The sequence below is a fragment of the Oncorhynchus tshawytscha genome, linkage group LG19 (genome assembly GCF_018296145.1).
Source record: "Oncorhynchus tshawytscha isolate Ot180627B linkage group LG19, Otsh_v2.0, whole genome shotgun sequence".
Taxonomy (NCBI): domain Eukaryota; kingdom Metazoa; phylum Chordata; class Actinopteri; order Salmoniformes; family Salmonidae; genus Oncorhynchus; species Oncorhynchus tshawytscha.
The window spans coordinates 18267844-18373651 of NC_056447.1; the positions used below are offsets into that span (position 1 = coordinate 18267844).

A 105808-nucleotide genomic window follows, 5' to 3' on the forward strand; every position below is an offset into this window, starting at 1 on the left:
TAGAATAAAACTATACGCAATGAAAACGTCTAAACTGGAATAATAATTACAGCATAAACTAAAATGACAGACATCAGACCCTTCTCTTTGGTTCTGAGAGTTGTTGTTGACCACAAGAGACAGACAAACCACAGAAACCTTTGTTTCAAGACATCCCTGCTTTGTGGTTTCCAGGCCATTTTCTTCAAAACATGCCCATCCAAATTCCAGATGGATTTCTGAAATAATGAATGTCAACATAAAGACCCAGGGTGACATAAAAAAGACACGTATTTGATGTATTCCTGTAAAAGATGGACTTATTTCTCTCTCTTCAAATGTAACTCTTGGTAAAGGCTGGGTGGGGATGGTCCTGTTTAGTTTAATTAAAATGTTCAAAGGAGCGATTTTTATTAAGCCCGATCATCAAAGACCAGCAGGGACACAATTTGTCACCCGCGACTGTCATTGCAGACATGTCACACGCACGCACACACACACACACACACACACACACACACACACACACACACACACACACACACACACAGAGAGAGAGCATTTGGGACAGGGAGGACTCATCAATCTAGCCACGTCATATGCCACATAACACAACGCACCCAGTGGTTTAAAAGGGAAACTGTGGTGATATTCGTGTGACTGTAGTTCATGTGAAAGTTAATTAAGACAGTCATGACAGTTGCAGACATTCAAGAACATTTAGATATTGATGATATTCAAATTAGTTACACATTTACAGTGCATATCATATGTAGGGCCAGGAGTTTTTCCTGACCACAAAACCTTGGGTCCCAACTACGTAATCAGGAAAACTCCTGGACCTATTTGGTTTTGATTATTCTTTTTGACCACTTCCTCTTACTTGTAGATAGAGTCACTATTTGACCGAATCACAAACATTGTGTTGCACATATAATACACTAAATTGTATGGACCGTTTTGGCCCATTTATATTGCGTTACTAAATTCCAAAGACTGTCCCGTGAAAGGTTCTGCTATCTCTACAGTTTTCTCCTCTATCCAGCATTGCTTTCCAATGTGAAGCAAAACAAGTTTGAAGATTGCACAATTGTATCTGCTTCTTTAAATTTACGATCTTTTAAAACTGCAGGAGGGTAGAAGGAAAGTGAAAAAAAATATTGGTCTGTATTTTGGCAGATGTCAGATGATATGTCGTACTGTCTTCTTGAATATTATTAAGTACTCTTGACCGACAACTAAATAAGAAAACCCACCAGGCATCCATATGTTTGTGTGGGAGCCCTGTCAGCTGGAAAGCGGCTGCAGCAATGCACTGAAATGGATGAATGCAGCAGCATGCCAAACCATGGAGCGGCGTCTGGGGCTGGGTCCGCCACATCTACACAAGGCCCCAGGCAGACACAGGCAGGAGGGGGAACCAACCGGCTATTATGCTGCTCCCTGATGGCCCGGGCTCCATCAGCTCCACACTCTATCTGCCTCCAGATTTGAACACTTCCCTCAATTAGCCCAGGGAAGATTTCGGTTGGCACGGAGAAGGTCTGGATGAAAAGGGGGCTTCCTATCCCTGAGAGAGAAGAGACTGAGACCAGGACATGGATCACATCAGAGAGAGCAGAGAGAGGGAAAGAGGGAGACAGGGATAGAAAGGGACAGAGACAGAATAGGAGAGAGAGGGAAAGAGGGAGACAGGGATAGAAAGGGACAGAGACAGAATGGGAGAGAGAGTGCGTGACCTGGATGACCTTGGCAGACAACATCACCTCGTACATCACACAGTGAGGAATTTTCACAATTCAAAGGTCAAATGTCAAAAACTGCCCCAACAGGTCCTCCACTCCTCCTAACCAGACAGATGTGATTGAACTCCTCCTTTTCTGGTCGGGCACAGCTGTGGATGCCCGTATGGGGGTGTGGAGTGGAGTGCGGCCTGATTAATTCCCCAACATGCCCACTTATATTTTGGGTCCTGAGAGGAAGGGGCGTGTGTAGATATGCCAGACTGTGTCCACATGCGGCCCGGCTAGCTCCACTGGCTGATTAGTGCAAGCTGAAATGCTCAATCATGCCCTCTCGATGGAAAGCAGGTTTTCTGAGGTTCACCGTGGCTTGCCAGAGCCGAATGCCACATCGAGCGCTTGGATAAAGATTAATAAAAAAAAATCTAAAGTCAGTGGTGTTTTTGCTCATGTTAAACCTTCAAACGCTAATCTGCGATGTTGCTATTTTAAATATGGCTCACTTCTCACCGGAGCCCCTTGCCAACCTTTCAAGTGTGTTTTTCTGATCAGCCGATCTCAGAGACAGTGCAGAGAGACCCGGATCGATTTACCCAGAACTGACAGTCTGGGACTCAAAGCCAAAGCCCTTTTTTCAAGAGCACATTCACAAGAAATGGTCTGGTGGCTTAGAGGGAAAAAAGCGTTCGGTTTCAAGCTGGAGAGGAGCTCTCTCTGTCTGAGATGATATTAGGATGGGTTACTACTACTCTGTCCTGGTCATGGTGCGCTGTGTGTTGAGTAGGCTCAGAAGTTTTTTGAGAACAAATGACCTGATTAGGAGAAAACGCTTGTTCTTCCTGGTCAGGTCACATCAAGAGTTTCTCTTCTGAGGTGAGTGACCAGAGATTTCTCAACTCAGTATAACAGAATGGTCCCAATATTTAACTGAAGGCCTCGTATGTAGAGTGGTGACTCTGTATAGGATGTCCAGTGGAGGCTGATGAGGGGAGGACGGTTCACAGTAATGGCTGGAATGGAGTCAAAGGAATTATTTCAAATACATCAAATACGTTGTATCCATGTGGTTGATACCATTCCATTGACTCCATTCCAGCCATTATTATGAGCCATCCTCCCCTCAGCAGTCTCCACTGGTGTCCACCCACTCTGCCAAGAGTGGGTGAAAAGGTGCTTTGGTTATGACATTTCACTTCATTCAGTGGGGTCTATCTCTAACATATCATTAACCAGGGGTGCAACTTTCACTGGGGATGGGGGGGACATTGCATTTTTGTCTTCCCCAGTTTTATCATCGGAATGTGATAAAAAATGCGGCAATGGTGTGCTTTAGGACCGTGTGGATGCCTCCGAGCGGTCAGGTAGGCTGTTTGGAGTGTTTATCTGACTGGATAAAAATATATGTATAATGTCCCCACCACTTTGAAAACCAAAGTTGCGCCCCTGTCATGAACATAACCTAATACATCCAATAATAAGCACCACGCTCTGTTGACATAGCGGTGCAGGTGTCTCATAATATACAGTTCCTTCTTAATGCATTTGAACCAATCAGTTGACAAGGAAGGGATGGTATACAGAAGATAGACATATTTGGTAAAGACCAAGTCCACTTTATGGCAAAAACAGCTTAAATAAGCAAAGATAACTATTTTAAGATGTGAAGGTCAGTCAATACGGAACATTTCAAGAACTTGGATAGTTTGTGCAGTCGCAAAAGCCATCAAGTACTAGGATAGAACTGGCTCTCATGAGGGCCGCCACCTGCAAAGGAAGACCCAGAGAGACCTCTGCTGCAGAGGATAAGTTCATCAGAGTTTCCAGCCTCAGAAATCGGCAATTAACTGCACCTCAGATTGCACCTCACAGAGTTCAAGTAACAGACACATCTCAACATCGACTGTTCAGAGAAGTCTGCGTAAATCAGGCCTTCATGGTCGAATTGCTGGAAAAAAAACACTACTAAAGGACAACAATAAGAAGAAGAGACTTGCTTGGGCCAAGAAACACAAGCAATGGACATCAGACCAGTGGAAATCTGTCCTTTGGTTTGATGAGACCAAGTTTTGATATTTTTGGTTCCAACAGCCATGTCTTTCTGAGATGCAGAGTAGTTGAACAGATGATCGCTCCATGTGTGGCTCCCACCGTGAAGCATGGAGGAGGAGGTGTGATGGTGTGGGGGTTATTTGCTGGTGACACTGTCTGCAATTTATTTAGAATTCAATGCACACTTAACCAGCACGGCTAACACAGCATTCTGCAGTGCTACACCATCCAATCTGGTTTCACTTAGTGGGACTGTCATTTGTTTTTCAACAGTACAATGACCCAACACACCTCCAGGCTGTGCAAGGGCTATTTTACCAAGAAGGGGAGTGATGGAGTGCTGCATCAGATGACCTGGCCTCCACAAAACCCGACCTCAACCCAATTGAGAAGGTTTGGGATGACTCGGACCGCAGAGTGAAGGAAAAGCAGCCAAAAAGTGCTCATCACAACTCTTTCAAGATTGTTGGAAAAGCATTTAAGTTGAAGCTGGTTGAGAGAATGCCAAGAGTGTGCAAAGCTGTCATCAAGGCAATCCGTGGCTACTTTGAAGAATCTCAAATATAAAATAGATGTTGATTTGTTTAACACTTTTTTTGGTTCCTAAATTATTCCATATGTGTTATTTCATAGTTTTGATGTCTTCACTATTATTCTACTATGTAGAAAATTGTAAAACTGATGAAAAACCCTTGAATGAGTAGGTGTGTCCAAACTTTTGACTGGTACTGTATATATATTGTGTATATTTTTTTTTAAATTTTGTAGTCTGTGGGTCGCAAAAAGCTAAATTCAAATCAAATCAAATCAAATGTATTTATATAGCCCGTCGTACATCAGCTGATATCTCAAAGTGCTGTACAGAAACCCAGCCTAAAACCCCAAACAGCAAGCAATGCAGGTGTAGAAGCAGGGTGACTAGGAAAAACTCCCTAGAAAGGCCAAAACCTAGGAAGAAACCTAGAGAGGAACCAGGCTATGAGGGGTGGCCAGTCCTCTTCTGGCTGTGCCGGGTGGAGAGGGCAATTTTGGGGCTTCACCATGTTTCATTGAAATGTACAGCTGTGTGTCATCCGCATAGCAGTGAAAGTTAACATTATGTTTTCGAATGACATTCCCAAGAGGTAAAATATATGGTGAAAACAATAGTGGTCCTAAAACGGAACCTTGAGGAACACCGAAATTTACAGTTGATTTGTCAGAGGACAAACCATTCACAGAGACAAACGGATATCTTTCCGACAGATAAGATCTAAACCAGGCCAGAACTTGTCCGTGTTGGGTTTCCAATCTCTCCAAAACAATGTGGTGATCGATGGTATCAAAAGCAGCACTAAGGTCTAGGACCACGAGGACAGATGCAAAGCCTCGGTCTGATGCCATTAAAAGGTAATTTACCACCTTCACAAGTGCAGTCTCAGTGCTATGATGGGGTCTAAAACCAGACTGAAGCATTTCGTATACATTTCTTCAGGAAGGCAGTGAGTTGTTGCGCAACAGCCTTTTCTAAAAATTTTGAGAGGAATGGAAGATTCGATATAGGCCGATTGTTTTTTATATTTTCTGAGGAACACTGTATATGGCCCAGGAGGCCTGTAAACAGTAGCTATAAAAAGTGATTGAGTAGGCTGCATAGATTTCATGACTACAAGCTCAAAAGAAAATTGTAAATTGTAAATTGAAATTGAATCGTAAATGTTAGCAACACCTCCGCCTTTGCGGGATGCACGGGGGATATGGTCACTAGTGTAGCCAGGAGGTGAGGCCTCATTTAACACAGTAAATTCATCAGGCTTAAGCCATGTTTCAGTCAGGCCAATCACATCAAGATTATGATCAGTGATTAGTTCATTGACTATAATTGCCCTTGAAGTAAGGGATCTAACATTAAGTAGCCCTATTTTGAGATGTGAGGTATCACAATCTCTTTCAATAATTTCAGGAATGGAGGAGGTCTTTATCCTGGTGAGATTGCTAAGGCGAACACCGCCATGTTTAGTTTTGCCCAACCTAGGCCGAGGCACAGACACGGTCTCAATGGGGATAGCTGAGCTGACTACACTGACTGTGCTAGTGGCAGACTCCACTAAGCTGGCAGGCTGGCTAACAGCCTGCTTCCTGGCCTGCACCCTATTTCATTGTGGAGCTAGAGGAGTTAGAGCCCTGTCTATGTTGGTAGATAAGATGAGAGCACCCCTCCAGCTAGGATGGAGTCCGTCACTCCTCAGCAGGTCAGGCTTGGTCCTGTTTGTGGGTGAGTCCCAGAAAGAGGGCCAATTATCTACAAATTCTATCTTTTGGGAGGGGCAGAAAACAGTTTTCAACCAGCGATTGAGTTGTGAGACTGCTGTAAAGCTCATCACTCCCCCTAACTGGTAGGGGGCCAGAGACAGTTACTCGATGCCGACACATCTTTCTAGTTGATTTACACGCTGAAGCTATGTTGCGCTTGGTGACCTCTGACCGTTTCATACTCTCTACACTCGCCAGTTTTAGCTTTAGCCAGCACCATCTTCAGATTAGCCTTAACGTCGGTAGCCCTGCCCCCTGGTAAACAGTGTATGATCGCTGGATGATTCGTTTTAAGGCTAATACTGCAGCTAATGGAGTCGCCAATGACTAGAGTTTTCAATTTGTCAGAGCTAATGGTGGGAAGCTTTGATGTCTCAGACCCCGTAACGGGAGGAGTAGAGACAAGAGAAGGCTCGGCCTCTGACTCCGATTCATTGCTTAGTGGGGAAAACCGGTTGAAAGTTTCTGTCGGCTGAATGAGCGACACCGGTTGAGCATTCCTACAGAAACCGTGAGAAAGTTGTCCGGCTGCGGGGACCGTGCAAGGGATTTATACTAACTTTACTATCTGTACTTACTGGTGGCACAGACGCTGTTTCACCCTTTCCTACACTGAAATTACCCTTGCCTAACGATTGCGTCTGAAGCTGGGCTTGTAGCACAGCTATCCTCGCCGTAAGGCGATCATTCTCCTGTATATTATGAGTACAGCGACTGCAATTAGAAGGCATCATGTTAATGTTACTACTTAGCTTCGGCTGTTGGAGGTCCTGACGAACCATGTCCAGATAAAGCATCCGGAGTGAAAAAGTTGAATGAAAAAAAGTTGAGTGAGGGGAAAAAACAAAAATATAAATGGTAATTAAAAAGTAAAAACCATAAAGTTGTCAGGTAGCAAAGTAAGGTTGGCAACAAAACGCACATCAACACGTAAACAAGTCTGCAAGTTGTGACCGAAAATAGCATGACGGAAGCTGAATGAAATGTAAAAGACTTTGAAAATAAAAGCTTGGTATGCAATCAGTGCTCCGTACATTCTTTACAGAGATACGCTTCTTTTTTATTCAAAATCTTTGAAAAAGAACAGGAATTTAGAATTAATATGAAAAGCATTGTAACGCTCGTCGTTAAATGAAGACCAAGGTGCAGGGTGGTAGGCGTGCATTTTCCTTTAATTATAAATGTTCCACCAAAAACAATAAACAACTCAACGAGTGCAACACATGCAACACACAAAGACAAGATCCCAAACAGAAGGTGGGAAAAAGGGCTGCCTAAGTATGATCCCCAATCAGAGACAACGATAAACAGCTGCCTCTGATTGGGAATCATACTCGGCCAACAAAGAAATATAAACATAGATTTCCCACCCTAGTCACAGCCTGACCTACCAAATAGAGAATTTAAAGGATCTCTAAGGTCAGGGCGTGACAAGCATATAGTAAACTATGTCATGTCTCAGAATCCATCTTACCTCTTTATTGTTTTATGTCCTGCGGTTTTGATAAGAAAGATTGCGAGTTCAACGCGAACGTGAGCCTGTAGCCTGTAGTATGTAGCCTATAGCCAGTATGGATTTTTTCAATTTTTGCCAAAAATGACATACCCAAATCTAACTGCCTGTAGCTCAGGCTCTGAAGCAAGGATATGCATATTCTTGGTACCATTTGAATGGAAACACTTTGAAGTTAATGTAAATGTGAGTTGAATGTAGGAGAATATAACACAATAGATCTGGTAGAAGAAAATACTATATTTTTACCACCATATTTGAAATGCAACAGAAAGGTCCCAAATCTAGCCATCACTCTGGTTGTAATTCCGATGGTGTCCACAAAATGGCAGCAGTATATTTGCAAAGTTTCAGAAAGATAACTTGAAGTATGAGCAAACTACATGACATTTAGTGTGACGTCACCCAGGTACATTTGGGAAAATCGTGAAGGAGACATTTACATTTATATTGTATTTTTCTGCAAGAATATCGTCAAATCTGTATACTTGGACTTTGACTTACCAAAATTTGGTGTCCTATAAGACATACTACACTCCTAATGATATAGTGAAGTCTGGTTACCGTCTAGGATCTCTGAGGAAGAAATACGAACGTGATTTGATTGGTTGAAACAGCGTTTAGGGTTAGATTTTCACAGATTCCTTTCTTTGCAAATTGAACAAGTGGAAATACAAAATCGATCATGCATGCTATATGGACCTTTTTAGGATATGAAAAAGGACTTTATCTAACAAAACAACACTTCATGTTATCTCTGGGACCCTTTGGATGATAAATCAGAGCAATATTTCAGAATGTAAATACACATTTCACCTTCAGAGGTGAATTCATCAAACCTATCGCGGAGAAAAAAGTGTTTTGTTGTTAGGATCTCTCCTCAAACAATAGCATGCCATTTTTTCGCAGTAATAGCTATTGTAAATTGGACAGTGCAGTTATATGAACAAGAATTTAAGCTTTCAGCAGATATAAGATGTACCGACATTTTATAGGTACCGACATTTGTTGTTTATCTAAAATCTGTGATCATGACACACGGCACTGCATGATTTACAACTGTCCCGTTGACGAGACGCCAATCCCTATGAAGTTTCAGCCCAGCTGACGCTATGCAATTTTCTTAATTTTTGACCACTTTTTTTGTCTGGCCTCCATTGATTTAGTTACCTTAATTCTGGCAGTCCTACAAGGGTAAAACTCCAATACGTTTTGAACAAATTATGATAGAGACATAAGGTTTGGACCATTGGTTTTCATAGAGGTTTATCTACACAATTAACATATTATTTTACCCATTGGTCAATTATTTTTAATTTTACTAGGCAAGTTAGTTAAGAACAAATTCTTAGTTTCAATGATGGCCTAGGAACAGTCAGTTAACTCTCTTGATCAGGGGTAGAACCAAAGATTTTTTACCTTGTCACCTTAGGGATTTGACCTTGCAACCTTTTGGTTACTAGGCCAACACTCTATCCAGCCCTGAAATTTGGTAAAAGATGCGCTTTGATTGGACACCGTACTCTCTAGTGATGGACTGGTCACATCCCACATTACCCCGACTAGTCATAGTGATTACAGGGGAAAACAGTCAGTTGATGACTTATGATCCCATCTGGGAGTCCATTGTGTGACGTGTCCTCCCCAAAGCTCTGAGATAATAGACTCAACAAACACTTTGGTCCTATTAAGTACTGCATGAGTCCCACTCCCTGCAGCATACCAGACCTCCACTTAATCATCGTCTCCCGGCCATGTTGAATATGTGAGCGCCCGCCGCATCCGGATATAATGTGCCTCTCTTAAGCCCCTTAGATCCCGTCATTATGTATCAATACTCCAATTCATTCGAGGGAGAGAAGTCTCCTATATCTGCTCGCAGGGCCTCTGCAATAGTTAGAGAAACAATTTGTAAGCAGACGTTTCAATTGAGATCAGATGGACAAGAGGCCATCGCCACATTTGTGGACAGGGATTGTCTGATGGAATGAGGACGTCCATAAAGGAGCATGTGTGTTGTGTTTTGGGATGTGCGGTAGACAAATGACTGCATTCAGCTTTAGTTACTCTTGTTTTCATATGCTGCCTATGGACAGGGTCCAGTTCGTGTAATAGCGGGCACGGGCAGAAATCACTAACTGTAGTCATATGTGAGTTCATCATTCAAAAAACTAAACAAAAAATGATTGCACTTACCCAAAAACTGAAACCGCATTCATTTGCTGGTCTGCAAATGAAACTGAAGAATTTACATTCACAAAAAAATCTGACAGACATATGGTTTATGTCTTTAAGGACCAGGGTATTATGTGCAGTTGAGAAAATACGACCAATACATCTCTGTTCTATGTTAATAATTCACTGTATATGAGAGAAAGTTTTAGAACAGACAAATAAATGTAATTTAGTGAAGTAAAATGACATGTAATGACATTTTGCGAGCATTATACATCTTTTATTTATGTCCAGAGGCAAGGGCGTAGGAGCCCTAGGGAGACAGGGGGGAGACACATGTCCCCCCCCCCCCAATGTTAGAAGCAGGTCAAATGAATAATTATCCAAAATTAATAATAATAATAATAATAATAATAATAATAATAGGCAAGAGTTTAATTTAGAAAAATGATTTGCCAGATTTGTTGAGGGACTTTTATTTTGAAAAAGCCTCTGTTGCTGGAACTTGTGTCACTTCCTCAGTCCCCACTGACTGCTTTGTTCTCACTCTACAAGCAGTGTGGCAGTGTGTGAATGAGAGAAAAAGCACTGTGCAGCAACACCTTCATTACTCACCGCACCGGGTAAAGTAATTGTTTTTGCAACAACAAAGTCAGTTAAAGTTAAAAAGTTTATGGATGTGAATAAACTTTGATATAGAACGAACATGAGCAACCATACGCTTTCTCCTGGCTAGTAGCTTGTTTACATTTACAGTTGAGTCATTTTTAGCTGTGTCAGGATATATCTAACAAGCTAACGCTGGCTAGTTCTGGCATAGCTTGAATACATCTCAGTTCTCCAAGCTGATAGAGTTCATGGATAGATGATCTGTCATAGCTTGAATACATCTGAGTTATCATATATGATCTCTGATGAAATGATAGCATCTTAAGTCAAGAAGGTATGTATTGCATGTGTCAACTTCATGCAGGAGAGAGGCAGCAATGATGATGTTACATTTTTGATAACTGAGTAGAGCAGAGATTTATTCCTTTCAGTTTGAACTTTAATACCTACTTAACATGTTTTATTTTTTCAAAGTTAACTGTGTATGTTGCGGGTTATTATTACAGTATAATAACTGTATTTTAAGTTGAAAATATCACGTTAAGTTTCAAACCAAAAAGTATGTAGAGCAGCGGTATAAAAATACTAGGAAATGACTCATACAGTAGCAGAGAAAGAGTTCAAAATGGTTGTTTAATTTAATATATCCACATTAAGTCACACTGGCATTCGGTACAGTATGAATGGCCCTCAGACTGATGGACTATCAGAGTAAGTGCCCCTCTGCAAGGCCTCCCTTATCCTTGTACCTTTGCCCATTTGTAAGTTAACAATTTGTCTCTATCCTTTTCTGGAAAGTCACTACAAATTAGCATTTAAAACCTGCTTAACCCCCCCCCCCATCCTACCCTCCCCCAGCCTTATATAATTCTTTTTTTTTTTCAAATACCTGTAGATGGAATGACAGAGATAGACAATAATAACCTACATTTAATAGATTGTGCTGATTTCCATAGTTGTGTCACCATTGCAAGTCTTAAGGCTATCCAGTAAAGTAATGTCAATGAAACAAACCGACTGTCATCCAAGTAATATTAATGTGTTGCTTTGTTGGTATTGATTTATTTCAGCGGATTTTGCCAGGTAGGTCACAGTACTAACTTTGAACTCTTTGTCATTCCCTGGGCAATAGTTACGCATATATCAGATGAATGGGAGTCCGCATGAGTCTTACATACCTGAAAAAGTCTAACAGACTTCATTGACTCCGGTGCGGCCCTGCAATCGTACCTGGCCACAGTTATACGGATGGACCTCTCGACACACACACCTGCACACACACAGCTGCCCCCCCCCCCCCCGCTCCACTCCCTCAGAACAGCTGGGGGTGTTTGCTGTGTGAGTGGGTCACCTCCTCTCCACTCTCTCTCACACCATAGCCCCGTGTACCGTCTGTGTTTGCTCCGTGTTCCAGTTCAAACAGACAATGTTTCCATCCCCAGCTCATTCAACCATAAATGGCTTTTGTTGCTAACACGCACTGCGGCGAGAGAGAAAGCCTAAGAGCAGAGTTACTTGAAAAACAAGAGCCTCAGTTCATTGAGAAATCAATCGGAATCCTAGTAATGTACCGAATATGTTCTCTCAACGTTCTGTGTCATCTATTGACAATGTGTTGGTATTCCAAGCACTTTCTCACACCATATGAGCATGCTGAGTATGTCTTGGGTGCTCTGCAGAAGAGAGATATGTACAGCGCTAGGTCAAATAAATTATATTACTTTTCAGCTTGTTTCAGCATACGGTTTGCTCTCTTTCCCCTCCGTCTCACTCTCTTACTGTAACATCTACCCTCTCCTTAATTGATTCTCACTGTTTATCTTTAACATTGTACTTGGGTGTTTTTAAGGATCTTATTCCAATATGGTATGGGCTGATATGTTTAGCAATAAGATTGTGGTTTTCTTTCTTGGCATTGCGACAAGGTACTTTCATTTATATAATCATAACATTGATATCGGGGCCGGCAGGTCCTCTGTTATTGCCTCACGTCCAGCGATGGCTTGGCAACGCAGCAAGAGAGGGAGCCTTCTATTGGACTAACGTATTACTGCAGGATTGAGAAAGTACAGCCAGTTTTTCCTGACTTCTAAGCCCATGCCATTCTCAAAGCTCAAGGGTCATGCGCAGTACACTACATACATAGTCAACAATTTGTTTAACACGTTTACTTCAAAACCATTTGCCAGCTTTTATGCTACAGTATACTATTGCTACAGGGCAAAGGGTATAGCCAACACAGAGCCAACACAAGTTTTCATGGTCAGGTCACATGGGCAGACAAAACTGCTATTCCTATGCTTAAACACATAGTTTGAATATACTGTGCAGTCTACACAACACACTGTAACAAATGGCTGTTCATTTACAGCAACACATTTACAGTTATCTACTGTAATTCAATATTACAGTACAGTACTGTAAAGAGCAATGCATTATGGGGGCTCAATGGCATTCCACTACACTGCTGTGGGCGGGGGGGAAACTCTGGCTCATTAAAATATTTGGAGAAGTGCCTCGTAAGAGGCTGTTAGTGAGAATGCTGTACCCCACAGAACACAGTACTGTATTTTTATTTTTTTGAAAATCTTTTCTTGTAACTATACAATAATTTACTGGCTACTGTCTTGCCAGTAATTCACTGTAATTCACTTCCACCCCACAGAATACAGTGCCGTACCATATTTTGGCAACGCCAAAAACCTTTTGAACGCTAGTGGGTGCATGGTTTTGTTATTTCCATCTCAGGAACATATTTTGAGGCGTGCCTCGCAAGAGGTTATATTTGTTGCACCTGTTAGTGAGAGCGCTGTACCAAGTTAACTGAAATGTGATGGTAATTCCCTAGCAATTTATTGTGGACTGATCAGAGTGGTAGCAAGTCTTAAACTTTAATGGTTGAGTGTTTAGCCTTGTCGTTCTGTTCTGTTTTGCCCTTTAGTCACTGCCAGTTTGGAAGCCTTTGTTTAGGCCTCTACAAGTACAAGTGATATAAAATACCAAATATTCATTCGTATGCTGTAATATATAATTACAAATTCACTTCTAGTAAATACTGTAATTGTATTACAATACAGTACTGTATTGCTGTTTTGCTGTATATGTACTGCACCATTCTGTAAATGATGGTGCAATGTGGAAAACAATTGTGGGAGGATTCACTGGCTCATTAACGTACACTATATATACAAAACTATGTGGACACCCCTTCAAATTAGTGGATTTGGCTATTTCAGCCACACCTGTTGCTGACAGGTGTATAAAATCGAGTACACAGCCATGCAATCTACATAGACAAACATTGGCAGTAGAATGGCCTTACTGAAGAACTCAGTTACTTTCAACGTGGCACCGTCATAGGATGCCACCTTTCCAACAAGTCAGTTCATGAAATGTCTGCCCTGCTAGAGCGGCTCCGGTCTACTGTAAGTGCTGCTATTGGTAAGTGGAAACGTCTAGGAGTAACAAAAGCTCAGCCACAAAGTGGTAGGCCACACAAGCTCACAGAACAGCGTAAAGATGGTCTGTCCTCGGTTGTAACACTCACTACTGAGTTCCAAACTGCCTCTGGAAGCACAAGGACTGTTCATCGGGAGCTTCATGAAATGGGTTTCCATGGCCGAGCAACAGCACACAAGCCTAAGAACACCATGCACAATGCCAGGTGTCAGCTGGAGTGGTGATAAGCTCATCACCATTGGACTCTGGAGCAGTGGAAACACGTTCTCTGGAGTGATGAATCACACTTCACCATCTGGCAGTCCGATGGATGAATCTGGATTTGGCGCATGCCAGGACAACGCTACCTGCCCGAATGTATTGTGCCAACTGTAAAGTTTGGAGGAGGAATAATGGTCTGGGGTTGTTTTTCATGTTTCCGCAAGGTCCCTTAGATCCAGTGAAGGGAAATCTTAATGCTACAGCATACAATTACATTCCAGACGATTCTGTGCTCCCAACTTTGTGGCAACAGTTTGGGGAAGGCCCTTGACTGTTTCAGCATTCCCCGGTGCACAAAGCGAGGCCCATACATAAATAGTTTGTTGAGATCAGTGTGGAAGAACTTGACTGGCCTGCACAGAGCCCAGACTTCAACCCCATTGAACACCTTTGAGATGAATTGGAACGCCGACTGCGAGCCATGCCTAATCGCCCAACATCAATGCCCGACCTCACTAATGCTCTTGTGGCTGAATGGAAGCAAGTCCCCACAGCGATGTTCCAACATCTAGTGGAAAGCCTTCCCAGAAGAGTGGAGGCTGTTATAGCAGCATAGGGGAGAACAACTCCATATTAATGCCCATGATTTTGGAATGAGATGTTCGACGAGCAGATGTCCACATACTTTTGGTCATACAGTGTGTTTCGCCTTTTAAGTGGCTATATTTTTGTTGCACCCGTTAGTGGGAATGCTGTACCAATTGAACAGAAGCAGTTGAAGTCAGGAGTTTACATACACTTAGGTTGGACTCATTAAAACTAATTTTTCAACCACTTCACAAATTTCTTGTTAACAAACTATCGTTTTGGCAAGTCGTTTAGGACATCTACTTTGTGCATGACACAAGTAATTTTTCCAACATTTGTTTACAGACAGATTATTTCACTGTATCACAATTCCAGTGGGTCAGAAGTTTACATACACTAAATTGACTGTGCCTTCAAACAGCTTGGAAAATTCCAGAAAATTATGTCATGGCTTTAGAAGCTTCTGATAGGCTAATTGACATAATTGGAGGTGTACCTGTGGATGTATTTCAAGGCCTACATTCAAACTCAGTGCCTCTTTGCTTGACATCATGGGAAACTCAAAAGAAATCAACCAAGACCTCAGAAAAAATAATGGTAGACCTCCACAAGTCTGATTCATCCTTGGGAGAAATTTTCAAACGCCTGAAGGTACCACGTTCATCTGTACAAACAATATACACAACATGGGACCATGTAGCCGTCATACCGCTCAGGGAAGGATACGTGTTCTGTCTCCTAGAGATGAACATACTTTGGTGCGAAAAGTGCAAATCAATCCCAGAACAGCAAAGGACCTTGTGAAGATGCTGGAAGAAACAGGTACAAAAGTATCTATGTCCACAGTAAAATGAGTACTATATCGACATAACCTGAAGGGCCGCTCAGCAAGGAAGAAGCCACTGCTCCAAAACCGCCATAAAAAATGCCAGACTACAGTTTGCAACTGCACACGGGGACAAAGACTGTAATTTTTGGAGAAATGTCCTCTGGTCTGATGAAACAGAAATATAACTTTTTGGCCATAATGACCATCGTTACGTTTTGGAGGAAAAGGGGGAGGCTTGCAAGCCGAAGAACACCATCCCAACCGTGAAGCATGGGGGTGGCAGCATTATGTTGTGGGGGTGCGTTGCTGTAGGAGGGACTGGTGCTCTTCACGAAATGGATGGCATCATGAGGATGGAATATTATGTGGATATATTGAAGCAACATCTCAAGACATGAGTCAGGATGTTAAAGCTTGGTCACAATGGGTCATCCAAATGGACAATGACCCCAAGTTGTGGCAAAATGGCTTAAGGACAACAAAGTCAAGGTATTGTAGTGGCCATCACAAAGCCCTGACCTCAATCCTGTAGAAAATTTGTGGGCAGAACTGAGAAAGCGTGTGCGGGCAAGGAGGCCCACAAACCTGACTCAGTTACACCAGCTCTGTCAGGAGGAATGGACCAAAATTCACCCAACTAAATGTGGGAAGCTTGTGGAAGGCAATCAAAAACGTTTGACCCAAGTTAAACAATTTAAAGGCACTGCTACCACATTCTAATTGAGTGTATGTAAACTTCTGACCCACTGGGAATGTGATGAAAGAAATACAAGCTGAAATAAATAATTCTCTCTACTATTATTCTGACATTTCACATTCTTAAAATAAAGTGGTGATCCTAACTCACCTAAGACAGGGAGTTGTGAGGAACGGAATTTAAATGTATTTGGCTAAGGTGTATGTAACCTTCCGACTTAAACTGTATGTGGCAGTCGTGCCCTAACAATTCAATGTGTATAGGGATCAGATTAGTGGCAGCAAGTCTTAAACTGTTACTGGTTGAGTGTTTTACCCTGTAATTAGAGCCAGTTTGAAAGCCTTTGTTCAGGCCTCTAGAAGTGCAAGTGGTTAAAACAAAAGTAATCATACATATGCTCTAAAATACAGATAACCAACAGCCAACCTGCATGCACCAATCCCATGTATTTACAGTAAAATAAAAATATGATTACAGTAGCATTTCCTAGTGGGAAACGAAGCGTCCTGAAGCATTGGCGCTTTACAGCCAATTGTGTCGAAAATAGGTTCATTACGCAAGGCTTTGATCAACACTGTGTACACTAGTGGCACCTGCTGGTCAAAATAATTTAGAGCAGCCATTTATTATAGATGACATCCCACACTCCCTAGCACGTGCGCAGCGTAACCTTCAGACGCCATTCATCATGTGCTTCTGATAAAGTGATACAGGCATCGGCCCACTGCTTCGAAGTAAACTGCCTAGTGATTTTGACACATGCCTCAAACGTAACATCAAGAACATTTACTTTCTAACAGTATAGTTGGATAATTTTACAGTATTGTACTGTATCTTTGTTCTGATATTACAGTAAATTACAGGAAGATGGTGACAAGTTACTGTGAATATTACAGTAATTTACTTGGCACTTGCCAGGGATGGGCATCTTCTTCGGTGAGTTTTAACTGCGGTTGGCCTCCAATATGTTGCATTATCGACCCCAACTGAACTATAGTATAGATCTAGTACACTTTGGAATGCAAAAATATAATCAAGTTCAAATATACATAGATTTTAAGTTCCCTACCAATACTCATTAAAACCAATCGCCAATGGCCTGAGAGGACAGGACACTACCACTCAACACACTCTGTAACTCTTCTGATGTCAAATCTCGTACCCCCAAATACTTCTCTGCAGCTGCCACCACAACATCTATTTTCTGTTATTTACATTCCATTTCTGCGGTACTGTTGATAGCCATTCCTATGAACACTAAGAAGCCAATCTTACTGAAGCATATACCACTCATTGGCCTATCCCTCTGTGCTGGCACATATCTACTATTCAGAATCCTTCACCCTTGACTCGTCCTCTACTTTCTTCACTGCCTCAGTATACGACACCTTCTACACTACTCTGACTCTGGCCACCTGAACCTGCCTCTCTCTCGCACCGGACACTTCTCATCCTCAGCAAAATGTGCACCCCCTACAGTTGACACACACAACTTTATTCACCAAAATGACAAAATCCTCTATCACATGCCCTCCTGCGCAGCTCCCACATCTTGAAATCTCCCTCCTACACACTTCTACGACCATAAACGTTGCACCTGATTCGCCACAAACGCTCTAACAGGATAACTAACACGACCTTGTCGGGTAAAGACTCTGACTCAAATACAAAACACCTTGAAGAACGGTTACAGGAACGTTTTACTTGCTATGACTGTGATATGCGTTATTTTAATCAACCTTAGCTAAGTCGCTCTGGAAAAGAGCGTCTGCTAAATGACCAAAATGTCAATGTAAAAATGAACACTTACAAAGCTCACTGCTGGGTATAATTCTTATGAGCTCCGCCCTCAAACTATTTGTATTTTGATCACATTTGGCTTCTTTGGGGGTGGTAGATTTATACCCAGCAGTGTGCTTTGCAAGTGTTCATTTTTACATTGACATTTTGGTCATTTAGCAGACGCTCTTATCCAGAGCGACTTACACTCACTGAATTCAACTATGGCAGATAAACAAGAACATTTCACTCATAGCAAGCAAAAATATGATTTCTGTTACCGAGAATGTTTTTGTAGTTGTAAATTTACTGCTATATTATAAAATACATGTATCTGAATTACTGTATTCAAATTAAACTGTTATGCCATACTTAAGTTGCAATTAAGACCAATGAAGTACAAATGTCATAATAAGTATATAAACTATTGATATGCCTTTATCAAACGCATGTCACAGAAATACTGCCCATCGTTGGCACTAGCTGCCTGCACTGTAAATCTGCAACGGTTTCCACTGCGTTTCCAGTAATGCACTGTAAATTCTTGAAATACAACATGTTGCTCTTGTCAGGTGCTGTAAATTTGTGTTTCAATAAAGCCTTCAGTGCTGCCAGTAATTGACTGTAAAAATATTGATGTTAAATATTTTACACTGCAGTATCTGAGTTGTGCTATTGTGCTTCTGACCTACAGTATTATACGTGAGGTGGATGTCCTAGCCTTCTTTAGTTCTAGTGTGACCTAGTGTGTGTGTTCTCTCTGGCCTCAGGTTTGGTATGGTGCTGTATGTCAAACACAGGTGCCTTTGTTGTGTCTGTCTGCAGTCCAGGAGAGTGCTTCTGCCTCCACAGGGCCTCACACACAAAGGAATGTTTAGAGGGATATATTACACACTGACTGCTTGTTTGTCTGGGACCTCGCAATAGCAACCTGACGATATCCCAGTCAAGTCAGGGAAGGACTTCAACCTCTACAGTAGAATGAATGTTGAACCTTTTTCACGGGATTTGATGTTAAATGTGAGGACATGACTTTAAAAAAGACACAAAAAGTTCTCAATGTCTTCTAGCTACTATTTGTACTCAACACACACCCTATTTCAACCCCTGTCTTGTAGATGGCCCGTGGTGAACCCCAAGTTCCTCTCCCAGTGTTTGTGAGTTGATGAAAAGGCTGCTTTGTTGTGTTTCAGTAATGGAGCGTCACATTGAGCTTTCCTCACAGAAATGACTGTTATTTCAACTCAAGACAGTTTAGTGCTTGTGGTTTGTCTGTCTGTCCTCCTGTCTGTCTGTCTGTCTGTCTATTTGCCCCCTGGCTTTTCCTCAGCCATGTGAGACTGAGGATTTTCCATCCTCAGTTTCCGCAGTGACAGAAGAGTGACAGTCACTATGGGCGACCCAGATTCCCCACCGAGAGGCTGAAGTCTAGTGGAACTGCAAGCAGAAAGCATGCTGGGGGTTTTGGTGACTGAAGGTCAAAGGACACATTTGGGTTCTGTTGTTGGAGTTTGTCTGTGGTTGCGGTGACGATTATTTTCTCCTCTCCCCTCCTCCTTGGGTATTTTGTTTCTTATTTTCATCTGTGTCGCTCAGTCTGCTGTCTCCATCTTGTTTCTCTCGAGTGTGTGGCCGAGGTGACAACAGATGGAGACGGACTCGGAGAGGGAGCCATTTTCAAGTCTACACTGAAGCCATTACCTCAGCTGCCACAGAGATGACAATGACATTTTCAGTCACCGCGTAACTCAGCTATAAACTGGAGCTGTTTGACATGAAAGGCATCCATTTCGTTTTATGTTGCTGTGATGCATGAGTTCAATACATGTGTTTTCTTTGACAATTAAGAAGACAGTTTGGTCTGTAGTTAAACAATTACTCAGAGGCCACACTCAAGTGTAAAACAGACCACCGTCAGGTCCTGCATGCATGAGGCCCGTCTAGAGAGACTCACTGGGGAGCCATGTTGTTCTACAGTGTGATATGCTTATGTGGAATAAGTTGCAATGACTTTATTCCAGAGGCCCTCTAGAGGCCTTCTTTTTACACTGTAAAACAAGCTGGGATCAATAATTAGTATAGCAAGCATAACTAGGCAACAAATCAAATCAAATTTGATTTGTCACACACGCCGAATACAACAGGTTACAGTGGAATGCTTACTTACAAGCCCTATAGCCCAATAGTTAGTATAGTTCGTATACTGAGGCCCACAGTAATCTATTAAAACCAGACGGCGATATACAAAACACAGCTTACCTTGTGACACACTGTCTAAGAAACGGTTAGTTTAGATAATACCTCATTTAGCCTCTGTTGCTGTGAATAAATAAATACAGATGCACATATAAATGCTGAAGTGACTGTTGTGAAGAGAGGCTAGAAATAGCATGCAGTGGCTCCAAACACTGTGTCCCTGGGAATTTATTTCTTCTTCACTGAATTTATTTGCTTTATGGTCAAATCGGCCACCTCCGTATCTGGCGAAGTCAATGTTACACCAGGGAGTGGTTGGCTATGAGTGGATTAAGACTTTTCCATTGACCAGCGGTTTACAGAGGTTATAATCTTGGGTCCCATTGAGTGATTTCCCGTTAAGCCCAGGAAAGCTGTCAAATGTTACTTACTGGAATCCAATGGAATTTGTAGCTAGCGCTGAGTCGTTGGCAGTGATGTACATGGACACAAAGCTCACAGGAAGTTGCAAATAGGACTGTCTGTGGACAACGAGGTTCTCTTTTATATAGTATTGAACAGAACAGAACAGGGGAATGAACTAGTATTTATTTTATCATAATGTTTTACTGAAAACATGGCTGTAATGGCTCCCAAACGTACATAGATCTGGCGCCGAGTGTTGTTGGACAGATGAATAATTTCATAACCAAGTGATTTAATAATTTGAGGGATATATTGAAGCTGGTTGGTCTAACCCTGGCAGTCTTACATGATATTCAGACCTGCCTTTCATGCACATTGTCATTCTATGCATGTTAAAATAATATATATCTCATCATGTCTGTGTGGTTCAATACAGCGAAGTCTTAAAGCAATATGTTGTACACTATATGTTTCGATATTTAACCTCTGTATTTTGTTGCCGTTTTTCTGTTCAAATGTTTGAGTAGCTGGCCATTACTGTATGTAACGCCATAGTAACACACACAGACCCACTGCCATAGTCAAATATTTTCCATTCGAGCTGTCTTCATCACCCATGGAATGTCCTCCACCGTTGCATTGAGAGATCAGTCAGTCTGCTTGTTGAGTAATGGCTCGAAAGAGAAAACCAGGTCGTCAGAGAGAAACGGAAGTAAAGAAGAAGGTCCTAACCCTCCCCGTAGAGGAAGACAGAGTAGGGAGAACAGATCTCAAATGGACTAAAATGGTCCAACATTTATTCAGGGAGAACGCTGTATGCCTAGCCAGTAATATCACCACAGATGAAGAAAGGTGATGTGTATTATGTGCTATAGGTGGGATGATTTTGCATGTGTTCTAGTTTGAGAAGCCAAGTGGATAAACCTTTGCAGGAAATTCAAAGGCAGATCATACAGGATTCACACACACACACACACACACACACACACACACATACACACGCACACACACACACACAATGGAAGACAAGATCCATTAGATTTTACAATGCAACTTATTTTCAGCACAAGATTTGTTTTAACGCCTTGAATTCAATATGAAGTTTTATTAACAATGCCCACCTGAGGGTGCTATACCCTAAGTATTCACAGTAAGTTGAGCAGGAGGTCCTGATTCAAACGCCCCCAACAGTGGAGTGGATCTGAGCTGGAGTTACAACCGTCCTCCAGTCACTCCGCCATCTTAATTGCAGCGGTCTTAGTAGGAACGCCTGGCGCCATTATCGAGGCGTTTTCACGCCACATCGACGGCTAACTCGCCGTAATAACTGGGGCTTAATTTCTATGAAGTGTGAATAGGTGGGTGGGGTGGGTGGTGGTTCTGTTGACTTTTGACATCGTCTGTGTCAATTATTATCATAGCATATGCTTACTGTACACTAAAGACACTCTGGTTAAGAGCACATATGTTCCATATTCTTGTTATTATTTGCTACAGTCAGGCAACATGTGGAGGCTGGGTTGGACTCACTGTCTGCATGTGATCATTTATCACTAATGTATAGTAAGCACTACCTTCCCTTGTCCTCAGGCTCACAGAGTATCTGGATTTTTTTTTTCTTCACTATTTAAAACTGTATATCAACCCCAGTATTTTCTCAGTTGGTCGTTGAGACATTTCTCTGAGACTGCTGTTGTGTGCGCCAAGTGGCAGAATATTCCCTATAGTGTTATGGGCCCTGGACAAAAGTAGTTCACTATTAAGAGAATGGGTGCCATTTGGGATGCAGATCTGGTGTTGCATAACACAAAGTCTGGTGAAAGCCTCATCTCCCCCACCCTCAACTCCTCTCTCCCCCTGGACTGGGTACTTTGATTCCCCCTTCCATCTCTTTCTGTCTCACTGTTAAAGTGGGTCTAAACTTACAGATTTAGCCTCGGTTTCAATCGTTCCTCACTAGGAAATGCAACTGAGAACGAGATTTGGGTCACGAAGGCGTGTTTTGATGTGGGTGTTTCCTATGTGTGTGTGTGTGCTTGCATGTGGGAAGTGTTTGTACATTCACTCTGCCAAAACAGTATACAGTTACAGTCATTCACCCTTCTAGATAACCTGAAACAGCCTAACTACAGTTTGTGCCTGGAAGTAGCCAACTTCTTTCTCCAATTACCTTCAGCCGGGCCGGTGTGCAACCGTGGCAGAGTTGGAGCTGACTTTGGATAGATCTATGGAGCTAGTTAGGAACCGTCAACAGGGGCAGTTCCTAACTAGCTACTTACATGCATGCTACTGACACATAACATAGACAGTACGCTATAGTACAGCGTTTCTCAACTTGTACCAGTGAACAGTGAATGATTGTCCTCCTCTTCTTTTAATAACCATTTTTTTAACCAACTCATGTTTAAGACCAATTCGTCATGTAAAAGCACCCCAGGAGATAAAACTCACGACCAATATTACCTCTAATTTTCCCTCTGAGGGTCTGCTGAACGCAAACTTGAACATTGTGAAAATTCTGTGCAACTTCCAGCGTGCGTTGGCTGTGAACACTGAGGCTGTACCTGCTTTAAGTTACAGTTTCAACAGTGGCCATGTAGGCTACTGTGGCTATTTGGTCGTATTGTAGGCCTACCAGAGTGTCCTACCATCAAAAACATGAACTTGTTCATCCACTTGTCCTTCAGATGAGGAGGTGACTGAAAATGTTGTTGCAAGAAACCACTTTACAAAATAAATTATTACAGAGAATCACAAATTATGCTACTCTCTGCCTATTGGCTACTTAGCTTATTCAAGCCGGTCTCAAAATACAACACAAGACAAAAGAAATCTAAATGTACACATTTTGAGCTCTTGTAAGAAGCAATCACTCCCATATTGCTGACTACAAATGACCTATAACTGGGATAATAACTCACTAAATAGCAATGTATTTTAACAAAATGTGCACACGTGGCCACATGCAGCTCTTGCTTTGATCCTAAAACAATCTACTCACGACCGCTCATGCTGTAAACACAGTCCAGTTCAAAGTAAATATCACAGATCCATATATGGCAATGGTCTATTTTTATATAGGTTTACTGCAGCTTTGATTGTTTATGCTGCACTGGTCTATGTACAGTATGGGCTGCGTAGTGCATGTCAATGCAATAGAATCCTATCCAATGTATTCAACATCTCTTGCATACTTTGTTTTGTTTCGGTATGTTGCATTGAAAGTGGCTAATATTGTGTTGATTCGATCACAATTGCCACAGTAAAGGGAAACATTAATAGTGTTAACAGGGAAAACTTTAGAACAGTGGTCACCAACCTTTTCTGAGTCAATAGTCAAAATGCAAGCCGAGATCTACTGCTCAGATTTTTTATTAACGTGACCTAAAAAGCGTAGGCCTATGCGATATTAACCAATGAAAAACAGTACTGTAGCAATGAGGTTTGTGGAGTAAGCTATAGGTCCAATACATTATCACCTCATATTTATTGAATTGCCCTGTCAAAGCAATGTTGTTCAGGCTATTTTTGTAAATTATATTTTTTTAAATGAGGTAGGCTATATGATTACACAGGTAGTAGATCTGTTGTTGTGTTTACTTGTGAAGCACAGCTGAGTGAGCATACATTTAAATAATTAGCTTTTTATTGTTATATGCCTGCATCTGATGGTCAGTCTCAGTGGAGGGAAAAGAGCAACAGACTGAGGGGTCGCCTCTCAACATCCCTCCGCTCTTCCATTCTTCCACTGACACTGACCAGAAAGTATCCCTATCCTCCAGCTGATGGCAAAACTCAAGAAGCATCTGCCTCATGCACAAATTCATGTTATTACTCCTATGAACAGAGAAAGTCAAATATCCCTCGATATTTAAAAAGACCCAAGCGACTAATAATAATAACAACGCAAGCCTGTCGAGTAGATACACTTCCCTACTCATTCATGACTGTTACACTGCTTGTTGTAGCGCTGAGTGGAAAGGAGAAGGACTCGCATTTTAGGGCTTGTAAAAGTGTTGACAGCGCTGAGTAAGAAACTTGAACTCGCTCATAAGAACAGCGTCTCTTTGCTGTATTCGTTGACGGTTTCTGTAATATATTAGCACACTGAGGGCAGGGATGTGGTTGCAACATCAGATGTCATGGGTCAAGTGGAAGTACAGATGATCACATGTAGTAATTAGTAACAGCGCCACCCTCATGCACTCCAGGGAAGTACATGTACATACATGACATTTCCCTTTTTTTGTACTATTTCATGTTCTTTCTTTCAACTCAGTGTTTCACATTGCAAACAATATGCAAAACAATCATATTTTTTCAACATAACCTAAGACATCAAAATTGTCATCACATTGTTATTCTTAATGTATTTTCAATGTTTCATTTATTATTATTTATTTTTTTAACAGTCTTTTCAATATAGTCTTTTCAGTACTGGTAGCATTTTGGCATTCTGATAGCGAAATCATAGCGAATTGATTTCACTGGTGTGTCAGTGTTTACATTGTTGCTTTCCACTGTTTTGTTTTCGTGTTGTTGGTGCTGGAGAACACACTAGTGAGTAGTTTTCTTCCAGGCTAACACTTGTTGCAGGTTCTCTTTCCACAGGATAAGGTAAGTCCATTATGGTGTCTCTCTGGGTGTGTTGTTTCATGTGTTTTTAACAGGAGTCTCCGGTTCCTTCCATAGATTCTCTCTTGTTTGGTGTTTGTACTACGTATGACCTTGGCTGGTTATGTTTTTCAGGTACACTTGCTGGTTGACATTTTCTGTCTTATCTGATCCTGACTCGTTCTCCTTCCTTCATGACCAAAAGCTTACGTGTGCCTTGGTCAAATTAGTTTTCTGTCTCTGTTGTCTGCTTGTGAGACGGCTCCTAACAATTTATTCTTTATTTATTTTTTATTTCATCTTTATTTAACCAGGTAGGCTAGTTGAGAACAAGTTCTCATTTACAACTGCGACCTGGCCAAGATAAAGCAAAGCAGTTCGACACATACAACAACACAGAGTTACACATGGAATAAACTGTCACGTTCTGACCTTTATTTCCTTTGTTTTGTCATTATTTAGTATGGTCAGGGCATGAGTTGGGGTGGGCAGTCTATGTTTGTTTTTCTATGATTTGGGGATTTCTATGTTTCGGCCTAGTATGGTGCTCAATCAGAGGCAGGTGTCATTAGTTGTCTCTGATTGAGAATCATACTTAGGTAGCCTGGGTTGCACTGTTTGTTTGTGGGTGATTGTCTATGTTGATTGCTTGTTTCAGTGCAGTTCGCATTAGCTTCACGGTTGTTATTTTGTTTATTGTTTTTGTATAGGGTTTCAGTGTTCAGTGTTTTCTTTATTAAAATTAATGATGAACACATACCACGCCGCATTTTGGTCCTCCGATCCATCTCGCCTCTCCTCTTCAGATGAAGAGGAGGACGACCGTGACATAAACAAACATACAGTCAATAATACAGTAGAAAAAAGTCTACATACAATGTGAGCAAATGAGGTTGGATAAGGGAGGTAAAGGCAATAAATAAGCCATGGTGGCGAAGTAATTACAATATAGCAATTAAACACTGGAGTGATAGATGTGCAGAAGATGAATGTGCAAGTAGAGATACTGGGGTGCAAATGGGCAAGATGAATAAATAAATACAGTATGGGGATGAGGGAGTTGGATGGGCAATTTACAGATGGGCTATGTACAGGTGCAGTGATCTGAGAGCTGCTCTGACAGCTGGTGCTTAAAGCTAGTGAGGGAGGTTTTTGCAGTTTGTTCCAGTCATTGGCAGCAGAGAACTGGAAGGAAAGGCGGACAAAGGAAGAATTGGCTTTGGGGGTGACCAGTGAGATATACCTGCTGGAGCGCATGCTAAGGGTGGGTGCTGCTATGGTGACCAGCGAGCTGAGATAAGGCGGGGCTTTACCTGGCAGAGACTTGTAGATGACCTGGAGCCAGTGGGTTTTTTGGCGAGTATGAAGCGAGGGCCAGCCAACGAGTGCGTACAGGTCGCAGTGGTGGGTAGTATAAGGGGCTTTGGTGACAAAACGGATGGCACTGTGATAGACTGCATCCAATTTGTTGAGTAGAGTGTTGGAGGCTATTTGTAAATGACATTGTCAAAGTCGACGATTGGTAGGATGGTCAGCTTTACGAGGGTATGTATGGCAGCATGAGTGAAGGATGCTTTGTTGTGAAATCGGAAGCCGATTCTAGATTTAATTTGGATTGGAGATGCTTAATGTGAGTCTGGAAGGAGAGTTTACAGTCTAACCAGACACCTAGGTATTTGTAGTAGTCCACATATTCTAAGTCAGAACCATCCAGAGTAGTGATGCTGGACGGGCGGGCAGGTGCGGGCAGCGATCGGTTGAAGAGCATGCATTTAGTTTTAATTGCATTTAAGAGCAGTTGGAGGCCACATTACATTTGTGTGGTTTATTGATTTTTTTTCCCATAATTTCATCTCTCATTTTCTGAGGAATGACACGTTTTTAACTTTTGAACAGCAGTCCATCCGAGTATGTCAAGTCCTTTCTGAAGCTCCAGTAGTGCTGTGTTTGCTTTGCAACTTTCTCTCTCGTTTATGGCCATCATTTCTTAACTATTTCTGTGACCCGTCTTAACTCTTCATCTTCTGCTGTTGCTGTTTTGAATTGCTGCAGTTTCTCTTCGGAAACTAGGATGATGATGAGCGATGTAGTTTACATCCATCTCACCATCCAGCAATTTCTCTCTCTTTTCCTTCAGACACGTTCGGCTCAGTGGATCAGCGATGTGCTTCACCTTTCCTGGTTTGTATGTCACATGTGAACTGTATCTCTGTAGTCTTATCAGCATGCTCTACAGTCTGGCTGGTGCTTTCTGGAGCGACTTCTAGAAGATTGTTTCCAAGGGCTTGTGGTCTGACTCCACCAGGATCGGTTTTCCATACAGGCATTGATGAAACTTCTTGCAGTCATTACACTAATCGCCAGTAGATCTTTATCAATCTCTTTTGATAGTCTGTGAGGAATCTTAACCCATATGCGATTGGCTGACCATCTTGCAGCATCACAGCTCCCAAGCCTTCTGAGCTTGCACCCACAGAGAGTCCCTGTTATTTTTTTAAATGTCGTTTTTTTTTACATCGTAGTACTTTAACACTGGTGCATTGCTGACAAGTGTTTTCAAGCTTTTGAAGCTCTGACTCCCAGTGCCACTGAACTTCTCGTTCCAGCAGTTGTCTCAGTGGTGCGCTGACATCTGAGAGATTTGGGATGAACTTCGTGAGATACTGCAACATTCCCCTGAACCTCTGAAGCGCTGCTTCGTCCTCTAGCTCTGGCATTTCTTGTATCGATCTGACCTTTTTTGGAATCTGGTTTCAGGCCTTTTTTGCGTAAAACATGTGCAATGTAGCGAATTGCTGTCATTCTGATTTTGCACTTGTCCTTATTCAGTTTCAAGTTGATGCTTCTCAGTCTCTCCATTAGCTGTCTCAGTCCCCGGTCATGCTCCTCTGTGTCATCACCCCAGACAGGAATGTCATCCATGATGTTAACGACACCTTCCAGACCTTCCAAAGGCTGGGCGAGGCTACACTGGAACGCCTCTGGAGCGGACGAGATTCCGAACGGCAGTCCCTTTTCATCCAGTCGGATTTGCCAGAATCCTTGGTTTGCATCAGCTACTGGAGATACCTTTGCGTTAGGCATTTCAGCAACTACCTCTTCAATGGTACACAAAGGATAATGTTCTCTCTTGAAGGTTTTGTTTAGATCCTGTGGGTCCATGCGTACCCATATTTTCTTTGGCTTCACGATTGTCACCCAGTTGTTTAACCATTCAGTAGGCTCGGTTTGCCTGACGACAACTTCCATCTTTTCCACGCAGTTCAGTTCCTTTCCCAGTTTTTCTTTTAGTGCTACAGGCACTTTTCTGGGTGAGTGAACCCCTGGGGTGACATCTGGGTCTGTTTGTATGTGATGGACCCCTGCATCACATCCCAGCCCTGTGAATGGATCTTCATATTCACTCAAAATGTCAGTCTCTGTCCTGTGTTCGAGCTTGAATGTTCTCTCTATTAAGCCCAATTTGCAGACAAGCTGATCTTCCAAGTATTGCAGGTGCATCTTGTTCTATCCCTTGACATTCCAGTTCAAACAATTTCTCTTTAAATTGACATTCAAGTGCCGTCTTGCCTTTTGGCTCCATCTGGTGGCCAGAATATGTCACTAGCTTGCAGTTGGATTTTTGCATGGAATCGCCCGTCAAGTTCACTTCCCGCGTTTTCAAGTCTCTCACAGACTCCTGTATTTTGGGGCGGCAGCGTAGCCTAGTGGTTAGAGCGTTGGACTAGAAACCGGAAGGTTGCGATTTCAAACCCCTGAGCTGACAAGGTACAAATCTGTCGTTCTGCCCCTGAACAGGCAGTTAACCCACTGTTCCCAGGCTGTCATTGAAAATAAGAATGTGTTCTTAACTGACTTGCCTGGTTAAATAAAAATACAGTACATTTGTGGTTGATTAATTTCAGTGTTTGTGTCCACTGCTCTTCCTCTGTATTTTTCTCATTGACATCCACTAGCTGATCTACACATTGTACTTTCTTCTGTTTCACTTCAATTGTCCCAATGTCCTCATTTCCTGCTGTCATCTCCCCGTCAATGCCCGAATCCTAAGATGTCCTCTCTGCGTGCGTGTGGAGCACGTTTTGGCGTCATGATTATTTTCTGTGACATGCTTTGCATATCTGACCGTATCTGGACACTTTTTTTGGTTCATGTTTGTACTCACAATGTGAGCATTCTCCCTGCGACCTCTCTTTTACTAGCTGGACAGTGTATATGTCTCTTTGCCATTGCTGTGTTTTCTTTTGCTTATGCACCTTGTGAACGGGTACCTCGACTTCATCGTGAAGCATTTTCAGCAAGCTCTGGCTCGCTTCACTTGCACGAGCAGATGTTGCGATTATTGTGATTTCCTTGTATAACTTAAACTTCTGACACCATGTAATATATTAGCACCCTGAGGCAGGGATGCGGGTGGAAGAGCAACGTTTATCAGATGTCAAGTGCAAGTACAGATGATCACACGTAGTAATTAGTAATAGCGCCACCATCAGGCACTCCAGGTAAGTACATGTACATACATGACAGTTTCTATCTAGCCATGGTTTTAAATGTTTTTAAATCTCACCGTATAAACTGCTGTAGCTTTATTTTATGTGTGCTACGTTTACTGCAGACACGTTCATCTGAGCCATCCGCTTGGCCAGCGGTAGACCTTTAGTGCACTTGATTTGCTCTTTGGGCCCGCCGGGAAGGCTGAGTTTGTACCTTCAGACACATGAAATGTTTCAAAATGGCAACAGTTCGCCTACCCGGCGTGCAGTGCAGCTGAATCGGGTGCAGGTACTGACAACAGCCCGAGATGAATTAAAAATAATACGAACCCATGGCTTTATCTTTCGGTTCTTTACAGAAATGTTTGGCGATCGACCGGTTCGTGATCACTGCTCTAGAAAGATGAGTGAAGTTCAATCTCGTGCTTCTCTCTGTGGGCTTATTTTTCTATGCGGCAGTCTTGGGGCGAGCGCGTGCAGTTTAGAGGGAACATTGCTCACTACTATGACTACAGCCAGATACATTTTTTTATTCAGTCGCTCTTTAATCACCACTAACCAAAGCTGAGTAGGAGCTACCATCTGCCCGGGGCTTGCACGGCATGGAGCCAGGGCTTGCACGGCACCGCAGCACACATGCATATCATTAATAACTTCATTAGTGCTTCCTGACTACAGCCAAGGCCATGGTTTGGATTGTTAGCTAAGGAGTGTGTGTGTGTGTGTGTGTGTGTGTGTGTGTGTGTGTGTGTGTGTGTGTGTGTGTGTGTGTGTGTGTGTGTGTGTGTGTGTGTGTGTGTGTGTGTGTGTGTGTGTGTGTGTGTGTGTGTGTGTGTGTGCGTTTCAATGCACTGTGCATGCATGTGTTTGTGTGATCCATGCCTACATGCATGTGTGTGTCTGCGCATGTGTGTGAGCAAGAGAGGGGTTCTCTTGATTGCATCCACCCCTTGGGGTTCAGAAAACACATCTCCTCCAATTGCATCCTTCCACTGTGATGAGAACAATGCGTGCTTGGGACACCAACACCATTCACCATTCCCACTGTGCAGATTGGGTTCCTAACCTCGATAAGGGTTCAAAGACTTTAAAATAATCAAAGATTGACGCTGCACACACTGCATGAAGACAGAATCCATTACAAGGTGAAGTATGCTAATGTGTTGGCTATCACATGTTATTATTGATAGACCGGACCAAAGGGTCTGTTTCACTCTGGAGGAAATCAACTATCTTAGATTATTCTGTACCGGAATGAAAAGGCTAGGCTGTCCCCTCTTATATCTTTGTTTGAAATCATGCAATACACGTACACTGTATAATTCATTATCCTTTCCTTCTCTGCTGTATGAGGGAATTTCTAGCACAATCAGTTGGAAGGAAATGAGCCCCCACTGTTAAGAAGAAATACTTATTTTATTTATTTTACCTTTATTTCTCAGCCAAACGTGAAGAACAAACTAGAACAAGCTATTTCGCCTACAAAAATAATATTTTTGGAAAAAAGGAACATTTGCTATCTAACTGGGTAGTGAGTGAAAACATCCGAAGCTCATCAAAGGTAAACAATTTAATTTGATTGCTTTTCTGATTTCCGTGACCAAGTTACCTGCTGCTAGCTGGACAAAATGCTATGCTAGGCTATCGATAAACTTACACAAATGCTTGTCTAGTTTTGCCTATGAAGCAAATTTTGAAAATCTGAGATGACAGGGTGATTAACAAAAGGCTAAGCTGTGTCTCAATATATTTCATTTGTGATTTTCATGAATAGGAATATTTATGTCTGTTGTGTTAATTAGTGTCAGGAGATGATTACGCTCCTGCATGCAGGATGGGGAGTCACTAGAGGGGAAGAAATAATTATTTTATTTAACTAGGCAAGTCAGTTAAGAACAAATTCTTATTTTCAATGACTCCTAGGAAGAGTGGGTTAACTGCCTGTTCAGAACAACAGATTTCTACCTTGTCAGCTCAGGGATTTGAACTTGCAACCTTTTGGTTACTAGTCCAACGTTCTAACCACTAGGCTACCCTGCCGCCCCTAAATAGCTGAAATGAATTGTCAGCCAGACATTAAACAATACTGGTAGTACACTCTTAGACAAAAAGGTGCTATCTAGAACCTAAGAGGGTTTTTAGGCTGTCCCCATATGAGAACCCCTTGAAGAACCCTTTTCTGTTCCAGGTAGAACCCTTTTAGTTTCCATCTAGAAGCCTTTCCACAGATAGTTCTACGCGGAACCCAAAACGGTTCTACCTGGAACCAAAAGAGTTCTCCTTTGGGGACAGCCGGAGAACCGTTTTGGAACCCTTTTTTCTGAGTGTACAGAGGGTGTCTTGACATAAGGTTTTGAATGATTGAAATAAATGAGGTCTGACTGCGCTTTCTCTCAACATGCAAGCAGAATTTTGATGACCCCAAAAACTATACTACATGTGCACACTCCACTACCCCGGCATAATCAAATTCCTCTCGCTCGCAATCTAGTTTTGGCACCTTTCAGCAGAGCCATAACCTAGTCAACCACATCACTTTCAGCAAATGTGTTAGCCCAGCCACTTGATCTTACTTTTAATCATATGGGCCAGCTGGAAGCTCAGCTCAAAACAACTGTACATTTGGCAGGTTTGAATGATGTGTTCCATCCTTTGTTCAGATCTAGCATTCCAACATGCAGTGTGAGATCAAACCCTTTCAACATGTATTCAGTCATAACCCATTTAGTTGTCTTGAATGGAGTACTTCTGAGATGAAAGCTTGGGTGATCTGGATATAACCTTTGAATTGTTCAGAGACCCATAGGGAAAACAGCATTACAAAAACACAGCAGGTATACCGATTTCTGCATCTCGATGTGCCGTCTGTGCCTGGTATACATTTTTTTATTTTATTGTCTACTTCCCCTCAAGTTTTTGCTCTGTGAAAACTTTTTTCGGTCAGTGCCCCTTCTCTCAGAGCCTGCTCTGCTGATATAGCACACCATCTTACTCCACCCCTTTGTCCTTCCTGTCTCTGTCATTGGGGGAGACTGAGTTCTGTCGCTGATGCAAGGGCCCAGCTCAGCAGGGCAGATGTGTGATCTACAGAGAATGAGGGAGGGAGGGAGGGAGGGAGGGAGGGAGGGAGGGAGGGAGGGAGGGAGGGAGGGAGGGAGGGAGGGAGGGAGGGAGGGAGGGAGGGAGGGAGGGAGGGAGGGAGGGAGGGAGGGAGGGAGGGAGGGAGGGAGGGAGGGAGGGAATGCTCTCTTAAAGCAACTGTCCAGTGAAAATCTAACTTTTAAAAGTTAATATTATATTAACTCATACCCAAATAGTGTTGTTGACTTATCCTATGCTCATATTTGTGACCAAAGCATACATTTTGAGAGAAAAAAACACACACAAAAAAAACGTCTCAAACTTTTATTTCAAACACACCGTTTCAAAAATGCCTGCTATTTCCTCATAAAGGATTATGTCATCCTCATGAGGAGGATGAGCTTGCCAATGAGCAGTTTACTCAGCAGTCTACAACAGTCTACTTGTGTGGAAATGCAACAATTAAAGCGTGAGATGGGTGCTCTGGGTATTTCTTTGGGTATTGAGAATGTTAGAGAAAGATTCATAGCTGTATCTTGATGATCTAATATAAATAGTATTATTAGCCAAATTCGTACAACAAATGTTAGAAGTAATATGGAAATAAGAGTTTTACGTTGTTGTTTATAATTAGCATACCTACAGAATCATAAACCAGTAATAGTCACAGCCATCTTTTTGGGAAAAACTCATTTTCTTCATAAACACACAGTGGATGGCTATGATTCTGTTGACACGATTAAATGTTTTGAAGCTCTCAAAAGTTCTCTGACCTTGCTGGATCCGTGAGTGTCTGCAGCACAAAGGAAGTGAGTGTTCTGGTTCTGCACTTGTACAATGCACGTTTGTCATCACTGGGTGCAAAGAGGGAGTGTATGGGACATACAGTAATGCTATTGTGTACCCATGGGTGTGTCTGGCTCAATACTGTAAGTTCAGAGAGGTCATTTACTGTAGGGAGGGAGAGTGTTGTTCAGCCCAGTTACAAATCCACAGCAGGCTTAGCATAACCATTCAGTACACCATTGTCTTGCCTGTGAGTTTCATAAGCAGGGTTTTTATTGTAAGTACAGGCAAGGATAAAACGACATCGATCTCTTATATCACTTCAACTTAGACATTGAAATGTCCTCCTGCCTTTGAGTTATAACATAGTGTATCCTCAATAGGGAGTTAACACGAACAATCAATTCAACTCAAATTAAATCCGATAACTCAGTCAAACCACCAAGCCAAGGAATCAGTTCGGTAAACAGAATGCTAGACATTTGTAACAGGCGTCTTTGACAGCTCATGACAGGGTATGACAAATGACACGCAAAGTGTTGCGCAACGACTGCAGCCAGGCTGGGAGCTGGCCAGTCAGCGAGCCTAAGGCTCTGCGGATCTCGGGTCTGATGCTTGGAGGATACCCTGGAGTGGAGCAGATCTGAGCTAGCCTAGGACTGAGTCTCACACGGAGACGAGGGCGGAAATGCCACTGGAAACAACAGATCAAGGTTCTTTAGGATGAACAACACCATACCACACACACGTGCACATGCACGCAGACGCACACGCACATTTATACACGTGTATGCACACATTACAGACAGAGTTCCCTCAAGCACGTGCAAGCCAAGTCTAGAATGAAGTGATACATATTTGCTTTCTGTCTAACTTTTATTGGGGTCTTGTTTATGATTCTCTTCAATAATCTTTTCTACCACTTTGAGTTTTCAAGTGTTGAAACAACAGAGTTATAGCTATGGTGAAGGCCTAGTAAAACTGAGGTTCCAGTTTATTTGCATGATTTGTTTACCTGCAGAGAACTTGCAAATCGTCTGATTTCCCTGAGCTGCTACTTCCAGGGGTGAGCGAGTCCGTGGAGTCCCGTGATGACCCAGAGTGTCTGTGAGCTCATTTGACTGTATTACTGGGGCTTGATATCTTGTTAAGACACATCTGCCAACCAGCCTAAGCCTGTCGTTGTGTTGTGTAGTTAGGGGTAACAAACAAGAGAGAGCAGAGACAACTAGGAGAGACAGTTGGCAGCAGCCTATGGGAGCTCACTGTTAGGGCTCAGACACACCAGTAGTGTTTGCTGGTCGAGAGTACTTAGCGCCGCAGAAAGTAATTTGCAAACCGAGTGCCCACCGATTTTACTTGTAAAACCATGTGAAAAATGTCTGCAGTCAGACATCTACAGCAGATGGTCCCTCAGTAAACAAACGCTGGGTCCACATTCGGTCTGATGTGTGCGAGCCTATGGAGTTATCCTTAAAATAGGTCACAGGAAGCAGAGAATAAGGATTTAGAGCAGCCTTTCTTAAAGATGCACTGTGCAGAAACTGCTCTGCCATTTCCTCTTTGCTAAAATTCTAATAGATTGCCTAATTTCAGTTGATCTGAGAAAACAAGCACGCGTGGTTTAGAGAATCATTGTAGCATCTAAACCGTTGTGGAATATGTTTTCCAGAACCAAAAATATTGTATTTTCAACTGTTTGAAGCTGGTGTACAAAAATGAAAGTAAAAGACACAAAACTGAACTGAAGAACGGGAAGCATAGAAATAGCACACATAGAACATATGAATGATGGATCTGTAGCGCACATTTCTATGTGAATTTTGTTCGGTTGGCCAAACAGTTACTCAATTAGTTGTGTCAGCTAACAATCTTTTGATTGTTAACTTAGTCTAGAAACCGAATCTCACTTAGGGCCCCCAAAAGCAGGCATGTTTTGATGTGCTTGGGTCCCAGGAAAACACTGAATTTCTATTTTTTTTATTTTTTAAACCTGATGTAGAGCAGTGATTCCCAACCTTTTTTGGTTACTGGACCACAAACTGAATCTTGCTCTTCCCAGAGTACCCCTGAAGTACCCCCTCATGTGCATTTTACCAGTAGGCCTATGGTCTCATGAGTCTTCTCAAGTACCCCCTTTGGATAGTCCAAGCACCCCCAGGGGTCAGTACCCCTAGTTGGGAACCACTGATATATTGGACAGTCCTCTGACTTGTCTGAATGTCCTGGCTTTTGGCTGTGTATCAACCCATGTTGTCAGCCTGAGCGCTAATGTAGCCACCCACGGCATACAGGGCCAGGTTCTGCCACTGCCACATCATTGGATAAGGTGCAGGCATTATCTCTTCTTCACCTGAGATAACCCCACCAGAGAAGAATAGATGACTCATCTATGCGAAACTCTGCCTGTAGCTTATGTGACGTATTTTATCTATGATAATTATGATAATGTAATCTGAGCCACTGTACACCTTAGGGCTCAACCACTAGCTTACACTGTGTCATAACGTTGTTGGCACAATAGCAGCTTACCCTATAGCAGCTATATAGGCAGGTTGAGATGTAATTATTGAACTTGATGAACCTGTGTGAGGACCCGGTGCACTGGTTGTGCCAACAAAGTTATGACACAGTGCCTAGGCTGCTGTCTGTTTCCTTTGGTCTGTCTTATACATAAACTAAACATGACTTTTTACGAGGGCACAGTCACCAGGCTTGTGACATAAGTGGCCAAGTCGCCAGCTGGCACATTACTATAATTGAATGTGAATCTATGTGAGGTCAAAGTCCAAGCTGTTGTTTTGTCTCAGTCTTCTATGCATCTGTACTTTAACCTGCAATATGATAATCTTCCTAAGCTGCTCTCTGCCTGTCCATCCTTCAGTCTCATGCATCTGTAACAGTGACCTTTAATGAGGACATAGATCTTCTAAGATAGCTCCTTTTTGAGGATCCAAAATCACATCAAGTGATTTAATTAGAGTATATGAACCAGTGAACTTATATGAGGACACAGTCCAAGCTGTTGTCCCACTTTCGTCTCATGTGGAAAAAAACTATTGAAAAGACCTCTTTTAACCATACAAGTCATTTCTGACCCCAATTTGGTAATGATTGCAAAGAGTAAATCAGTTACACTTTTTTATTTTATTAACCTTTTGTAACTCAAGTAAATGGTTTAAATTCCATAAAAAAATACGCATACGGTACAGTGCATTCGAAAATTATTCAGACCCCTTGACTTTTTCTACATTTTGTTATGTTATAGCCTTATTCTAAAATTGATTAAATCATTTTTTTCCCTCCTGAAAATAGCTGTGCTGCGACGCTCCCCATCCAACCTGACAGCTTGAGAGGATCTGCAGAGAAGAATGGGAGAAACTCTCCAAATGCAGGTGTGCCAAGCTTGTAGCGTCATACCCAAGAAGCCTCGAGGCTGTAATCACTGCCAAAGGTGCTTCAACAAAGTACTGTGTAAAGGGTCTGAATACTTATGTAAATACAGTATTTCAATTTTTTATTCTTAATAAATTTGCAAAAATGTTTAAAAAAAACTGTTTTTGCTTTGTCATTATGGGGTATTTTGTGTAGATTGAAGGGAAAAAACGATTTAATACATTTTAGAATAAGGCTGTAACGTAACAAAATGTGGAAAAAGTCAAGTGTTCTGTATAACTTTCCGAATGCGCTGTAATATACGATTTTGCATGTTTGTCATGTTTTGAACAGATATTTATATGTTTATCCACAGACACTCGTTATGAACATTATTCATTGCGTTGCGTTTCTGTGATACTCAGAGGCTGAGAAATTGGCGATTTGAGCTAATCTGACATACCAGTAGGACCTAAGATGGCCGCTGGCATGGGAGCTGGTGCCGTCAGACTTTTAGTTCTAACTTTGGAACGCTATGGGCTATCAACTCCGATCTAATTGCATCTAAAAGATGAGACTCTTGACTTGGTGTAGATATGTTGACCGTAAGCTAAATATGTATTTATAATTTTTTTGTTATGGTGGCTGCCACAACCCCCAGAGGCCAAATCTGAGGTGGCTCCATACCTTTTCAGCGTCCATACATCTACCTCTGTGCCAAATGTTGTGCTTTTATCACAAAGTTTACTATTGTGTTCACATATACAATGTTTAGATAATTTTTCTAACCTCAGTATTAACACAGAAATCATGCTAAATGCAGATTTGACAAAGTCCTACAATTTCAGAAGGATAAAAAAATGGGTGCCCTTGTCAAAAGTAGTGCACTATATAGGGAATAGAGCTCTGGTCAAAAGTAGTGCACTATATATAAGTATATGGTGCCATTTGGGACACAACCTTTGATATGAAGGATTTGGAGATCCAGGTCATGTGTTTGTCCAGCAGTGACAGAAACACTGTATTCCCTCACAGGGAAACAATCTGTCGGCATTAGATCGTTCTGAGTGACACATCAGACCCAGAGCTCTCCCATATTAACCCAGGCCAGGTTTATAGCTGTGTGAAGAGGTGCAGCGAAAGATTGTGTTCCTTTCCAAACACTGCCACTTATTCAATCCAGAACCAACTTCCTTTTAACATTCAAACTCCTAGAACACGAGAGCCCTGCTGAAAGGCTGATTATTAATATCACCAAGTTAAAGGATTTCTGGGCATTCCGAGGCCTGCAAAATTATAGTGGAGTGCATGCCTGCCAGCCAATGTTACCATACAATTTACAGTAATAAGATGAAAACCATATAATAATCAACTGATGTATGAAGGGGCATACAGCCTAAAGTATGACATGTTAAAAAACATCTTCATCAGCAAAACTCTATGAATTTCATCCATATTGAGCTTCATGCTGTATTATATAGCCTAATAGAGTACAGCCTAAAGGCATTTCACTGTACCTTGTGCATGTGACATTAAAACTTGAAACGTGAAACTCTGAGACTGATCAATTCAGTAAGTGATGGAGTATAGTTAAGCCTAGAGGCCTGTTGGCCAAATCCAGGGGAGTATCTGGTACCAGAAAAAGTACTCCACTGATGAAGAGAGTGTGTTTGTGTGTATTGAATGGCAAGGCTGCTGGTTCTACCAACAAGATACGACCTAGTACTGTAGTACCCTGGGAACCATGATCCGTTCTGTATTTTTACACCCTGAGTTAAATGTAATGGAGTCTGTTGCACGTGTTGTTAATGGTTGCTGTTCATACAAAGACCTGTGCATTGCAAGGTATGACCACCTTGCCGACCTGGTAGCTACTGAGGTGAGTCAGGTTGTCTCACCTACAGCGCACATACACATACAGTCTCTTGTCAGAGGAGCCTGGTTTGATGTTGATGATGTGTAGATGATTTTCTTGTATTGCTGAATAAGCATGATAATATTGTTGTTTTGGGGGGAGGCCAGAAGGAGGTGGTGATTTTGGAAGTGGGCTGCTCACTCGACTGTTTGCTTTTGCAGACAAGCTCCTTAAAACCAGCCCCTCATATCATGCCTAGACAGCCTGGGATACAGAGGAAGGTAGGTGGCACTGTTATTTGGCAGTCTCGGTCACGTACGTAAGCTTACTGTACAAGGCCTCCAGATTGCAGGCCTGCCTAAGACCAGAGCAAGGCAGCTGGCTAGGTACCCACATGAACAAATACTACAGTTTACTATAGAATACTACAGTACTTACTATAGAATTTGATTGTAAACTGTAGTATACAGTAGAATACTATACTACACACTGTAGCATCCCTCGATCATGTGCAGTACTTCCTATAGAATGTTATAGTATGATGTAGAATAATATAGTTAATACTGCAGTATTATCCGCCAAAGAAATACTGTAGTAAATACTACAGCAATGTCTGCAAAAACACTTCAGTCCACAAAAACACTACACTTTTTTAATAACCTCTACGGGATGGGTGTCCCTAAATCGGGACGGTTGTTGCTAACGTGCGCTAATGTGGCTAGAATTAATTAAAAGTTTACCCTCTTCATCTTTGACAAAGACACTTATATGTTTCCCCTTTCATCTGTGTCTGATGTTAGCTAGTTACTGGCTAGCTAGGTCTTCATCTGTGTCTGGTGTTAGCTAGTTACTGGCTAGCTAGGTCTTCAGCCAGCATGAAACAAAAGGGGGAGTAGCGTCAATCAAAACTCTGACACCACTTTTCAATAAAATTATAATAAAACATGAACACTGTACTGAATATTTCAGTAAAGTCTGAAAAATCACTACAGTGAACACTACAGTAAAGTCTGCAAAAAACACTACAGAGAAAACTATAGTATTTATACCATAGTAGTATACGATAGTATTTTTTCATGTTGGTACTGCTCTGTTTCGGCGGTTATGGGCAGCCTAGCTGTCTGGAGAATGGTGCTTTTTTTGTTCCCTTGAGTGTCCTTGTCTCAATGACCCTTGAAATTGTTGAGCCCTTTGTGATGAAATGTGATTGGTGGATTCAATAAAGCATTGAAAATGAGGAGCCGTGGGAAAGATAGTGGCAGGTCCACCCAACGTGCCTGCCGTGAATTTAACTAATTGAAGATTATGGCAGGGTAGTACCTCCACCAGCAGATAATAGGGTGCATTACAGAGAGGGACTCCCCCCACGGAGACACAGGCACAGACACTGAGAGGAGGCACTGTTTAATTACCAGTCTGGTAACTGCCTCAGAGCTGGCAGACCGTAGCGCGGAGAGAAACTGGGGAGGGAGGGAAAGGGAAGAGAAGGCTGTGGGGAGCATAGCGTGGACAGAGGACTTGGGAGGGAGAGGGCGGAGAGGGAGTCTTTGAGCTGGGGGAGCATATTGTGGAGACTGGGGAGGCAGTGGGGACACTGGGACAGAGAAGGAGTGTATTAGGGAGGGTTCGGGGAGGGAATGTCTGCCCCCACTCCCCCAGCTATGGAAAACAGGGACAATAAGATTTTGTTTAGACTGCATGGCTACGCAGCTTTCCCCTCAAGTTGCCTATTGTCTCCCTGGTTCTTGCTTAAGCCTTTGCAGGTTGACAAATCCAGACACATATTGAGTCATTCATGCATCTGTCATTGACAGGGGTGAAGCCCCATGTAGGGGACCCTGCTGGGAGTGTAATGAGCGTGTTTTCCATAAGATGCTATCTCCCAGTTAACAGACTAGCATATGATGTGTTTATTGGTTTATGTGAGAAAGTTAAATGCCAATAACTTCACTGTAAGCATTTCACTGTTAGTCTACACCTGTTGTTTACAAAGCATGTGACAAATGAATGTTGATTGGATTTTCATTTGAATTCAGAACTTGGATCTGGTGCCAGGTTTTTGGTTTACAGTCCTGTTCATCTTCATGCAATCTGGTGTTCTGGTGTAGAAAGCTCCCCTGTGGTCTGTGGGTGGGACAGTTATTGCAGATAGATTCTTCAGGTGAAACCCAAAATGGGGATGCTTGTTATTCAACCTGTTGTATGCAGAAACCATTCCCATCAACGTGCAATTCATGCGAATGTCAGAGTTACTAAAGAAACACAATTTCAGCCTTCATCACTTATACTGGTTAGTAGTAAGCAGCAGACAGAGAGCCCAAACTCAATAGAGAGCGGTAACTCTTGTGGCCCTGTCAATAATCTCCTCAACAAGGGGAAGGCATGGGGAACTTTACAAATAAGTATGGCTTAATGTGACCTGTGTATAGAGCCTCCAGACAGTCTGGGGTCAAGCGGTAATTAAGGCAAACATCTCACCACAGTTAAAAATAGACCTCACCACTTCCCAGAGTTGGTGTTCACATGAGTGACATGAATAGCAGGTAAGAACTCTGAGCCAGCAAGTTGTAATCCTTAAACTATATACCTAGTGGTTTTGCATTTTGGTATGTAAGCGTGTTGTCTGACCTGTTGATTAGGCCTGTTGATTTGTCTATAGTTAGAGCTGCACAGCACATGGGGCTAGGGGAAGCATGTGTCCATGCATTAGAAAAACAGGCTTTGTATTCAACCATAACAAATATGTATTAGGTCTAAATTCACGTTTATTTCTATTTCAACGTCAAGGAAATCAACAAGGCGGAAACTCTTGATCTCCATCCCCTTTCATTTTGTTCTGTACTTGGCGTTCATTCGCTCCTGCAACATTGACTACAAGGCTTAACACGGAAATAAACTGACATTCAGGCAGACGTATTGATGTACAGCAGGAATCTCCTGAATATGCAACAGCATGTCCTGTTGACAGCAGTGCCTTGGTTTGACAAGACGCTCCACAGTTGTCTTTATTCTTCCGGATGGCTCCATGGCTGTATTGGAAGCAGGGAGCCGGAGCGGCTGTGGGGTGGGCGGGCGCATGGTGGGGCAAAGCAAAGCCTTGTGGAGCTTCCAAAGTAGACTTTCCCTGTGGAGCCTGTGTCAGCACTCCGTAAATCCATGCTTTCTCCCACCACATCTGTTCCTGGATCACATGCAGCATTGGCTAAGACTACGGCTATAGGGCTTTAGGTCTGGGAGACCCTCTTAATCCTGACCAGTGATGACGAGACGCCCCAGTGTTTCTACCCGGTCACACCACCACAGGGCTGTTGCACCCACCCTGAGCACATCAACAACAACCTGACTAACTTAAGACACATTAAGACACATTCATGCAGTTCTAAGAAAAAGCATAGCTGTCAACAAAGGATTTTACAAGAGCGTCAGGAATTGCGACATTGGAATGATCCAAAAGCGATGTGAACGGTTGATTCCCATGTATTAGTATTTCATGACAAACACAGAGAGACAGTGTGTTCCTTTCAGAACCTCTAGCTCTGTAAGTCCTTACAATCTTTCTTTATACAGAGCACGTAACTCTGCCCTGAGTCCCAGGCTGGGCGAACCCGATCACCCTGGCCCGCCAAGTAATCCCCCTCTCCTAACCTCAGTGATCTCGTCACATGACCAGGGGGCTGAATGGCTGCCTGAATGCGGAATCTGATAAAAGACGTCACCAACAGACTGTCACACTCTGCCTTGGTAATCTCATTAAATCTTGTCTCTCGATGTCACTGCTACGGTCAACGGGGTTGTTGTGTGTCTTGTCCTACGATAGGATCAAAATTATAATGTATTTAAGTGCAAAACATGAGTCGGTCAGTTTAAAGTGGCTGGGCATGTTAGTACTACTGCCAGAATGATGAAGCAGCTTGAGTGGACTTATTCACTCTGCATGGGAGGAAAACATGTCTGGTGTTGTACAAGGGGGGGGGACATCTTTGGTGGTAAACAACGGGGGAAGTTGCACGAAATGACCTCCTATGTCCTATATTGTTCACTAAAGTAGTACCATTTCAGAAGCAGCCTTGAACTTATCCTCCTGCAGGAAAAGTCTGCTAAGGCCTGCATTTCCTGTTTTTCGGGCCCCTGGTTGGTTTAAACGAGGCTGCTCATGCAGTACTACAGGTGTAGGTTACTGTAGGCAAGCTGAGAAATATCTGTGTGACTCATCATTACTTCCTCTGAGCTCCCCGTGGCCCCTGAAGAGACCCCCATTTGTCATTGATTGTACAATGTTTGAATTGCACCTTGCCAGAATTATTTTAAGTAAATCAATATGGCTACTGAAAATAGAATATTGAAACAAACAACAAATAGGTATCTTGTCAATAGTAGAAACCTTTTAAAACAAGAAGTATAATAGTTCATAATAGTTCATATACATTCATTTAGGGTGCATGTCCTAAAAAGTCTGAGTGGATATTGACAAACTTGTAACCATGATAGATGAAATACATTTGGCCATAATGTAGCTTTAAAATCACTGTACTAGTTACAGTGTACACACCAACAATCATAACTATAGTCACTGAAATACTACTGTGGCTTATTGTGTAGTTATGGATCAAGATATTGTAAAATGTCTGTAAAAAACGTTTCATTCCACATTTCATGAAAGATTTGCAGCATTTCCAACGGTTGTATGTAGACTTTAGGCGTACTTGTAATGAATGTACTCTATTTGTGCCTCTATAAACATTGTCAGTTAAAGTAATAATTGGTTAAGTTTGACATTTAATAAATCGAATTGCTTGATTTTATTTTATTAGGATCCCCATTAGCCGACGACAATGGTGACAGCCTGTCTTCCTGGGGTCCAATACATAACGAAAAGACATTGCAGACAAAAATACTTTACAATGTACATACATTTAAAAACATTAAAATAGACATTGCAGACAATATACAAGAGTCAAAAGTTTGGACAAACCTACTCATTCCAGTGTTTTTTGTTTTTAAAACTATTTTCTTCATTGTAAAACAATAGTGAAGACATCAAAAGTGTGAAATAACACATATGGAATCACTTAGTAGGCAAAAAAGTGTTAAACAAATAAAATATATATTTTATATTTGAGATTCTTTGAAGTATCCACCCATTGCCTTGATGACAGCTTTGCACACTCTTGGCAACCATCTCAATTGTGTTGAGGTCGGGTGATTGTAGAGGCCAGGTCATCTGATGCACACTCCATCACTATCCTTCTTGGTCAAATAGCCCTTACACAGCCTAGAGGTGTGTTGGGTCATTGTCCTTTTGAAAAAAAATGTTAGTCTCACTAAGCACAAACCAGATGGGATGGTGTATCGCTGCAGAATGCTGTAGTAGCCATGCTGGTTAAGTGTGCCTTGAATTCCAATTTATCACTGACAGTGTCAACCAGAAAAGCACCCCCACACCAACACACCTCCTCCTCCATGCTTCACGGTGGGAACCACAAATGCGGAGATCATCCGTTCACCTACTCGACGTCTCACAAAGACACGGTGGTTGGGACCAAAAGTCTCAAATTTGGACTCATCAGACAAAAGGACAGATTTCCACCAGTCTAATGTTCAGTGCTCTTGTTTCTTGGCCGAAGCAAGTCTCTTATTCTTATTGGTGTCCTGTAATAGTAGTTTCTTTGCAGCAATTCGACCAAGGTCTGATTCACGCTGTGTCCTCTGAACAGTTGATGTTGAGATGTGTCTGTTACTTGAACTCTGTGAAGCATTTAATTGAACCGCAATCTGCAACAGAGGTAACTCTGGGTCTTCCTTTCTTGTGGTGGTCCTCATGATTTCATCAAAGCGCTTGATGGTTTTTGCACCTGCACTTGAAGAAACTTTAAAAGTTCTTGAAATGTTCCACATTGACTGACCTTCATGTCTTAAAGTAATGATGGACTGTCATTTCTCTTTGATCATTTAAACAGTTATTTTCATAATATGGACCAAATAGTATACCACTCCTACCTTGTCACAACACAACTGAATGGCTCAAACGCATTAAGGCACACCTGTTAATTGAAATGCATTCCAGGTGACTATCTCATGAAGCAGGTTGAGAGAATGTCATCAAGGAAAAGGTTGGCTACTTTGAAAAATCTCAAATCTCAAATATATTTTGATTTGTTTAACACTTTTTTGGTTACTACATTATTCCATATGTGTTATTTCATCATTTTTATGTCTTCACTATTATTCTACAATGTAGAAAAGAGTAAAAAATAAAGAAAGACCCTGGAATGAGTAGGTGTGTCCAAACTTTTGAATGGTACTGTATAAGTATAGATAGTATCCATAAAACTACAACTAAAGACACAAATTTGCACAATAATAATAAAGTTTTATTGTCGCATACAGTGGATAGGTGCAGTGAAGTATTTTGTTTCAAAGGGTCAGCCATAGTAGTATGGCACTCCTGGAGCAAATGATGGTTAATATCCTTGCTCGGGGGCACATCAACTGATTTTCCACATTGTTGGCTTTGGTATTTGAATCAATGACGTCCCAGTTACTGGCCCAACGCTCTAACCGCTAAGCTACCTGCCGCCCAAAGAAGAAGTTGCTCATTCAAAAACTAACAATCAATTATCTAGAAAATCTCATCAAATCTCAGGTTTCTTGTCAGTAGTCCTGGTCAACATAGTTCTTCCAGGAAAATGTATCAGCAACTGCAACAGTTTTAGATTCATACCTTCACAAATATGTTTTAAAGCCTTCCCACTCAACAATCAATAAATCAAACTTTATTTATAGAGCATATTTCTTACAGGAGATGCATTTCAAGGTGAAAATAAAATAAAATAACAAACCACGTCACATTATTCACTAAAGAGTTTCTGGGCACATGTAAATTAAAATTGTGCTTTAATTTAACATACGAATGGTATGACAGCATTGTCCCTAAAACAGGTCTGTGTTGAAAGGTAAAGGGGTCAGTGATATAAAAAGAATCATGCATAGGCCTTAATTGTAATGGATTAGTTTATAAATGTTTCAATTTGTCTAATAATTCATTTATATTTGAATAAATAATCATATAGTCATTGTAATTAACCACATTTTGAGAGACAGGATTTAGCCCTATGGGGATAGCCTAAACAAAACAAAATAAATGGGAAAAGCTATATGCACATACAATGTTTCATATGTGTATAGTTTCATATGCAATAGCCTATTTTAAAAAGAAGAGAGCAAGGACAACGCAAATAGTCTAGACCTTGAGAGAACCAACAGTTTTACTGTTTACTGATCAGCCTATGACAGAAATGGTTACACACTATATATGCACACACCATCAACCACATAGAAGCTAAATATTTGTACAATTTCATTATAGGTAGCCCTTTTTCTTTTATTCCATGCTTTATGTAAATATTCCGCAAACGGAAATACACAATGGACAAAAAAACATTTAAATTTCTCCTCGTCACTCAGCTACATAATGCCAGGGTATATCTGGTGTGCTTTCTGGAATAAGAGCAAGTGTATATCGAGGTAGAAAGGGCAATAGAGGATCAAATTTGTTTCATTCTCCATTTCTTAGAGGTCACAATAGTTACATAGTCTTTCCTCTTCTATTTCACCACAATACCGACCTGTTTCAATACGCAGTAACAATATCCCTGATCTGACCTGTTTCAATACGCAGAGACAATATCCCTGATCTGACCTGTTTCAATAGACAGAGACGGTATCCCTGATCTGACCAATTTCAATACACAGAGACAATATCCCCGATCTGACCTGTTTCAATACACAGATACAATTTCCCTGATCTGACCTGTTTCAATACACAGAGACGGTATCCCTGATCTGACCTGTTTCAATATGCAGATGCAATATCCCTGATCTGACCTGTTTCAACACAGAGAGACAATATCCCTGATCTTACCTGTTTCAATATGCAGAGGCAATATCCCTGATCTGACCTGTTTCAATATGCGATGCAATATCCCTGATCTTACCTGTTTCAATACACAGAGGCAATATCCCTGATCTGACCTGTTTCAATATGCAGAGGCAATATCCCTGATCTTACCTGTTTCAAAACACATAGGCAATATCCCTGATCTTACCTGTTTCAATATGCAGAGGCAATATCCCTGATCTTACCTGTTTCAATACGCAGAGGCAATATCCCTGATCTTACCTGTTTCAATACGCAGAGGCAATATCCCTGATCTCACCTGTTTCAATACACAGAGGCAATATCCCTGATCTTACATGCGCACATAGCGATCTCTTGTTTTTTAGGTAGGTTATACCTAATATATATCCCACACACAAATTAAAACCCTTAATCAAACAAAAGGTTCTCAATTGTGGTTTATGATTCATCTCCTCCATCCATTTGTATTCTTCAGATTGCATCAGCAGTTGTTTTTTAATCATATCTACGTATCCCTTAATTTGGTTTTCATACAAATGTTCATAGTCAGACTGTTGTAAAAGGTCAGACATTTCAGTTGCCCAGGCTTCCCCGTATGTATAGATCCCATTGGAAAACTTTACTAGCTATTCTGGCAGTCGGCAAATCCAACAGTTTATTCCAAAGTTTCACCATACACACCTTCCATCTCACCTCACAGGGATCCCAGCCCACGTTCCCATTTATTGCAAGTATAGGTGCAAACTTGTGGACACCTAAAAGTAACATACTGATATGTTATAAACATGTTCGTTTTTAAAACACCTCTTAGCACCCCACACTCCTGCTGAGTCGTCCAGAACAGGACACACACACGTCTGATACAGTTTGGAATATGTAGCATAACCAGTATCTTTGAGTGTTTTAGTTTGTCCTATAACTCCCCCAAGAGCTCTACTTGCTGAATCGGCCAGGGCAGATGTTGCATATAGAAAGGTAATATGTTCATCAATAAAAAGACCCAAATATTTATAAATGCTAGTAAACTCAAGAATGTCTTCACCAAAACAAAACGGAATAAACACTTATCTTAGTAGCTGGTTTTCTAAAAGTCATTATCCGTGTTTTTGTCTGGTTGATCATGAGTCTCCATCTTTTACACCAATTGACTGCACATAATAACATGTTCTGCAGGTCTTGTTCAGTTTCTGCATTCAAAATAATATCATCAGCATGTAAAAGGATACTTAGCATTTCATCATCATATCTTACTCCAATATTGAACTGTTTAATTTATTTTGCCAAATAATTTATAAACAAAGCCAACAAAGTCTGTGATAGGGCGTCTCCTTGTTTTACACCCGAGGGTGTGGGAAACCAATCTGTACGATATTCATTAACACGCACACAGTGGATTGCTTGATAAAATTTCCCATCAAACCCTGTCAACAAAATATAGGCTAAAAGATCCCTATTTGCAAAATCAAAAACTTTCTGGAAATCAATGAAACATGCAAAAGTAGGCTTCTCGTCATGTAATCTATTTCTGATTATTGTACAGACCGAGAAGATATGATCTATACAGGCTCTGGATTTATGAAAAACATTTTGTTCTTCCACCAGAATGTTTTGGTGTAATGAAATTGTAATTAGCCTATAGTTGAGGATGGATGAATATAATTTATATACCGTACTTAATAAACGTATGCCTCTATAGTTCAATGGCACTCTTGGGTAATTTTTGGAAGATTTGGGAATGGGATTCACTATAGACTTATACCAAGTGAATGGCTGTATACTGTACTCAAAACACATTTGGAGCAAATCATATAGGACATCAATTAATTTAGGGGATTTTTAAATCTCATTAGCCAGTTCATCAATGCCAAACGCTTTCCCATTTTTTTGCAGTGTCAATCACCTTGTTAACTTCTGCCACAGACAGCTCCTCATTTAAGTACGGGTTACATACATAAGAGGGTTCTAACCTTGTATTTTCCATTTTAGTTCTTAGGGAACATATGTCTATATAAAATTCTTCCTCAAAATATGTCACATTTTCATTACCTGAGAACAAACTAGCAAACCCCTTCTCCCACTCCTTTAAGTACCTGTGTAATATCAGAGTTCAGCCCCCCTCTGCTCTTCCCTGACTTCCATTGGAATGTCGTTTTGGTCCTAACTTGTTTATTTGGCTCCAAAACTGTTGCGGATTTCTTGTCTGTATCTCCTCAAGGTGTAATAACTGCCCTCTCTGATATCTCAGTTTCAATAGGCACAGTCTTTTATCAAACATGCTGTTTTTTCTTAAATTCCTTCCTACACTCTTGTAGTCCTATCTTTACACTGTAAAAATAAGTACTCAGCCTTGTGCATTACTGACCATAGATCCCTTAATTCATCATTCCAATAATGCTTGTTCAGCTTGTACATTTTCCTGGACTTGGAGGGTAATTCTTAATACCCATTTTTTTCAATTTCAGAATATATAATATCACAACATTTTTCATACCCATATAAATCATAAAAAAAGTCCTTATATTAAGCAAACCAGACAGCATCCTTTTTCTTGTTTTGATTTATTTACGGATAGCTAGGGGTATGCTCCAACACTCAGACATCATTTACTAATGAAACATGTGTTTAGTGAGTCCCCCAGATCAGAGGCAGTAGGGATGACTGGGATGTTCTCTTGATTAGTGTGTGAATTGGATCATTTTCCTGTCCTGCTAAGCATTCAAAATGTAACAAGTACTTTTGGGTGCTAGGGAAAATACGTGGAGTAAAAGAGTACATTATTTTCTTTAGGAATGTAGTGAAGTAGAAGTAGTCAAAAGTATAAATAGTAAAGTAAAGTACAAATACCCCCCAAAAACGACTTAAGTAGTACTTTAAAGTATTTTTACTTAAGTACTTTACACCACTGAGTAGAGTACAGTAGAATACTGTACAGTATGGTATGATATAGGACAGTAGCATTTTATTCAGTAGAGTAGAGTATAGTAGAGCACAGTAGAGTATAGTAAAGTAAAGAAAATAAAGTATAGTGTACTGTATTGTCCCCTACCTTACTCAAATGTACTATACTGTACTATACTAAACTGTACTGTACTCTACTGAATTAAACTATACTGTACTTTACTGTACTTTACTGAACTCTTATGAATAAAACGCTACTGTCTTTTACCATAGAGTGCTCTACTGTACTCTAATGAATTAAACCGTGCCTTGCTGTGATGTTCAAACTTGTGAGCTTTGGATCTAGTCCTCACCACCAAATGTGTACTTGTTTGGGGGTGGAGCTCATTAAACTAATACCCAGCATGCCTTAAACGTGTTTGTTTTAACATTTACATTTTGGTCATTCAGCAGACGCTCTATGCCGAGTCAGTGCATTGAGCTAAGGTAGATAAACAACAATTTATCACAGTCATAGCAAGCAAAAAAATCTGTAACCATTTCTGAGAATTTTATTGTGATTAATGTGGTCTGTTGGTTAAAGTGGTTGGTTGGCCTCCTTTAAACATAATTGCTGCTAGTTTTAAAGCTTTTGATAAAGATGGCTGTGCATGTTATAAATTAAATAGTACCCTGTGACCTACAGCTCTTCTTTCCTATATTAAGAGGCTGGAACAACGAGTATGATACAATGCTTACGTCATTAAGAATGTATAGTGGTTGAAATTTGGCCATACAATCAATGACTGAAAAAGACATATTTTCAACATCTGTAAATTACGTATTTTCAACATCCGGGGAAACACGTATTTTCACCTTTCACTCAGCACCTTAAATGCACCTTATTTCAATGTCCTGAAAACACGTCTTTTCGACTACCGTAAAAGACGTATAGACATGTATTTTAGACATACAGAAAACATTTTTCACCTTTCATTCAGCACACACAATGCACCTGACGTCAACATTTGTCTACTGGGGGTTTCTGTCAGCCTACTCTATTTCTATGGCTCAAAATATGTAATGCATAACTGTCCTTTATCATTCCGAGAGCCGGACATGATCATGCTCAGATAGGCTATCACACTTCTCCATTGGTCGCCTAGTGATGTTCAAACGTTACTTTTTTATTAGTATGTGTGACTGTGCAGTGACTACCGCAGTTTCAGTCTATGGTTCCGTTTCGCCAGCCGGTGCATGATGCACAGCTCGTGGCTATCACGCTAGTGAACACGAATCGGGATGGGGGGGGGGAAAAACACAGATGAGAAGCTTTCCCCGGGATTAAAACCCCGTCCTCTTGAAAGGTTCTATATCGTCGGTCGTCGTTAGTCGGCGTCGGTTCCCTTTCTGTACAGTGCTCTCTACACGCGCGAAAAATCACACAAAGCACAACTACACGTAAAATGGTGTGCTTGAAATGTTTTATTGGGTTTTAATTCAGGTCTTTTTACACGTGGAAGTCAGATGGGAGACCTGAAAACAACAACGGACAAATTGTAAGTTTTGTGTTTCCCTTGCCATTGGACACTGATATACTTTTTGCATGTTTGCTATTGACATAGCCTAAGGTTTATACATTGTTTTATGTATATGTTTTTTTAAATGTATATACAGTGTTGCAATATGTAGGAAATACAGTGTTGCAATACGTAGGCCTAGATCTTTGGTGCTGAACCCAAAGGTTTAAATATGATTGAGGTGGAATAGCCTTCTCTACTTATTTAAAATAATGTTTTTATTTTTTATTTAACCTTTATTTAACTAGGCAAGTCAGTTACATTGTAATGTAGGCCAGCCTATTATAATGTATTGCACTATGAGAATAGCCTCTTGTTGAAAATAGCCTATACTTTAAAATGATACATTGGACTGTGATTCTTTAGTTGTTGATGCCTTGCTTAATTATTAGTGTCCATGATTCTGACTGTCCACGATTCTGACTGTTTACAATTTTAGCCATTTGTATTGAAAAATATTCAGTTAATGTAGCTTATAATTGTTTACATTTACATTTTTGTGTTTCCCGGACTAATTTCCTTAGTATATTAGGCCTATAGCAAAATAATATGGCAACATTGGGAATCTTCCTGCTGCTCCTTCTTTCTCTGGTAGTTCATGGTGTAAACAGTCAGTAGTACAGTGTATGTTGTGTAACCAAACACAATATCCTGAGGTAGCTGTATGCTGTGTGCTCAAAAGTCTGAGGCGTGCATTTAGAATGTCCAAGGCTACTGTAGTTATGCGTTTATTACATGTACTTAGTAGTTCATTGAATGAAGCTCATATGACAAACTAGAACGCCAGAAGAGCCTGCAACTTTGGCCTTGACCATTCCTCTGACTGAAGTACAGTATACAGGTTTTATATACAGTACAGGTATACATGGTGTACCTTTGTCAAACTAGAGAGGGCCTTCAAGATGGGATAGAAACGTGTCATATAACAGTGTCACATATGACCAGGTGTGCATTGGTAGATGTGGAATAATCTTAAAATATAGGGCATGTTTCCTACAATCACACAGCCAGACCTCTTTCTAAGAAAGCCTTAACACATACACTCCCCTATGTATTTATTTGGACAGTGAAGCTAAAACCTTTCATTTGGCTCTATACTCCAGCATTTTGGATGTTTTATATGAGGCGACAATACAGAAGATCACCTTTTATTTGAGGGTATTTTCACACATATCTGTTTTACCATTTACCATTTGAATGTGTCATAAGTATTGGGACAAATTCACTTATAGTGTATTACATTTAGTCACAAGGTTAGTATTTTTTTATTCCTTTATTTTACTAGGCAAGTAAGTTAAGAACAAATTCTTATTTACCATGATGGCCTACCCTGGCCAAACCCGGATGATGCTGGGTCAATTGTGCGTCGCCCTATGGGACTCCCAATCACGGCCGGTTGTGATACAGGCTGGAATCAAACCAGGGTCTGTAGTGATGCCTCTAGCATTGAGATGCAGTGCCTTAGATCGTTGCGCCACTCGTGATAGAACCTATTTGGTCCCATATTCCTAGCACGCAATGACCACATCAAGCTTGTGACTACAAACCTTTTGGATGCATTTGAAATTTGTTTCAGTTGTGTTTCAGATTATTTTGTGCCCAATAAAAATGAATGGTAAATAACGTATTGTCATTTTGGAGTCACTTTTAAACTAAATAAGAATAGAATATGTTTCGGAACACTTCTACATTAATGTGGATGCTACTATTACTGCGGATAATCATGAATGAATCAAGAATAATGAAGGGAGACATAAATGTCACATCCCCCCCCCAAAATGCTAGCCTCCCGTGTTATTTGGGAATGTTGAGAGGTTAGCATGTTTTGGGGACATTTATGCCTCTGCAACTTTCTCACTCATAATTATTCACGATTCATTCATGATTATCCATAATCATGTTAGCGTCCACATTACTGTAGAAGTGTACACTATTAGTGAATTTGTCCAAATACTTATGACACCTTCAAATGGAGGGCCTAGAAACATAAAGTGCATTTATTTATAAATGGTAAAACACATACGTACGAAAACACTACACCCTTAAAAAAAAGGTAACATTCTGTACTGTCGCCTCATATAAAACATTTGATCTCAAATCCAAAATGCTGGAGTACAGAGTTGTAGCTTCGCTGTCCAAATAAATACATAGGGGAGTGTAACAGTAAACTTCTGGTCTGTGTACGAATGACTTGTTCTCCCCTGTTACCTCCTTCCAGCAAGGCCGTGGCGAGGTTGGGAAGGGGAGGGAAGCCGCATTGGGATTTCTGTCCAGAGAATATTGCTGGCCGCCAAGACATAATAATAGCAATATTAACAAACACACACACACATCGCAAAGGGAAACAATCTAATCTAAACTGTCAATTTTTACACATACATGTTACACATACACATACATTTTACACATACACATACATACATGCACTCTTCTCAGGATCCTCATTTAGCTTTGGGAAAAGCTCTGGCAGATTCTTATTTTCAATTGATAGTTCCTGAGATTTGACATGAATTTTACTAGCAGTATGTCAGTGGCCTGAGAGCCTGCCACACCTAGATAATGTGTGTCAGCACAAAAGCTGACTAATATGTACTGCCAATTGTAACAGTGCAGAGCTGAGATTGCTTGGTTGCTTGGTTCTGCCCCTGAACAGGCAGTTAACCCACTGTTCCTAGGCCGTCATTGAAAATAAGAATTTGTTCTTAACTGACTTGCCTAGTTAAATAAAGGTAAAATAAATCAAATATAATTGCAAGTATTAGCCGGCATTGCAGTACACTCTCATTAACGTTGAACTCACTCATCAACTGAGGCTGTACTCTCCCACGTGCTACCAAACACTTATCAGTCACTGAATGTCATTGAGATGATGGCTGACTAATGTAAATAACTTGGTGTGTGAGATATTGAGATATGTATTTCTGCTTTGGTATTTAACTTTCATAGCCATGTCACATCATTTCCAGTAAGTCACATTCAAACTATTTGCATTGCTGTTGCTGCCCTGGCTCACCTAGGAAATGACAAGTGTGATGCGGCTTTCGGGGTCGTTGACCCTGCTACAATTGACTATTGACTGTCATCCTTCAGTGGAGAACAGGGGCAGACAGAAAGACAGACAGACAGACAGACAGACAGACAGACAGACAGACAGACAGACAGACAGACCTGGTGAATGATGTGCGTTGCCAGACTAACCCGTAGACCAGACTCAGACTATTGACCATAGCTGACTGGTGGGGCACATCCTCTGTGTAGCCCACTCTCCTCTCCTAAAGTCATCTGTCTCTGTGTTGTGTAATGTCCAAGTCAAATACATGTGAAAAGTCAAAGCTCAGCACATACAGTATGACTAGTTACTTTACTGACAGTACTGGGTGCTTAGAAATGGCCGTTCGCGTTACGTTGGCATGGTTTTTACTGTGTGTGCTTTTCTTGCTGTGTTTCCATGTGATTTTCCGATGACTTTGAAAATGGCCTTTCAAAGTAGTGCATGTTTATCTGTGTGTCTGTGTTTCAGGCCTTTATGTGCATGACCTAATTCTGCAGCGAGCAAATAATCTGCAGTGAAGGCTTTCCTCTGTGTCTGTGTGTCTGTGTGTGTGTGTGTGTGTGTGTGTGTGTGTGTATGCCTGCATACACTCTCCCTCCCTCCCTCCCTCCCTCCCGCCCTCAACGTTTCCTTGTATGAGCCGGCAGAGAGAGGGAGAGAGAGGGAGGGAGAGAAAGGGAGAGAGGGGGTAGTGAGAGCACACTAAGTTCATCTGAGGACAGGGAAATGCTTTTCTTTCCAGTGTGAATCATTTTGGAAAAATGAGTCTCTGGACTGAATTGCCCCAGCAATTTGGCATGTTTCTCCATTCTACTTTATTGTCTATTTTGGCTGAACTCACAGATCTTCGTTTTACTGCCAAGAAAACTTCAGGTCCTTTAAAGATACAGCAGGCAAACCACGTCCTTTAAGCAAATAAAATAAATCTCAGTAGAAAGCTGCCATAGCTTCCTGTTTATCTCTGAATTCCAAGGGGAACTGAGCTGGTTCTCCGAGTCTGCATCCATCCAGCGCCCAGGGAGAATTAGTCAGTTGGCGTTTAAGAGGCAGTTTGAAGAACACCCCCTTTTTTAAAGGATTTAAATGTTGGTAAAATGGACATTACATGTTTAATACGTGGTGTGGGTTTTGGTTCAGATCTTTATTTTTGGTAAGTGAATTTCCACACTAAAGATGTTGCCTTTGATTTCAGAAAGAACCTTGAGTTTATCGGCTGCTCATGCACTTATCACTCAAGCAGTTTGGAAAACAAATGTCTGCAGTGCAGTGAAGAAGAAAAAGAAAGTGTAAGAAGGGTATGGGAGGGGGAGGGAGGGAGGGAGGGAGGGAGGGAGGGAGGGAGGGAGGGAGGGAGGGAGGGAGGGAGGGAGGGAGGGAGAAAGGGAGAGGGAGTCAGTCCCCTCTCCCACCACACAAATCATTTTGCTGTCTCCCCCCCTGAGAGAGGAGAAGAGACCAGGGAGAAGACTGAAGAAAGGAGAGAGAGAGAAAGGGGAGAGAGGGAGTGGCCTGTGTTGGGGTTTAGATGAGGCAGTGGTGGACCCAGTCAGCAACAGCTGGGTCTTTAGTGTCTCCCTATGCCTCCCAGCCAGCCTCCAGCACCAGCCTCCAGCACCAGCCTCCAGCCCCAGCCTCCAGCCCCAGCCTTCCAGCTCAGTCTGAATTATGACACAACAGGGATGGCAAGCAGACTAATTACAATGACTGATTGCCTCTCTGCTGGCATTTCATAGACAGTGATTGTCATGTGAGTGAGCAGGTCTGGAGACCTGGAGGAGTAGGAGGGAGGCTTTTCATTAGCTTGCCTCACTTCCTTTGGACAGAAACAGATGCAGATTCAGATGTGTGTGTTTTTTTTAATGACATTTGGCGCCAGACAGAACTGGTGTGAGGAGGCTAGAAGCCAGAAATACAGGTGATTTTGTAAAAAAAAAATGTAGATTTGCTGTTCAGTCTTACTGTGCTGTGTTAGAGCTAAAATATATTTGTTAGTTTTCTTAAAGTAATATCACGTAGGGAACAGACTCTGGATTATGAATGAAATTGGGTGATCTTTTACATGGTGTACTTTTTCCTAAAACAGCCGTGTCATTTATACTGTGTTATAAAGAAGTAATAAGGAAGTAAAACCAGCTGAGGTGAAAAGGTGCTGGCTTCTAAGCAGCAAGAGACAAAGTGATATCCATAGGAGGCCTGTTAGAGGTTATTGAAATAAGTGCAGAATTCTCCCTCTATTGACTTCTCGTAGTGGTCATTTATGAGATGTGTCTCTGTATATTACTGGGCATATTTATTTTCAAAAGGAGACAAGTAAAGGCCTTGAACTGTCCATTTGTATGTCAGTCAGTCAGTCAGTCAGTCAGTCAGTCAGTCAGTCAGTCAGAGAGCACAGTGAAGTGTGATGTGTGTGTTAAGTGGGAGCTGGTTTGGGTTGGTCGGGACGGCTTTGTCCACTGCTTTGGCTTTTGTTCCTTTAATAATGAATTGTGGAGGCCTTGGCTTGAGCCGGCCTGTCTCATAGCAACTGAAGACAGAGTGGCGAGGCGAGAGAAGGGCAGAGACAATCACGGGCGTATGTCTGTCTCTCGTGGGGCAGACAGACAGACCAGGGCTCAGTCCAGCACACTGAAGAATACTTAGCATGCAAAGAGGAGGAAAACCTATTTGCTTTGTATAATGTGATCTATTACTTCCAGATAACACTGTCATTTAAAACAAAACAAAAAACTGTAGCTGTGTCATTGTCAGGCATCACAGCTCTCATGTTGTCAACCAACGTTCCACGTTCCACTTATTTCTTGTCATGATCTTCCCAAATGAACCAGGGACAAACACATGCTGGATATGTACATGTTGTAAAACATGGAATATACACGTAGTAATACGTAAGACTCTATGACCTCAAATGGACATCTATAACCTTATGAATCAGCTGTCGTTGATTAATGGAAGCCTGTTCCCCTGTATATTAATGTTTGTCCTCAGGTCAGCTGGCACCAGTCACCCGAGACGCGTGTGCGTGTGTGCGTGTGTGCACATGCTGTGTCTGTTTGTGTGTGTGCTTCTGCGCCCTCGTTCACACTGAGCTAGAGTTTTATTAACCGACGGCAGACCGCTCGAGGCTGGCAATGTTTGCCCTGTGACCCAGACACTACCTGTCTGCTGCCATGGTTACAGGGACGGAGCAGATTTAGTGGCCTGACTCCAGGGATCACTTTCCCTGTGTTAACAATCAACCCTGAACCCTCACGGCCATAAAACAGCCACCCTGCTGCCCCACGGGCCAGGAGAGACCAGGACACATCAACCCTGGTGCCCTGACGGCTGTTAAAGATGTCCTAAGTGCCCTGTAAGATTAGCTGTACGGCCTAATTGCTGTGGTGTCAGTGAGCGTCTCTCCCTTTGTGATCGGGTTCACTTGGAGCTGTTAGCCTTGTTAAATGAAAGAGCGCGTGAGTATCTGATACCATTTGAAAGCGCTTCTTTGGTTTGCTATTGCATAATGAACTGGCCCGCAGTATGGAGCATTGTGCTTTGTTGTGAAGGGAAAATATCTTGTCTCTTTGTGCCGTTGTATTATGTCCAATGGATTGTTAGCGTTGACTGTTGTGTTCAAAGACCTTTGTGCTGTGGTTAGATACTGTATTTCACGATGTGTGTTTTTGTTTTTCAGTGTTACAGAGGGTGGCAAGAAGTCCAGATGAAATGGACTTGAATGAAGCAATACAGGTAAAAGATTAATAAGAAGAATGTTCACAGAGATTCTCAGTGCTGTCTCATAATGTGCCCTCATATTAAACATCAGATGGCTCTAGAACCAGTTTTCTCTCTCGCTGAACGAAGTACTGAGCTGGCCAAACCAGCTCCCTCTGAATGAAGTACTGAACTTGCCTCCTATGCACATATCAAAACCAGCCATATGCAAACACATTAGCCTCTCTTTCTTTCTTTCTTTCTTTCTTTCTCTCTCTCTCCAGTGACTTGCACCGTTGCAGGTGTCCACCAGATGCTGCAAGCAGACAGAGCCTTTGCAGAAAAACCACATGATTTCACATGTGGAAAATCATCTGATTTCACGTGACATTTCCACATGTTTTGCACATGAGAAATCATGTGTTTTTGGAACACATGAAGTGATGATATTTCACCTGTGGATTTTCACAGGTAAATGCCCTGCAAACATATATGTATTATTATGATACACACACAGTGCTTTTAATATACAAAGTTTTCAATTTACGTACATTCTATATGTTTATTTATACAGTCATTTTTATTCAACATGACCTTTCCTAAGATTTGAACTCACAACCTCTTGGTTCACAGCATTCTGATCTTGCTGCTATGCCACAATGTCTGTGTCAGTAACTGATTTCACCTTTATTTTTTTGCATTACAACCATGACCACTGATTTGACCTATGAACCTGAAAGAGATACTTTGGGATTTTGGCAATGAGTCAGATGAACTTGTGGATACCATTTTTATGTCTCTGCATTCAGTTTGAAGGACCTTGTTAACTAGCATGCTAGCAGATACCCATAGACTCACAATCAGAACTACCTCTAACTACCTCTTCCTTCATATTGGACATAGAGACATAAAAATGGTATACACGAGTTCATCTGACTCTGGGGAAGTAGATTTCCAAAATCCCAAAGTATCCCATTAAGTCAAATAAATGACCATACAAATGCAAACAGAAAAACAACAGGAAAGTTGGACAAACACATTTAACACCTTCTCCACTGCTGTCCCATCAATGTGGATAGGGTGGGGGGGATCCCTCTGCTGTTTCCTGAAGTCCACAATAATCTCCTTTGTTTTGTTGACTTTAAGTGAGAGGTTGTTTTCCTGACACCACAATCCGAGTGCCTTCACCTCCTCCCTCTAGGCTGTCTCGATGTTGTTGGTAATAAAGCCCACTACTGTTGTGTTGTCTGCAATTTTGATGATTGAGTTGGAGTCATGCATGACCACCCAGTTATGGGTGTACAGGGAGTACAGGAGGGGGCAGAGCACGCACCCTTGTGGGGCCCCAGTGTTGAGGATCAGCGAAGTGGAGGTGTTGTTTCCTACATTCACTGCCTGTAAGCGGCCCGTCAGGAAGTCCAGGACCCAATGGCACAGGGTGGGGTTGAGACCCAGAGCCTCAAGCTTAATGATGAACTTGGAGGGTACTATGGTGTTGAATGCTGAGCTATAGTCAATGAACAGCATTCTTACATAGGTATTCCTCTTGTCCAAATGGGATAAGGCAGTGTTCAGTGTGATGGCGGTTGCATCGTCTGTGGACCTATTGGAGCGATAAGCAAATTGAAGTGGGTCTAGGGCAGGGGTGGACAACTCCAGTCCTCAGGGGACAGATTGGTGTCACACTTTTTCTCCATCCCTAGAAAACACAGCTGATTAATGAAATTGCATTCTAAACTGAAGATCATGATTAGGTGATTATTGGAGTCAGGTGTGTTAGCTGGGGCTGGGGAAAAACTGTGATACCAATCAGGCCCTCGAGGACTGGAATTGCCCAGCCCTGCTCTAGGGTGACATGTAAGGTGGAGGTGATATGATCCTTGACTAGTCTCTCAAAGCACTTCATGATGACAGAAGTGAGAGCAACCAGGCAATTGTCAATTAGTTCAGTTACCTTTGCCTTCTTGGGTACAGGAACAATGGTGGTCATCTCAGTTTATCATATATGCACAGTCACTTTAACTATACATTAATGTGCATACTACCTGAATTAGCCCGACCAACTGGTGCCCCCACACATTGGCTTCCCGGACCCCTCTTTTACGGTACTGCTAGTCTCTGTTTATCATATATGCATAGTCACTTTAACTATACATTCATGTAAATACTGCCTCAATCAGCCCGACTAACTGGAGCCTGTATGTAGCCTCACTACTGTTATAGCCTCGCTACTGTATATAGCCTCGCTACTGTTATTTTTCACAGTCATTGTACTGTTGTCTTTATTTCTTTACTTACCTATCGTTCACCTAATACCTTTTTTTTATTTTTTATTCCACTGTTGGTTAGAGCCTGTAGGTAAGCATTTCACTGTAAGGTCTACACCTGTAGTATTCTGCGTACGTGACAAATAAACTTTGATTTGATTTGATTTAATTTGATCTTGAAGCATGTGGGGACAGCAGACTGGGATAGGGAGAGATGGTCTGCACATGCTCTGAGGACGTGGCTAGGGATGCCATCTGGGCCAGCAGCCTTGCGAGGGTTAACACGTTTAAATGTCAGAGAAGGAGAGCCCACAGTCCTTGGTAGCGGGCCGCTTCGGTGGCACTGTATTATCCGCAAAGCCGGCAAAGAAGGTGTTTAGTTTGTCTGGAAGCAAGACGTCGGTGTCCGTGACGTGACTGGTTTTCCTTTTGTAGTCCGTGATTGTCTGTAGACCCTGCCACATACTGTCTGAGCTGTAGAATTGCGACTCCACTCCACATTTTGCTTGTTTGATTGTCTTGCGGCGGGAATTACTACACTGTTTGTGTTCGGCCACATTCTCAGTCACCTTTTCATGGTTAAATGCGGTGGTTCGCGCTTTCAGTTTTGTACAAATGCTGCCATCTATCCACAGTTTCTGGTTAGGGTAGGTTTTAATAGTCACAGTAGGTACAACATCTCCAATACACTTCCTTATAAACTCAAGTCACCGAATCAGCGTATGCTTCGATATTATTCTCTGCGCAGAACATTTCCCAGTCCGTGTGAACAATCTTGAAGCGTGGATTCTGATTGGTCAGACCAGCGTTGAATAGCCCTTAGCACTGGTACATCCTGTTTGAGTTTCTACCTATAGGAAGGGAGGAGCAAATTGGAGCCGTGGTCAGATTTGCCGAAATGATGCCAGGGGAGGGCCTTGTATGCATCGCGGAAGTTAGAGTATCATTGGTCCAGTGTTTAACCAGCGCGAGTGCTGCAGTCAATATGCTGATAGAATTTAGGTAGCCTTGTTCTCAAATTTGCTTTGTTAAAATCCCCAGCTACAACAAATGCAGCCTCAGGATATATGGTTTCCAGTTTGCATAAAGTCCAGTGAAGTTCCTTGAGGGCCGTCGTGGTATCGGCTTGAGGGAGGATATACACGGCTGTGACAATAACCGAGGAGCATTCCCTTGGGAGATAATTCGGTCGGCATTTGATTGTTAGGAATTCTAGGTCAGGTGAACAAAAGGACTTGAGTTCCTGTATGTTCTTACAATTACACCATGAGACGTTAATAATGAAACATACACTCCCGCCCTTCTTCTTCCCGGAGAGATGTTTATTCCTGTCGGCGCGACGCACAAAGAATCCAGATGGCTCTACCGACTCCGACAGCATATCCCGAGAACCATGTTTCCATAAACAATGTATGTTACAATCCCTGATGTCTCTCTGGAAAGCAACCCTTGCCCTAATTTCATCTACCTTGTTATCTAGAGACTGGACGTTAGCGAGTAATATACTCAGAAGTGGTGGGTGGTGTGCGAGCCACTGTGGTTGGTGGTGTGTTGTTTTGGGTCAACCTCTGGAATCAGTTCAAATGCCCTGGGTGATTCGGACAAAGGATCCGCTTCGGGAAAGTCGTATTCCTGGTCGTAGTGCTGGTAAATTGACATCGCTCTGCAAAGTTTTCCTAAGGACTATAAGCGAGACAGCCCTCTCAGTCGAACAACAGATAGTCCCAGAAAATAATCTTAAGAAAGTTTGTTCTGAAGTGTATGTCCTATATCTAGGAGATACAGTGCATTCGGAAAGTAATCAAACCCCTTGACCTTTTCCACATTTTGTTACATTAGAGCCTTATTCTAAAATGTTTTTTCCCCTCATCAATCTACAGACAATAACCCATACTGACAAAGCAAAAACAGGTTTTAAAAAATATTAGCAAATCTATAATTAAAAAAAACGTAAATATCACATTTAAATAAGTACTCAGACCCTTTCCTCTGTACTTTGTTGAAGCACCTTTGGCAGTGATTACAGCCTCGAGTCTTCTTGGGTTTGACGCCACAAGCTTGGCACACCTGTATTTGGGGAGTTTCTCCCGTTCTTCTCTGCAGATCCCCTCAAGCTCTGTCAGGTTGGATGGGGAGCACAGCTATTTTCAGGTCTCTCCAGAGATGTTTGATCTGGTTCCAGTCCAGGCTCTGGCTGGGCCACTCAAGGACATTCAGAGACTTGTCCCAAAGCCACTCCTTGGCTGTGTGCTTAGGGTTGTTGTCAGGTTGGAAGGTGAACCTTCGCCCAGTCTGAGGTCCTGAGCGCTCTGGAGCAGGTTTTCATCAAGGATCTCTTTGTACTTTTCTCCGTTCATCTTTCCCTCAATCCTGACTAGTCTCCCAGTCTCTGCCACTGAAAACATCCCCACAGCATGATGCTGCCACTACCATGCTTCCTCGTAGGGATGGTGCCAGGTTTCCTCTAGATGCGACACTTGGCATTCAGGTCGAAGAGTTCAATCTTGGTTTCATCAGACCAGAGAATCTTGTTTCTCATGGTCTCAGAGTCCTTTAGGTGCCTTTTGGCAAACTCCAAGCGGGCTGTCATGTGCTTTTTACTGAGGAGTGACTTCCATCTGGCCACTCTACCTGTACAGTACCTAGACATTTGAGTTTGCTAGCGACCAAGAGGTTATGAGTTCGAGAACCATTGGCCTGGCCCATCCAATCAGAATCAGATTTTCCCCACAAAAGGGCTTTATTACAGACATAAATACTCCTCAACACCCTCCAGTATGGTATTTGCACACCCCCTCAAAACGTGAGACATCTTTGGCATTGTGTTGTGTGACAAAACACAAATTCTAGAGTGGCCTTTTATTGTCCCCAGCACACCAGTGTAATGATCATGCCTTTTAATCAGCTTCTTGATATGCCACACTGATCAGGCGGATTAATTATCTTGGCAAAGAGATAAGCTCACTAACAGGGATGTAAACTAATTTGTGCACAAAATTTGAGATAAATACGTTTGTGCTTATGGATGATATCTGAGATCTTTTATTTCAGCTCATGAAACATTGAACATGGGACCAACACTTTACATGTTGTGTTTATATTTTTGTTCATTATATTTATTTAATCTTTACGGCAAAGTCCAGAAATGTGTTCTTCCCCATCTCCATTATGTAGTGGTTATGAGTTCAAATACCAAGGGGGGTTCAGTCCCAACTAATTATCGTCTGTCCCTTAACAACTGAATCTAGCTATAAAAATACAGTAACTACTTGTAGATGTACAGTTTTGTCACCGCAACTAGACAAAAACATCCAGGGGACCATGACTGTTTTAATTTAATTAAGGTCAATTATGCTTTTCAAAGTAAAATATTGTGAATTACATTCCACACAGGGTTTTCACAGAGCTCTATTTTAATTTATTCCGACCACAGCACCGCCAAGGTTTTGATAAACAGAGTTGGCACTTGGATTGGAACCTGTGCTATGCCCACAAATAAATGGTTAATTTACATCAAAATCAACATTTTGATTTTGGTCTCTGGACTTGAACCCCATTGAAGTACCGTGGTTTGAATTGAAGAGGGCAGTCCATAAGGGCAGACAAAAGATATGGAAAGATTCTATGTGGAGGAACGGTCTAAGATCCCTCCCAATGTGTTCTCCGATCTCAGAAAACATTTCAGAAAAAGGCTCAGGGTTGTTATCCTCGCAAGGGGAGGGTGCTAGAGTATTGAAAACAAGGGTGCCAATAAGTGTGACCCTTATCTTGAGATTTTATTTTATTACTTGTTAAACAAAATCTCTTTCTCTGAGCATATGTATTAGTATAAATCATAATATTTCCTCATTTTGTTAGTATACCATATGCTGTGGCTCAGTAGACTATTTGTATTATTTATTATATACAGAAATTGAGAAAAATACTGTATTTTCCCATTAATTAACATACAATTATGATATTTCAGAAGATTTTTTTTAAATAGATAGAGTCATGAAAGTACATTGAGATGAGTTACTGCTTTCAATAAATGTAAAATATTAGACAATTGGCAGAAATTGAGGTTTTCATCAGACAGTGATGATACAGTATGTGTTCCAGCAAATACATTTATTTTGTGTGATTATTGCGTGTCTGTCTAGTAGGTACTGTAGAACTGTATTAGAGAGTAAAAAGAAAGGTTCCGTCACGTGCTGAGTCGAGTCGAGCAATTTAACAGTTAACACAGGGACAAAGCCAGGCCTGCGCAATGCATGCTGGGAAGTTTGGCTGCCAGACAAATTGCCTGCAAAGTTTCAGCTGAAACTCTTGCTAAGGCTGAAACTGAGAGTGGAAATGAGAGGATCAACAAAAGAGAAAGAGAGAGAAAGATGGCTAAAAGCTGAGTGTGCTCCTAAGCATTCCTGAAGCATGGAGAGAGACATGGGACTGTACAGTACTTACCAGAAGAAACAATATGTAGAACTTTGGTTTTACTTCTTTTGATGGAGAATATGATTGATGGGGACATTTTTACTATTCTGCCTTTACCACAGCCCGAATTGAATTAAATACATTTGACACATTCTTTCCCCCATCAAAATGACATAGGAAGGTGCAATGTAGCACATTGTTACATCGGACTGACAACTTTTATACCTGAAGATGCACAAGATGAAAGATTTGCACGAGTAATTGACATTGTGCAGTGATGTAGCATGTAGCTAGGAGGAAGGTTTAAATCACAATTCATTTTGAATTTGTTCTTAAATCTAATGTTCGTATAAAAATACACAAACAGCAAACTATGTAACATAATTTTATTCAATTGTTACACACGTTATTCAAATGTGCACAATAAAGATTAATAATGTAATAATAGTCCTAATTCAATTGAATAATGTATCCTATCAACACTGGAAGTTGGAACTTCCAACACAGTTTGTGATGAAACACAAGTTATTTTAAACACAATCTACAGATCTTCAGATTCCACATACAATTCACTACACAGTATTATATTTTAAAATCAGTTTTGTATTTTAAAATCTTTGAAAGAGTCCCACAACAGGTTTTGCTACCCAGTAGCTATATAGTTCTGTCTTGCCATTCTTAAGGGCCTTCACCTGTCTGTCATAGAGGTGTGGCTGGTCCATTAAAAGGCTGTGTGTGTAATGATGGGAGCAGAAGAGAGAGGAGGCTGAATATAGAGACTGGCACCTCTGTGGCAGCCTGGTAAGGCTCTCTCTCTCTCTGAGTCTCTTCAGCGTCCCCTCGTTTGGCTCTCACACATTGTGCCATTCAGCCCTAGACCGTATATTCACCCTGTTCTGAGACTAGGCAGACTGCTATTGTGTGCGCAAGCTCATTTGAATAGCCTTCAGTATTTTGTGTGAGCAAGTCAGGGCTATTTGCATTTGTCACAAAGGTTTACAGGTCAATTGAGGCAGGCTAGAAAAATCACACATGCCAAGGAGAGTGTTTTTCACCTCTCTCTCCCTCCATCTTTCTCTCCCTCCCTCACTCTCTCTCTCCCTCCATCTTTCTCTCCCTCCCTATTTCTCTCTCTCTCTCTCTCTCTCCCTCCTTCCCCCTCTCTCTCTCTCTCTCTCTCTCTCCCTCCTTCCCTCCCTCCCTCACTCTCTCTCCCTCCATCTTTCTCTCCATCTCTCTCTCTCTCTTTCTCCCTCCTTCCCTCTCTCTCTCTCTGTCTCTCTCTTGCTCCCTCACTCTCTCCCTCCATCTTTCTCTCCATATCTCTCTCTCCCTCCTTCCCTCTCTCTCTGTCTCTCTCTCCCTCCCCTCTCTCTGTCTCTCTCTCCCTCCCTCTCTCTTTCTCCCTCCATCTTTCACTCCATCTCTCTCTCTCTCCCTCCTTCCCTCTCTCTCCCTCCCTGACTATCTCTCTCTCTCCCTCCATCTTTCTCTCCATCTCTCTCTCTCCACCTTCCATCTCTCTCTGTCTCTCTCTCGCTCTGTTGATTATATAGAGCTAAGGGTCTGAAATACTTTTGTTGGCATCCAGGGTGCCAGCTGGGGATCAGTTAGTGGAGAGAGAGGTGTGCGGTGTGCCAGCCTTCCATTCCTGCCCTGTTGGCTGACAGACAGACAGACAGACCACAGACAGGCTGGACATGGTGGGTGAGGGAGGCTGGTGCCAGGCCAGCAAACCAAGACAGCACTCAGACAAACACAACTAATCCCTTTAATTTGCCAAGCTGTATGGGCTCCCTATTGTGTGTTGCTAGTGTGTGAGTGCATGTGCATGCATGTGTGTGTGCGTGCGTGCAAGTGCGTGTCGCATGTGCGCATGGGGATGCCAGTCTCTGAGAACTTTTTTGAGCGTGGCCGGAACCTCATACACAAGGGTTGATATGTTTGTTTGGGTGTGCTGGTGTGTTGTACTTCTTCTGTCTGCTGCAGTGCAGCCCGATAGAACCCATATAGTGAAGAAGCAGTGTGCTCTGTTTCACATGGTGTGTTGACAGGATAGGGGTGTGTCTGTCTCCAGCACTGTGCTGTACGCTGCACTGTGCTGTACTGTGCTGTACTGTGCTGTGCAGCGTGTGCGTCGTCAGTGTGTGCGTGTGTGTGTGTGTTCGTCAGTTGGTGGATGATGCTGACAAGGACGATGTGACGTCTTCTCAGTAGACAGTGTGACAGTGGGAGCTAGGGCTGGGAATTACCAGGGTCCTCTCGATTCTCACGATTATATGTATTGCGATACAATACTGTGATTTTATTGCTATTTGATGTTCCAAACATATTACTCACCATATGTCTGCTGCAGACAAACAAGAGAGAGCCATGAGAAAACAAGTTTTGATCAGTCATGGAAATATACAGTGGGGCAAAAAAGTATTTAGTCAGCCACCAATTGTGTAAGTTCTCCCACTTAAAAAGATGAGAGAGGCCTGTAATTTTCATCATAGGTATTTTTCCTTCATAGCTTGTTCTCCATGTTCTTTTTAAATAGGGAGCCAGTTTGTTGTCAGCATTTACAGTTGGGCAAAAACGTATTTAGTCAGCCACCAATTGTGCAAGTTCTCCCACTTAAAAAGATGAGAGGCCTGTAATTTTCATCATAGCTACACTTCAACTATGACAGACAAAATGAGAGAAAAAAAATCCAGAAAATCACATTGTAGGATTTTTAATGAATTTATTTGCAAATTATGGTGGAAAATAAGTATTTGGTCACCTACAATCAAGCAAGATTTCTGGCTCTCACAGACCTGTAACTTCTTCTTTAAGAGGCTACTCTGTCCTCCACTCGTTACCTGTATTAATGGCACCTGTTTGAACTTGTTATCAGTATAAAAGACACCTGTCCACAACCTCAAACAGTCACACTCCAAACTCCACTATGGCCAAGACCAAAGAGCTGTCAAAGGACACCAGAAACAAAATTGTAGACCCGCACCAGGCTGGGAAGACTGAATCTGCAATAGGTAAGCAGCTTGGTTTGAAGACATTTTTCTTATTTTATTTTACTTAATTATTAGGAAATGGAAGACATACAAGACCACTGATAATCTCCCTCGATCTGGGGCTCCACGCAAGATCTCACCCCGTGGGGTAAAAATGATCACAAGATCGGTGAGCAAAAATCCCAGAACCACACGGGGGGACCTAGTGAATGACCTGCAGAGCTGGGACCAAAGTAACAAAGCCTACCATCAGTAACACACTACGCCGCCAGGGACTCAAATCCTGCAGTGCCAGGCGTATCCCCCTGCTTAAGCCAGTACATGTCCAGGCCCGTCTGAAGTTCGCTAGAGAGCATTTGGATGATCCAGAAGAATATTGGGAGAATGTCATATGGTCAGATGAAACCAAAATGTAACTTTTTGGTAAAAACTCAACCCGTCGTGTTTGGAGGACAAAGAATGCTGAGTTGCATCCAAAGAACACCATACCTACTGTGAAGCATGGGGGTGGAAACATCATGCTTTGGGGCTGTTTTTCTGCAAAGGGACCAGGACGACTGATCCGTGTAAAGGAAAGAATGAATGGGGCCATGTATCGTGAGATTTTGAGTGAAAACCTCCTTCCATCAGCAAAGGCATTGAAGATGAAACATGGCTGGGTCTTTCAGCATGACAATGATCCCAAACACACCATCCGGGCAACGAAGGAGTGGCTTCGTAAGAAGCATTTCAAGGTCCTGGAGTGGCCTAGCCAGTCTCCAGATCTCAACCCCATAGAAAATCTTCGGAGGGGGTTGAAAGTCTGTGTTGCCTAGCAACAGCCCCAAAACATCACTGCTCTAGAGGAGATCTGCATGGAGGAATGGGCCAAAATACCAGCAACAGTGTGTGAAAACCTTGTGAAGACTTACAGAAAATGTTTGACCTCTGTCATTGCCAACAAAGCGTATATAACAAAGTATTGAGATAAACTTTTGTTATTGACCAAATACTTATTTTCCACCATAATTTGCAAATAAATAAATTTAAAATCCTACAATGTGATTTTCTGGAATTCTTCCCCCATTTTGTCTGTCATACAGGCCTCTCTCATATTTTTAAGTGGGAGAACTTGCACAATTGGTGGCTGACTAAATACTTTTTTGCCCCACTGTATATTCCAAATGGTGACATTTGCGCGATCGGTTTTCTATTGCTCATTTTCACGTCACATCAGTGATATAATTTCACCGTGTAGGACTGTGGGTCAATTAACCTTGTCAGAGTGGGCGCCCTGATTCTTGTTTGTGAGCTAGGCAGGCTACTGCCTGGGAAGGTCTCCCACTCAGAAGTACAATATGGGGAGGGGGCGGAGGTAGGTTGACCTCAGATCTCCCCACTGGAACCCCGAGGTAGGGGGAGCGGGGGAATCTATCAAATAGTGCACCTCTAACTTTGTACAGAACTAATGCAATTAGTGTTTGTGTGTTTCTTGTTTGAAGTAATAATCAGGTTCTCTTCTTTATAACTGTGTTATTCTATTTGTGTATTTGTGTCAAGTAGGATTTGTGCAATTTAGTTTTATTTGTGTGTTTGTTGTTAGCAATAGGGTAATAGTGTAATAATTTGATTATATCTTTTATTTGAATTTATATACTACAATTTGTTTATATTTGTCTTAGTTACTTCTTTTTGATATTTAAGAGTCTTATTTGTGTATATATATATATATATATATATATATAGTTTTAAGTGTTATGATTATGTATTTGTGTGGTTCCAAATGTCTGAATAATTTAGGTGGCTTTAGGTGGTCTCGAATATAACACTGCCTTTAGCTATTAACCCCAGTTATTCCTCATTATCTGAACTGGGCTGGGGCATGAGGACAGGGTAACCCAGGTCATCTTTACTACACCACCTTGTTCCCTTCCTACCCCTGGCCGGCACATGATGGCACTCGATGCCAGACCCACCCCTCCCTCTCTCACTCCCTTTCTCCTCCTCCCTCCCTTCGCCGCGGGCAGACTCAGGCATGGGATCTCCATCTGTACACAAAGGAGCCTCCTCTATCTGCATACGCTGCACATAAAAGAGCCTTTTGTCATGGGCTCTGCACACATGACCGTCTGCCTTTCACCCCCTGGAAAAAAATACCAATCTCTCTCTCCGTCAACCAACTCCACCCCCAATCGTCCCCAGCCCCCCAACCCCACTCCCTCCCTGCCAGAGTTACGTCTGCAGCAGAAATTATTAAACACTCACTTTTTAAAAAATAAAGAGATGCATAAGTGAGCTATACCTCCCGTATTACTGTTAAGTGATTTTCAAGTTTTTATTTTCGAGATGCTAGTCAAGTCTCAATTTCTCGCTATGTACATTTCAAGTTTTGCTCTCTCGCTCCCCCCTCTTTCTCTCTTGCTCTCTCACTCTCCCTATCTCTCAGTTTATCTCTCTATATCTCACACTCTCTCTCTCTCTCCTTGGCCCTTGTTGTGTGCAGCACTCACAGTAAGTCACAGTGAACTACAGCATCTGCTGTCCTGAAATATGAATGCGCTCTAGTTTTTGTCTCTCCTCCTCTCCCGTCTCTGACATTTAAGTGAACTGAATGGGCATTAGTGTTTGGTACCATGCCCAGTTATCACCCCCATTACTGTGGCAAAAGGCACACTTGGGATTGCAGACTGTCTGAGAGTTGCTGGTTTTCACACTGTCATTGTGGAGCCGTCTATCTTTTCACCCTCCTGTCCTGTAGTTGTGAGAGCTGAAGAAACAGCAAATTGGTATGAGCCTGTCAGAAAGGAAGAGAGTTAGTGCCACTATGAGCCTCTGCCGTCTGCACTCTATGCTCCAATGTGCTTTATTGAACAGGTCTCGACGCGGATCTGACCTGATAAAGACCTAAGGATTCAAATCGTCAAAGTACATTGGAGCATTGGAGTCTCTCTTTACATTTTACTGAGCATATATGTTTTGATCTCTGGCACCTGCTTTAAAAACATTGAATGTATGTAATACTGCATATTTCATTTGGTCCTGTAATTGATGTAAACATGGCCATTCAGCAAAGGTGCTTTCCTGCAGTTTCCTGAGTCCAATGAGCTGGATTTCTCAAGAATTGAATCCAATGGATATCTGCCATTTTGGCAGTGAATGATGACAGATAGATATTCCGTTGGGGAAGAGTCAGAGTCAGTTGGGGAGGGGTAGAGAGTGTAAGTAAGGAGACCGTGGGGACACACGCACACTGTTAAGTGCATGGGCCATAAAAATGCTCTCCTCAGCAGTTCCTCCGAAACACTGCACTGATGCCTTCGCTTTCTGTCCAAATAAGTGTGGATTTTGGAACGCTCCTCCAGCCCATCTTGCTGTCACTGCACAGCTGGTGCCGGAGCTGTGCCATGCAGGAGTGGAACTGTTTTCCGTACAAACAGTGCCATGTCCCCTCCCTGACCCCTGTGTGGTGTGAGAGGTCAGGGGCTGCCATGTAGCCGACTGGGATAGCCTGTCCACACCTCTACCCACACCCTGATGGGAGGGCCAAGGAGTCATCTCCTTTCCGTCACAGACAGTCAGATAGACAGACAGACAGACAGACAGACAGATGGCAGACATACAGACAGACAGGTCTGCCGGGGTATGAGTGGTTTAGTTCACACTGGGTATATGTCTAGTGGGTTAATTTATAGTGTGAGACAAATTACAGGGATTGAAAATTACAGACGTGTTTTTTGCTGTTTAGTTTAATTTGATGTTTTAGTTTTTTTTATGTTGGTAACTTACACCCATGCAGATTGCCGCACAGAAATTGTACACCGCTGAACCGTGATGCTGAATGTTATGCTCTTTTTTAATTGACCATTATATTATTTCACAAGAAAAAAAGAAAAAAGTACTTTGATGTCACGCAATAGCCCAGTAGTTAATAACAAACACTCCGTTCGTTGAATTGCTCACCAAAACATTGCCACGTTGTCAAGTTTCCTCACTCATTCAACCGTACAGGCATGTGCACAGATAGGGCTCTACCTTTGCAGAGCACATGCCCCTTTCCCTTCCAGACTCCAAAGTGCCCTTTTGGATGGTGGTTTAACCCCCCCCACACACACACACACACACACATTATTTTTTTTTTTGAAGCCAGTCGCACCTGGACTGGCAATTTTATAAACATTACAATACATTCATTACAGAATTCACAACACACTAAGCGTATGCCCTCAGGCCCCTACTCCACTACCACTTATCTACAACACAAAATCAATGTGTACGTGTGTGTATAGTGCATGTGTTATCATGTGTGTGTATGCATGTGTCTGTGCCTATGTTTGTGTCTCTTCACAGTCCCCGCTGTTCCAATCTGTTTATAAAATCTGATTCTACTGCTTGCATCATTTACCTGATGTGGAATAGAGTTTAATGTAGTACTGGCTCTATGTAATACTGTGCGCCTCCCATAGTCTGTGCTGGACTTGGGGACTGTGAAGAGACCTCTGGTGGCTTGTCTTGTGGGGTATGCATGGGTGTCTGAGCTATGTGCTAGTATTTTAAACAGACAGCTCGGTAACTTCAGCTTATCAACACCTCTTACAAAAACAAGTAATGAGGAAGTCAATCTCTCTTCCACTTTGAACCATGAGAGATTGACATGCATGTCATTAATGTTGGCTCACAGTGTACTTTTAAGGGCCAGCCGGGCTGCCCTATTCTGATCCAACTGCAATGTTCCCAAGTTCCTCTTTGTGGCACCTGACCACACGACTGAACAGTAGTCAAGGTGCGACAAAACTAGGGCCTGTAGGAAGTGCCTTGTTGATAGTGTTGTTAAGAAGGCAGGGTAGCGCTTTATTATAGACAGACTTCTCCCCATCTTAGCTACTGGTGTATCAATATGTTTTGACCATGACAGTTTACAATCCAGGGTTACTCCAAGCAGTTTAGTCACCTCAACCTGCTCAATTTCCACATTATTCATTACGAGATGTAGTTGAGGTTTAGGGTTTAGTGAATGATTTGTCCCAAATACAATGCTTTTAGTTTTGGAAATATTTAGGACTAACTTATTCCTTGCTGCCCATTCCGAAACTAACTGCAGTTCTTTGTTAAGTGTTGCAGTCATTTCAGTCCCTGTGGTAGCTGATGTATATAGTGTTGAGTCGTCCGCATACACAGACACACCGGCCTTACTCAAAGCCAGTGGCATGTCGTTAGTAAAGGTTGAAAATGTTCAATAGCGACCTCCATTTGAGACCGCCGAGCCAGCTAGGCTAGCTGGGCTTCCGTGTTTCTCCCTCTCTGCGGAATCTGGAGGGATCCCGGGACAGAAAGCAGCGCTCACAGCAACTATGCCCAACAGAGCAGCAGGATCCAACATAAAACAAAAGTATATAAAAACGCTGTCAGCTTTTAGGGCGGCAGGGTAGCCTAGTGGTTAGTGTTGGATTAGTAACCAAAAGGTTGCAAGTTCATATCCCGAGCTGACAAGTTACAAATCTGTTGTTCTGCCCCTGAACAGGCAGTTAACCCACTGTTCCTAGGCCGTCATTGAAAATAAGAATTTGTTCTTAACTGACTTGCCTAAATAAAGGTACAAAAAAAAACAAGGTCTCTTGTTCAACAACAAACAGACTTTGAGCTCTGGTGATGTCTGTTTGGCTAGAGCATTTCTCACAATTTTCTATTCATTTTCTCTCATTATTTAAGCACGGCTAAGGGACGCAACACGGAGTGCCTGGATACAGCCCTTAACCGTGGTATATTGGCCGTATATCACAAACCCCCGAGGAGCATTATTGCTATTATAAACTGGTTACAAACGTAATTAGAGCAGTAAAAATAAATGTTTTGTCATACCCGTGGTATACGGTCTGATATACCATGGCTTTCAGCCAATCAGAATTCAGGGCTCAAAACACCCAGTTTATAGTTAGGGATAGTGTAGAGCAGCAGCTGCATACCTGAAGTGACCTCATCAAAGGTTCAGCCAGGTAGAATACATGATAGTGGCAACAAATGGAGTTAAGTTGGAAATAGGAATGGTAGGCTACATTCACTGGTTGAATGGGCAAGACAAAACATTGAAGTGAATTTGAACAGGGTATGGTAATAGGTGCCAGGCCAAGAACTGCAACACTGCTGGGTTTTTCACCCTCAACAGTGTCCCGTGTGTATCAAGAATGGTCCACCACCCAAAGGACATCCAGCCAACTTGACACAACTGTGGGAAGCATTGGAGTCAACATGTGGAATGCTTTCGACACCTTGTAGGGTCCATGCCCTGACGAATTGAGGCTCAATATTAGAAAGGTTGTTCCTAATGTTTTGTACACTCAGTGTATTTAACCTATTGATTTTATGCAATGAAATATTAAAAGTAATAACTGCTCAACAAGTCTGGGACAGCGGTTGCGGGAACTTTTTTGGGTGTGCCCTCTTGTTTGAGCACATGCCTCCCCCAAAAAGTCTGTGCACCCGCCCTGCAACAGTCATTTCGGGATCTACAGTGTTTCCCTGGTACAGAAATGAAATGTCAAATTCATTCTGATCCATTTCAACTGTGATTTTCTCCTCAATGAAATGAGCTCATTCTGGAGGTGTTGTTAACACTGGAGGAGTGTTACTGCTGTAATTCATCCCACTGCCACAGTGGCATCGCCACTACTGTTAGACCAGCAGCTGACAGAAACATTAATGAAACAGCAACGGCACCTCTTAACTGGACCTGCTGCTGCGACACAGTTTCATATGCTGTGTTAGTGCCACTGTGTTAGTTCCACAGTCTTAGTTCCATCCCCCCCCCACCCCCATGTAATAAAGCCACGTCAGATTAAGACAGTGGCAATGTATCTGCCAGACAGTGAGCGATTTAGGTTTGGTTAGTGTTCTAAGTAGACAGGAAGCACAGTCTGTGTGTTAAGATATGGAGAAAGAGCATGCAGAGTGTATGTGTGTTAAGAGGTGTGTGTTGTGAAGCAGAGACAGCAAACAGGGAGTGTGTGTGTGACTGAAATAGAGAAAAAGCACATGGAGAGTGTGTAAAGAAGCTGGAGAGAGAGTGCTAGTAGCAGCCATTGGGCGCCTAAGGTTCGGCTGGTTGCCGGGAAATACTCTCGGAGTCCTCTCGGCCCTGTCCATATGCCCGGCAAAGGTGCTGTGACATGGCAAAGAGTGGTCCTCGTTCTCGGTAGTGGCGGGCAGAATTTCCCCCACAGCACCATTCTAATGCCAGGCTCGCCCGCTCTTAGCTTGGCACAGGGGAATAATGAAAGCGAGTGGCCCAGGCTGTAGCCTGTGTGAAGGGTGTACTAGCAGCTAGCAGACCTCTCCTCAGAGGGGGAGCTCAGGGATGTAGGAGACCATGGTTCCAGACACATACCGGCTGGTTGTAGTGGTGGTCAAGCATGGAGGGAAAGGAGACCATGGTTCCAGACACATACCGGCTGGTTGTAGTGGTGGTCAAGCATGGAGGGAAAGGAGACCATGGTTCCAGACACATACCGGCTGGTTGTAGTGGTGGTCAAGCATGGAGGGAAAGGAGACCATGGTTCCAGACACATACCGGCTGGTTGTAGTGGTGGTCAAGCATGGAGGGAAAGGAGACCATGGTTCCAGACACATACCGGCTGGTTGTAGTGGTGGTCAAGCATGGAGGGAAAGGAGAATTTACTTTTTATTGTTATGCTTCAACAGATCAGGAGAATTTCTCTTTTTGATTTTCTGTTGGTGTTTGTGCTTCGAATCTATGTATTTTACCGTAAGTTAAGGTTAGTTGATTTTTCTTTGTAAGAGTGTGCATTGTCTTTGAATAATGCATTTTTATATGTGTTGTTGCGTCATGTCAACGATGATCACTGATACATCTTTAGATTTAGCTGAGAATGGGCAACAAGGCCCAATATAATGGTCCCTTGATGTTATTCAAAAGGCATATTTCAAATCATATGAGCTTAAATCATTAGCGTTTAATCTGATAAAATAACAATGTAATCTTCATTGTGGAAACCTTACTCATGTCTATCCATTTCAGTGTAATACTGTAGAATTTAACATGCAACTTAATTTAGAAAAGGCTGCATAGGTCATTTTTCAATTTGAATTTCCTGTCAACCTTTCTGCTCAAGGTCAAGATAAATTCACTTTGAACCTACCCCCTGATATGTTATAGCCTTTTTTATGTTGAGGAGCTCTGACCTTTGCTATAGTGGTGTTGTTGCTATACTTAGACTGTACTGTCCACACAATATCGGCTTCCCGAAGGGCCATGAGGAGGGTCATGTCTAGATGGTATACAGCTTTTGCCATTTTAGCTAACCCCTTTCCTAACCTTAACCTAATTCTCCTAACCTGCTACGTTAATTCTCCCGACCTGCTGCGTAAGTTCTCCTAACCTGCTACGAAAAATCCATTTTGACAAAAGCTTCATCTCTTCTGGACAAAACGCATAAGGAGTCGTCCCTACAATCTGGGTGTTTCCCGCTTCTGAAGGTTGTCCATTTTGAGATCTGATATCGGATGGGATCCATTTTGTTTTGCAAGCTCTCAAGCAGAATCTTTCTCTCTCTCTCTCCCTCCCTCCCTCTCTCCCTCTTTCTCCCTTTCTCTTTCATTGTCTTTTCAGAATCCGGTGAGGCACAGCAAGGTGAGTTTAGCTCTGGAATATCATATCTATTTGTCTTTGCTCTTACATGTTGAAGGCCATATACTGTACATTCGGGTCACTGTTTATTTGTGTGTTATTATTATTATGTTTCATTTCACATAATATGTATGTAAGTTGTGAAGTTATGTATTAGAGTCCCTCCCTATTAGCTTTTGATGAAAGTTTTTGCGTACAGAGGTGACTAAAGACAGCGAGAACAAGCCAAATGCAACAGAAGTTGGATGATAAAAGGACAATCATTTATTTGTGTAATAGTGTAAGTACTTACATATGCTATAGATGTAACAAAAAATGACTTATCTTGAATATTCCCCTGCAAACCAATGGTAAAATAGTTTAAAGTATTTGAATGACTGAACTCTGAAGTACTCTATGCATGAAAGCAATTTATAAGCTCATATTGAATCATGAATCTTCATGAATCTTGAATCTTGTACTTTATTCCAAAATACCTTGACCTTGACCTTTCATTGGAAACTTCAAGTTTATGAAAAGCATCTTTGTCTAAAGAAAGCATCAATACATGGTTTGATTATCACATAGCTCATTACTTAATGACTGCCAGCATATTGGTTTGCTGGAATTTCACAGATCAATAAATTCAGATATAAAGATGTAGATGTTAAAGTGTTAAATGTTTTTGATAAAATGTTAATACATTTTGCAGTAGTAAGTGAATTACGTATCATTTGCAGCCTTGCTTACCATATCAAATGATACTGTGCAGTTCATTTTCATAAATCCAATGATTATTTGTACTTGTAAATATTGTATTTCAATAAAAAGGAGTGTTACTCGTTGCTTTGCAGGCGCATTGGAAATGTGAAACAGGTTGGCATGAAAATAGATGAGTCCTACTTTGCCTGAAGGGTGCGCAAGGAGCTTCTCTCCTTTGAATAAATGTTTTATTGGAAAATATTCTATTTTGAAAATGTGCTTTTCAAAATCCCTGTTCAATATAATAAGTGTAAATAATTTGTTCTCATCCTTTTTGCAATTCCAATCATGGGAATATTCTCAGCCTTTTTGTTGGCAGGCAAATAAATAATGACTTACAATTTAGCTTTAAAAAAATATATATAAACCACAATGTGTTATTATTACACAATGATGAAGCGGATTTGAATTGTTCATGTGCTTGGCAAATTTAAACAGTTTATTTTGAATAGCCCAATTTAAGTTAGGAGTAATTTCTTCTTACCCGATTGATATTCACTTATATTTTGTGATATCAATTACTATCTAATCAATATATGTACAATTATGTATTCATTCCGTATTAATCATATAGTAAATCTAAGCTATTTGTGGTAAAAAAAAGTGACGCATTTTGATATTGAGTCAGTACAACATATTTTATTATTACTGTATTGATATTTTTTCCAATTACCTCTGGCCCTTCATTATAAATGTTTAATCGAAATTGTATTGTCATTAGAAAGATATTATCACTAATTTTCAATTCAAATATATGGATACTATACTTTTATCATGTTATTGTGGACTGTGAACCCATTTAAAAAATACAAAAATATATGTGACTAAAAGTTAACCCAAAATGATAATACCACATTCTTGTTAGTGATACAAAATCAAATGATTTAGTAACAGTGTTCTTCATGCCTCGTTTGTAAAAAAATAAATAAATCCAGAAGTCATTGAATTAGTTGTGAAAATATATCTTTTTTAAAGTTACACTTCAGGGGTGTCGGTGAAGGGAAATATTTCACAATTGCACTTTTCTTTAACGTTGTATAATATTCAAGTGTAAACATGTAAAGTACATACCCGTCTAATTTTTAAACATCACCATCACCATATTTTACTCAGACCCATAATATTCACATTTTGTATTTGTTTTTCAGCAGAAATGTTATCATGACATTATGAGTGATTGCATAGTATGGACACCCAATGAAATGAAACAATGTCCATTTAGTTTCAATCATTTTTATTTGAGCCTTCATTTTGACAGAGAGTAATGCTGAGACCAAAGTCTATTTTACAGATGAGCCCTGTATACACATCAATACACATGAATACACATCAATATTCATATCAATACATGAAAGCAAAACAAAATCATAGAAAACAAACATATTATTCAGTAAAAAAGGTCCTCAAATCAGCCTTTTGAGAGGCACCATTTCATTCAGCTTTAGAGAGGCCTTGGGATGATATTCCTACAAGCAAATTGCAAAAAAAAAAAAAAAACGAAAATTAGATTTAGTTAAATTCAGTGAAGATGGAAGGGATCTTTAGAATTAGCCATCCCTGAGACCCGGTCTAGTATCTTGTACATCTGTAATGAATATGTAGGTTTACTCTGTCAGGACATATAGGGTTAAGTCAACTTTCACTTGTGCACATAGACACAATTCATTTGTCACCCACTCAATACATACGTGTTAATTGAAGACAGAATGTGTGAAAAAAAAGCATGGGCTGTTGAAGGAGTGTATCATATCGTGGTAGTTCTATCCAGGGTATCAACACTGGAAGTCTTCTGTCCACCATTTTGTGATCAGAACTTTATCTAAATGCCCCCATTTTATGTGCTGTGGAACACTTGCAGCGCAGTAATACGGCCGGTCATTTTGAGGGACTACTTCTATTGAATCTATTGTTGTATAGGGTATAATGATTCATGAACATTGTGAAATGACACGTCACACACAGACACACATTAGCTAATCATAAATACTTTTGAAAGGACATGCCCGATTTCAAGTTCAAAAGTTTCCCATATTTTAATTCTCATGGCAATACTACAAAAAAAAAAATGATTACAACTATTTGTAATTCAGAATTGATACTCAGTAATTGCAGTGATTGTTTTTTCAAGTTTGTATAGATAAGAACACGTATTGCTCATTTTTTCCAGGCAATGTTGCACCCACCCCTTCCACTCTCTTCTAGTGTGTCCGTTTTGTGTGTTATCCAAACACATAGACAGAAAGGGAGAGTGGTGGTCACACTCTGCTGCCTGAAGTGACAGGCCAGAGGTCAGAGGTCATGGGGTGTTAATAACACGTGATGTGTAGACCCTGTGAGTGACGTCCCTCAGGGGATAACCCCCTAATCGGCATTAGTTAATGTGTTAGTAATCTTTACCTTCTTAAAGCAAACAGCACTAGGCCCTCAATGGGTCTGCCTGGCCTCCCGTGTAACGCTTTTGACCCCAGGGTCATGGCCTTTGTTCCCTGCTCTATGGGGAGTGCCCTCAAAGGTCTCTGGTGTAATAGAGAAGTTGTTTAGACACGTGCGAGGCTGGAGCAAGACCACCTCATAGACTCACTCGGGCCCCTGTTCCTAGAGAGGGAGACCAAGTCTTTCATCCCTGCGTACGTAGGGCCAGCCGGCATTGTGGTTTGGTGTTATCCTCCTAAATGGCTTCCTTTAAAATAGCAATTGTTTCTGTGTTATGTGTCACTGTGTGCTTCTGGTATCCTGAGGCATTGCGGTTCCTGATCCTGCACAGTCAGAAATCTGTGTTTTTACTCCTGTTGGTGACTAATGGGTAAAGGAGTGTAGATCATGTCTGTCTATGGGGAGCTACTGCCCACTGCAATTTCATATTCATCAGACTTCCTTTCCTTTCTGTTTCCTGTGTTTCTAGACACTAAAGAAAAACAAACGGGCTCCTAATTATTTCTTGACTCCCCTCATGTGACCTACATGGAATATCAAGTGTTAAGTGTGACAGTTTTGAAAAAATGGGTGTACAGTGACTGTTACTCTGTTACTCTGTGACTCCTCCTATGTATAAAATGATGGAGCATAAAAAGTTTACGAGTGAGAGAGAAAAAAAACATTTCAATGAGATAAATCAGAAAATGCTAACTTTTGCATAGATTCTTTATTGCATTTAGTTTGAACTTCCCTTGGCCGACACTTTCATTTGAAATGTTCTTTCCTGTGTGTTCAGCAGTGTGCATTTTGACAATTGCCCATACTCAAGAGAAAGGTTAGAAGTGAGATCTCGATTATGGAATCCAACAGTCTAGATTTGGCACAATCGGGAATTCATTTTACGCCAAAATAACATGTGATTTCTTACACGTTAGTTTGCTGATCATGATAAGATCAAACACTCGTACTATCAAAAGTTATACTTCTGTAGGGCCAGTTAGAAAAAATATTGCAAGAGCTTTTTACCATATATACTAGTGAAATACTACTGGGTTAAAATCTGTCGAATGCAGTTATCTGTACAGGATCTTCATATGCAGTTATTGGATATTATTTTCATTGTTTTGTGATAGATTGAAATTACCCAAGACCACAAAGCAGTTCTCATATTGATTGTGCTTAAAGGCCCAGTGCAGTCAAAAACGAGATTTCCCAGTGTTTTATATATATATTTCAACACAATGAGGTTGGAATAATACTGTGAAATTGCGATAATTATGATAATGCCCTTTAGTGTAAAAGCTGTTTGAAAAGACCGCTTGAAATGTCATCCTGTTTTGGTGGGATGGTGTTTTGGCCCTCCATGGTGACATCACCATGTGGTAAATTAGTTAATAGACCAATAAGAAAGACATTTCCAAAAAGCTCGCCTACTCAGACCACTCCCAGACATTCTTAGCAAAATTCTTGCTTGAGAAATTTACCTTTGCTATTTTTATTTCTTTTTTTGACTATTTTAATTGAAAACAATCACAGTAAGGTACTTAATTGTTACCCAGAAATAATTTGATATTAAGATAAAAAATTACTGCATTGGACCTTTAATATTTTATGTTGAATTATGAGTTTGTATTCCAAATACTTCATTACAAATGTATATAACCAGCTTGTCAACTAAGAGTTAAAAGACTAGACAGAGGCAAAATGTTTGATGATTTTTCCTGGAGTTGCTATGGTTAGCTTTTTGCAAATGTGTAGTATTTGAATACATTTTATCAAGCAAAGTTATGTTTTGAATGTATCACAATGCTTTACAATTCTGTATGAAGCCTGCAAATGACATGGCGGCTCCGCCATTTTGTTGAACATTTCCTTGGATGGGACTGAGGGACTGAATCTGTATTCTCGCGTTGATTGCCAAGCCACAATAACAGACATGTTAGTTAGTGTTCTACTCTGATCATGTTCTCCTTCACCCTCCTCTCACTGTGTGGATTTGTAGCATTGCAAAGCATAACCAGGAACATAGCTTCGACTAACAGGTTTGATATTCACTTCATCAACCATTTTAATCCAAGTTGATACTATCTAAAGTTAATACTGAGTAAGATGCATATCATATTTATTAACAATACGGTTCAACAATCACTTCAAATAGTACAGACGGAATAGTTACATTTACCTCCCTGTTCTTCCTCCAAGCTTTTTTTCTGTTGTACTAGAACATCATTTCTTTAATAGCCGTATTGTTTGCCAAAGTTCTTATGCACACCTGTGTACGATTGCGTTCCTTAAAAAATAACTTCATGAAAACCTGCCATGTTAACATTGCTTAATTTATTATTTGAAAAGTGTTTAAAGAAAGCATGGTTGGGGTCATTTACAAATGTAAAACACAAGGTATAGATGAAATAAAACGGCATGTGATTAATTACAGACAAATGCAACCCAAGTAGAGAAGAGGGGAGCGAGGTAGAGGCACACAGTGGTAGAAAATTGGCAGGCCACCCAAAACCAAAACCCTATCCTCAAGTGAACTCGTTGCAAACTCTTAAGTGCACGCTAAGCTAAATGATAACTGCAGACAGTTCCAAACCAACCACATCTCAAACAGATTCATAGTTACATGTCCATTTCTCTCCTACATCCTCTACAGAACCTGAACAAGGCATACAATCAAATACACAATCTTAATATACGTCTACCGTAGCCACAGACTGGATGTGTCAATGTATATGGTTAAAACCAAAGACGTGGATTTTTCAATTGGCTAAAACACATGGCGAGATGTGACGTGAGGCTACACTGCTTTGGATGGGGTTCTAGGGATCTACTGTAGCTCAGGCAGACACATCCAACCCAGTGTATCTCGTTTTTAAAAAGAAGACTGTAAAGACTGCTAATAACGCCCTAACTCAGCTGGACCATTTCTTCAGTAAGTAAACACAAAGAGTGTTTTTTTTTGTCTCTGCTAGCGGCAGGTCCATTGAATGTAGCCACCTGTGTCTTATTGAACCTTGTTGTGAAGCGAGGCGGAGAGGAGAGGGGAGAGTCCTCGGAGTAAGCGAGCGGAGGAACCGGTCGTCTGTTGTCGTGCTGCTCTAGCGAGGGAGCCAGCGAGGAACGAACGGGTGGTGGCGTTAAAAAAGTGCTCCTCAAAGACCCACTCTGCAGATGAGATGAGAGCCCAAAACAGGAGCAGCCATGTTGGCTCGTCTCGTCTGAGCTAACCTAACAGCACAATGTCATCCACAAACCAACAGAAAGCTACACACAGTAAAAGAAGCAAAAGAATAGTTTCCCCCACCTTTTTCTCTGCTAGGCATGCAATCCCCTGCTATACTTTCATCTGGCATTAAAGACATAAGGCATCAAAATAAGTCCAGAACAGGAGACGTGCAGAGATTTGACCGTTTTTCCCTTTTCTGTCTTCCCTATTTAGAGCTCCTGATACTTCGGGACAGAGAGGGGGGAAAAAGTTCAAGCGTGTGAGCCCAGCCTTTGCCGTTATTTGGAACCAGAGCCAAAAGAGGCAGGAAGTTGTTTTACAATAGTGTTATAGTAATCTGCCACAAATGGGAAAAGCCCAACGCTAGTCGCACGGTGGAGAAGGTGGTGGGACAGAGAGAGGGAGGGAAAGAGGAAGTATGAAAAAGACAGAGATAGAAAAAAAACGAAAATCAAAATGATGATCGGTATGTACTAAGATGGTGGAGGACTGGTCTGCCGTGCTGTTTTGTAGTGTGTGTGTGTGTGTGTGTGTGTGTGTGTGTGTGTGTGTGTGTGTGTGTGTGTGTGTGTGTGTGTGCACGCGCAAACGGCAGGGTGTAGGGCGGGTGGAGCGCCCCACAATGCAGGATTCTAGATGATTCCAGGGTAAGGGATAGTTTAGAAGCAAATATACTCAACAATCTTTTCCTATTTGGACAAGCTATCCTGTGCCTTTTTAGCCAGGACAAATCAGAACCCCTCGTGTTTTCTGTGAATTCTCAATCACGTTGTAATCACAGCAGCTGTTTTTCTTCCAGAAAAGCAGTGAGGTCTCACCCAAAACGCTTATCAGGCTTTTGACTCCTTGCCAAGATCGCTGTAAGGGTCGTGCGATGTTTAGCCCCTCGGAGAAGCAGAGCCAGGGCAGAAAGAGGACCGTCTTACTGTGCTGTAACTCTACTAACCCTGCTCTCTACCCTGCCACGTGCTTCACTACAGTATTATACTCAAGTAGCTCCCATTTTTCCATATCTGCTCTTTGTCTTCTCAATGCTGCTTTCACGCTAGCTGCTGTGGCATGCTAGAGTTCATACTTTCTGTCTGTGAGCCGTGGCTGGCTGTAGCATGTGATCCAGACAGACTGTTGCAGCTTGACGAGAGGGAGAGCTGCAGTACTGTACTGTACTGTACCAGATAAGGTTAATCTTTTAACCTGCTCTCAGAACTGTTGCATATTTCAAATGTCCTTATGCGGGGCAGTCCACTCTGAGTGTTTGTACGTTCTCTTTTTTTAGTTTCCTTATTTTTAATGCTATTTTCTGTAGCTGATTGCCGGGGTGCAGAGAGTGCTAGTATGGCGTGACTGTGTGCACTGCGTCTGCGCACTGCCAGAGGAGTGCATTTCTGTGTCATTCTTCCTCCTCTACCCCCTCCCACCCTCGATTGCTTTCCGCCCTCCCACTCTCCCCCGTCTCTCTCTCGCTCTCTCTCTCTCTCTCTCTCTCTCTCTCTCTCTCTCTCTCTCTCTCTCTCTCTCTCTCTCTCTCTCTCTCTCTCTCTCTCTCTCTCTCTTTTCCCTCTTGGTCTCCATCTCCCACCCTCCCTCTCTCAAGTGCATATACAGTTCCTTGCCATGTTGGACGTGTGATGAAAAAGTGGCTGGCTCTCGTGCTCCGCCGCACCTCCTATTTCATCATCAGTCGAGCTTTTCTCTCCTTCACTCTGCGCTTGCTGCCTCGTCTCTTCTATCGCTCGCTCCCCTGTTCTCAGCTCCAGCCGCACGCAGGGGGGGGAGACTCGAGCTCTGTGGGGAGAAAAAAAGAACAAAGGTTTGCTGCTATTTCTACAGTCAGGGCCTCCCCACAGCCCGCCCTTCCATAGAGGAGATTTTTTTATTTTTTTTACTACTTGCTGGATTTTAACCCTCTGCCTCCAAATATCTACACAACAGCTCTGCAAAAACCTGGCAACAAGTAGCTTTTTTGGGGCCTTTCCGTAGTTTTGTGCGGCAATTTTTGCATCACTTTGGACCTTGGTGGTATTTCTTCTTTTTGGGTGTTATTTTTTTCATCTGCATTGATACCCAGAGTTTTATATTTGTCTTTGAAAGAGTTTTGGCGGTGTTTATTTTCGATGCCTTCTTTTTTTTGTCGCCGTTTGGTCGTGTTTGTAATCTCGCCACGTGATGAGCCTTCTTCCTCCTGTAGCTGTGTTCGTACGGGCATCATTCCTACTGGGTAAGGCCCTCTCTCTTTTTCACGCTCTTCCTTCTAGTGACTGTCTGTGGATGACAAGCAGGAGAACGTGTCCGGTCTCTGAGCGTGTGGTACGTCTGCGTGTTCACAGACGTGCCCTTCGTGAGCGCCATCAGTTCTCTCGCCTGGAAATACTGCACCTCCCTCTTCTTCCTCACTCTCGCTGTTTCTCTCCCTCTTGCTCCCTCTCTCTCCCTCCCTCGTTCTCTCTCTCTCTCTCTCTCTCTCTCTCTCTCTCTCTCTCTCGCTGGCTCTTTTTCCTAACAGGGGAGTGAGTGCTGTGCTGGGCTGGAGCTCTTTCTGGGACAGGAGCCAATTCCAAACAAAAGACAGGAAAAGGCAATGACAGAAAAATGCAGCGATTGAATTTGGAAAAATGTTGCAGCGAAAACATAAGAAGTGACCGTGCATGTCGTTTCGTGCCGCCGATGCATGCTTGTGTTAAGTGTTAAAACTGATTTCAGGGGCTGAGAAAGCTTGGGGAACGGAGGTCTGAATACACTTTGTCGGGTAGCAAAGGCATTCGAGTTGGGAAGACGGAGAGAGGGAAGAGAGGAGAGGAGGGGGGGGTTCCTTTTTTCCAGACTGATGAATTATTCATGTAGGCAGCCAAGGCTGTGACTGGACTGGTTGTGCTATTTGCATGCATCAGACATGCTGTTTGTCTGTTTGCTAACATTCCTCATTCAAAGACTTGTTAACTAGCAGAGGGTTTTAGCTGGAGCCTTCCAGACAGCCTCATGGCCTCCTTTTGTTGAAGGGCCCGCCAGGCCTGGGCCCAGCCTACGGCAGCCAGGCGAGGTAGCAGCAGCCCAGGCTGGGGCTCTGGGCTGAGGCTGGGCTGGGCTACGAGGGGGACTGCCTGGGGAGTCACGGGGGCCTGCGTGCCTCTCTGCCTGCCAGGCTAGCTTGCTGCTCTGCCAGAGCTGCATGGGACACAGAGGCTGATGGATTTCTGTTCTCCTCAACAGAGATGTCGATCCAGCGGGGGGAAAAGAGAGGAAGAGAGAAGCTGCTCAGAATTTCACCCCCGGATTCGGAACGTTTCGGAATCGCCTCTACTGCAGAATATTTGTAAGTAATATCTGTTTCTTTATGTGTGTGTGTGTGTGTGTGTGTGTGTGTGTGTGTTTGTATGTGTGTGTGTGTGTGTGTGTGTGTGTGTGTGCGTGCGTGTGAGTGAGTGTATTCATTGCGTACATGTGTTAAATTGTGTCTAGTATCATCTTTGTTTATAAAACTCATTGAACAAAATAATGGACTTCATACACTTTAGTACATTTTTTATTTTGATGCAAGTGCTGAACCAAAAACCGCAATCGGAATCCATTGCATATAGTCGTGCATTGCACAAAGGTACTACTTTATGTCGGTTATGAAAGCGTTTTTTTTCATGGCAAATTACCATGTATTAGTACTCAAACTGAAAAAGTATTATACTGTGACCTCTACACAACACAGTTATTTAATAATATTGCAAATGTGTTTTTCTTAATACCAGAGGTGTTTTGGTCCATTGATTACTGCCAAGTTAATCTGATTTCGTGGTAATCGCGGGGTCACGTTTGAAGAGTTATTTCATGTGAGTGATGCGGTTTTGGGTTAGGTGACAATGTGTGTGGAGTGATATCTTTCCCAATGACTCATCTGCCAATTAAGGCTGGGTTGGAATTATGATTTATTTACAGGTGTATTTGTTGTTCGTCAAAGTCTTGATTTATATTGAAACGATTCTTTAACATTTTGCATGGGTTATTTGGAACAACAGGAGAAGGCACACGTGCGCGCGTGTGTGTGTGTGCGTAGCTCCTGTTCCTCTATTATACCCCTTATATATACAGCAGCATAGTACAGCATTTTTTAATACGTACCTACATTTTCAGTATATGATTGCAATTTTAATACAATTAGTAAAAAGTCAAGTCCCAGCAATGGACAGATATTTCCGTCTGATAAATTATACTCTGCTCATTTTTCTTAACAAAAACTCATATTGAAGCAAATAAGTAAATCAGACTTCTAATTTACACACTCACACTTATACAAATATATTCAGTGTGTCTTCTCATTATAATATGGCTGCTATGATTTTGTTATGCATTTGGCTGCTACAAAATGAATTAGAATCTAATTATCTAGCTATAATAATCATTCAGACTAGATATTATGTGTTGCTGGCACAAAATGTTATTTCAGCAGATCACCACTCAATCACCATCTTTTCCCCAATACCCGTAAATTGTATCACTATAATGCTATTGAATATTTCACTTAATTGTCTCATGGACAATCAGTCTGAGTATACAAGCTTTTCACTCAATTATGTGAAATGCCTATCTGTGAGGTTCCGAGCAATTTGTCACGCTTTTCATGAACATGGGGAGTTTGGTTACATCAGATGTTGAACTTGCTCTGTCATTTTGTGTGTCGATTGATAAACACATCTCGCAATGCATTGCCAGTTTAACACATGCCTGCTTAAGACTCTGCGTTCTAAAAAGCATAGGCCTAATTATTACCGACTTCACGCTTTTTCAAAGGATGGGCGAGGAGGCCTTCACTGAGAGGCTGCGTGTTAGTAGTTTGCATTCAGTCCATTACATACATGGGGAATTCATGGTCACAAAGGTAGGCCTAATTTAGCCATGGATATACTGTATGTGCCCACTTGCTTATCTTCAAAAGTACATGAATTCGCCTGGCAGTTGAGTGCGCCACCTCACCCCTAAGGCCTTTTTGGTGGGGGTGGCTGTCTACCAGGGGTAGTTAGCTCCGTTGCATGTGGAGGGGCAGATGGCAGGGTCATAAGCAATTGCAGTATTTTCTCTCTCTCTCTCTCTCTCTCTCTCTCTCTCTCTCTCTCTCTCTCTCTCTCTCTCTCTCTCTCTCTCTCTCTCTCTCTCTCTGTAACATTATACCTGCCCAAGCATAGCTCCTGGACAGCCCTTCACATACTGTGAATTGAAGTCCATTATACTGTACAGTAGGTACACACAAATACAGACAATTATTTCGGTGGACTCAGCATACGAATGTGCTCTTGTACACAACAAACACACACACATACACACACAAACGCTCATGCACACACATATACACACAGATCTTTAAAATGTGGAAAGCCGCAATCCTATGAGTGAAAATGTCAAAATGATTATTTTCTGTCCATTTCTAATAACTAGTCATTGAATAAATGTTGTTAAATTACTGTATCGTTCCTTATTTCATTACTGTGTGTGTAAGCTGGGAACTGTGTGTAAGCAGACCACTCATTGTGTTGCAAATAGGAAACTGCAGGTTGAAAATAGACAAGTCTATGAATTTGAACTTGAGCGTTTGAACTCAAACGTCAATTTGTACTTGAACTTGACCTTGCATTTACTCTGGGTTCCCTTTGTGACTGACATTTCCTGTCCATTGAGGTTGGTCCTATAGATGACATAGCATTTCAACATAATATCTGCATTGGCAGTGAAACCAAGCGTAGATGTAGTTTGCGGGGGTTTTTTTGTGGGTTGTAAACCGTCTGGAAAATCAGGTAAATAGGATTCTATATGACAAATTATTTTCAAAGGCCCCAACTTCGATAGTTGGTTTCGATTATTATCACACAGGTAATAGGTCTCGCTGTGTTACATTTTCTTTGCAAACAGTTGTTTTCTCCAAGCTTGTATATAAATGGGATTACTGATTGACGGTTGGTTGCAAGGTGCTTTGAAAGTATAGTGGCGAGCAGCCATTTCCTTCTTTTTTTCTGAAAGAAGAGTTGCGTCTTATACACTGTCCTGTAAAGTTCAATTTGATGCTGCAACATGTCGTCTACCGTCATTCAAACACATTGGCCCGTCCAAGGTAAATAGGCACGTCCAATGCAGCAGAAACATATGCTGCTCGAATGCAAAGTGAGAGCACCTCTGTACACGGCGGTGCTTAAATGTAATAACTAATTGACTTATACAGACAATGGCGGTAGACGTGATCCTCATTGGAAATGCGACATTTTGTCAATGTGTGTATGTAATTGCGTAATTACAAGGGCTTGTCAGAGTTAAATCGGTTAACTCAAGTTTAAAAAAATAACTTTTTGCCATTTCAGTGCACTATTTTCTTTATCACGGTTAATTGCATTGTCTGTAAGCGTTCAGAATACACTGAACACATCCAAAATACATGATCTATACAGCGAAAAACAACAATGCGATGTCCAAACAAGTTGACTCTAAGGTTAAAGAACGTGTGTTTATCAATTCAACTGATTTTGCTTACCGTTACTTTGGACAAAATCAAGATGTCAATATTCTTGTAATGATTTCTGAAGAAATTCTGAATTTGCTAATAATTGCACCAAATCCTGCATTAACTTGTTTAAAAAAAAAATGTGGTTAACGACCTTAATAATGACACAATGCACACACATATAATTTTTTTAATGAATGACTGTACTGAGTGCAATGACCATCAAAGACTATTTGATCCCGTAAAATGTACAGTATATTCTTATCCCCTTTTGTTAATATATTGTGTGTATAATTTGTAGACATTTGGGGGAATTAAATAGGTCAAATGCTGTTTCGCAGAATTTTGAAATATAAATTAGGTGTGTGTGTGTGTGTGTGTGTGTGTGTGTGTGTGTGTGTGTGTGTGCGTGTGTGCGTGTGTACGTGCGTGTGTGCGCTCGTGTGTGTGTGTGTGTGTGTGTGATATTACTTTATTCATGGTTATTAAAGTAATAAATATATTTGATAATTACAGAGTGTTAGCAGTTTAGAGACTTAGTTATTATTACATCATCTCATGAGTTTGGACTGGAATGAAACTAATCTGGACAGAGTTTCTCTTCTGAATAGTTAGAACGAGTGTGATCAGCCCAATTCACATCGCACGGTAAATTCTAGACAAATATAATGTTCATACTTAATAGTCATCACAATTCATCTGGTCTATCATCAAATGTGTATATTTCTCTGTTTAAAAAAGATTTCTAGCAGTAACTCAGGGCTTGGAAGAGAGCCTACTGCATATTGGCTCGCACATTTCAGCCAGTAATCGTTCCTTGTTGCCTATAGTCTGTAATTCATACTCAATTTAGTTGTCAGCATAAAACCATTCATTCTCAGTTCATTCAATAGATTTTAGTGGAGGAATGAGATTAGCATCTTGTTTGGCATTGCAAGCGTAGTGCAATGTGTACATCGATACTTCATGTAATGAATAGGCCTACTGTACAATTGTGATCCATATGTCATACGACGAAGGGAAACATAATTCATTTCAGCACATCACATTTTGATGATTGAGAAATATGTATTATCGGAAAAGTAGGTTTGTCGTGAACAAATTGGATTGATGATCCATGGTTGACGGAAAAAAAGAAAAGTGAAAATAGATTTAACCCTGTTCTTACAATAGGCCTACATTTTCTCTACAGTAACTAGGTTTCAGCATATGATGTGTATTTTTACCCAAATGGTCTTTTGAGGCTCTGTGTGGTTTGACTCATGTGGCACAATGTTCTATGTCCTCTTACCACCACTCATACTGAAAATGAATCACACACCAGCACCACATAACCATGAACAACCGGTGCTTTGTTTCATGTGTTAAATAGAGAAATTGTCATGTAGAATAATTCGATTTATATTCATTAGAGATTAGTATTATTGTGATTTGCGTCCAATATTTTTCTGCTCTGATCTCACAGATCTGAGGATGGTGGCACATCATCACAACCAAAATGCCCACCGGAAATTCAATTTCTCCAGTTAGGAAGCTAGAAATGATTTAACTGGTTCGGCCAACCGTTATTCCTAATGACATTTAGTGCACGGTGTGTTTTTTTAAATCATGTTTTGATCAGTGGATCGGTAGGCCTAAATACAGTGCAGGCTTGTGTCATTTTCAATCTTGCCTTGAATTATTTCTATGATATTATCTTATGTAATCCACTGTATCTATTAGGTTAGCCCCCCTCCAAAAAAATGACATCCCATTCTGAGTTACGTATATGAAACAATGTATTATATTGACCATTACATTTGATTTATTTTAGTCATTTAGCAGACGCTCTTATCTTATTTATCTTAAGATAGCTAGGGGGGACAACCACATATCACAGTCATAGAAAGTACATTCTCCCTCAATGTACATTCTTCCTATCAGCAAAGTCAGAGCTAGTAAAATAAAATAAAAAGTTAGACATGCTGAGCTGGATAGAGTCCTATTTAGGTTTTGGCTAGCTGTTGTAAGCATTTTAAAACGTTGGCAAAGTCCTTTGCATCCATGTGACTAGTTGCTCAACTGAATTTGAGATGCAGGTTTACAGTATTTTACTTTGCAGGTTTTGTGACGATACTTAGGCCTAGGTATTAAGACTGTATTTATCTTGAGAAGAGATAGTCCTATACTGTACATACAAGCCTATATGCCCATCCGCATAGGAATATGTTGAGCTTGTAGTTTCAGCTAGCCAGATTCTATATTGCTGTCAGATTGCATAAGTCAACACTGTTGTTCCTTCATGATCAGCTCCAACAAGCCCCAACTAGCTAAATGGATTCCAATTTTCAACTCTTACTATTATGACAGTTAGTTGGTAGGAGCACCAACCTTGGTACTTAGACCTGCATGTACTGACCCGTAAGTCACAAGGGAAGGACCGTATTTAGCTATATGTACAGGGCCTTCAGAAGGTATTCACACCCACTGACTTTTTTCCACATTGTGTTGTGTTACAGCCTGAATTTAAAATATATTCAATTGAGGTATTGTTTTGTCACTGGCCTAAACACAATACCCCATAATGTCAAAGTCTAAATATGTTAATACCATTTTTTTAAACGAATTAATTACAAATGAAAAGCTGAAATGTCCTGAGTCAATAAGTATTCAGCCCCTTTGTTATGGCCAGCCTAAATCAGTTCAGGAGTAAACATGATCTTAACAAGTCACATAATTAGTTGCATGGACTGTGTGCAATAATAGGGTTTCAAATTATTTTTGAAAGACTTCCTCATCGCTGTACTCCACACATACAATTATCTGTAAGGTAGTCGATGCAGTGAATTTCAAACACAGATTCAACCACAAAGAACAGGAATTGTTTTCCAATGCCTCACAAAGAAGGGCACCTATTGGTAGATGGGTAAAAAAAAAAATTTAATTTAAAAAAAAAAAAAACAGACATTGAATATCCCTTTGAAGTTACACTTTGGATGCTGTATCAATACACCCAGTCACACCCAGTCACTACAAAGATACAGGCGTACTTCCTAATTCAGTTGCCGGAGAGGAAGGAAACCGCTCAGGGATTTCACCATGAGGCCAATGGTGATTTTAAAACAGTTGTAGTTACTCCACAATACTAACCTAATTGACAGAGTGAAAAGAAGGAAGCCTGTACAGAATGAAAATATTCCAAAACACGTATCCTGTTTGCAACAAGGCACTAAAGTAATACTGCTAAAGATGTGGCAAAGAAATTAACTTTATGTCCTGAATTCAAAGTGTTACGTTTTGGGGCAAATCCAATACAACACATCACTGAGAACTACTCTCCGTATTTTCAAGCATAGTGGTGGCTGCATCATGTTATGCGTATGCTTGTCACCATTAAGGATAAAATGATACAGAATGGAGCGAAGCACAAGCAAAATCCTAGAGGAAAACCTGGTTCAGTCTGCTTTCCACCAGAACCTGGGAATTCACCTTTCATCAGGAAAATAACCTTAAACACAAGGCCAAATCTACACTGAAGTTGCTTACCAAGAAGACAGTGAATGTTCCTGAGTGGCTGAGTTACAGTTTTGACTTATATCTACTTGGAAATCTATGAAAAGACCTGAAAATATTTTTTTTTAGCAATGATCAATATCCAATTTGACAGAGCTTGAAGAATTTTGAAAATAATAATTGGTAAATATTGCACAATCCAGGTGTGGAAAACTCATAGAGACTTGCCTAGAAAGACTCATAGCTGTAGTCACTGCCAAAGGTGCTTCTACAAAGTATATTGACTCAGGTGTGTTTTCATTATTGGGTATTGTGTGTAGATGGATTAAAAAAACAGTAGGTGGGGGGGCAGTACATCCTGTATAAACACAAACTCACTTCCTTGACAACTGCTCTGCACTGCTGAGCAAAGCGCAAGAAGTATGAATGCCCTGACTTCTGCGGTATCACCGTAAATGCTGCATGGCCAATGCAGGAGTCTGATTGACCATACGCCCAGAAGCACAATGCACTTCTCTCTCCAGAATGCACTCTTTCCCAATATGTGCACATTCATTGTTTCATAACTTAATTGTGTGAACTGTTTGCGTTTGATTGTTATTGTATATCAATTCCCCATTACATATAATCACCAGTAGTACATTTACTGTTAATTCCTATAATTTAATATCTACAATGTTTGTTATTTTGGTTACGGTCATTTCTGTTAATGCATTCAATATTATTATTCTGTTCTCTTATTCCTGTTCTCCTTGTCGGTGTGGACACATTGTTTTCAGAGTCCACAAGCTATGCTACACTTGTGAGAAACAAGTTTTGGATGATTTCATTTAATTTACGAGTTTTGACAATTGAGTCTTTTGTTTGGAGCGCTCCTGTCAATGTTGAGTAAGGACACGCACGCATAGAAGTATTCCTATAGGCTACCTGGGCTACGAGCAAATGTAGGGATAGAAATGTGCCCATTTGGGGATCTAGTAGTACTTCTGGTTGGCTTAACGCACCACCACTAATGACCTGTGGAGCTTCTCAAAGTAACGTTTTCTTCACCTCAAACAGCAAGCAAACAAAGTCTCTTTTCACATGCATTGGGAATTACAATAGTTTCTCAGTGTATTTAAAACATCTTTTCGATAACTACTCAGAGTGAAAGGGTAAAATGTCATGCTCTGAAATGTCATAAAATAGGCTTCTTATCAGTGCTTGACTTGAACTGAAAAAGGTTCCGGTACTCATTTTGGGCGCTGGTACTGTTTATATTTAGGTGCAGGAGCTCCACAATACTTCTAAGCTAATATTCTATAAGGGGAACAGGAGCTCGAGCAGTAGATCATTTGAGGTGCCTGTACTCAGCTCCGGGGATCTCCTCCCCAAGTCAACCACTGCTTGTTATCCAAGCGCAAGTAGCCTACAGCTGTGAATGTCCCGATGCGGGAAACTCTGAGGGCCCAGAATATTTTATACAATGTTGCAAGTTCGCTAGGCAAGCTTCAGACCGGACCCATTTAGTTAATAGTTGACACAATGTTTCAAGTTCCTTGCAGACTGGCCATGTGTAGCCAATGTGATTCATAGGATATTTATTTTTATCAGGATATTTTCTACCTGCAGGCTGCAATGTTTTTATTTGTTGGCTTTATTTAGGCTATTTTTTACATATTGGCAATGGCAATAGAAGTTACTTTTTAGGTTTGTATCATTTTCATTTAGATAGAATTATGATTAACCACATGATGTTGATTTTGAGATATGAAGACTTTATTATAAAACATGTTTTAAAATGAAAATGTGCATATGAAAACCATAACTGGCACACAGATCAGTAGAAATAGTCAGATAAATTGGAATTCCACATGAGAAAGGTTGCTGACTCCTACTGTAGCCTATTACTGGCAACTTCAGGAGAGTAGTGGCAGAATATGGGAAAGTCAGCAGGAATGGGAGGAGAAAAGCTGGGTCAGGTTAAGTGTTTTTTTTCCTTCTGGTTATCTAGATCTCTGGCGCCCTCTTCAGGCATCAAACCGTAAGCTTAAAGCATCAGACAAACTGGAATTAGTTGATTTTATTAAAACACATAGGGTGTGTCTATATATGGAGAAATACATGTTAAAAAACAGACGACATTCGGTCGACCAATATTATTTTTTTCAGGGACAGCCCTAGAGCTCATAAATGTATGTGTCGATGTAAAAACAACTAATGCTGTTTGTTTGTTTGTTTGTTTACAGAACCCTTTATATTTTATTTGTCATACAATTCTAGAGTTCAATTATACTCTCCCATGTAAATGAATTAAATCAACTTAAATTTGGCATGTTTAAGGCTGGCCTCAGTTATAGATTGTGTTGTCTAGCTTTCCAGGTTCACAGCACTGAGGCTAAAGAAGACTAGAGTGGGTAACAGTGGACACTACAGGTCCTCTAGTCTCTGTGTACAGCAGGATTATATGCAATACAATGGGGCCAGAGAGGGCAGAAGCAGAAATACTGTGTAGGTTTCCCCTCAGACCCCCTAGTCATGCCCTCCTCTCCTCTCCTCTCCTCTCCTCTCCTCTCCTCTCCTCTCCTCTCCTCTCCTCTCCTCTCCTCTCCTCTCCTCTCCTCTCCTCTCCTCTCCTCTCCTCTCCTCTCCTCTCCTCTCCTCTCCTCTCTCTCTCGTCTCCTCTCCTCTCCTCTCCTCTCCTCTCCTCTCCTCTCCTCTCACACATGGAAGCCATTAGCCCATTACGCCGCTGACCACTGAGGATTGGGGGCCATTTTATTCTCTCTGCGTTTATCGGGATGTCATCAGGCACGTCACATGAGATTTATCCATGAAACCACACGAGCTCCACCGAGACGCTGAGCATAGTAATAATGACATAATATTGGACTGGGGGAGAGTTTTGGGGGATGATGATGATTTTCCTCCTCTAACGCTAGAAGTCCCCAATGTAGGCCCTTTGGTCTCAACTTTGACCTGCACTCAATCAGTTTACCTCAGCAGACCAAATGAGCGACTCAAATCACCAGCAAAATAAACTTGCATTTGGGCTAGTTCCAGGCACTAGTTAGTCAAGTTTTAGATAGTTTGTAATGGGTAGTGTACCACGTCCAAAGGGCCCCTTAGTAGAGTATGCATCATTTGGAAGGATACTTGTTTTATGTACCTGCCAGGCTGAGTGATATTCCAGATAGCATTTGGGCTGAGATCCTCTACTAGTTTTTCTTCCAGCACTCATATATTCCCTCCCTTTTTTGGCCTCAGTCGTCGCCATGGCGATTTTGTCCTAGAAAAAATTGCAGACTGCAGAAGTGTAAAGTTAGAGGTAGGCTACTGGAGCAGAGTGTCAGAGGGTTTATCCAGAAATCTCCCACTTGCTATTTTATCCACTCCAATCCCTCCTTTCCTCGCCACCATTTTCTCAAACTAAAGACTGCCAGTAGGAGGAGATTGTTAAACTTTTAGTTGTGTGTTAGATTTAGTACTTTTAGTCAGTGAATGTATCTGAACATGTCGTGTGTTGGATTTAGTACTGTTAGTCAGTGAATGTATCTGAAAATGTGGTGTGTTAGATTTAGTACTGTTAGTCAGTGAATGTATCTGAAAATGTGGTGTGTTGGATTTAGTACTGTTAGTCAGTGAATGTATCTGAACATGTCGTGTGTTAGATTTAGTACTGTTAGTCAGTGAATGTATCTGAACATGTGGTGTGTTAGATTTAGTACTGTTAGTCAGTGAATGTATCTGAACATGTCGTGTGTTAGATTTAGTACTGTTAGTCAGTGAATGTATCTGAACATGTCGTGTGTTAGATTTAGTACTGTTAGTCAGTGAATGCATCTGAACATGTGGTGTGTTAGATTTAGTACTGTTAGTCAGTGAATGTATCTGAAAATGTTATATCTTGATTACATGGTTGTAACCATTTCTAGGTCTTGTAATTTGTTGGATGGTGATATTGTTACATTTACGTCATTAATTGCAACAACAACAAAAACTGAAAAGTGAAGGTTGTTGTGGAAATGCATGTAGTCGTAGAACAAGTGAATACCCTCACACTGTCAAGGCGAAGAAAATGAATATTTGGACCTACAGTATGCTCTTACTTGGAGTTTGGAGAATACAATTAAAGTAGTTTGTTGCTTGCTGTTAACAGTTGGGCATCTTTGCAAAGCGTTTATAGCTCAAATGGTTGCGTTTTACTATGCCATCCTACAGTGTGTCTTGGTTCACCCACACATCACAGATACTGTATGTCCCCGGCCTTCTGCAGTCTGCACCTTCTTCGTCAAGCCTTTTGACTTGTCAACACAGTACAGTTCCACTGCCACTGCTCCGTCGTCACAGGAGTCGGGTTCCTCACAGCAGGGCCATAAACATGCACGGGCATAGGGCCATCTTGCCCTACTGTAATTACAAACATTAGAAACAATATATAAAAGACCCCTGGCTGCCTCTGCAAGGCTACATACTGCAGCTGCAATTAATGTCCTTGTGCAGAATTATCACCCTTCAGCAGCACGGCTAAGTGGAGGCTGTTAATTGGTGGTCCTCTCCTCCAGTCCAATAGGAACAGCCCTTTACTTCTCTCCTTCTCTCTGTGCTTTGTTGAGCGTTGACTAATGACGATAACTAACTACCCCCATCCTCCATCCTTTTCACCTCCACACACTCGCCATCACATGGGAGATCTGTAGGCACACACACACACACACACACACACACACACACACACACACACACACACACACACACACACACACACACACACACACACACACACACACAAGGGCCCACCCTGTCCATTAAGACAAGTCAACAGTTTTTCCATAACATTCCATAAACTCCCTTTAACATAGGTCAACTTGTGCTACAGAGAGATATAGCAAATCCTCCTTGTTCAAAGTCTAGCTGTTCCACAAGGTCTTAGACCAAAGGACAATATATTTTCATGCGTCCTTGACTTGACAAAATTCAAATGGCACGTTTTTTGCATTCTTGACAACGTTCAGCATTTTTGCCTATCACGCACATCCTTGTACTTTTACGGGAAAAGATGTAGCACGATAATACAAAATGTACATACGTTTAAATTCTTCTTTCGCTCTGCAAAATAAAAGAGGCCCATGATTTTGTCAGGTAATTTACCTTCATGGTTAGAACTGTCTCCAATTACGGCGGCAAGCCTGGAAACTTTTGTATACCGTGTGTGGGTCCGAGTACCACTTGGAACAAACTAAATTGTTAAAAATCCTACTGCTAGTCTTTGAGTCAAATAACGAATATGTGATGAAGTAGATGATAATAAATAAAGTATATAAAACATTGTGCATTTAAATGTACATGTCTATGTAATATGGAATATAATTAGCGGTGTGTCTAGGTAAAGAAAGAAGCACTTCCTCATTATTGAATCTTTATTTAAACGATGTTGGCTGCCCTTCCCTTCTTAACACACTACCACAATCAGTGTAACTTCTACATTTCAAACAAAAAATATATATAATCTGTGATTCCAACCCTTGCAGCCACCTTACACTCTGAGCTATTTCACCAGGCCTTATAAGGCATTTGATATAGGTCATTTGTTGAGCAAAATGTTGTTGTGTTGTTGGTGTTGTGGTTGCTAGGATTTTTGTTGGTGCCGATGAATGTTTTGGTGTGTGTGTTCAGTGTTCAGCAGAGGGAGCAGAGAGATTGTGGTGTGGTACATCCTCCACTAATGAGTTTCCTTGCCCAAGTCAGACTATGGGGAGAATATGGGGTGAGCTCATTAGTCAGCAGACTACAGAGACTGGATCTATCTATCTCTCTCTTCTTCTCACTCTCGCTGTTTCTCTCTCTCTCCCTCTCCCTCTCTCTCTCTCTCTCTTTCTCTCTCTCTCTCTCTCTCTCTCTCTCTCTCTCTCTCTTTCTCTTTCTCTCTCTCTCTCTCTCTCTCTCTCTCTCTCTCTCTCTCTCTCTAGTCTGCATGACTGACTCAGACCTTGGCCGATGGCACGGGACTTTTGGCCAATCAGAGAACCCCATGGTCAGACAGACGGACAGCCCTAGCAGTAAGTAACTTATTGTAAGCTATTTTATAATACAATTTGTAATATATCATATTGTATAGATTTGGATTTGTTTAGTATTTATGACTGCCTCATCTTAATTTGAAATAGCAATTACAATTACGATTAAGTGCAAGTGGCTAAAACACACACACACACACACACACACACACCGTACCTAATCTTCAGAATCCATTGGGGCATAAAAAGTTCTATGTCTAGCCAACCACCGCTATCTCTCTGCTGTGCCTGAAACCGTTACAAAATGGTGTCCGCTCTCTGCCTTCAGCTCCCCCCAGCCCCCTGCAGCTCAGCCATCCATTTTGTGTGTCTCTGCCAAAGTAGTCAGGTAGCAGGATGAGAGGAGAGAAAGAGAGAGAGAGAGAGAGAGCGAGGAGTTGTCCAGAGAGAGAGTAAAAGTGAAGGGATGGGGTAGGCTAGATGGGGCACGAGGAGAGAAGAGGGCACTAGTCCAGAGGATATTGGGGGGAGAGAGGTATGTTAATGTACAGTGACAGGAAGGAATACAGAATCTGCTCTTTTCTTATTTGGAGGTTTAATTGTTGCCGACTGACTGACTGACTGACTGCATACAAAACAGCCCTGAAGACAGCACCGCTGGACCCTTCCCAGCTCCTCTTCTCAAAGAGCTGACCTTGGGCAGACGCCATAAACTGTGTTTTTCCATTGGCCCAAAATGTGATGCTGGCAAGGCCTGCAGCTGCACAAACCCCGTCCCCCCACCCCAGCCCCCTCCGTGCCCCGCCCTGGCTCGACTCCCCCAGCAAGTCTGTGCCTGGCCTGACCCGTAACACAACCTGCCTGGCCTGCTTATGGTGCAGAAGAGCCGGGGCCGCCCGAGCTCTATCCAATGCCCCTACCATTTCCCCAGCCCAAGCTCCAACCTCAGCCCAGTACCAGCCCCATGCCCCATCCTCAGCCAAGCCCCCAGCCCCAGCTCCAACCCTGACCCCAACCTCAGACCCACGCTAAGCCCTAAACCTCCAATCCTTAGCCAGTACTGCCCGCGGCTCTGGAATTCTGCGCATGCCAGGCATTCGATTAGACAGACATAATAGTGTATAGATCCCATGCTGCCTGGCCATACTACCACAGTTATATGGACAAGGGACAAGGCTTCAAAGACCCATGGTGTTTAGCTATGCTAAGCTAACTGTGCATCATTCCTTTATTAGTAATGTTAGCAAACTCAAATATTGCCCCCTTTTAGCCTATAGCCTATAGGCTACCAGTAGACCCACATAGACTCATCAGAAGCCTACGTTAGGCTGTAGAACACTGTTCTGACAGGCAACACCCCCATAGCTCAGTTCTTTCGTCCTCTCTCTCTCTCTCTCCCTCTCCCTCTCTCTCTCTGGATACATTTCCCCGTGCTTGCAGTCTAGACCGGACCTTGTGGAAATGATACTGTGAAGTTGCCTGGCCTCTGGTGGGCCTGCGTTTGTTTATGGTTACACACAAAGCAGATGGCCACGCAACATGGGTGCATATCTCACACTAACACTCACTGACACTGCCACAAGCACACACACACTCACCCACGCACACACTCACACTCTCGCACACTCACACACCTGAGGAACAATCGAGTTGGACTCGTGAGCTATTTATTTGATCTCTGATCTCTCTTTCTATTCTCCCGTTATCAATGGGTTTCATGATTGTCCCATGTGACTCATGAGGATACTTAACTTGAGTAACTAGCTAGCATTGACAACAGTGGTTTACATGGCAGACCTGATCCTGCCAAGGGCTCAAATGGTAAAATACAGCAGCTAACTGTAGCTAACTGTATGTCGGCTATAGCTAACATTAGCTATTTGTAGCTAACAGTACAATAGATAACTGTACAGTAGTAGCTAGCGGTATCATAGCTAAATGTACAGTAGCTAACCATCCTAGCTGCTAACCTGTTCATCAAAGTTACTGTATATACATTAGCCCCCTGTCCTCCCACTCTTTCAGCCAGTTCAGAGGCAGGGAGAGCGAGGAGAGGAGAGGTATGTGTCCCACCCTCTATTAATAGACAGATGGAGCTCTGTGTAGGCAGGGCGCTCCGCGGCAGGCGCAAGTCTCGTCAGATGGCCAGGCGCTGGGGTACCGTCAGATCGAGGGGTGCAGGGGGGACAGCCAGAGTGGAGGGTTGGATGTGTCAGAACTGTTGATTTGTCTTAATGGACGGGGGGCCACCGGGTCACCAGGAAGATGCATGACTCCATCAGTGCTTCTGTTAGCATGGTGGCTCGTGGGTATTAGTGGGACTATGGCCATTACTGACACGAAGGACAAAGGGGCGATAAGACCTGAGGAGTGAATAGAACAGGAGCCATAAAGCAGGTGGGCAGAAGAGTATTTTGGGTCATATTGCTGATCACACTCTACAATAGTGAGCCTGGAGGCTACAGTTATGGCTGGCCTTTCTGGATTCTTTTTGAGAGAGGACCAAATGCTAAATGTTTCTCTGTGCTATAGAATTGGGAAAATCACATTTCTATCACGTTAGTGTTTGTGTGTGTGTGTGTGTGTGTGTGTGTGTGTGTGTGTGTGTGTGTGTGTATGTGTGTGTGTGTGTGTGTGTGTGTGTGTGTGTGTGTGTGTGTGTGTGTGTGTGTGTGTGTGTGTGTGTGTGTGTGTGTGTGTGTGTGTGTTTTGTGTTTTACTATAAAATTCAGAAAAGTGGGGACATTTAGCCTGTCCTCACTTGTGCTATTTTAGGGGTTAGGTTTAGGGTTAGTCATTAGGTTTAGGGTTTGGGATAAGGGTTAGGGTTGTGTGTGTGTATCTGTCTGTCTGTCTGTCTGTCTGTCTGTCTGTCTGTCTGTCTGTCTGTCTGTCTGTCTGTCTGTCTGTCTGTCTGTCTGTCTGTCTGTCTGTCTGTCTGTCTGTCTGATGAGAAACAGCTGGTGGGTAAAGCTCCCTGCTCTGGGTGATCCATGCTGCATGCCTTGTCACTGCGATAACTGAGGCCATTTTTCTTCTCTAAAGATGAGGTTGGTGCTAGGTCAGCTAATGTTGGTTAATGCTGCTTCCATACAGGCCATGTTAACGAGGATTTGCTATGTGCTAGATTATCACAAGATATTTTCTAATCAGACAGACACACATGCACAGGTGAATATCACTCCATAGACAGTCAACATGCACAGTTGAACATCACTCCATAGACAGTCAACATGCACAGGTGAATATCACAGCTGAATATCACTCCATAGACAGTCAACATGCACAGGTGAATATCACAGCTGAATATCACTCCATAGACAGTCAACATGCACAGGTGAATATCACAGCTGAATATCACTCCATAGACAGTCAACATGCACAGCTGAATATCACTCCATAGACAGTCAACATGCACAGGTGAATATCACAGCTGAATATCACTCCATAGACAGTCAACATGCACAGCTGAATATCACTCCATAGACAGTCAACATGCACAGCTGAATATCACTCCACAGACAGTCAACATGCACAGCTGAATATCACTCCATAGACAGTCAACATGCACAGCTAAATATCACTCCATAGCTGAATATCACTCCACAGACAGTCAACATGCACAGCTGAATATCACTCCATAGAATATCAGACAGTCAACATGCACAGCTGAATATCACTCCACAGACAGTCAACATGCACAGCTGAATATCACTCCATAGCTGAATATCACTCCACAGACAGTCAACATGCACAGCTGAATATCACTCCATAGACAGTCAACATGCACAGCTGAATATCACTCCATAGACAGTCAACATGCACAGCTGAATATCACTCCATAGCTGAATATCACTCCACAGACAGTCAACATGCACAGCTGAATATCACTCCATAGACAGTCAACATGCACAGCTGAATATCACTCCATAGCTGAATATCACTCCATAGACAGTCAACATGCACAGCTGAATATCACTCCATAGACAGTCAACATGCACAGCTGAAATCACTCCATAGCTGAATATCACTCCACAGACAGTCAACATGCACAGCTGAATATCACTCCATAACTGAATATCACTCCATAGACAGTCAACATGCACAGCTGAATATCACTCCATAACTGAATATCACTCCACAGACAGTCAACATGCACAGCTGAATATCACTCCATAGACAGTCAACATGCACAGCTGAATATCACTCCATAACTGAATATCACTCCACAGACAGTCAACATGCACAGCTGAATATCACTCCATAACTGAATATCACTCCACAGACAGTCAACATGCACAGCTGAATATCACTCCATAACTGAATATCACTCCACAGACAGTCAACATGCACAGCTGAATATCACTCCATAGCTGAATATCACTCCACAGACAGTCAACATGCACAGCTGAATATCACTCCATAGCTGAATATCACTCCACAGACAGTCAACATGCACAGCTGAATATCACTCCATAGACAGTCAACATGCACAGCATACACACCAGGACGCCTCTCGAGGCCCATATCAGTACCAGAGGTTATAGGGAGGTCAGCTTGTCTGACTTTGACCAGAACCCCCCATGTGTAACTGGACCTGGTCTGCCAACCTGCTCCCTGCGCTATGCGTCTCCCTCTCTAAACCTGGTATGAATAGATGTCCATGCCTGCTCCCTCCGTTAACCCAGGGGGCTAAGAAGCCATGCTTCCCTTTTTAAACGCTCTGACGTGTCTGTCTGGATTCCTCCTGTCTGCACCTGGCTACCTCTCTGGGCTACACACACACACACACACCGGTCTACAGAAGCTCTGACAGGGGGAATGCAGAGAGGGGTGTACGTTTGAGGAGAGGGTGTGTGTGTGTGTGTGTGTGTGTGTGTGTGTGTGTGTGTGTGTGTGTGTGTGTGTGCATGTGTGCAGGCGTGTAGGGAGGTACTGTGTACAGTATGGAGGGCAGGAAGGTCTGTGTGCCTCTGTCTGTAGACAGCCACTGCTTTGGTTAAGTATAACTATATAACTATAAGAAATCTAAGATGTATCAAATAAATGATATCCAGCTCAGGCCTCTAGCTATGCATTTGGTTTGCTAACTTGCTAAGTGGTTAGATGTCCGGATCAAGCTTCTTGGTTACAGCAGACACATTCAATCCTCTCCTGGATCAAGATCCCTGTTGCCTTAATAGTTTTGTGCAGTTTTTTAAAAACAAAATAGCGCCCCTTGTTTGCACATTAGGTAATACCTTATATATATGGTATATATGTATATATGGTATATATATTCTGTACCAGTAATGGTACAGAAACGGTATGATGGTATGAAAATCTGAACCCTGGTGCGGGCATGTGTGTGGGTATGTGTGTGTTTGCATCTCACTGGATGTTGTCAGCTGGTCCATGTTCAAAGGAATTCCTTTACCAGCATAGTGTCAACTATGGATCATAACTCTACAGCCGTCTGCCATATTGGGAGATAATGTCCAATCAGCAAGCTAAGGTCAAGTGTTTTCACCTCGTGAACCCAAACCGCTCCTTTCCAGTAAACATGTATTAAAGTGTGTGTGTCCATGTGTCTTTGTGTCCATGTGTGTCCATGTGTGTGTTTGTACCTAGAAGCCAAGCCTCCAGTGATCCACTTACCAGAACAGTAAGCAAAGCTATGTTTAATAATGCAGGTAACAGAATCCTCCTTAATACTGAGCCGACACAATGGGCCTCTCAAGACTCTCTGTACTGTCCTCTCCTGCTCCTAGGGGATATAGTAGCAGAGGAGCACTATCCAATGTGATTGAATGACTTGACAGCAGGCCCTGTGAAGTGAATGAGAGAATGTATGTGCGTACTTGGGTGTATACTTCTGCATCAACACACCAATTTGGGGTGGCAGGGTAGCCTAGTGGTTAGAGCGTTGGACTAGTAACTGGAAGGTTGCAAGTTCAAACCCCTGAGCTGACAAGGTACAAATCTGTTGTTCTGCCCCTGAACAAGGCAGTTAACCCACTGTTCCTGGGCTGTCATTGAAAATAAGAATTTGTTCTTAACTGACTTGCCTAGGTAAATAAAGGTTAAAAAAAAATTTAAAATAATTTTATTTTCATTTCACCGGGCACTTGATTGAGGGAACAACTCATTTAAAATTACCTTGTTCTTACATTTGGTTGCAAGAAGCCAAATATCAAGTCTAAGTTTTCCCCTTTCTACAAGTAATACATTTTTCCTATTAGGTCCTTTCAGATGCTGCTACCTGACAAGCTGCTTAGAGCCTGATGGAGAGAGGAGGAGGGAGGGAGGGGGCGATAGGCCAGTGTCCACCCCCCTCTCTCTCTCGCTCTCTCTCTACCCCCTCTCTCTCTCTCTCTCTCTCTCTCTCTCTCTCCTCTCTCTCTCTCTCCCCCTCTCTCCCTACTCTCTGTCTCTCTGTCTCTCTCTCTCTCTACTCTCTCTCTCTCTCCCCTCTCTCTCTCTCTCTCTCTCTCTCTCTCTCTCTCTCTCTCTCTCCCCTCTCTCTCTCCTACTCTCTCTCTCTCCTACTCTCTGTCTCTCTCTGTCTCTCCTACTCTCTCTCTCCTACTCTCTGTCTCTCTCTGTCTCTCCTACTCTCTCTCTCTACCCCTCTCTCTCTCTCTCTCTCTCCTACTCTCTGTCTCTCTGTCTCTCTCTCTGTCTCTCCTACTCTCTCTCTCTCCCCCCTCTCTCTCTCTCTCTCTCTGTGATTGTGTGTTTATGCTTCAATCCTAACGATTGTTCTGGGTCTTCTGAGGTGTGTTGAAGCTGTCTTCTCTGGTACAGGACCACACATGCCCCCTTGGTGACCGACTGCCTTTGCCCTGAACTACTTTCAGTAACCATCTCTGTCTGTCTCTCCACAGTGTCTCCTGACTCCTCCTGTCTCCGCCTCCAGTATTTATGCTGCAGTAGTTTATGTGTCAGTTTGTTATATCTGGAGTACTTCTCCTGTCTTATCCGGTGTCCTGTGTGAATTTAAGTATGCTCTCTCTAATTCTCTCTTTCTCTCTTTCTTTCTCTCTCTCGGAGGACCTGAGCCCTAGGACCATGCCTCAGGACTACCTGGCATGATGACTCCTTGCTGTCCCCAGTCCGCCTGGCCGTGCTGCTGCTCCAGTTTCAACTGTTCTGCCTGTGATTATTATTATTTGACCATGCTGGTCATTTATGAACATTTGAACATCTTGGCACAGCCAGAAGAGGACTGGCCACCCCTCATAGCCTGGTTCCTCTCTTCCTTTCTTCCTAGGTTTTGGCCTTTCTAGGGAGTTTTTCCTAGACACCGTGCTTCTACACCTGCATTGCTTGCTGTTTGGGGTTTTAGGCTGGG

The 105808-nt window shown here is 42.0% G+C and overlaps 2 long non-coding RNA genes across 4 annotated transcripts; both read left to right on the forward strand.

Moving 5' to 3' along the window:
• The first annotated feature begins 50631 nt into the window (after positions 1-50631).
• Positions 50632-105568, forward strand: LOC112218175. 3 transcript variants are annotated; one of them, XR_006079345.1, is made up of 7 exons: positions 50636-51071; positions 57818-57873; positions 58122-58308; positions 76113-76133; positions 85723-85825; positions 98428-98517; positions 105508-105568. It is a non-coding gene; the product is annotated as an uncharacterized LOC112218175 (long non-coding RNA). The 3 variants fall into 3 exon arrangements; XR_006079344.1 differs by lacking the exon at positions 105508-105568 and having other exon boundaries at positions 50632-51071; positions 98428-101240; XR_006079346.1 differs by lacking the exons at positions 76113-76133; positions 105508-105568 and having other exon boundaries at positions 50633-51071; positions 98428-101240.
• LOC121840057 lies at positions 101306-102081 on the forward strand. The gene is made up of 2 exons (XR_006079347.1): positions 101306-101895; positions 101944-102081. It is a non-coding gene; the product is annotated as an uncharacterized LOC121840057 (long non-coding RNA).
• Positions 105569-105808: the final 240 nt, after the last annotated feature.